At 47.3% G+C, this 107,587-nt stretch overlaps 1 protein-coding gene across 1 annotated transcript; it reads left to right on the top strand.

Moving 5' to 3' along the window:
* Positions 1-6,126: 6,126 nt before the first annotated feature.
* On the top strand, positions 6,127-62,684 carry MYRFL (myelin regulatory factor like). The gene is made up of 24 exons (XM_039914117.1): positions 6,127-6,166; positions 7,767-7,857; positions 14,718-14,785; positions 15,176-15,422; positions 18,667-18,758; positions 20,148-20,298; positions 21,840-22,035; positions 23,963-24,039; positions 27,153-27,263; positions 28,696-28,786; positions 33,834-34,034; positions 35,034-35,142; positions 35,752-35,861; positions 38,796-38,953; positions 40,391-40,454; positions 42,392-42,477; positions 43,195-43,266; positions 43,351-43,397; positions 43,497-43,679; positions 48,528-48,615; positions 50,331-50,405; positions 54,593-54,701; positions 62,034-62,108; positions 62,242-62,684. Exons 1-24 carry the CDS (start codon positions 6,127-6,129, stop codon positions 62,326-62,328), a joined length of 2,628 nt encoding a protein of 875 aa, XP_039770051.1. The 3' UTR covers positions 62,329-62,684.
* The last annotated feature ends 44,903 nt before the right edge of the window (positions 62,685-107,587 follow it).

Raw genomic sequence — 107,587 nt, forward strand, 5'->3', positions numbered from 1 at the left:
CCTGCAGTAATTATAATAATAATAATTGGGGTATTTGTTAAGCACTTTCTTTGTGCCAGGCACTGTACAAAGCTCTGGGCTGGATACAAGTGAATCAGACCCGCGACAACAGTCCTTATCCCACAGTCATCATCCCCATTTTACAGATGAGGTATCTGAAGCCCAGAGAAGGCAAGTGACTAGCCCAAGGTCACCCAGCAGACGCGTGGCGGAGCTGGGATTAGAACCCAGATCCTTCCGACTCCCCGGCCCGGACTCTATCCGCTAGACCACGCCGTTTTCATTTGGGTGGTTTGCACAGTTGCTTCAAAGCCTGATTATATGGTAGATCAGGGTTGAGAGTTTTTGAAGCGGAGATATAAATTCCAGGGAGAGATTTTCAGCGACGTACTAAAAGTCACTGAAGCCCTCCAGGGTGTAAGCTTGTTTTGGGTGGGGAACGTGCCTACCAACTCTGTTATACTGCGCTCTTTCAAGTATTTAGTACAGAGCTCTGTACGCGGTAAGGGCTCAGTAAACACGATTGATTATGAACGGGGAATTTGTCCAATTCCGTTACATCGTTCTCTCCCGAGCGCCGAGTACAGTGCTCTGCACATAGTAACTCCGCACCTTGCTCCCTCCTACCTCACCTCACTCTTCTTCTACCACCCAGCCCGTACACTTCACTCCTCTAACGCTAAAGCTTCTCGCCGTACGTCGCTCCCGTCTATCTCGCCAACGACCTCTCGCCACTTCCTGCCTCCGGCCTGGAACGCCCTCCTTCCTCATATCTGACAGACAATTAATCTCCCCGACTTCAAAGCCTTACTGAGGGCACTTCTCTCCAAGAGGACTTCCCTGCCTGAGCCCCTCCTTTCCTCTTCTCCCACCCCTGACTTTCTTCCTTTGTTCAACTCCCCCCACCCAGCCCCACAGCACTTAAGTACCTATCTGTCATTTATTTATTTCTATTAATGCCCGTCTTCCCTCTCTAGACTGTAAGTTCGTCGTGGACGGGGAATGCATTTGTTTATTGTCGTATTTTACTCTCCCAAGCCCTTAATACGGCGCCGTGCACACAGTAAGCACTCAATAAAGACTACTGATTGATTAAATTCCCTCAAGAAAACTAGCTAGGTTAATCACCCACCTTCTCATCAGGAAGCGGTGGTTGAGGCAGGGCATTTGAGCTTGGAAATCTTCTCCAATCTGCCATTTGTTACCTAGAATAAACAGTGGTTGCAAGGCCATCCGTAATAATCGTGGTGTTTGTTAAGCACTTACTGTGTGCCAGGCTCTGTACTAAGCACTGTGTAGGTACAAGGTGATCAGGTTGGACACAGTCACTGTCCCACATGGGGCTCACAGACTAAGAGGGAGGGAGAATTGGTATTGAGTCCCCATTTTGCAGATGAGGAAACTGAGGTCCAGTGACCCAGACAGCTCAAGGTCACAGAGCAGGCGAACAGTAGAGGCAGAACTAGAACCCAGGTCCCATGACTCAAGTCCAGGAACCCACTAAGGCCGTCCTGAATCCACGCTGTCTTTGGAGAAAGGGGGTTTTGAGGCCTTTAACTCAGCCAAATTCTCTTTCTTGTGTGCGAGGCACCAAACTAGTGTAGCTTGATGTCGGAGAACTGTAAGCTCTAAACTGTAAGCTCACTGCGGGCAGGGAACGTGTTTATCAACTCCGTTGTACTCTGCCCAGCGTTCAGTAAAGTGTTCTTCACTCAATAAGCACTCGGTAAATACCACCGAACAGCTTTAAATGGGAACCAAGTGTTTCTTCGATATAAACCCGAGGAAATGGATTAAGGTGCAAGCCATGTTTCCGTGAAGCGATTCTCTGAACAAGAGGATGGCGCTGATCAGAAATTTCCAGATCTTCTGGGATTTTCCTTCCGTATGGTCAGGGAATGTGTCTGTTATTTCTTTTGTATTGTATTCTCCCAAGCTCTTAGCACAGGGCTCTGTATATAGTAAATGCTCAATAAATGCCATTCGTTGATTGAACATCTCAGTCCCATAAAAGCCTATCATAACGAGACTGTGCTAATGATAATAATGAAGGTTTTTGTCAAGGGCTGGTGTAGATACAATGTAATCAGGCCAAAACAGTCCCTATCCCCCACACGGCTCACAGTCAGTTTGGTTTTCGGCACCAAGCCTCCTTCCCACCTTGGTTCCGTCTATGAAACCCTTCTCCTTGGAGTTGGTGCCCGAATTCACACTTTCTTGGGAAGGGAATGAAACAATTCTGGAGCAAGCAAATCTGACCACCCCTTTCCTCACCTTTGGAGCCTTATTCATTCAGTCGTATTTATTGAGTGCTTACTGCGTGCAGAGCACTGTACAAGCCCTTGGAAAATACACATCTCCTCCAAGGAGGCTTCCCCGACTAAGCTCTCATTCCCTTATTCCCTCTCCTTTCTGGATCACCTGCACACTTGGATCTGGAATCCTTTAAACACTTAGATAGTCTCCACGCCCTTAACCCCACAGCACTTCGGTAACGTAGCAGTGATATATTTTAATGTCTTTTTCCCCCCTCTAGATTGTAAGTTCCTGCCGGGCGGGGAATGTGGCTACCAAATCTGCTATATTGTACTCTTTCCCTAGCAATGCTCAACGCTCTGCATACAATAAGCACTCAATAAATACGACTGAGAAAGAGGGAGTGTTTGTGTGTGCGGTGACACCTCGGGGTACCTCAGGGATGCGCCGAGTTCAGGTGACTTACGCAAAAACAGGCAGATGTCCACAGAATAGCATCCATGTGCCATCACCACTTGTGATGTCACACGTTTCAGCGTCCATTTTTGGCAAGTCACTTCACTTCTCTGTGCCTCAGTGACCTCATCTGTAAAATAGAGATTGAGAGATTGAGACTGTGAGTCCCACGTGGGACAGGGACTGTGTCCAACCTGATCTGCTTGTATCCACCCCAGCGCTTAGAACAGTGCCAGGCACATCAAAGACACCTGACAAATACCACAGGGTTTTTTTTTTATGATTTAGAATGCCATCGCTGGACCCTCTACGAGCGAAGGGTGTTTCGGTCCCCTTTACGGTGGGATGGTTTTGTCTTCGTACCCTCTGCCTCCATTTTTCTTCTCAGCTCTAATTCGCTGGCCGTCAAATTGGCGGGGTTGGGGCGGGGGGAGCGGGGAACCATGACAGTCAGGGCTAAATGATATTGTCTCGGCATCCCAAGACATTTTTAGCATCTGGAAAATGGCTCTCCTTGAATGAGGCTGGCATCACCCAGGACGTTATGTCAGGCCTGGTGCAATTGGCCCTTATGTATCCCCCGATCTAGTTATTCTCTAGCTGGGATGTGTCCTTTATTCAAGGTCTCATAGAGCAGGACACCCAGGCTCTGTGTGTCCACAAGGTTTTCGGCCTTTCCGTTAGGTCCCTCCTACTCAGGTTCCCTGCTGAGACCTCCGGATCACCCTACTCTTGGGCCCTTTAATGGCTCTTTCCTTGGGATTAACCCCTGGACGGGTCAATCATCTTGATTTGACAGGCTGGCTAACCATTACTCTCCCCCCTCAACTTCTAACCCTTATTGAAGGCCCATCTCCTCCGAGAGGCCTTCCCTGACTAAGCCCTCCCGTCCTCTTCTCCCACTCCCTTCTGACTTGCTCCCTTTATTCATCCCCCCCAATCCCAGCCCCACAGCACTGATGTATATATCTCTAATTTATTAATTTTAACGCCCGTCTCCCCCTCTAAACTGTAAGTCCCTTGTGGGCAGGGAATGTGTCTGTTTATCGTGTGTTGTACTCTCCCAAGCCCTTAGTACAGTGCTCTGCACTCACTAAGCTCTCAATGAATACGATCGACCGATTGACAGACGGAGAGGCCTTAAAATGACCAGATGGCCCGTAAATCAGTGGATTTCTGGAGCGACTGGATGTTGGCCTGGGTTCTCCACTGGATGGCAGCAAATTCCCCAGTTTATTCCCAGCTTCCAGTTTGTCCAGTGTAAGAGAAATAGATCCAGGGATTCGTCTCCCTGGATTTTCACGGAATTGGTGGGCCGGGCAGGGTGAACACAGAATTACTGTTCGCCAAATCCCATGGTGCCAGGACGAGGGGGCGTGGATCGGCATTCGAAGGTAGAGAGGTCAAAGCCCTTTTTCACAGGCTCAATCTCAATCGGTCCCTGGAGGGATTAAAGCCCAAGATTGCTGCCCAGGCAGCTCTGAAAGTGGAAAAATTCAGCAGATTCCAGAAGAGTTGGGAGAGATCCGCGGATGAGGCCGTTGGAGGGAATTTTTTTTTGTTTATTTATGTATATTAATGTCTGTCTCCCCTTCTAGACCGTGAGCTGGTCGTGAGCAGGGAATGTAGCATACCGTGTGCAAGGCACTGCACTTGAGCTGCTATTATGTGCAGAGGACTGGACTGAATGCCTATTGAGTGCCCAGCACTATACTGAATACCTCCTCTTTGTCCAGCAATTGTTCTGAATCCCTATTAGGAGCTGGACACTGCCAAGACGCCTAGTGTGTTTATGAGCACTATGCTGAGAACCTGCTGAGTACTGAGGGCTGTCCCAAACCGTGCTTTAGTGAGCGCTTACTGGGTGCAAAACGCTGTACTGAACGCCTGCTGACTGCTGAGGGTTGTACCGGACACCTACCGAGTACTGGTGGAGGCGATGTGGGGTGCCATTCTGGAAGGGGATGTTGGCAATGAGACAAATCTAAGAAGCGGGAGGATGTTACTGTGTTCTCCCAAGGGCTTAGTTCAGTGCTCTGCCCCCATTCATTCATTGAATCATATTTAGCGCTTCCTGTGTGCAGAGCACTGAACTAAGCGCTTGGAAAGTACAATTCAGCAATAGAGAGAGACAATCCCTGCCCACACCTGGCTTACAGTCTAGAGAGGGGGAGACAGACATCAATATAAACAAACATCAATAGCAATAAATTAAATGACAGATAGATACCTAAGTGCCGTGGGGTGGGGCGAGGCGGGACGAGCAAAGGAAGCAACTCGGGGCAAGGCGGAAGGGAGTGGGAGATGAGGAAAAGTGGGGCTAAATCTGGGAAGGCCTCCTGGAAGAGATGTGCCTTCAGTAAGGCTTTGAAAGAGGGAAGAGGAATTATCTGGTGGATTTGAAGGGGGAGGGCGTCCCCGGCCAGAGGCAGGATGTGGATCAGGGGTCGGCGGCGAGACAGGTGAGATGGAGGCACACTGAGGTTAGCTTAGTACAGAGCTCCACACACACAGCAAGTCCAAGTCGACCTCGCAATTCTGCCGAAAGGAGAAAGAGTAAGCAAGAAAACATATATGAGAAAGGGTCCCTCAGAGGGGAGGATACTCAAAGTTACCCTCTTTCCCATTTTAGAAGGTCATAAGTAAGCAGTTAGAGACACTAAAAGGAAGCAGGGGTTTTAAATATGACTTACTTTTGAAGCCAATTGAAAGTTTCTTCAAGAGTGTCTTAACTCCCCAATATCGTGGATATATTGGGTCTAATTAATTTCTTTGCCTTTGGGGTATGAGATCTGATTATATCTAACTAGACCCTATAGGAAGAAAATTTCAAAGGTGGAATTATTTTCTACTGTTCGAAAATTACTAATCATCACCAAGAGCAGCTGCATCAGCTTTAGTGAGTGCCTACTCTATGCAGAGCACTGTAATGAGCTTCTGCTGGGTATAGAGGACTGGACAAGGCATTTGGGAACATGGCCCAGAAGCAAAAAAAAACTAATATGGTCCCTGCCTTTGGACAACTTACGGTCTGTCGATAGAGTCAAGAGGACACAGATGGTATTTCAAAGAAAAAGCGCATATAATAATAATAATGTTGGTATTTGTTAAGCGCTTACTATGTGCGGAGCACTGTTCTAAGCGCTGGGGTAGATACAGGGTAATCAGGTCGTCCCACGTGAGGCTCACAGTTAATCCCCATTTTCCAGATGAGGTAACTGAGGCACAGAGAAGTGAAGTGACTCGCCCACAGTCACACAGCTGACAAGTGGCAGAGCCGGGAGTCGAACCCATGACCTCTGACTCCGAAGCCCAGGCTCTTTCCACTGAGCCACGCTGATACTCATGATAAAAACAGAAGCGGGCAAATAAATGGATAAGAGTTATGAGTGATGGAGTCTCCTGTCAGGAATAATGGATGGATCTCAGATCCTGAGACTTCAGGATATAGAATGTATGTGAAGACGATGAGAAGCACTGTGGCCTGGGAGTCAGAGGACCTAGGTTCTAATTCCATCTCTGCCAGTTGCTTGCTGTTTGACCAATTAAGTCACCTGACTTCTCCGTGCCTCAGTTTCCACATCAGTAAAATGGGGATTCCCTTCCTGTTCTCCCTTCTACTTAGATTGTCAGCCCCCATATGGGACAGAGATTGTGACTATCTTGATTAACTTGCATCCACTTGACCATTTAGCTCAGTGCATGAGACATAATAAATACTTAACAAATATGACGGTAATAATGCTAATATTTATGTTGCATCATACTTTCCCAGGTGCTTAGTTCAGGGCTCTGCACATAGTAATTGCTCAAAAAAATACCACTGATTATTATTATTATTACTAATAATAACGATAGTAATACATTCTAGGGCTGGTTATTTGAGCAGAACCACTAACACTCTCCTCTCTCTATCAGGTTCCCCCTGGGCCTGGAATGCAGCAAGTAAGAACACAGGCAATTAATTGAGTACTTACTGTGTGCCGGCCTGTCAGCTCATTAGGGGCAGAGAACGTTTCTACTAATTCTGTTGTATTGTGCTCTTCCAAGCGTGTAGTATACAGCGCTCTGCACGTAGTAAGCGCTCGATAAATATCGATTGATTGCTAAGCACTACGCACGAGGGAGAGTACAGTCCAATAGAGTAGGTGCCCCTTTCCTCTTCTCCCACTCCCTTCTGTGTTCGCCCTGACTTGCTCCCTTTATTCATTCTCCACCCCCGCCAGCCCCACAGCGCTTGCGGCACGGCATAATTAATATCTGTAATTTATTTCCATTAACGTCTGTCTCCCCCTCCCTGTAAGCTCACTGTGGGCAGGGAATGTGTCTGCTTATTGTTATGTTGTACTCTCCCAAGCGCTTAGTACAACGCTTTGCACGCAGTAAGCGCTCAATAGATACGATTGAACGAATTAATGCGCACAGAGGCTTCTTTAACAGCAGAACCCACTTCCGGCCGAAGGGCCCAGGGCCCAGGTTAGGCCGTGGCCGTAGCCTGGCATCCTTGGTAGCCACCGTGGTCTTTGCCACCTCTAGCAGCCATTTTTCAGGATTCCAGCTGGCTCCGTCCAACTGGAAGAACGTCTCAGGTGGTTCTTCAGTCAGAAACCTGCCGGTGTGTCGCAGCTGCGAGAGGCAGAACCGGGCCTCGAGTCCTGGTGGCCTGAGAAGCGGCGCATGGCCAAATGAGTAGACCCCGGGCCTGGGAGTCAGAAGGTCACGGGTTCTGATCCCAGCTTTGCCACTTGCCTGCTGTGTGGCGTTGGGCAAGTCACTTTGCACCTCTGGACCTCCATCACCTCATCTTTAAAACGGGGATTGACACTGGGCGAACCCCATGTGGGACAGGGGCAGTGTCCAATCCGATTTGCTCAGTACAGTGCTCGGCACATAATAAGTGCTGAACGAATACCACAGTTATTATTATCGTTAACAATATACAGACACATTCCCCGCCCACAGCGAGTTTACAGTCTAGGGGGCCAGCCGGGCCGCACCGGTGGGGACCGTTATTTGAACTGCCTCGCGGAGTGACGCTTGTGCTGTCCTTCCAGGTCAGGATGTGAAAAGAGCCCTGGAGGACCCCATGGTGGACACTCGCATTCTAGAAGAATTCATCGGGGCTGACTTTGAACCCGGAGGACTGTGAGTAGTGAGAGCTACCCTCCGGGCCCCCCTGCTAGTCCTGAACCTTCAAGGGTCTTGAGCCCCTTGGCATCTGCCGCCTGGTCATTCATTCGTTCCGACATATTCCCTGCCCACAGTGAGTTTACAGTCAACGTGGGAGTCAGACCTTGATATGAATAAATAAATTACAGCTATGGACATAATTGCTGTGGGGCTGGGAAGGGGAGATGACTAAAAGGAGCAAGTCAGGGCGACGCAAAAAGGAGTGGGAGGAAAGGAAAAGAGGGCTAAATCAGGGAAGGTCTCTCGGAGGAGCTGTGCCTTCGGTAGTTTTGAAGAGGGGGAGACGATTACAATCGGATTGGAGGAGGGAGGGTATTCCAGGCCAGAGGCAGGACACGGGTGAGAGGTCGGCGGCGAGATAGACGAGATCGAGGTACAGCGAGAAGGTATTAGGGGTGAGAAGTGGGCAGCCACAGTAACCCCAGCGTTTAATACTTTCTCTACTATTCCTTATCGTTCTGATCTGTTAAAGTTCTCCATTAGTTTTCCCTTTAAAGTTAATAGTGAATTCCTTTCGGCATTACCAGCTCCTATAACCAAAATGTAAACTTAATTTTGATTTCACAGCTGGGGCGTAACTTCCCCGTACTTTCAAATGCCTCTTCGAACCGTTTTCCACATTTGCATTACTTTACGCTCTTCTTGAATTAATTCAAGCAATCCTCAAATCGCCCCACTTGTCTTCTTAACAACGATGTAATGTAGAATTTTCTGGTCGGATTTAACTTGTGCTAATCTGTTACAGGAAAACCCATTACTTTTAGTCTCCGATTTCAAGGTATTCCTGCACATTCATTCATTTAATTTCAGTTTAATTTTTAACCCATTGGAAATCCGTTGTGGTAGAATATTTACTTGGACACCAGCGCAAGCCAAAAAGTCTGCTTCAGTTCCATTTAGAACTAGCTCGACTGTGTCTGCTTATTTTTATATTTCCTATTATCCTGTCTTCTTTATAAATCTGCAGTCCTCTTTCTTGTATGTGTCTCCACTGAACTGTGGCGATTTTGAATTGATTGTGTGACTTCATTTTAGTTTCTGTATTAGCTTTAATAAGCCAGGGTAGTAACAGATTTCTCCAAATACAGATCATCTTTCAGGGTGGCGAATCCTACTCCCAGCTTCATAATTTCATGGTTTTCCAGTATCACAGTACTATCGTGTCTGCTGGTTTTGGTTCACCTGACTGTCCTCTGCTCTATAACCAGTCAATTTTTGCCCGCAGATTACCAAAATAAGAATTAGCTTCAGCCCGTTGACATATATTAATGGTTTTGTTTTCTTCTGTAATTTTTCTGCCCATCCACAGGGACCTTGTTTAATTTCCACCTTTTTATTCTTACTCAGTGCTTAGTACAGTGCTCTGTATTCATAGGTGCTCGGTGGAGAAGCATTGTAGTCTAGTGGAAAGAGCTTGGGCCTGGGAGACAGAGCACCTGGGTTCTAACCCTACTTCACTACCTCTCTGCTGTGTGACTTTGGGCAAATCACTTAACTTCTCTAACCCTCAGTTCCCTCACTTGCAAAGTGGAGATTCAATACCCGTTCGCCCTCCTACTTAGACTGTGAGCTCCACATAGGACCTGATCATCTCGTATCTACCCGTTCACTTAGTACAGTGCTTGACCCTTAACAAATACCACGGTCGTTATCAATAAATACTATTGCTAATATTAGTATCTTGGTTTTTTGTGTGGTAGTCTTTTTTTTTTTATATACCAAATACCCTTGCATTACTTATTTATGCCCTTTGATTTTCTTATTGTATTCAGATATGCCCCAGGTCTAAAATCCCTGGATTATCAGGTTATAACTCCCGTTTTGAGGGTCTGATAGATTCAAGTTATTAGAGAGAGGGTCATGTTGATTCTCCTGGCATCTTCCAGGAAGGAGAAGGGATCACCGACAGACAGGTGATGGGGAAAAGGAATTTCGTGTTTCCTGGGAAATGATTCAGAAACTGACCTGCCGCAAGGTGTGGTTCTAGATCAAATTGCATGACTTAATAAGGTTGTTGGAGTTCAAGGCCATCTGAAGAGAACGGTAATGAATATTATCAGATGGCCTACCATTCCTCCTGGAACTACCTGCCTAAAACAGCAGGTTGGGTGGACTGGCAATAAAACATCTGCAAGTAATCAGGAGAAGGTAGGTCCAATCCAGAATACTCAGAAAATTGAGATTGGAGGGACTGGGCTATTTTATTTACCGACTCATCATCATGGTAGTTCGTAAAGGGGAGGACACCATGCTTTATAGCCTAGAGTAAGCAGTGCGGCATTTAGAAGATTAAGGGGGAAAGCTCGTTATGGCAAATCTCTGGAGCCAGCGTTTCCGGACTCTTGCAGGATAAGCAGCGGGTCTGCCGGGCAAGTCGCTTTACTTCTCTGTACCTCAGTTACCTCATCTGTAAAGTGGGGATTAAGACTGTGAGCCCAGTGTGGGACAGGGACTGTGTCCAACCCGATTACCTTGTGCCTGGCACGTAGTAAGAGCTTAACAAACACCACAATTATTATTATTATTAATTATGGGGTGCCATACGGCACTCCTATACTTCTCTTTTTTTCTCAGATTTAAACTCCCTTCAATTTCTCTTCACTCCCATATGTCCTTTGGTAATAATAATAATAATGTTGGTATTTGTTAAGCGCTTACTATGTGCCGAGCACTGTTCTAAGCGCTGGGGTGGACATAGGGGAATCAGGTTGTCCCACGTGGGGCTCACAGTCTTAATCCCCGTTTTACAGATGAGGGAACTGAGGCACAGAGAAGTGAAGTGACTTGCCCACAGTCACACAGCTGACAAGTGGCAGAGCTGGGTTTCGAACTCATGAGCCCTGACTCCAAAGCCCACGCTCTTTCCACTGAGCCACGCTGCTTCTCCCATTCTGTTTACGCGGATGAAGATCCAGGATGGCCTATTAAAAGATGGCCAGCTCCTCGAGGGCAGAGATCGTGTCTGCCTTGCGTACTCTCCCAAGTGCCTACTAAAGTGTCTGGCTGTAACGGCAGCTCTAAGTGCTCAATAAATTCCAATGAGTGATTAATCGAGCACTTCCTGTGTGCAGAGCTCTGATTTAGAAACCCGGAGAATGCATAAATCCAGTAAACTATGACCCCTTCCCATCTAATGGAGGAGACAGTAAAAACATAAACCGAAAGATGCTCTCTCAGAGAGTGCTTATTACGCTTATTGCGCACTCAGGTACATAAGTTTAAGCTTTATCGCTGCCTGTAATTTCCTTCAGTTTCTGTCTCCTCCTCTCCCCAAGCTAGATTGAAAACTTTTCATGAACAGGGATTGTGTCTTCCAACGGTAGTGGGGTTCCCAAGCACTCAGTACTGTGCTCTGCATAGAGTGACTGCTCAATAAATACGATCGAATCGCTGTTACGGGTGAGATGCCACATATAATAAGTGAATAAGTAGCAGATAAGGAGATAGAGGAGCGTTCAGGTACCTTGATACCGTGATCCCCGGACAGCCTTATTAAAATCCCATCTCCTCCAAGAGGCCTTTCCAGACTAAGCCTCCCTCACCCCCCATACTCCATCTCTCTTCTGAGTCACCGATGCATTTAGATCCCTACCCTTTAAACCCTTGCTATTTCACCCCACCCTCAGCCCTAACAAGCACTTTCGCCCATCTGCAATTTGTTTTAATGTCTGTCTCCCGCTGTAGACTCTGAGCTCCTTGTGAGCCGGGATCATGTCTGCCAATTCTGTTATATTGTACTTGCCAAGAGCTCAGTGCAGCAGTCTGCACACAGTAAATGCTCAAAATGTATGACTGATTAATGGATCTTCAAAGCTCTCCTGAAAGCCTACCTTTCTGGGAAGTTTTTCCCCCTTTCGTTTCCACCCTGCCAGGGTTCGATCAACCCGAAAGCCACCCTTAGCCGTGAACACTTATGTACGTAAAACCATTAGCAGTTAGGTTCATGCGACCGTTACAGAATACAACAGTTCCTGTATTTCAATCCATATATAGAATTACTCTCTTATTTGCCTCTATTCTTCTTTCCGTGTTCTTGCTATTACCGTTTTTTTCTTGGTTCTTCCTTCTACTACCGCTATGTGAAAATATCCCATATCCCATATGTTGCCTTCACAATTTTGGGAGTTCCTTGAGAGCCGGGACCGTGCTCTTGACAGTGCTCCATCAGGATGAATGAACGGGTGAATGAAGATTATCTTGGGAAGAGCTACAAGAGCAAGCTAGGGCATAGCTGACCAGAGCTGGTGGGTGATCTCTCTCTGGATCCCGGGAACCTGTCTGAAATCGTATAATGGATGAAATAGTTTTCTAGTGGTCAGCACCGGTCAGATCAACCGATCAATCATATTAATTGAGCGCTTACGGTGTGCGAGGCATTCATGCGTATCGATCGAGGCGCCTACAGGGTACAGGACACTTTACCAAGCGCTTGGGAGAGTACGATACGGCAATAAACCGACACATTCCCTGCCTACGATGAGCTCACGGTCCAGAAAGGGAGAGGCAGACATCAGTACAGATAAATTACAGATACGGACATAAGTGCTGTGACGCTGGGAGGGGGAAGAGCAAAGGGAACAAGTCAGGGTGATGCGGAAGGGCGTGGGAGACGGGAAGGCTTCTTGGAGGAGATGGGCCTTCAATAAGACTTTGAAGGTGGGGAGGGTGATTGTCTGTCGGACGTGAAGAGGGAGGGCGTTCCAGGCCAGAATCAGGTCTTGGGCGAGGGGTCGGCGGGGAGACAGAGGAGATCGAGGAACAGTGAGAAGGTTAGCATTAGAGGAGTGAAGTGTGTGGGCTGGTTTGTAGGAGAGTAGCGAGCTAGGTAGGAAGGGATAAGGCGACTGAGTACTTTGAAGCCAACGGCGAGGAGTTTTCGTCTGTTACGGAGGTGGATAAGCAACCACTGGAGTTCCTCGAGGAGTGGGGAAACACAAGCTGAACATATTTTGTAGAAAAATGATGCGGGCAGCAGAGTGAAGTGTGGACTGGAGTAGGGAGAGAAAAGAGGCAGGGAGGTCAGCAAGGAGGCTCACACGGTAATCAAGGCTGGATAGGATAACTGCTTGGTTTAGCATGGTAGCCGTTTGGAGAAGAAAACCTGGATTTTAGGGAATTGAAGGTTGAACTGACAGGATTTAGTGATTGACTGAATATGTGGGTGGAATGAGATGGGAGTTAGGCTACGTCCTTGAGGCGGTGGACAATTTTTAAATCGATCAATAGTATTTATAGAGCCCGGGCCTGGAGTCAGAACGTCATGGGTTCTAATCCCAGCTCCACCACCTGTCTGCTATGTGATCTTGGGCAAGTCACTTCACTTCTCTGGGCCTCAGTTACCTCATCTGGAAAATGGGGATTGAGACTCTGAGCCGCACGTGGGACAGGGACTGCGTCCAACCCGATTTGTTTGTATCTACCCCAGTTCTTAGTAAGGTGCCTGGTACACAGCGCTTAATAAATGCCACGATTATTATGATTATTTATTCAGTGCTTACCGTGTATAGAAAACTGTACTAAGTGTTGGGAGAGTTCAGTATGTTCTCCCTCCCTTACAACCCCACAACCCGGAAGGAGACGGTGGTAAACCTTTTCTGAATTCTGACCAAGAAAACTCTATGGATCCATTGGGCAGGGATTGTCTCTCTCTGTGGCCGCATTGTCCATTCCAAGCGCTTAGTACGGTGCTCTGCACGTAGTGAGCGCTCAATAAATGCTATTGAATGAATGAATGAATTACCAGAACGATTGCAGATGGAGGTGGGTCAATGTGAGAGACGTGTCCCTGGCGTCGCTATGGGTCGGACACGACTCGACAGCATAAGACAACCACACGCGCCAAGCACTGTTCTAAGCTCTAGGGTAGACACAAGGTAGTCAGTTGGACACAGTCCCTGTCTCACATAGTGCTCATACTCTTAATCCTCATTTTACAGATGAGGAAACTGAGGCCCCGTGAAATGACCTGTCCAACGTCACACAGCGGGCATGTGGTGGAGCTGGGATTAATAATAATAATAATAATAATAATAACGTTGGTATTTGTTAAGCGCTTACTATGTGCCGACCACTGTTCAAAGCGCTGGGGTAGACACAAGGGAATCAGGTTGTCCCACGTGGGGCTCACGGTCTCAATCCCCATTTTACAGAAGAGATAACTGAGGCACCGAGAAGTTAAGTGACTTGCCCAAAGTCACCCAGCTGACAAATGGCCGAGCCGGGATTAGAACCCATGACCTTCTGACTCCCAGGCCCGTGCTCTCTGCTAAGCCATGCTGTTGTTCAACGCGCACTATGTGCCAAGCACTGTTCTGAGAGCTGGGGTAGATACAAGTTAATCAGGTTGTACCCAGTCCCTGTCCCTCATGGGCTCACACGCTTATCCGTATTTTCCAGATGAGGTAACTGAGGCACAGAGAAGTGAAGTGACTTGCCCAAGGCAACCCAGCGGATATGTGGCGGAGCTGGGATTAGAACTCAGGTCCTTCTGACTCCCAGGCCCGCGCTCTCTCCACCAAGCCATGCTGCTTGTGCTCCTTTCCTCCTCTCCCACTCCCTTCTGCATCGCCCTGATTTGCTCCTTTAATTCATCTCCTCTCCCAGCCCCACAGCACTTAAGTACGTGTCTGTAATTTTATTTCTTTCTCTTCATGTCTCCCCCTATAGCCTGGAAGCTCACTGTGGGCAGGGAACGTGTCTGTGTATTGTTACAACGTACTCTCCCAAGCGCTTAGTACAGTGCTCTGCACACAGTAAGCGCTTGATAAATACGATGCAGTTGAATCCAATCGAGTCTCTGCGTCTCTCACGTGTAGGCAGAGCCAGTTTCCAGAAACGCCGCCCTATTCCGGCTCCGACTCGTGCTCGCCGCCTCAGCTCTCAGGTGGGTGACAGGGACCCCATCGCCCCGGGATCGGTCTCGTCGCTTCCTACTGCACATGTGAGGGCTGGGTCGGGGCACCCGGGCTAGAGAAGCAGCGTGGCTCAGTGGAAAGAGCCCGGGCTTCGGAGTCAGAGGCCATGAGTTCGACTCCCGGCTCCGCCGCTTGTCAGCTGTGGGACTGTGGGTGAGTCACTTCACTTCTCTGTGCCTCAGTTCCCTCCTCTGTAAAGTGGGGATTGAAAGTGTGTGAAGCCCCACGTGGGACAACCGGATTACCCCGTATCTCCCCCAGCGCTTAGAACGGTGCTCGGCACCTAGTAAGTGCTTAACAAATACCGACGTGGTTATTATTGTTATTAGAAAGCTTCATTTGTCGCTCTTTTCTCTCAGGCGTGTGTCTTAGAGGCCCGGCGCCCGGGAGGCTTCACGTCTCGCATCACCCGGCAGCTGCGCCCGGAAATCCGCCTCTCGCCCCCATCGAGGGCATCTCGACCGTGTCCGCCGGGTATCCCTGCGACCTGTTCCAGGACGGTCTGCAGCCCGACGACTCCGGGCCTTCTGGGAGCTACTGTCCTCCTTTCCAGTGCACCGGGCCCGATTATTCCTACCAGCAGCAGAAACCGTGCCAGAGTCATGAGTAAGTGGGGAAGCATCGAAAAGCAGCGCGGCCTAGGGGGTAGCGCACGGGCCTGGGAGTCAGAAGGACCAGGCCCTCCTCCTGGGTCTGCAACTTGGCCGCTGTGTGAACTTGGACAAATCACTTCGCTTCTCAGCGCCTCAGTTCCCTCATCTGTAAAATGGGGATGAAGACCGTGAGCCCTGTGTAGGACAGGGACCGTGTCGAGCCCGATTACCTTACATCTATTCCAGAGCCGAATACAGTGCCAGGCACATAATAAGCACTTATCAAATGCCACAGTTATGATGATTAATAATAATAATGTTGGGATTCGTTAAGCGCTTACTAGGTGCCGAGCACTGTTCTAAGCGCTGGGGTAGATAGAAGGGAATTAGGTTGTCCCACGTGGGGCTCACAGTCTTCATCCTCATTTTACAGATGAGGGAACTGAGGCACCGAGAAGTGAAGTGACTTGCCCAAAGTCACACAGCTGACAAATGGCCGAGCCGGGATTCGAACCCATGACCTCTGACTCCAAAGCCCGTGCTCTTTCCCCTGAGCCACGCTGATTATTATTCCCTCACTTTTTTATGTTATTTATTAAGAGCTCATTATGTGTTAAGCACTGTTCTAAGATACCGGAGCTCACTGTGGGTAGGGATTGTCACTGTCCGTCCAGTGTTCTGCACATGGTAAGCGCTTAATAAATATGATCGAACGAATGAATTAACCCAGATACGGGTCCCCATCCCACCAAAGTCTCACGTTCTAAGTAGGGAGGAGAACAAGTAGTGAATCCCCATTTTGCATGTGAGGAAACTGAGGCACAGCAAGTAAGGGGCGGACTTTAGACCCCAGGTTTTCTTGCTCCCGAATCCGTGCTCTACCCGCTAGGCCGCACTCACCTAGCTGGTAGAGATTCAATTTCCATTGTCCCCCTCCCCCTAAGACCACAAGCCCCACGTGCTGGGCTTGCCGGCGACTGATGCGATAATACGGTCTTTACTTCAGCGCTTATCGAGGTGTCTGATGTGTAGTGAACGTCTTGTGGGCAGGGAGTATAATAGGTGTTATACTGGACTCTCCCAAGCGCCTACTACGGTGCTTTGCACACAGTAAGCGCTTAATACTTACAATCCATAATAATAATATCGTCAGAGTTTAACAGATGCCACAATTAGGATGAGGGATTTGGATTCTCGGGAAGAGTGGTTTGCAGAAAGGAAATTCTCCTTCTGGTGGCACTGTTTAGACGGCCACGGATGATCTAATTTTATTTTTTTGTTCCCCCAGGAGACCAGGATTGGGGATGGTAGAACACAAAGCTTAATTGAAATAATAGCCATCCTGTTTCTAAGGATAGAGGGAAGGTTGAGACCTAGAGATTCCATCCGGAATCGCGTTGATAGAGTTCTCTACGTCCTGATGGACCCGCACCCACCGACAGGATGAATCCACGGCTTTTAGTTTGAAACCCGAGGAGATACGATACAAACTAGGATAGATTTAAAACCAGAAACTAGGATTCACACGGGAGAAACTCCAGAATAGATCGTCCACCCGCTCTCGCCCGGCCTAACCTGCCATCACGTTAATTGAAGGATTTTAGTAAACTGATTTAAGTAAATTGTTATGGTCTACCAATTCTGTTAGAGTGTATTCTCCCAAACACTTAATACAGTGCTCTGCACCTAGTAAGCCCTGAAATAAATACGTCCGATTTATACACTGAGAAGCAGCGTGGCTCAGTGGAAAGAGCACGGGCTTGGGAGTAGAAGGTCATGGGTTCGAATGCCGGCTCTGCCACTTGTCAGCTGTGGGACCGTGGGCAAGTCCCTTCACTTCTCTGGGCCTCGGTTACCTCATCTGTCAAATGGGGATGAAGACTGTGAGCCTCACGTGGGACCACCTGGTGACCCTGTATCTCCCCCAGCGCTTAGAACAGTGCTCGGCCCATAGTGAGCGCTTAACAAATACCAACATTATTATACACTGAGGCCCTACCGCATTAAAGGGTTTTTAATTTGGCTGTAAGCCACCCAGTTTGGATTACATTTCAATGAACGCAAGCAAAACTCTTTTTTAAATGTGAGGGGCTAGATATGAAGATTAAAGACCGTCAGAAACGCTCAATTTAAACGAAGTCCCAAAGGGGGAAATACGTATTCGTAGAAAAATGTTGATTGCTCTGCCTTTCTCCCAGCGGTGTGAAGCCTGGTCAGGTACTACGAGTTTAGTTACCCCGCACCCTCCCCTCATCTCTCAGCAGTATGATCACGTCTCGGAGCTGGAAACCGGAGTTGAGCAAAGTTGGGCAGAGCGGATAAAGCACAGGCCTAGGAGTCAGGGTCATGGGTTCTAATCCCCGCCTTCTTCACTTGTCCGCTTGTGTGACCTTAGGCAAGTCGCTTCGCTTCTCTCTGCCTCAGTTACCTCATCTGTAAAATGGGGACTGAGACCATGAGCCCCACGTGGGACCTGGACTGTGTCCAACTCAATTTGCTTGTATCCACCCCAGCGCTTAGTACAGTGTCTGGCCCATGTTAAGCATTTAATGATAATGTTGGTATTTGTTAAGCGCTTACTATGTGCAGAGCACTGTTCTAAGCGCTGGGGTAGTTACAGGGTCATCAGGTTGTCCCACGTGAGGCTCACAGTGAATCCCCATTTTACAGATGAGGGAACGGAGGCACAGAGAAGTGAAGTGACTTGCCCACAGTCACCCAAGCTGACAAGTGGCGGAGCCGGGATACGAACCCATGACCTTGGACTCCCAAGCCTGGGCTCCTTCCACTGAGCCACGCTGCTTCTCTGTGGCATTTAACAAATACCACAATTACTATTGATTATCAAATTCAAGTCATTCTGAGTTAGAGCGGGAGAAATAGCTTGGCCTAGTGGACGGAGCCCAGGCCTCAGAGTGAGAAAGATCTGGGTTCTGAACTTAGAACCTGCCAGCTCTGCCAACTGGCTGCTGTGTGTGACCTTGGGCAAGTCACTTACCTATTTAAAGCCTCATTTACCTCATCTATAAAATGGAAATTAAGACGGTGAGCGCCACGCGGGACACCGATTGTGTCCAACCGGATTATCTTGCATCTACCCCAGCCTTTAGTAGAGTGCCTGGCACATAGTAGGCACTTAACAAATACCTTTAAAAAAAAAAGACGAAACAAAAAAAAAAAACTCATAAAAAAAACACACACAGGATGAATTATGTGAATAAGAATGATGACTGAAGGAATTGCTTCATCCGTTTTAGACTTTTCTTGCCACCTACGAGGAAGAGAAAGCCTTCCCGGTTGCTAGAGGATGCTACGGAGCTTTCAGTTTGGGACAGTCAACCTGGACAGAGTAAGTTAATGAAAAGAGCACGGGCTTTGGAGTCAGAGGTCACGGGTTCGAATCCCGGCTCTGCCACTTGTCAGCTGTGTGACTGTGGGCAAGTCACTTCACTTCTCTGGGCCTCAGTTCCCTCATCTGTAAAATGGGGATTAAGACTGTGAGCCTCACGTGGGTTAACCTGATTCCCTGTGTCTCCCCCAGCGCTTAGAACAGTGCTCTGCACAGAGTAAGCGCTTAACAAATACCAACATTATTATTATTAAGTTTTGGCTTGACTGTGGTCACTGCTGGAGCTGGCTCCCCTCTAGACTGCAAGCTAGTTGTCGCCAGGAATTGTGCCTATTTATCGCTTAGTACAGTGCTCTGGACATAGCAGCGTGGCTTAGTGGATAGAGCATGGGGCTTGGAGTCAGAAGGTCATGGGTTCTAATTCTGACTCTGCCACATTGTCTGCTGTGTGACCTGAGGCAAGTCACTTCACTTCTCTGGGCCTCAGTTACCTCATCTGTAAAATGGGGATTAAGAGTGTGAGCCCTTGTGCGACAGGAACTGCGTCCAGCCTATCTCGTATCTACCCCAGCACTTAGAATAGTGCTTGGCACATAGTAAGCACTTAACAAGTACTGTAATTATTATTATTATTATTGTTGTTAATAGTAATAAATGCCACTGACTGACTGAATAATATACGGAGCCTTTTCACCTTCCTCCTAGACAAACAGTACAACAACTTTACACAGGTGTTACCTGTATCATTTCGCTCCTTGTCGGCAGGGATCATGTCTACGACTCTGTTATTCCATCATCTCCCAAGCGCTCAGTACAGTGCCCCGCACCCAGTAAGCACTCAATAAATCCCACTGATAGATTGAAGCTCCATTTTTCTGGACCCAGCCCATCTCGCTCACTTCTTAGGCATGTTCGGTGGTGACCCTTCTGATACCAGCGAGGCCTAGTGGATCGAGCCCGGGTCTCGGAGTCAGAAGGCCCCGGGTGCTAATCCCGGCTCCGCCTCTCGTCTGCTGTGTTCTTGGGCAAGTTACTTCACTTCTCTGGGCCTCGGTTACCTCATCTGGAAAATGGGGATGAAGAAGGCGAGCCCAGTGTGGAGCAGAGATTGTGTTACCTGGCATCTACCTCAGCACTTAGAGCAGTGCCCGGCACGTAGTAAAGTGCTTCACAAATACCACAATTATTGTTATTATTCTTAAATACCCATTCTCCCTCCGCCTTAGAATGTGAGCCCCACGTGGATAAGGATGACCTCCGATTTATCTTGTACCGCTCCCAGTGTCTAGTACAGTGATTGGCTACATAGTAAGTGCTTTAGAAACGCTATCTTTCTTCTTCTTCTTCTTACGATTAGGCCCCGACTGACACCTCCCGCCTCTCTTGCAGTGACCGGCGGGGACCGCGCTCCGGAGGTGAATGCGAACGATCTCCAAGGGCCAAGCACCGTCTGTCCAGACAAGGGTCAGCCGTCTCTCAAGTGGCAGCCGTACCAAAGCAGCCCCTGGAGCGGTTTACTCAACGGCCTTTACGAGAAGCTGTAAGTGTCACGCGTCGCGGGGCCCGCGAGGAAACGAGCTCGGTCCCCTCCTCACCATCCGCTCTGGAAAACTGAGGTTGGGGGAGCCAGGAACTCGAAGATCCTGCAGGACAGATTGAGAAGGAGCGAGGCGGAGTCCGGGCCTGGGCACTGGTGGAATTTTTTTTCAACTGGCTGGCAGATGAATGACCCAACAAGGGGTTTTAACGAGTCAATTAGTAACTTGAAAAGCTCTGAGGAGGTTCGGTGTGCAGACAATCTCCCTTTTACCTCCTTCTCAGGAAATGTTACGACTTTCCATTTCTAAGCTCTAATTTAAAATGAGGGATGGTTCCCATTTTAATGATAATTGTGGTATTTGCTAAGTGCTTACTATGTGCCAGGGGTGGAGACGAGGAAATCGGTTGGACACGTTCCCTGTCCCCCGTGGGGCTCGCGGTCTCAATCCCCATTTTCCAGATGAGATAACTGAGGCCCAGAGAAGTGAAGTGGCTTGCCCAAGCTCACTCAGAGATTGGATTAGAACCCATGACCTTCTGACGCCCAGGCCCGTGCTCTATCCACTGTGCCACACGGCCTTTGCGCCGTGTTGCTTCGCAACATCCACGTTATGAATATTAATTCAGCACCCACAGTATATCTCAAACGTGAGCCCTACCTAGATCAGTTTACGATCGATCTAAAGGAGCTGGTCTTCGGAGGAGGAGCTTCCAGTGAGAGAATTATTAAATAAGACTCTCAAGACTCTCCCCTGAGTGTGGTGAAGTTATTTCCTCGGAGTGCGTGGAAAAAATAATGTTGGTATTTGTTAAGCGCTTACTATGTGCAGAGCACTGTTCTAAGCGCTGGAGCACTGTTCTAAACCCTTGGGGAAAAGTTTGGCCATCTTCTTTCTGTATGCTCTCCCCTGCATTTTGTGCGATTCCTTGGACACTGCAGGTTGTCAGTAAATGCTAATTGGATAAGTGGCGGATAAAGATTTCTTTGAAAATTTTGCATTCGTGCCTTAGACTCTGGAAAAGCGAATCAATCAATGTTGAAGTTCCTCATCGAGATCTTACATCGTGAAGACAGAGCTTCTTCATTTCCATGCCAATATGCAGAATGGTCTTTCTTCCAAAGTGACTTCTTAAGATCTGACTTCTGGGTGCTCGTTGAAATCAAGGAGAATCCTTTTTAGATGGAAGGAGCTATTTCCTGGTTCGTTAGCCCATCCCAAATTACCCTCCGACTTTTAGCCTTCTCCGCTCCATTGTGTTGGATTGGAGTAGCACAGAGGGGGATGAAAATTGCAATAAATAGCCTTTCCATTTGGCGAGAGTTTCTTTTCTTATCTTCCAGAAAAGAAAAAGCAAGCACATGTACTTCTGCCAGCTGTGATTTGATATGCTAGTTTCATGGTTAAATGTGGCTTCGCTAAATATCGCTGAGGACAGTTTGCATAATAGGTTTTCTTAATTTTTTTTTACATCTGGTAATGAACCAAACAAAATGGGAAATGCATTTTTTAGATCCGTTTTCTTCGATTCCTCTTTCCGTAGGCCTGATGTAGGATACTGTGTTGTCACAGACAAAGGATTTAATTTTTCGGCAGCAGATGAGGCTTTCGTCTGCCAAAAGAAGAACCATTTTCAAATCACTGTTCACATTCAAGTCTTTGGGAATCCAAGATACGTTGAAACCCAAATGGGGTTGAAGCCTATTGAAATGTTTTACTTGAAAGCGTTTGGAGTTAAGGTAAAGTCTTGCTTTTCTGGGAGGGCTTGTTTATTCCAGTTATCCTCTTGATTCTGACTTTTTTCGATGGTGTCGGTTAAGTGCTGACTACGTGCTAGGACCTGTATTAAACGCTGGGGTAATCTGGTTGCACCCAATCCCTGTCCCACACAGGGCTCACATTCTCAACACTCATTTTACAAAACGGGTAACTGAAGCACAGAGAAGTGACTTGCCCAAGGTCACACAGTAGACACATAGTGGAGCCAGGATTAGAACCCGGGTCCTTCTGACTCCTAAACCCATGTTCCATCCACTTGGCCACCCTTCTTACCGTCTTCATCGGGTTACTTTGGAACTAAAGGTTAAGGAGTCTTAAAGATTTGAAAGGTCTTGCTAAGATCCATGGACAAAGCTAAGAAAGATTAGCTTCGTCATCATCATCATGGTATTTGTTAAGCGCTTACTATGTGCCAGGCACTGTTCTAAGTGCTGGGGTAGGTACAAGATTGCAATCCACCAGACAGTAAGCTTCTTGAGGGCGGGGATCATGTCTACCAGCCCTACTGTGTTATATTCTCCCAAGTGGAATGCTTGGCCGGAAATAAGTGCTCAGTAAATGCCACTGACTGACTGGTTGATTGATAGTTGTAGATAAAGGGTTTAAGGCAGGCCTGCAATATCTAGGAATAGTATCTCACACTTCTATTAACCTGCCGAGTTGGGAGCTATTTCGATTAAGCTCATTGGAAAACTTAACAATCAATCAGTTCTCTTACGGTAAGCAGAACAATATACTTGAGGGGGCTAATACAGCAGGATTGGAGACAGTTCCCTGGCTGTAAGTAGCTTACAGTCTAAAGGGGGAGAAAGACTTTAAAATAAACCAATAATTTTAATAAAATAACATTAATAAGCAAAATAAACATCAACAAACGAAACAATGTTAATGAAATAAAACAATATTAAATCAAATAATTTCTTAAATTAAATGGATTAAATTAATGAAATAAAACAATGTCGATTGAAATAAATAAAATAATATTAATACATAAAATAAATCAATAATTTTACGGCTAAGGATTTGGCTCCAAATCCTAAGCTTTGTCGCTGGATCTTACCAAGACCTTTCAAATCTTTAAGACTCCTTAACCTTTAGTTCAAAAATAACCCAGTGAAGACAATAAGAAGTGTGGCCAAGTGGATGGAACATGGGTTTAGGAGTCAGAAGGACCTGGGTTCTAATCCCGGCTCCCTATATAAGTGCTAAGCTCTCAATCAATACGATTGAATGAATGAATAAGTGCTGTGGTGCTGAGATTTAGGTGAATATTAAGCGCTTCAAGGGCGCAGATGTGATGTGATGTAGAAGGTAGGGGGAAACTGAGGCCTAGTCGGGGAAGGCTTCTTAGAGGAGAAGTGATTTTAATAAGACTTAGAAGACGGGCAGAGCGATGGTCTGTCATACGCGAACGGGGGGAGGAGTTCTTGGCCGGAGGGAGGATGTTGGGCGAAGGGTCAGCAGCGAAATAGAAGAGATCAGAGTGACGGTGAGTAGGTTGGCATTCGAGGAGTGAAATGTGCGGGCTGGGTTGCTACTATAGAAGATCAGCGAGGTAAGACAGGATGCAAGGTGACTGTTTTAAAATCAATGGTAGGAGTTTCCGTTGATGCGGAGGTGAATGGGCAACTCCTGGAGGTTCTTTAGGAGGGAGAAAATGTGGACTGAACAGTTTTCTTAGAAAAGTCAACCGGGCAGCAGAGTGAAGTACGGACTGGAACGGGGAGAGACAAGAGGCAGGGAGGTCAGAGTGGAGGCCGATGCGGTAGTCGAGGCCAGTTAGGATAAGTGCTTGCGTCAGCGTGATGGCAGTTGGATGGAGAGGAGGGGGCAGAGGGGGGATTTAATCCAATTTCGTGACTCTTACCATGTTTGGGTTCCATGCAGGTAGAAGCCACCAATCAAATCATCACCATTGAACAATCCCAGTCAGACCGAAGCAAAAAGATATTTCAACCCGTCAAGTAAGAAACGAATTTCTTTCCCTAGTGCCCTCTGAGCGTGGTCTCCGGAATAACACATGCATTTCATCGCTGATGAAAGAGAGGAAGGGAAGGTCGCGACACCGCCGCAGTCCGTTCCTTTACTCCATCGTATTTATCGAGCTCTTACTGTGTGCAGAGCGCTGTACTAAGAGCTTGAGCGGTTGCGGTGCCGGCGATAGAGCCGCACAGCTCCAGTGGGCATGGCCTATGAAAAGAATGGATGACAGCGGGATACCTGAGGAACTCTTGTAGGGGGGACTCAGAGGAATCCCACAGAATCAGGAGGAAAGAATAAATTGCTGCAAAGTCTCGAATAATGGGCAGTTGCAGTGAGCCACTGGAAGAGCCCTGCTGTGAACCGGTCGGCCAAGAGAGACACGGTACGGGAAGGCGAGCAGGAGAAGCTAGTGGGCCAGCTAGTCATTTGTATTTGTCGAGCGCTTACCCTGTGCAGAGCACTATACTCAGCGCTTGGGAGAATACAGTGGGTTCTAATCTCGGCTCTGCCACTTGTCTGTTGTGTGACCTTGGGCAAGTCACCTCTCTGTGCCTCAGTTCCCTCATCTGTAGAATGGGGATGAAGACTGTGTGAGCCCCATGTGGGACAGGGACCGTGTCCAACCCGATTACCTTGTATCTACCCCGGTGCTTAGAACAGGGCCTGGCACATAGTAAGAGCTTCACAGATGTCATCATTATTATTATGATTACAATACAAAAATAGACACATCCCCCGCTCACGACAAACTTACAGAGGCCAGTGCCAGGAGAGGGGACCGCCCCCTCCACAAAAAATATTTCCAGTTGCCTCGTCCCCTTCTCAATGCTCCAATCCCCGGCCCTAGTTTTCCTCCCTTCATTTTTCCTTTCTTCCTCTTCTCCCTACACTCGCCCTTCCCTCTTTTTTCTCTCTCTCCCTCAGTCTGTTGTCACCTCCTCCTTCTTCTCCTCACCATATTCCCCTTGGTTTCCCCCGTGCCTTTTTTTTTTTTGCCCACTTCCTCAATAGCTTTCCTGCCTTTTCCTTGGTCCCCACGAACCGGAGACGGTAGGAGAGGAGGTCGGAGGGTTGGATGGTTGATCCGAAAGGACCTAAGGAAGCCTAAACGTCCTCGTGGCCGCACACCGAGCCTTGGCCAAACGTTGTTGAGGAACAGATCCCGGTGCCTGGCGGGGATTCTTGATTGGTTACTCTTCGGTTGAGGCCGCCAGTCCCTCCTGGCTTTCTCAATCCCCGATCCCTCACAGATTCCCGCTCTGAGGCCGAAGGAGCCTCCACTACATCAGCGGCTCATTGCTCCTGCTTGGTCGGATCCGGCTGATTGAATTGGCAGCTGCTTGCAAAGCCTAGTGGCTAGAGCCCTGGCCTGGGAGTCAGAAGGAGTTAGATTCTAATCCCAGCTCCGCCGCTTGCATCTGCTGCGTGGCCTTGGGCAAGTCACTTCACTTCCCTCAGTCTAGTGAGTAGTGTGTAGCGGATGCCTGCGCTGCGCAGCGCAATAGCATGAATGGCACTAAAGAGGATTTCGTTCACTCAGTCGTATTTACTGAGCGCTTACTGTGTGCAGAGCACTCTACTAAGCGCTCGGAAAGTGCAATATAGCAATAAAGAGAGACAATCCCTGCCCACAACGGGGGTCGCAATCTGCCCTTGTCCCCTCCAACAACAGTCTACCCCTTTAGATGGTGCCTGACCTTTAATCTCGCCATCGTCTTACACACAGCATATTCAACTTTTGCTAAATTTCACTGCTCCGAGCTCTTTTCTCAGCGAAACCCCTCCTCGGCTTTCACCGTCCAAGACGATCAACTGCTGGGAATGGTTCGCGGCGTCGCGTAGGAAGGAATTCCGCTTCCGGTCATGGATTTGGGGGTGCAGGTTTTCATTTTGAATCCGAAATCTATACGGCAGCCTAATTTCCGGAGTGAATATCTGAAATGTGGTTCCACGCTGGGTTTATAATAGAGACTCCTTCTTAAGTTACATTTATAGAATCCTGAATGATCGCCAAGTAAGAAAAGGTACATGGCAGGCAGTCCCTGTACTGAAGCAGAGCAGATGGGAGAGACAAGATTCCATCTGGAGACCACTCTGGCTTGGGCTGCCATCTCTGCTGCTTTAATAATAAGAATGATGTTGGTATTTGTTAAGCGCTTACTATGTGCAGAGCACTGTCCTAAGCGCTGGGGTGGGTACAGGGTAATCAGGTTGTCCCACGTGAGGCTCACAGTCCATCCCCATTTTACAGATGAGGGAACTGAGGCGCAGAGAAGTGAAGTGACTTGCCCACAGTCCCACAGCTGACAAGCGGCAGAGCCGGGATTCGAACCCATGGCCTCTGCCTCCCAAGCCCGGGCTCTTTCCACTAAGCCACGCTGTTTTGGGAGGAGCGTAAGGTTGGACTGCCTCAACAAGTAGCCGCTGCTAAATGACCTTGGTCATGGGACAAGCCACGTTCTCCGAAGATCCACCACCTTTTTCAAGGCGAGAAGCCGCGTGGCCTAGCGGATAGAGCAGGGGCCTGGGAGTCGGAGGGAGCCGGGCTCTAATCCCGGTTCCGCCGCTTATCTGTTGCGTGACCTGGGGCGAGTGACTTCACTTCCTCTGTGCGTCAGTTACATCATCCGGAAAACCGGGATTAAGACAGTGAGCCCCATGTGGGCCAGGGACTGGCTCCAACCTGATTAGGTTGTATCTACCTCAGTATTTAGTACAGTGCCTGGCACAAAATAAGCATTTAATAACATTACAATAAAAAAAAAAGATGTTCAACTGTTGTTTTCCTTATGACAGAGTGTCAAGTGGGAGATGAGAGGTCTGCTCGGGTTTGATGTTCCTGACTCCTCCGGGCAGGGCAACTTCTGCAAATATCAACATTCTCTTGGGATGCCGGAAAACGGAAGACCCGGAATAACGGGACAGAACTGTGCCCCCAGCTGAACAGTCTCTTCCGCTCTAGGCCTCAAGACCCTTGTGGGCGGGAAACGTGTCTACCGACTCTGTTCCACTCTACTCTCCCAAGCGCTTAGTACAGTGTTACGTACGCCGTAAGCACTCAATAAATGCCACTGATTATCTTTTGTGTCTTCAGAATTGAACTACCAGGAAACCAGTTGACCAAAGTCACCCTAGGGAGACTACACTTCAGCGAGACCACGGCAAACAACATGAGGAAGAAGGGGAAACCTAATCCTGACCAAAGGTAGTGTGTCTCCCCGGGCTCAGTTTGCCTTGACCCCTCGCTCGGTCCCAGCTTGCATTGCACCTCCAGCCTCCTGTTCTGAGGAAGCCACCAGGGCCGGGCGCCAGTTCGGTTAGAATTCAACTGGATTTTTTTTTTTTAAATGGGTTTTCCACTCAGTGGTTTAGCACTCCCGCTCTCTTGCTCATTCAGCTGGTTTCACTTTTTTAAAAAAATAGTACTTATTAAGCAGACACTTTACCAAGCACTAAGCTAAGCAGGTCGGACACAGTCCCCGTCCCAGATGGGGCTCACAGTCTTAATCACCATTTCACCGGTAAGGTAACTGAACCCGGAGAAGTTGGGTAACTTTCCAAGGTCACACAGCAGACAAGCGGCAGAGCCGGGATTAGAACCCAGGTTCTCTGACTCCTAGGCCCTTGCTTTATCCACTAAGCCATAGTGCTTCTCCTCTCCAAGTTTCTTACCTCCTTCCCACTGGCTTCAGGGGAGGGAACTAGAGCGTTGTTTGGACGGGCGGCCGGAACAGCTAAGGACAGCTCTTCCCTTGGCCTCGGGCAAGTCACTTCAGTTCTCTGTATCTCATTTCTCTCATCTGTAAAATGGAGATTAAGACTGTGAGCCCCTTGTGGGACATGGACTGTGTCCAACCTGACTAGCTAGCATCTACCCTAGCACTTGGCATAGTGCATGGCACATAGTAAGCGCTCAACAGATACCATAAAAAAAAAAAAGAATCACAGATGTTGGAGTCCCTGGTTCTGGAGAGCTTGCGGAGAATCCCAGGCACCTGCCTGAGATGTAGTTTAAGAAGCAGGTGGATGGCCTTAGTGGCCCCCGACCCACTTCCTGTCTTTCGATGCTTTATGCCACATGGCCTTCTTTCACTGGAAAGTTGGACCTCGGCCAGAGCTGAAAGGGTCGTGACTGGCTATCTCCACTCCAAGCAGATGGTCCGGAAGAGGGCTCCATCTGGGAGGCATTTGCATTTCTCTGGCTTGGGTGACTGTAAAACAGTTTGGCAACCGTGGTTCTTGCACAACTCGGGAATGTGAGAAGAGGAGTGCTGGGAAAGAGCAGGTGAATCAACTTGCTACGGTCTGGGGGGAGAGAGCGATTTGGGACATGGGTGGAAGTGCCTTGAGAAGCAGCGTGGCTTAGCGGAAAGAGCACGGGCTTCTCTGTGCCTCTGGACTGTGAGCCCCACGTGGGACGATCTGATTAACTCGTCTCTACCCCAGCACTCAGAACGGTGCTCGGCACACGGTAAGCCCTGAACAAGTACCGTTATCATAGTGCATAATAATGATAAATATCTATTCTTAGGCATCCCTGATTAATAACGAGGTCCAGAGATAGGCTAAATGGCTTGTGGCCGGGACACATGTTCCTTCTCTGAATTCCTCTGACGTTTCTACGGTTTCCCGATTAGATACTTTATGTTGGTGATTGGATTGTATGCGGCAAACCAAGACCAGGGCTACTTACTGTCTGCGCATATTTCCGAAAGGATCATCGTGAGGGTAGGTACGGTCCGTCTCTCGACTTCTCCTGCACCTACGTCCCGGTTTCGCCTCTAGGATTGGCGTGGAACTTCCGGCTTGAAGGGGGTCGCTGGCCTTTCGGGTCGACTTCCGGGGGGCCTATTACAAGTTAGGGTGAAGGTGGTCAGGTGAGCTTTTTAGCGACTGTTGTCCGGAGAAAAGAGGAATTTAGGAATGATGATAGAACGATGATAGACTGCGGATGGTAACCTCTCCTGTAGACTGCAAGTTTCTGTGGGCAGAGTTTGTACTCTTTCACTCCTTGATACACTAAACGCTCCACACAGTAAGCGCTCGATGAATACCACTGACTGATGGATTCCCAGCACATCCGAAGATGCCTCAAAGTGACCGCTAAGCACGATTCTGTTCTAATCTTACTGTTACAGTGGGAGGGGAGGGTGGGTGTCTATGCTGTGCTTTTCCCAACCACCCAGACATTAAATTTAGTTACAGAGAAGGGAAAAAGTGGAATATAAGGATATGTACATAAGCACTGTGGGGCTGGGGTGAGTGTCAGAGTGCTCAAGGGATACACAGCTTAAGTGCATAGGATACCCAGAGGGGAGGGTGGACGGTGAAAATGAGGCGTTAGGGTAGGTCTCTAGGAGGAAGTGTAATCTTAGGACGGTTTTGAAGGTGTGGGGGAGCTAATTCCAGGCCACAGGGAAGACGTGGGCGGGGGGTTGACAGAGGCAGAGACGAGATGGAGGTAGACTAGTTTGGTGTTTGAGGAGAGAAGTGTGCAGATTCGGTTGCAGTAGGAGATCAACGAGGTAAGGTAGGAGAAAGAAAGCCGACTGAATGCCTTAAAGCCGTCGGTAAGGAGTTTCCTTTTGATGCGGAGGTGGTTGGGAAACCGCTGGAGGTTTCTGAGGCACTGGAGATACGGACTGAATGGTTTTTCAGAAGAACGACCCATGCAGCGGAGTGAATGAGGCGGGAACCGGAGAAGGAAGAAAGAGGAGACAGGGAGGTCGGCGAAGAGGCTGATACAGTAGTCAAGGCGGGAAAATGATAATCTCATGCACGGAGAGGAAAGGGCAGATTCTAGAGGTGTGGTGAAGGTAGAACCGTCAGGATTTCGTGACAGAATGAAAATGTGTTTTGAATAAAGGATGAGTCTAGGATAAAGGAACAGATAAATCAGAGTGAATTCAATTGGAATAAGTAAAATAAATGAAATGCTTTGGGGTAAGGGAAAATAATATATGTTGAGGGTTTTTTTTTCTAGTCTCCGTTCATTTCGATCCAACCTAGCCTAGAGTACAATTTCTTTTTAAACGAGTGAGAGTAATAAGAATCCCATTCATGGAAGCCATTGAACAGTTTTAATGGAACTGAGGCAGCGTCTGAGTTAAAACCCGGTGTATTCGTCCAAGTATGTGTTACCGTTCATTGAAATCATGTACGCAGGAGGAGAGGGAGATGATAACTGTGGTATTCGTGAAGCACTTACTATGTGCCAAGCGCTGTACTAAGCGCTGGGGTGGATACAGGAAAATCTGTTGAGCACCCACTGGTGCGGTGCAGTGTAACGAGCCCTTAACGGGAACAAATCCCCACTTCCTGACTTCAAGGAGCTTATTCTCTAGGTGGGGAAGACAGACAAAAAAATATTTACAGAGTAATCGAAGTAAATGCTGAATGTGCCGTTGAATGAATGTACCAGCCTACTGGGGGATGGAAGGGTATAATTATGTACGTAAAGTGGTAGCAAAGGCGGATGATTTTATAAGATGACCTAGGGGCCTGGGAATGAATCAGGGAAGGCCTTTGGGAGGAAGTGGGCTTTCAGGAGAGCACGGATGTGCATATGATGGTGAACGTTCTGCCTTTATGTCATTTTGATTGGCTACCCAATGTGTATATGGAAATATATATGGCGGCTCATATGAGGAGGGAAAGTAGATTCCTCGTAATCTGGCCATGCTACAGAATGGGAGCGTGGGAGAAACTGAGGTCACAAAGAAGGGTAAATGTGAAACAAAAGGAGCTGGAGCTCAAACCCGGACTATCGGAGTAGTAGGGATGCTATTAATTGAGCCTCCCCTGTAATCATAATAATAGGTATTAATATTATTATGGAGTTTATTAAGGGCTTACTCTGTGCCAGACCCCGTAGTAAACATTGGAGTAGATAGACGATAAGCAATCAGGCCAGACATAGTCCCTGGCTCACAAGGGGCCCACAGCCGAAACGGGAGGACGAACAGGTAGATAATCTTGATTTTACAGGGGTGGAAACTGAGGCCCAGCATGGCTAAACGACTTGCCTAAGGTCACACGGCAGGCAGGCGGTGGAGCCGGGATCAAGGCCCAGGTCCTCTGACTCCCAGGCCCGTGATCCTCCCCCTAGGCCACACTACTTCTCCGTGTGCAGTTGAAGCAGCATGGCATAGTGGATAGAGTACTGGGCGGCAGAAGGTCATGGGTTCTAATCCCGACTCTGCCGCTTCTCTGCCGTGTGTCCTTGGGCAAGTCATTTCACTTCTCAGTTATGCCTCAGTTACCTCATCTATAAAATGGGGATTGAGACTGGGAGCCCCACGTGGGTCAGGGACTGTGGCCAACCCGATTTGCTTTTATCAGTGCCTGGCACATAGTAGGCATTTAACAAATGCCGTAATGATAATTATTATTATTTTTAAAGCTTGGGAAAGTACCACATAAGTACTGTTGTATGTAAACATTTTTATACTCTACTGTTTCCCCTAGCCCTAACCTATTTTCAAGTCTTGTCTTCTCCTGTAGACTGAAGCTCCTTAAGGGGAGGAAATGCGTCTACCAACTCTCTTTCACTGTACTTTCCCAAGCTTTTAGTGCACTGATGTACACCCAGGAAGCATTCCCAGGTACCTTGAATTGATCGATTGATCGACAGAAGAACAAGAGACATTCCCTTGCCCACAGTGCGCGCAAAGCGAATTGGGAAAGACAGTCGTAGAATGAGGCTGCCACAAAATCCGGGGAAACCTGGTGACTGCTGGACTGATTGCTGCGACTACGGGTGTGCCTTGGGCTCTGGGCCCTGAAGACCCTGAAAATCTGCTCCTCTGGCCATAGCACCCTGCTGATGTTGATTTAGATTTTGTGTACTGGTCTCTGTTGCGTTTTCATGTTTCGTCGGTCCTTGTGTGTTCTGACCCCAGTCCCTTCTCAGTCAGTCAGTCGTATTTATTGGATGCTTACTGCATGCAGAGCACTGTACTAAGCGCTTGGGAGAGTAATGATAATAATTACGGTACTTGTTAAGCACTTACTATGCACTGTACTAAGCGCTTGGGAGAGTAATGATAATAATAATGATTACGGTACTTGTTAAGCACTTACTATGCGCTGTTCCAAGCGCTGGGGTAGATACAAGTGAGTCAGATTGGACCCAGTCCCCGTCCCTCATGGGGCTCACACGCTTATCCCTATTTTACAGATGAGGTGACTGAGGCACAGAGAAGTTAGGTGACTTGCCCAAGAGGATATGTGGCGGGGCCAGGATTAGAACCCCTGCCCTTCTGACTCCCGGGTCTGTGCCCTTATCCACTAGGCCATGCTCCGTGGAGCAACCTTGTGATTTTTTTTGTGGACATCCTTTCCCGAAGAACGGTCGGCCGCTCACCGCGTTTCTCCTGCAGCGGTCTAGCGTCAAAGAGCAAGTCAGTAGGAGCAGCTGCTTGGTTTGCCGGCAGGCCACTGATTTTCACAGCAGAGTTCCTGCTGTTAACGCATGCCCGGCGATGATTAGACATGGTCTCCAGCAGCTGCTTGGCTCCGCTCTTGTTTTCACTGAATCGTACCCCCGTCGGGTCCTCTCGGTGAAGCCAAGAACATCTGCGGATGGGTCGTAGATGGCCTCCTTGCCCGGAGCCACCCGACACACGTACGAGATTGGGATCCACGTAACCACATCCGGTTTGGGCAGTGAAAGCCGCAGGAGGGTCCCACTTGTGCCCTGCTTCTGATCCCTGGGGTCCAGCCACAAGGGAGGGGCGCTGCTCCGTCGTCATAACGACGAGGCTTCCGATCAACCCCTGCCGATATCTTTTTCAAGCACTGAATGCAGAGCTCTGCTCTCAGTAATCACTCAGTAAATACTACTAGTGATGTTTTATATATACATGTGTATATATTCATTTGCTTAAATATGGAGATTTAACACCTGTTCTCCCTCCTATTTAGACTGGGAGCCCCCCCCCCCCCGTGAGATAGGGACCGTATCCAACCTCATTAGCTTGTATCTACCCCAGCAATTAGGACAGTGCTTGGCACGTAGCACTTAATAAACACCACAGTTATTATTATTACTATAGAGTGACATAATGGAAAACGTTACTGTTCAATGAGTGGGATTTTTCTGTGGCAATCCCAGATTGAATATATCGCCCTTACTCATGATACTACACAATCTTTTATCTGAACTGTGAAATTTTAAACTCCTGTTGAGTATAAAAGTCAGTATAAAATGTTGAAAAGCGGAGTGGCCTGATGAAGATAGGGGGCAATCTGTAAATGCAACTATTTGATCGCCATCTTCTCCTCCTCCTCCTGTTTGTAAATTATTTTGTGTCCATCATCCCAAGCTAGAATGTAAGCTTCCCGTGGGCAATGATATCTTCTCTTATTACACTTTCCTGAGTGCTTAGTATAGTGCTCTGCACACAGGAAGCTCTCATTAAATACTACCGATTGATTGATTTCTAGGAATCTGATCCATTTATACCCATTACACTGGTCTTATACTGCCAACATGAGGATAATGCCCCAAGACTCACTTTACATTTATTTATTTATTTATATTAATGTCTGTCTCCGCCTTTAGACTGTGATCTTGTTGTGGTGAGGAATGTGTCCGTTGATGCGTTGTACTCTCCCAAGCACTTACTACAGTGCTTTGCACACAGTAAGCGCTCAATAAATGTGAATGAATGAATAAATACTGTTTTCTTCTCTTTGGTTTGAAAGATAAAACAGTTGTCCATTTATCTTTCTGTATCTTTCCCCCCCCTCAAAACACCCTCCACAAATTCAGGCCTCTAATCCTGGACAATTTGAGAACGACGGCGATATGTTATGGCAAAGGGGACACGGTCCAGAATCCGTGGTCTGTCACGGCCGAGTGGGAATTAACACGGAGGCCCCGGATGAAGCGCTGGTCGTTCTTGGAAACGTGAAGGTGTCGGGAGCTGTCCTGTATCCCTCTGATAGCCGGGCCAAACAGAACATCCAAGAGGTAAGAACCCCTCAAGTCGGTTTCCACCTCAGCCCGGCGGAAGGAAAGCAGTCCTGGGAGCCCCTCTAGTCTGTAAACTCGTGGGCGGGGAATGTGTCCAATATATTGTTATATTGGACTCTCCAAAACGCTCAGTACAGTCCTCTGCATACAGTAAGCACTCAATAAATATGATTGACTGAAAGAATGAATGAATGAGCCAGGGGAGTTGGATCCTAATTCCAGCTCTGATACTTACCTGGTGTGTGACCGGGAGCAGGTCGTTTAACTTTTCCGGGCCTCTATTTCCTCATCTCTATAACGGAGATTCAATAGCTACTCTTCCCTCCTACTTAGACTGTGGTCCGATTATCTCGATTATCTAGCCCAGTGCTTAGCGCTTGGCACAGTAAGTGCTTAACGAATACTACAGTTCTTATTATCTCCAGCCATTCTGGGTCTTTGAGAGCCCGACACCTGAGAAAGTTTGATGATACTGAACGTATTTAAAGGGTGGCCGATGGTTTGTGTAAGGAGATGTCAGTTGCCCTGACTCTGAGTGCGTGTGTATGTCTTTGTTTAGGTGAATATTCTGATTCTATAATAGATAATAACTGTGCTATTTGTTAAGCTCTTACTATGTGCCTGGATCTGATCTGAATATTGTGTATCTACACCAGCACTTAGCGTCTAGTAAGTACTTCACAAATGCCACAATTTTTCTTCTTCGTTTCCATCTCCTCCTGCTCCTCTTCTTCCACCTTCTCCTCCCATTCGTCCTCCTCCTTTTCCTTCTCTTCTTTATTATTGAAGGCATATCTTCTCCAAGAGGCTGACTAAGCCCTCATTTTCTCTTTTCAATAAATGCTATTGATTTCATCTCCTTCTCCTCCTCCTCCTCATCTTCTTTCTTCTTCTCTTTCTCCTCCTCCTTCTCTTCCTTCCCCTGCTTGCAGAATCCTGGCCGTTATCTAAAATGGTTAATACAGAACTGTGTGAAATCTGATCTTCCCGCATTAGGTCGACCCAAATGAACAGCTCAGAAGGATAGCCCAAATGAGAGTTGTTGAATATGACTACAAACCTGAATTCGCCTCTGTAATGGGAATAGAACATGTCCACCAGACAGGTAAATCAGTCAACTCTGCCTTTATTCCGGAGTTTCAGCCTTTAACATTTTAATTCAGGACACCCCCCTCTCTCTCTGGACCCGGATCTTCAATGATGGTGGCTTGAGAAGTTCACTAGATTCGATTTAACTTGCCGGGCAGTTGAGTGAAGATCTCAAAGTCAGTTGGATCTAAATGCTAACCAAGCCATCACAGAGCCCTAGTTGTCTCAGACTTAAGCGGTAGCTGAGGCCCGTCACTGTCAAGTGGCTTTTCTTGGATTTAGGCCCTAGACTCCCTAATAATCAAGCCCCCTTATCGTCGGACGAAACGATTTCGTTTAATCAATTAATCAATCGTATTCATTGAGCACTTACTATGTGCAGAGCACTGTCCTAAGCACTTTGGAGAATACGATGCCACAGAGTTAGCAGAATGACTTCCCATTTTATGAACTCTTTGAGACACTGAAGCAAAGCTCAGATGATTTACATGGCCATCGCCATTTATCCTCGGCATATTCAGGTTGGGCAACTCTTCATTTCTCATCTAGCGTAAACTCTGTCAGGGTCCGCTTTTCTCTTACGAAGCCACTGGCTGATAACATCTGTTGGTGTGTCTGTGAGCAGGAATGATAGCCCAGGAGGTAAAGGATATCTTACCCAGTGCCGTAAGAGAAGTGGGTGATGTCACCTGTGCAAATGGAGAAAAGGTGGAAAACCTCCTCGTGGTGGATAAGGTAATTTTCAAACGGCCACAAAAACTGTTTCGTTGGTTACTGAAATGAGATTGACAGACGCGAACCCCGCCTTTCGGTTTTCACGCCTGGGACTGTCAGCTCGTTGTGGACAGGAAACGTGTCGACCGACTCTGTTATCTTGTACTCTCCCAAGGGCTTAATACAGTGCTCTGCACAAAGTAAGCACTCAATGAATACAATTCATTAACTTGGCCTGGGTCAGGTTAAAATGTTCCGTTTCAATGTTTTAAGGGTTTTCCCCTTCGAGGAAATGTGTGTGAAATCGGCTTCCAGTTCTAGAACTTTTAGGTCTCCCTACAAATCGAGGTTAAAAAGCTAGATGTCACGTCTGTAAATAATTATTTATTTATATTAATGTGACTCTCCCCCTCTAGACTCTAAGTTACTGTGGGCAGAGAATGTGTCTACCAACTCTGCCGTATTGGACTCTCCCAAGTGCTTAGTACAGTGCTCTGAAACTAGTAAGTGCTCAATAAATACCATTTGATGATGATGAGGATGAATTTCTTCCTAGGGCTCTGTTTCTCCCATTTCCTTCTGTTGTTCAGGATCCTGAAAATTCAAAGTTAAAATGAAAAATTCCCTATCTATTAGATTGTGAGTCCCCCGTGGGGTAGAGACTTGTGTCAAATCTGATTATTTAATATCTTGTCAAGAATAGTGTTTGATCCACAGTAAGTGTTTAATAAATGTAATAAGGATAATAGTAATTAAGAATGACACACTACACTAAAATTAACGGTCAATAATATTTCTAATTGAGCTCCTACTGAGTTCGGAACTCAATACTAAGCGCTTGAAAGCGTACGATGGAGTTAGGAGGCATGGTTTGCTTTCCGGGATCTTATCGTCTTTCAGGGGAGAAAGCCGTAAATAATTTGCAGATGGGAGGAAGAAGGAAAATGGGATATAGACGTGAATGAATGAAAGACAAAAACACAGGTCAGTCGGGTGTTGTGGCTAGAGGAGGTACTAATTTCAGGCTCCCAACAGCTGAGAGTCCACGGCCTCAGTGACCTCTACGACTTCGGCCGCCACAATCTTCCTGAGGCCTTTTTAGAGGCAGCGCCGGGTTGTGGCTGCTTCTCTCTGTCAGCTTGGCAGTATGGGACTTGTGGGGATGGACGTTCCTTAGTGAGGCAGAGACGAGCCAGTGTGGATAAGTCTGTTCCTTTCTCAATCGATCAACCGACCGATCAGTTGTATTTATTGAGCGTTTAATGTGTGCAGAGCACTTAGTAGAGTGCATTCCCCGCCCCCAAGGATCTCACAGTCTAGGCGGGGAGGCAGGCGGTAACATAAAAGGTAAATTACGGAGATGCGTGTAAGTCGTGTGGGGCTGGAGGATGGGAGGGAAGGGGTGTTTCAATACAAATCAAACCCAAAGGTCAGAGGTGAGTTTGGGAATAACGGAAGTTATTTTGTTTATCCTGTTTCTAAAGCACTAGGTTTTAAGAGGGAAAAGATTGATTTGCAAAACGTTCAACGTAGGAAGTGGGAATTTCCCAGAAATGGGGGCTTTTTAAAGGAATTGGTATACGGCTACCTGCATATGAGAAGTAGCTTGGCCTAGTGGAAGGAGCACAGGCCTGGGAGTCAGGGAACTTGGGCTTCAGTTCCCACTTCGCCGCTTGTCTGCTGTGGGTGACCTTGGGCAAGTCGCTTCATTCATTCAATAGTATTTATTGAGCGCTTACTATGTGCAGAGCACTGTACTGAGCGCTTGGAATGGACAAGTCGGTAACAGATAGAGACAGTTCCTGCCCTTTGACGGGCTTACAGTCTAATCGAGTCACTTCACTCGTCTGTGCCTCAGTTACCTCACCTGGAAAACGGGGATTGAAACTTTGAGCCCCATGTGGGTCAGGGACTGTGTTCAACCCGATTTGCTTATATCCACTCAATGCTTAGTAATAATAATAATACTGATGTTGGTATTTGTTAAGCGCTTACTATGTGCAGAGCACTGTTCTAAGCGCTGGGGTAGACACAGGGGGATCAGGTTGTCCCACGTGGGGCTCACAGTCTTAATCCCCATTTTACAGATGAGGGAACTGAGGCACAGAGAAGTGAAGTGACTTGCCCACAGTCACACAGCTGACAAGTGGCAGAGCCGGGAGTCGAACCCATGGCCTCTGACTCCAAAGCCCGTGCTCTTTCCACTGAGCCACGCTGCTTCTCCAGTGTCTGGCATAAAATAGTAACAAATACCCCAGTTATTATCATTTTTATCATTATCCCACTTACCCTGTGAGCCCCTGATTTTCTTGTATCTCCTCCAGTGCTTGGTATTGTGCTCAGAACATAGTAAGAGCTTGACAAATAATATATATTATATGTGTACCTACGTTTACATAGACATACTCACAGGACTAGGTCAATATATATATCTATGACATAGACCTGCATTGCTGAGGTTCTCTCCTGCTTATTTATTTTTGAGTTAGCAACTTAGATAAAATAAGACATTCAATAATAATAATTGTTTGTTAAGCACTTACTACGTATCAAGCACAGTTGTTGAAGTGCTAGGGTAAATGCGAACTAATCAAGCTGGACAAAGTCCCTGTCCCACACGGGGCTCGCCATATTCTTAGGGCAAAAATGAGTACATCTCAAATGAAATTAAAAGCAAGAAGCAGTGCCAAGCATTATCAAATTCACCAACCAGGAAAACGGTCTGAAGGCAGGCAACGGGGGAGCGAAGGCAGCCAGAGAAACAAGAATTTCCAGTTAGGTATTCTGGGAGGATTCCCAAGAGGTAAAATGTTCTTCTTCAGAATTAGGGCCGAGGGCTTTTTCGCATTTTAATCTCACGGGAGAAGACTCCTTTTCCACTCTGCCATCAGCCATCTCCCCAGCTGATGGGCGACGACGGAGATCACAGCACTGTCTTGTTCTTTCCCTCCCCAGGATCAGATCTTTATGGAGAACGTAGGGGCGGTGAAACAGCTCTGCAAACTGACCAACGACCTCGAAGAAAGAATAGGAGAGTTAGAAGTGTGGAACCAAAAACTGAATAAACTCCAGCAGGTGGACAGCCTCAAGGCCAAAGAAGGAAACACCGTCGAGTATGTCGGGAGAGGAGCCGGTGGGGGTGGGGAGGGAGGGCCAGAGATGGATTCTTTCGATCTATTTGATCAAGGGCAGACTTCAGGACCATGGGAGAAAGTTTCCCCTTCAGTTTCAAGTCGCTTCCTCCCTCCCCAATGGAGGAAATTCGATTTCCCTAAGCAATATACCCGGCGCTTTTCTCTCTTGACTGACTGGTTCTAACGTGATGTGCCTTGCCACGGGGTCAAAAATTGGTTGCAGTTTTTGTGGGGGGAGGCTAAATTTTCATAAAACATTGCCTTCTTTTGAACATCAGTGTGTCACTTCCAAATTCAGAACCTGCCAAGGACTTTTTTTTTTCTCCCCTGGAGGAAACCTTCTCTAAACCTCCCGTAAACCTGCAAAGTCTCCTTTGGTGAAGATCTGCAGTGGGAATAATAATAACAAAAATAATTATCGTGCTTATTAAGTGCTCACTAGGTGCCAAGCGCCGATCTAAGCACTGGGGTAGACGCAAGTTAGGTTGGACACGGTCCCTGTCCCACATGGGGCTCACGGTCTTAATCCCCATTTTCCAGTTGAGGCAACTGAGGCCCAGTGAAGTGATTTGCCCAAGATCACACAGCAGACACGTGGTGGAGTCAGGATTAGAACCCAGGTCCTTCTGACGCCCAGGCCCGTGCTCTGTCCACTAAGCCACACTAATCCTAGTGCCTGAGAGAACAGACTGGTCGCTAGCATTCTCTGAGCACCCTTGGGCGAGTAGACTGTGAAGAGGGTTGCCAGCATCTGTCTCCCTCCCTCTTAAGACCCTTGGTAAACAGAGATCGGGTCCAAAATGATGATGTTGTATCTACCCCAGCGCTTAGTACAGTGCTGGGCGCACAGTAAGCATTTGATCAATCAATCAATCAATCATTCGGCGGTATTTATTGAGCCCTTACTGTGTGCAGATCACTATACTGGGCGCTTGGGAAAGTACAATATAACAGAATTTGACCCGTTCCCTGCCCACAACATGCCTACAAATATCATTATTATTATTAGTAATAGAAGTAGCGTAAGAATCAGCACGGCTCAGTGGATAGAGCACAGACCTGGGAGACAGAAAGACCTGGGTTCTAATCCCTCCTCCGCCACATGTCTGCTGCATCACCTAGTCTAAGTCACTTCACCTCTCTGTGCCTCAGCTATCTCATCTGTAAAATGGGGATTAAGACTGTGAGCCCCACACGGGCCAGGGACCGTGCCCAACCTGATTAACCCGGGGCTTAGGACAGTCCTTGGCACATAGTAAGCGCTCAACAAGTAGAAATAGCAGCATCACTTTCAACTTCTTTTTCAGTGATTCTGAGGGATGAGAAGTCAAAATACAGCTTTTAGGAAAAGCAAGCCTCTCCGCCTTTCCATACTTGGAAAAGCGTTTGACCCGTATTGTCCTCTGTCTTTTCCAGCCAGGTCAAAGAGGTTGTTACCGCACCGCTCCCCAGAAGAGTAGTGACCGCAAAACCCAACAGGGTAAGTAGTAGGCACTCGGCGGCGGAAGCGTAAACGGAACCCTACGGAGGGCTCGCTGCGGAAAAGACCTGCGTCTGGGGAAGAATGACTTCGGCATCCGGTTTTGAAGTTAAAGGACGACAGAAGCTCTCTCTCCACCTAAGGAAAACCAAAATAGAATCGCTCCGACAGCTCTGTTTTGCTGCGGGGACGCACTCTTTCAAAGTTACCAACTGGTGTGGGGAGAGCAGAGGTCGAAGGGAGGGTGATTAAGAGGGAGAGTAGAAAGCTCCACGGCACCGTCGGCCTGGATCAGAAGCCAAATCTGCACCCCTGCCGATATTCCGGATACTTCGGTTGCCCTATTGCTATTGAAACTGGGCCGCATTTATGGAATGCATAAATGCATTTTACGTTTATCGAAGGAGCCTGGCCTAGTGGACGGAGCCTGGGCCTGAGAATCAGAAGGAGCCGTGTTCTAATCCCACCTCTGCCATTTGTCTGCTGAGGGACCTTGGGCAAGTCACTTCACTTCTCTGGGCCTCAGGCACCTCATCTGTAAAATGGGGATTAATAGTATGAGCCCAGTGCGGGACAGGGACTGAGTCCAACCTGACAAGCTTGTTTCTGGTCCATTGCTTAGTGCGCTGCCTGGCACATAGTAAGCGCTGAACAAATACCACTTATTATCATTATTATTGTTGTTGAATCACCACTATATAAGAAGATGGCATAGCCAATTGATGGTCTGGATAGAACTTTGAACGGTATTTAGAGATAAAAATAATAATAATAATAATTAGGGTATCCGTGAAGCGCTTACTACGTACCATGCAAAAATGATCCCGGCAGCAAAGTGAAGTAAGGCCTCAAGTGGGGAGACGCGGGAGGCAGGGAGGTCACCGAGAAGGCCATTTGACAGATGAGGTGACTGAAGCACAGAGGAGGGAAGTGACTGGCCCAAGGTCACCCGGCAGACAAACGGCAGAGCTGGGATCAGAACCCAGGTCCTTCTGACTCCCAGGCCTTCGCTTTATCCCCTGGACCATAATGCTTCCCTGCTTTGTGACCTAGGACAAGTCCCTTCACTTCTCTGGGCCTCAGTTACCTCATCTGTAAAATGGATATTAAGACCGTGAGCCCCACGTGGGATAGGGACTCTGTCCGACCCGATTAGCTTGTATGTACCCTGGAGCTTAGTATGGTGCCTGGCATGTAGTAAGCACTCAACAAATACCATAAAAAGAAAAAAAGTAAGTAGGTCGTGTTGAGAAGAGCAAAGTGTGCAAGCTAGGGTATAGGGGAAGAGGAGCCCGTTGTTGGGCAGGGATTTTCTCTATTTGTTGTTGAACTGTCCATTCCAAGCGCTTAGTACAGCGCTCTGCACACAGTAAGCGCTCAGTAAATACGAATGAATGAGACCCTGTAGCGGGAGAGAGCTGATCGAGTGCACAGTTTCTGCTTTATCTTCATGCTTTTGGTTCCCATCCCTGCCGCGGTCCTTGTCCAAGGCCAAAGAATGCCTTGTGACAAAGAAGCAGTGTGGCTTAATGGAAAGAGCCTGGCCTTGGGAGTCAGAGGCTGTGGGTTCTAATTCCACTCCGCCACTTGTCTGCTGTGTGACTTTGGGCTAGCCACTTAACTTCTCTGTGCCTCAGTTACCTCATCTGGGAAAATGGGGATTAAGACTGTGAGCCCCACGTGGGACAACCCGATTACCTTTTATCTACCATGCTTAGAGCAGTGCTTGGCACATAGTAAGCACTTAACAAATACCATAATCATCACAGTAATAACTATTATTATGCTGTGGCCCTCCAGTCCAGAGTTGGGGATTCGAATGTCTCCCCTCACCCTGGAAACCTGGGTTCCAGACCCAGCCGGAGCTGGACCCACAGTAAAAACTAGCGGCAATTCCCCGGGCTCCTGGAAGCATCTCACCTGAGCCTTTTCTCCAGGTTTGCTTTTCAGAGGCAAAGCGGTCCTGTCCCCACCGGGTTTTCCGGATCACAGTCATTGCCGTCATCACCGTGATGGCGTTCTGGTAAGGATCGGAGGAAATCCACTTCCTGACCTTTACCCTGCCCGATTTTCTTCCCCCTCATCGGCCGAAACCGATATTCTGAAATGGGTTGCCGGAAGCCGGCGGGGTGCATATGCTCAGTCCGTTTGGAAGAAGAACTGCAGAGTTTCTGTTTTCCATGAAGCGGAAGGCAGAGGACCCTGTCTGACTTGTGAAAACAGTTGATTTTGGGAGTGAATTAGGACCACGGCCCTATTTAGATCATTGGAGGTTCAGCTCGTTCTTGGAGAACGGTGACGATCGACCGATGATATTGTCGCTCCAGATTCTAAGCTCCCTGTGGGCGGCAAACATGTCTACCAGCTCTGTCCTAGTGTATTCTCCTAAGCACTTCGGAGAGTAAAGCAGCCCGGAAGCAGTAAAGCACCGGGGGAGCAGCGTGGCTCAGTGGAAAGAGCCCGGGCTTCGGAGTCAGAGGTCATGGGTTCGACTCCCGGCTCTGCCACTTGTCAGCTGTGTGACTGTGGGCGAGTCGCTTCACTTCTCTGTGCCCGTTACCTCGTCTGTAAAATGGGGATTAACTGCGAGCCTCACGTGGGACGACCTGATTACCCTGTATCTACCCCAGCGCTTAAAACGGTGCTCTGCACATAGTAAGCGCTGAACAAATACCAACATTATTATTATTATTAAACAATAAATACCGCTGATCGACATCATTTCTTCTTTCTCTTCTAGTGCCTTGACGATAGCCTCCCTTTATGTATTTAGTTTACGAGAGCCAGGCGCGGACCAAAATTTCACTTCGGGGTAAGGACTTAAATGCCTTTTTTCTCTTGGAGCAGGAGGGTTTTGGCAAGAGTCTCTGATAATACCGGTTTTCTCCTCCCTCAGCAATGCCACACAGCCTCGAAAACTCCTCCTGGCCTCCTTCCAAACAGGTACCGTCCCTTCACCCGGCCTGCGCTGGTTTTGACCGCTTGTGTGTCGTTCAGCTCGGCCAGCGGGCTCACGGGTTTGTGTGCCGTTTCGTCTTTCAGCACCGCCCGCCTCCACCGTCACAGGGCCTTCATTCCAGGTCCCGGCAGTAAATTTCTGCGATATCCTGCCGTGTGATCATTCCGCCTGCTGCCCGGACCACGACTTCCGAAGGACCCTCCTGACCCTGGTTGGGGAAAGGAGGACGGAGTGGGAGCGCAGGCCGGGGAAACGGCCCCTGTCAGGTAAAAGGCAGGGAGAGAAGCAGTTGGATAGAGCACGGGCCTGGGAGTCAGAAGGACCCGAGTTCTATTTCTGGCTCTACCACTGACACTTCATTTCTCCCTGCCTCGGTCACCTCATCTGTAAAATGGGGGTTAAGATCGGGAGCCCCAGGTGGGACGGGGGGGGGGGGCGGGCTGTGTCCGACTCGATTTGCTTGTTGAGAAGCAGTGTGGCCTAGTGGATAGAGCACAGTCCTGGAAGTCAAAAGGACCTGGGTTCGAATTCCGCCTCTGCCCCTTTAATCAATCATATTTACGGAGCACTTACCGTGGGCAGAGCACTGTACTAAGTGCTTGGGACAGTACAATACAGCAGATTTAGCAGACACGTTCCCCGACGATAACGAGATTACAGTCTTCCGAGGGAGACGGACTTGTCTGCCGTGTCAGTTTGGACTAGTCGCTTCACTTCTCTGGGCTTCAGTTTCCTCATCTGTAAAATGAAGATTAAGACTGTGAGCTCTATGTGGGACAGGGACCGTGTCCAACCCGTTAAGCTTCTCTCTACCCTCATGTTTAGTTCGGTGCCTGGCAAGTAGTAAGCGCTAAAAAAGAACCTAAAAAAAAAGAATAAACAGACATAAAAACTAGGAGGTATTGAATCCAGTTGAGGAAATGGAAATGGAAAGCAGCGTGGCTCAGTGGAAAGAGCCCGGGCTTGGGAGTCAGAGGTTATGGGTTCGAATGCCGGCTCAGCCACTTGTCAGCTGTGTGACTGTGGGCAAGTCACTTTCTCTCTGCCTCAGTTACCTCTTCTGTAAAATGGGGATTAACTGTGAGCCTCACGTGGGACAGCCTGATTACCCTGTATCTCCCCCAGCGCTTAGAACAGTGCTCGGCACATAGTAAGCGCTTAACAAATACCAACATTATCATTATTATTATTAAAGCAGTTTAGTAACTTTCCAAGGACACACGTGGCAGGTGGCAGAACCTCAACAGGTGTTGTCCTTGCTCTTTTCACTAGGCCACACTTTACTCTCAAGTATTTCCCCCTTCTCCTGTAAAGATGGGGTGCAGGGGGAGAGCGTGTGTGTGTGTTTGTTGGGAGGAGATATGTAATGTGGGGCAGGGAGGGTAGATATGCCGCTGTCTCTCTCTCTCTGACGAGTCTCCCAGGCCGGCCTTTTCCTCTCCTGATTCTTGGACTCTATCCCTGCCCCAAGGAAAGCCCTCTCGCCAATCCCGAGTCCGAAGACATTCAGAGAGAGCTTTCTCCCCATCTGCTCCATTAACGGACATGACTTTGGGTTGCTCGTAATTTGTGAAGACTTTATGGAGAATGGGTGAGGTGCCTCAGTGCCCAGATGGGCGCCACGGATACATTCAGTGGAAAAGACAGTGCTCTCCTTCTAGACTGTAAGTTCCTTGAGGGCAGGGAAGGTGTCTACCAACTAATAATAAGAATAATGGTATTTGTTAAGCGCTTACTATTTGTCAAGCACTGTACTAAGTGCTGGGGTAGATACAAGACAATCAGGTCTCAGGCGTAGAGGATAGAGCATGGGGCTGGGAGTCAGAAAGTCACGGGTTCTAATTCTGGCTCTGCCACTTGTCTGCTTTAGGAGCTTGGGGAAGCCATTTTACTCCTCAGTGCCTCAGTTACCTCATCTGTCAAATGGAGATTGATGCCCTCTTGATTGTGAGCCCATTGTGGGCAGGGATCGTCTCTCTCTATTGCCGTACTGTACTTTCCGAGCGCTTAGTACAGTGCTCTGCACACAGGAAGCACCCAGTAAATACGATTAAATGAATGACCGTGAGCCCGTACAGGACAGGGACTGTGACCGACCCAATTTGATTGTATCCACCCCAGCGCTTAGCACAGTGCCTGGCAAGCAGTAAGTCTTTAAAAAATAGCATTATTAGTATTCTCGTTATTATTTTGCAGATGAGGGGACTGTGGCGCAGAGAAGTTAAGTGACTTCTCTGAGGTCACACGGCAGGGATGAAGGCACTGTACCAAATGCTTAGGAGAATACAATACAACAATAAACAGGCACATTCCCTGCCCACAACAAGCTTGCAGTCTAGAAGGCGAGACAGACATTAATAGAAATAAATTAATTCTCCCGGATTTCAGAATCCCCGGGCCCTCCCTCGGGAGCATTATTGGCTTGGGGTTGCCTTTCTCGGGGGCTTAATCCAGGAGCCCAGAAGATGATTGAATAAAACCAAATCATCCTCCCTCACGCTGTCCGGCCCAGGTTGGAGGGTGGATCCAATTCAAAGTAATGGAATCCGCTGTTCTCGGTGGGCGTTTTGACAGAGGGATGAAAAACTGAACAGCGTGCCTAACGATCAAAGATGAAATCATGATGAAGGCGGAAATTCCCTTTAGATCCTGAAAATGTGTATGCTGGCAGCAACTGCTCTTTGCCTGGGCAGAAGGAAGGTGATCTGTTCTGATGGTGTGTGATCGACATGATTGGCCCTTAGGCCGGAGGAGATGGGTAGTCATTCATTCACTCATTTAATCATATTTATCGAGCACTTACTGTGTGCAGAGCACTGTACTAAGTGCTATGAAAGTACAAGTCAACAACCAATAGAGACGATCACTGTCCACAACGGGCTCACGCTCTAGAAAGGGGGAGACAGACATCGAAACAAGTAAACAGGCATCAGTAGCATCCACGGAAATAAAGAGAATTATAGATATATGCGCATCATTAATAAAATCGATGGAATTATAAATATGTACGTATACACACACGAGTGCCGTGGGGCGGGGGCGGGGGTAGACCGGAGGGAACGAGTCGGGGCTGGGAAAGGGGATGAATAAAGGGAACAAGTCTGGGTGATGCAGAAGGGAGTAGGAGAAGAGGAAAGGAGGGGTTAGTCAGGGAAGCTCGTGGAGAAGATGTAACTTCAATAAGGCTCTGAAGGCAGGGAGAGTAATTATCTGTCAGATATGAGGAGCGACGGCAATTCAGCTCAGAGGCAGGACGTGGGCGGGAGGTCGGCAGCGAGATAGACAAGATGAAGGTACAGTTTGGCATCGGAGGAGCGAAGTGTGTGGGCTGGGTTGTAGTAGGAGAATAGCAAGGTGAGGTACGAGGGGGCAAGGGGGTTGAGTGCTTTAAAGCCGATGGTGAGGAGTTTCTTTTCGATTCAGAGGTGGTTGGGCAACCCCTGGATTTCTTGAAGAGTGGGGAAACAGGGCCTGAACCTTTCTTGGCAGAAAAATGATCTGGGCAGCAGAGTGAAGTATGAATTGGAGTGGGGAGAGACAGGAAGCAGGGAGGTCAGCAGAGAGGCTGATTCGGTAATCAAGGTGGGTTAGGATAAGTTCTTGGACTAATATGGTAGAAGTTTGAATGGAGAGGAACGGGCGGACTTTAGTGATGTTGTTAAGGTCAGACCGGCGGGATTTAGTAATGGATTGATGTGGGTTGAATGACAGAGAGGAGTCAAGGAAAACCCACGGGTTACGGGCTTCTGTAACAGGAAGGATGCGGTGCCATCTACAGTGATGGGAAAGTCAGGGGAAGAGCGTGGTTTGGGCGGGTTGATGAGTTGTTTTATACAAGGTAAGTCTGAGGTGATGGTGGGGCATCCAAGTAGAGATGTCTTGAAGGCAGGAGGCAATGCGAGACTGCAGAGAGGGCTGGAGATGGAGATTTGGGAATCATCCACATAATGATGGTTGTTGAAGCCATGTGAGCAGATAAGTTCTCCAAGGGAGTGGGCGTCGATGGAGAATAGAAGGGGAAGGGCCAAGCACCATTCTGAGTTATTCTGGATGGACGCAGTCACTGCCCCCGCATGGGCCTCACGGTCAAAGTACGAGTGAGAGGAGGTATTGGAGCCCCATTTTACAGTTGAAGAAACTGAGGCACAGAGAAGTTCAGCGACTTGCCCCTGGTCAACGCAGAAGGTGAGTGGCAGAGTTGGGATCAGAACCCAGGTCCTCTGACTCCCAGGTCCAGGTTCTCATCCTGGACAGAAAGGCGATAGGCCTGGGAGTCCGAAGGCTTGAGTTCTAATTCCGGCTCCGCCATTTGCCTGCTGAGTAACCTTGGGCAAGCCACTTGACTTCTCTGTGCTGTAACCTTGGGCAAATCACTTCATTTCTCTGTGCCTCAAGTTCCACATCTGTTAAATGGGGATTAAATACCTGTTTTCCTCTCCCTTAGACTGCTAGCTCCATGTGGGACAGGGATTGTCGGTCAACCAGTAGTATTTACTGAGTGCTTACTGTGTGCAGAGCACTGTACTAAACGCTTGGGAGAGTACGATATTACAATAAACAGACACATCCCCTGACCACAGCGATCTTACAGTCCAGAGACTAGACTGCGTCTAATCGGATTGCATTTAGTACGGTGCTTGGCGGAGAGTAAGCACCTCACGAATGTCCCAGTTGTTATTCATCCCGACTGATATAGTACCGTAGTACTGATTATTTCCTTGTTCTTCTTCCTGCTCCAACCCTGTGCAAATCATTTTTATCTGTGTTTCTTCCCCATTAGACTGAAAGCTCCTCGAGGGCAGGGAACACGTGCTCTGCCACTTCTGAACTCTCCCCAATGCTTTGAGCAGTGCTTAGCATTCAGTAGGTTTTCGATAAGAACCATGGATTGTTCATTTGAGAAAAGGAGACTTAGAGTGAGGTAAGAATTGGGAGCCGACATTTAATCGTTCCTCCTCCTATTAAAATGGAAGGAAGGCCCGTTTTACGCACCTAAATTTGCTACACCGAGAATTCTTGCGTTACTAGGGATGGCGTTTTAAGGGGCTGGGGGAGGTCAACAGATCTCACCCTCCTCAATTACCTTCACTTCCTCCTCTCAATTCCCTTTTCAGGCATCAATACAACCGTCAGCTCCATCCAGATTGTGGAAACACAGCAAAAAATTGATCATCGCTATTGCAGTTCAAGGCTCCAGTGCAAGTGAGCGATTCGCTTATTACAAACTTTTATCACCTGTTTGTCACTAGACTTTTTCAAAGCCCCCCCCCCCCAAGACTGTCAGCTCCCCAAGGGAATACGTCTACCAACTCTTTTGTACTCTCCCAAGCGTTCAGTACAGTGCTCTGCACACAGCAAGTGCTCAGTGAATACCGCTGATTGATTCTGAAAGAGAAAAAGAAAGACTAAAATCATTGTTTACTCATAATGCTGATTCACTGAAAATACGCCATCCGCTACGTAGAAATGGACGGCACCGGAGAGTCTTAATAAATCAACCCCGGCCCCTGGTTTAAGGGTAAGAGTGTATAATCGCCTCAGTCCCTCTGAGGGACCGCACATTTTTGAGATGAACCTACTTCCGCAATCCGTATTGAGGACCAGCAGTGCTGAAGGTCCTGAAAACGAAAAGTTGCTCGTGTCCGGAGAGTTTTCAGCACCGTTCTATTGGGGCAGGATCATTCCCATGATTCCTTATCCTCAGGTGGAGCTTCCTCGAGGTTCAGAGACTGGACACATCCTGAGGGCAGGCAAAGGTGGGATTTGACCCTGGATTCCTCCTGCTTCCTGCCCTTCATCCCATGGAAAATTGCAGCCCGCAGTTTTGGTCTGTGGGCCCCATTTGAGACAGGGACTTTATCTGACCTGATTATCTTGTATCTACCCTAGTGCTTAGTAGAGTGTCCGGTGCCTACTAATAATTGTGGGACTTGTTAAGCGCTTATTCTGTGCCAAACACCGGGCTAGGTCGAAGATAATTAAGTTCCACGTGGGGCTCACACGGAGAGAGACCAGTAAGTGCTTAACAGTGCCACAGTAATTATTACTGAGACTTCTAACAGGCAAAGGGTTAACACAGCAGCGTCTCCCGGAAAATATGCCGGGATTCATTTCGGCCTCCCCCTCGCCCTCTACTTCCATTCCAGCGCAAACTAAACCATCCTTCTCATACTGATAAGGAAACTGTCAAGACTCTGAAGGTCATAAGCGATGTGCAGCATGGATGCCACTCTGCCTGGGGGGGAATAAAAAAACAAAAATCTCCTTTTCATTCTATTGAACATCACTGGAACGTTTCTCCAATAATAACGAAATGGGATTAATCAGAGTGAGACAGGAAAGGCTTGTGGAGAATCCATCTCTAATAGCAGCATTTTTCAAATCGTTCCCTCCATTTTGACATTTCCCCCAACCTTGAATTTAGGGTGTGTTTGTCTTGGCGGATTCACATCGTGGAAATATCTGGTGTTTCCTGTTAATGTTCCTTGCAAAGAGGTGACCGTGAAATGTAAGAGCTGGTACTCGTCATTTCAAACTCTCTTTTTCTTGTGAGATTGTGAACTCAAAATCTTTACCTCTTTAGTCTAACACAATCCCCCGTCTCTTTGACCGTTACTGAGACCTCTTCCCTTACTCTGCTTCTGGGCATTTGGTTTGAGATTTGAAGATTTTGTTGGTCGTTCTCTGTAGCTGTAGAAAGCTGTGCATTTCTCTAACGCTTCAGAACTGGAGAAGGTAGCTCTGTAAACAGAAGAAAGCTGGGTTGTGGCGCCGTCTGAAAATACCCTATTAAACTACCAATGCGTTTTTATCAATTCAGGGTTTTAAAAATCAGCGTGCGATTAGTTACGCACATGAAACTGTTGAGAAACATGTTTGGGATGTTTTGACATGCATTTTTTTCTTTCATCCATTAGGTCTGGAAATTACAGCTATAATATTCCCATCAACAAGCACACGCCCCCCAATGCAAAATTTTCACTGGAAATCAAGTAAGTAAACGAAACACAGAAGGCCCGTGTTTCCTAATGAGAGGTGCTAGCTGGCTTTTTTTCTATGCATTCAGTGATACTTTCAATCAATCACTGATACCTATTGTGTGCTTACTGTGTGCAGAGCACTGGACTAAGTGCTTGGTAATATTATAATTATAGTATTTAAGTGCCTATTATATGTCAAGCATTATTCTAAACAATGGGGAGGCTAAACAGGTCGGGCACGGTCCCTGTCCCACATGGGACTCACAGTGTAAGTAAGAAGGAGAATGGTTATTGAATCCATTATCTTACAGTTGACGAAACAGAGACTCAAAGAAGTTAAGTGATTTGCTCAAAGTGATTTGCAAGTGGCAGATCCAAACTGGAACCCAGGTCCTCTGACTCCCAGGCCTGTGCTTCTTCCTCTAGGCCATGCTGTTTCCCGCTGTTAAAGTTCAATACAATACAAAATAATAGAATTGGCAGTTATGGTGCTGGCTCACGAGGAGCTTGCAGTTTAGAAGGGGAGACAGATATTAAAACATAATCTTTTCTCATCTCTTTTGCCTTGTGCTGGGGGTTTCCTGAGACACCTCCTTAAACTTTAGAGGAAACTTTATTCTCTCAGCACTGCCTGCCTTCCATCTCCTTCCCACCCCTCCCTGAGATTCCTCGCTGTGTCTCTAAAGCTGTGAAGGATGACCCAGAAAAGTGAAGTGGAAAAAAAAAAATCATCCAGATTCAAAGCCTGAGAATAAGGCAAAAACAGAGTTTGGGTAGTAGGGTTTTTAAATTTTTTTTGAGCTAATCCAGCTGGTCTCTTTACACTGATTTGTTCACCACCTTCCCCTTTATTTTACCGGGGCTTGAGCAGAAAATTCAGCCACCATCCCCCCGCCCCTACCTCAGTCTCGCTATCGGAGAAGTGGGAGTTGAAATATTTCTCCCGTCTTCCTCAATTAAGAAGACAATTTAGAGAAAGTCTGTAAAAAGTTGGCATCTCCCTGAGAAAGGTGGCTAATAAATGCAAACATCAGTGGTTGCCCATTCATCTCTGCATCAAGCTGCTGTGTGATCTGGGGCAAGACACTTCACTTCTGTGGGACTCCGTGTCCTCATCTGTAAAATGGGGATTAAGACGGTGAGCCCCGTGTTTGATGTGGACTGTGTCCGACCTGATAAACTAGTCTGTATCCCGACGCTTAGTATAATAAGTGAATATTACAATCCAGCCCGCAAACTTCGATCCTCTAATGCCAACTTACTCAACGTGCCTCGATCTCATCTATCTTGCCGCTGACCTCTTGCCTGCATCCTGCCTCTGGCCTGAAAAACCCTCCCTCTTCATATCCGGAACTCGTATGGGTTGTAATAAGAGAGCGGCAAGGTTAGGTAGGAGGGGCCAGGGTGATTAAGTGCTTCAAAATCAATGGTGAGGAGTTATTGTTTGATATGGAGTGGATGGGCAATCACTGGAGGTCCTTGAGGAGTGGGGAAACATGGCCTGAACATTTCTGTAGAAAAATGATCCGGCAGCAGAGTGAAGTTTGGACTGGAGTGGGGAGAGACAGAAAGCAGGGAGGTCAGCAAGGAGACTGCTACAGTAATCAAGGCAAGATAGGGTAAGTGCTTGGATTAACACAGTAGCAATTTGGATGGAGAGAAAAGGGCGGATTTTAGCGACGTTGTGAAGGTTGAACCAAACAGTTTAGTGATAAATTGAATATGTGGCTTGAATGAGAGAGAAGAAGTCAGGGTGATTCCAAGGCGATGGTCTCGTAAGACAGGAAGGATGGTGGTGCTGTCTGCAGTGGGAAAATCCGGGGAAGGACAGGGTTTGGGTGGGAAGATAGGGAGCTCCGTTTTGGAAATGTTAAGTTTGAGGTGACGGTGGGACATCCAAACAGAGAGCTCTTGAAGGCAGGAAGACGTGTAGGTTGCATAGAGAGAGAGAGATCAGGTCTGGAGAGGCAGATTTGGGAAACTTCTGCATAGAGGTGGTGATTGAAGCCGTGGGAGCTAAAGAGTTCTCCAAGGTAGTGGGTGAAGATGGAGAATAGAAAGGGACCCAGAACTGAATCTTGAGGGACCCCCATAGTTAGGGGGTGGGAGGCAGAGAAGGAAGTGCAAAAGAGGCTGAGGATGAGCATCTAGAGAGATAGGAGAACCGGTGGAGGACAGCATCAATGAAGCCGAGGTTGGATAATGTTTTTAGGACAGGGGGTGTGTCAAAGGCATCTGAGAGGTTGAGGAGGATTAGGTTGGAGTAGAGGCCGTTGGATTATTTGGCAAGGAGGAGAGAATCTGTGACCTTTGAGAGGGTGGTTTCTGTGGAGCGAAGGGGTTGGAAGCCAGATTGGAGGGGGTCAAGGAGAGAACTGGAGGAGAACAACTTGAGACGACAGGTTTAGATGAGGAGTTTGGAGAGGAATGGCAGGATGGAGATGGGGCAATAACTGGAGGGAGCCAGGGGATCAAGAGAGAGGGGGTTTTTTTAGGATGGGGCGATATAGACAATGTGGAAGAAGCCACTGGAGAGCGCACGGTTGAAGATGGCTGTTAGGGAGGGAGGAAGGGAGGGGGCGAGTGTTTGCCAGGTTATGAAAGGATGGGATCGGATACGCAGGTGGAGGGAGTGGATTTTGAGAGAAGGCAGGAGATCTCTTGAGATCCTGCCGGGAAAAGATGGGAGAGTCAAAGAAGGGGCTGGAGGAGGGAGGGACTGGAGAGGAGCAGCGGGGATTTTAGGGAGATCATGTCTGAAAGTTTCAAGTTTCTCAATAAGGTAGGTAGCCAGGTCATTAGGGGCAAGAGATGGGGGAGATGGGAGGACAGGGGGTTTGAGGAAGAAGTTAAATGTCTGGAGCAACTGGTGAGGACAATGAGCGAGAGTTTCAATAAGGATGGAGAAATAATTTTTCCAGGCAGAAGAAATGGCAGCGTTAGAGCTCGCGAGGATAAACTTGAAGTGGATGAGGATGGTTTCATATCTAGATTTCCACCAGCAGGCTCTGCAGCTTAGGTGCAGAAGTGAAGGAAGCAGACTGTGGAGGTGATACAGGCTCATGGGAAGCAGCATGGCCTAAAGGGAAGAGCACAGGCTCGGGAGTCAGTGGTCGTGGGTACTGATCCCGGCTCCGCCACTTGTCTGCTGTGTGACCTTGGGCAAGTCACTTAACTTCTCTGTGCTTCAGTTACCTCATCTGTAAAATGGAGATTAAGAGTGTGAGCCTCATGCGGGACAGGGACCGTGTCCAACCTGACTCCCTTGTATCTGCCCCAGCGCTTAGAACAGTTGTTCGGCATATAATAAGCGCTTAACCAATACCATAACAATAATAATAATAACGGTTATTATTATTATTACGAGAAGCAGCGTGGCTCAGTGGAAAGAGCACGGGCTTTGGAGTCAGGGGTCATGAGTTCGAATCCCAGCTCCGCCACTTGTCAGCTGTGTGACTGTGGGCAAGTCACTTAACTTCTCTGTGCCTCAGTTACCTCATCTGTAAAATGGGGATAAAGACCGCGAGCCCCACGTGGGACAACCTGATTCCCCTGTATCTACCCCAGCGCTTAGAACAGTGCTCTGCACATAGTAAGCGCTTAACAAATACCAACATTATTATTATGTTTGTGTGTTAGTGGTACAAAATCGACAAAGGGATAGGGGAGCGAGTCCATTAGGTTCAGTTGAAAGGGTGGTTCTGAGGTATCTATTTGATCATCAAGGGAAGACAGATTGAGTACAGTAGCTAAGCGGGACATGATAATAATAATTTTGGTATTTGTTAAGTGCTTACTATGTGTCAGCCACCGTACTGATCACTGGGATTGATACAAGCAAATTGGGTTGACACAGTCCCTGTCCCACCTGAGGCTCACGGTCTCAATCCCCATTTTACAGATGAGGGAACTGAGGCCCAGAGAAGTGAAGTGACCTGCCTAAGGTCACCCAGCAGATAAGTGGCAGAGCCGGCATTAGAACCCAGGACCCTCTGCCTCCCAGACCCATGCTCTATCCACTACGCGATGCTGCTTCTTATAATGACTTGGGAAAATTGGATGGGGTCTAAAGATCGGAGGTCTCTGTGGGGAACGGGGAGGGGGTGTGTGGGAGAGAAGGCGGGGTGAGGAGGTTAGAGTCTGATAAAGGCTTTCAGAGTTGTCATTTTAACATCATTCTCCCCCTCCTCGTTTCTAAGCACCACAGAACGAATGATGGTTTTCCGGTGCGGAAGTTCTTTTGGAAGTGTCTGTTTCCAAAGCCAAGCGGGAGCGAAAACAGAGGAAGATGCCCTGAACAGCACCCAGGTAACATAGGATCCTTTACAGCTCTCAAGATCCCTGCCCGTAACGGCTGCTCCATCCTCTCCGCTTGGAAACTTTCATCTTAGCTTTCTTCTGAATCTTTGAAACCCCCCGGACCTTTTAGAAGATCAAGAAGTCCCTATTGGTTTTCCTTTTTATCCCTAATTCCAAAGTTAGGGAAGCAACCAACCCTAGTGGAAATAACATGGGTCTGGGAGGTAAGAGCCCTGGGTTCTAATTCTGACTCCATTTGCCTGCTGTGGGGCCTTGGGCAAGTCACTTGATTTGTCCGTGCTTCAGTTTCTGCCCCTGTATAATGGGAATTAACCGTCTGCTCTCCCTCCTCCTTAATAATAATGTTGGTATTTGTTAAGCGCTTACTACGTGCCGAGCACTGTTCTGAGCGCTGGGGTAGACCCAGGGGAATCAGGTTGACCCACGTGGGGCTCACGGTCTTCATCCCCATTTTACAGATGAGGTCACTGAGGCACCGGGAAGTTAAGTGACTTGCCCAAAGTCACCCAGCTGACAAGTGGCCGAGGCGGGATGCGAACCCAGACCCCTGACTCCAAAGCCCGTGCTCTTTCCACTGAGCCACGCTGCTTCTCCGGGACAGGGACGGTGTCCTTATTCATTCAGTCAGTCCTATTTCTTGAGTGCTTGCCGTGTGCAGAGCACTGCACTAAGCCCTTTGGAGAGTACAATACAGCAGTTCTCCTTCCTACTTACTCTGCGAGCCCCAGATGGGACCTGACTGTCCTGCCTCTATTCCAGCACTTAATACAGTGCTTGACATATAGGAAGTGCTTAACAAATGCCACTATTATTATTATCAGTAGTAGTAATGTTATAATCCCAGTCCCACAGTCTATAGCCACTGCTTCCCCGACCCTCCCCGTAGGAGAGGAAGGAGCCCATCCCATCCTTCACTTCAGCACCCAGCAGCGCTTAGAACAATGCTTGGCACATAGTGAGCGCTTAACGAACACCATCATTATTCTTCATCTATTTATTCTCCCACCCTTGATTATTGTGTAATTGTTCATTTGTCTCCCACCGTTAGACTGTGACCTCGTCACAGAGATCACCTCTCTTGCTGCTTTTTTATGTTCCTCAAGGACCTAATGCAAGACCCTGAGCTCCTTAGGTGCTCAGTAAATATTGCTGATAACGAAATAAATGCCGTCCTTGAATCCTTGGCCCCTAGAATTCATTCAGGCTCACGGCACTTATGGGCACAGCCATAGTTTATATTAATGTCTGTCTTCTCCTCTAGTCGCTAAGCTACTTGCGAGCAAGTTATACAGCACTCTTCCCAGCATTTAGTACAGCGCGCTGCGCACAGTAAGCACTCAGTAAATATCGCTGGTGGATCGATTGAGTGGAAGGATACCTCTTGCCCATCTTCTGGAAGATTAGCCACCTATGTTTCCATGGAAACAGAGGAGGAATTCAGTCTTACCTTTTGCTATTTTATTAGAACTCCGGAGGAAACTCCGCAGGGTAATTTTTCTGTCCTGCGACTTCAGTTATTTCCATGGATTGGAAAACTTTGCGGTATTTCCAACCGGAAGATGATCTTTTCCGCTTTCCCGGATTATGTATTACATCAACATATGTACCAGGGACTAATGCCACAGCATAGCTGCAGTCTGAAGGTGCAGAACTTTGAACCCACACTACATCCCTTAGGCGACCTTCCTGTTTATGACGGTATTCCACAGGCAACGTCTTCAACATCGGTGGTGTTTCCTGAGCGCTTATCGTGTGCGGAGCGCTGTATTAACGGCTTGGAAAAGTACAACAGCCTCTAAGTGAATCATCAAGGGTTCTGCACTTGCCCTGTAACTGATGCTGCGTCTCTGAGTCCGCACTTAAACGGCAAGCCAGCTGCTCTCTTCAAAAATTTCCCCTTTACAGTTCTGTAGAATACCAGGATGTTTTCCTTTTTCCCCATGTCTGCCCCGATTGTAATGATAACGGTAGCATTTGTTAAACGACAAACTATAAATCGGAAACGACTCGACGGCGCTTAATAATAACAACAACAATGATTTGCGGAGTGCATACTATGTGCCAAGCGTTGTAGTAGACACAGTCAAGTTGAACCCAGACCCCTGCCCCACGCCGGCTTCCTGGGAGAGTTCAGTACGCCGGGCTGATAGACAATGATCCCTGCCCATCTGGAGTTTACAACCCACGGGCGAGAAGGAAGATGGCAGAACAGTTCAGCTCTAACTTTCTCCTCCCGTGTTCCGGGATGTCCCACGTTCCAGTGAAGCAACGTGGCTTAGTGGAAGCAGCCCGGGCTTGGGAGTCAGAGGTCATGGGCTCTAATCGCGGCTCTGCCACTTGTCAGCTGGGTGACTTTGGACAAGTCACTTCACTTCTCTGTTGCCTCCGTCACCCCATCTGAGAAATGGGGATGAAGACTGTGAGCCCCACGTGGGACAACCCGATTACCTTGTATCTACCCTAGCACTTAGAACAGTGCTTGGCACGTAGTAAGCGCGTAACCAATAGAACCAATAGGTTCTCAAAAGAACCTGGGTGCTCTCAGGTGAGGAAATGATCGCTCTTGCTGAGCCCACCAGAGACAGGTTGGCCGTGTCACCCCAAGGAGAAAACACTCCCCGGCTTGAACTAGGTAAAAGAGAAACCGCCTTCAGTTAGAGGGCCAGCGAGTGAATCAGAGGCGCGGATCTGGAAGGCCGTTGTGAGGAGGGAACGTATATGCCAACTCTGCTATGTTGTACTCTCCCGAGCGCTTAGTATAACCATTCGATTGAAGATAAACTGAGTTAGAACGTGAGCGTTCCGCCTGGAAACGGGATTGAGAATGGTGAAACTCGTTTCCCAGTGGTGGATCCGAGTAGCCCGGCGCCTCCATTAGATCGGGAGAAAAGCTGACAGAATCCTCTGATCTTCCGGTATTTTCCCTCAGACTAGTTGCCCCCCCAAGGCTCTGCTAGGAAGGCTTGGCCTGGGTTGCGAAACTGCCTGAGTCGAATTTTTCATCATCATCATCTACCTCATCAACACTGTCATCATAATCAACATCATCATTATCCTCATCAACGTGCTTATCGTTATCGTCGTCACGATCAACCCCAACGTGGATATCATCGTCATCGTCGTCACATCAGCTGCACGTGCGATACCACCGATGTCACTTTCCCGAGAAGCAGCGTGGCCTAGGGGAAAGAGCCCGGGTCTGGGAGTCAGAGGACCTGGGTTCTAATCCCGGCTCTGCCACTTTTCCGCTGTGGGGCCTCGGGCAAGTCCCTTGACTTCTCTGGGCCTCAGTTCCCTCATCTGCCCAATGGGGATTCAATACCTGTTCTCTTCCCTACTTAGAATGTGAGCCCCATGTGGGACTTGATGATCTTGAATCTGAGTCACTTCACTTCTCTGGGCCTCAGTTACCTCATCTGTAAAATGGGGATTAAGACTGTGAGCCCCACGTGGGACAACCTGATGACCTTGAATCTACACCCTAGTGCTTAGAAGAGTGCTTGGTACATAGTAAGTGCTGAACAAATAATGACAACAATGATGGTATTTGTTAAGCGCTTACTATGTGCCGAGCACTGTTCTAAGAGCTGGGGGGAATACAGGGTAATCAGGTTGTCCCATGTGGGGCTCAAACTTTTAATCTCCATTTTACCGATGAGGTAACTGAGGCACAGAGAAGTCAGGTGACTTGTCCAAGGTCACACAGCAGACAAGTGGCAGAGCCAGGATTAGAACCCACGTCCTCTGACTCCCAAGTCCGTGCTCTTTCCACTAAGCCACGCTGCTTCTCTTCCATCATGTTGTTATTATTACCCCAGCACTTAGTGCGGAGCTTGGCACATTAATAAGCACTTAACGAATGCCACAATTAAGATAACCCTTCATTGGAGAAGCAGCGTGGCTCAGTGGAAAGAGCCTGGGCTTGGGAATCAGAGGTCATGGGCTCGAAACCCGGCTCTGGCACTTGTCAGCTGTGTGGCTGTGGGCAAGTCACTTCACTTCTCTGGGCCTCAGTGACCTCATCTGTAAAATGGGGCTTAACCGTGAGCCTCACGTGGGACGACCTGATGACCCTGTATCTACCCCCGGCACTTAGAACGGTGCTCGGCACATAGTAAGCGCTTAACAAATACCAACATTATTATTATTATTACTTCACTTCTCTGTGCCTCAGTGACCTCATCTGTAAACTGGGGATTAACCGTGAGCCTCACATGGGACGACCTGATTACCCTGTATCTACCCCAGCGCTTAGAACGGTGCTCGGCACGTAGTAAGCGCTTAACAAATACCAACATTATTATTATTATTACTTCACTTCTCTGTGCCTCAGTTACCACATCTGTAAAATGGGGATTAACCGTGAGCCTCACGTGGGCCGACCTGATTACCCCGTATCTACCCCCAGCGCTTAGAACGGTGCTCTGCACGTAGTAAGCGCTTAACAAATACCAACATTATTATTTCTTTCTTTGCTCCCACAGCAAAACGTCTGCAGAAGTTATAGGGATAATAACAAAAATAACCGTGGTATCCGTTGAGCATTACTATATGCGAGGCACCGAGCTGAATACCGGAGAAAATAGCAGATACTCGGTTGGGACTGTGAGTATCTAGAGCGGGCTCACGGTCTAAACAATGAGTTCACGATGAACGAACTCAAATTAGGCCCTTTAGGACACAAAGCAAATCATCATCAGTGGTATTGATTGAGCACTGACTGCAGAAAACTGTACTAAGCGCTTGGGAGAGTACTATGAAGTTGTTCCGTAGGGGTCCTACCGAAATCTTTCTCCAGTGGCCTTCCCTTATTAAATGTTTCCTCACACCCACCCGAACCCAAACGGTGTTCCTGATATCCCACCCAAAGATGTCCACCGGGTACAGAGGGCGTAGCACCATTGGTGACAATATATTGGTCATATAATTATAATAATCATGGTATTTGTTAAGCGCTTACTACGTGCCGAACCTAAGCACCGACAGATACGAGGTAATCGGGTTGTCCTATTTGGGGCTCCCATTCTTAATCCCCATTTTACAGATGAGGTAACTGAGGCCCAGAGAAGTGAAGTGGTTTGCCCGAGGTCACACGGCAGATAATGGCGGAGCCGGGATTGGAACCCGCGTCCTCTGACTCCAGCCCATGCTCTTGCCGCTAAGCCAGAGAACTGCGGGTTCTGAATCCGGGAGTTGAGCCGCTCACTGCGCCGAGCTCCGGATCGCCACGTGACGGCACCAACCTAGAAGTAACGGCCGCATCTGCCAAGGGCCGACCGTGGGCCGACCACCGGGCGTGGATGTGAGACGAGAGGTCGGACGCTGTTCCCTGCTCTCATGGGGCTCAGTCTAGGGGAGAAATCGGGAAACCAGAAGCGGCACCTCAGTAGGTCGAGGGCCTCTTGTCTTCTCCTACGGCAACTGGGATCCGGAAGGGCCAGCAGGCTGGGATATCCGCAGTGGCGGTCCTCTGAAGGACGGGAACCATGTCTAATTCTTTTCTTAATGGTATTCGTTAAGTGCTTACTATGTGCCAGGTAGCATTTTAAGCGCTGTTGGTGAGGACGACTTAATCAGGCTGGACACAGACCATGTTCCACACGGGGCTCACGGTCTCAGTCCCCGTTTAATAGAGGAGTGCCAAATTCTCTCAGTGCCAAATTCGGACAGACCGTCACCACCCCAAAATTTGACTCATATTTGTCTCACATTTGGGTCAGCTCTAGCTGGTGAGCCCTAGGTTTCTGACTCTCATTCTAACCACGCAAGTCAGCAGGGGGGATTGGAGAGTTTCTGCTCCTATTTTATGACTGAAATAGGTAATAATGATAATAAAAATCCTATTTGGTAAGCGCTTGACGCTATACAAAGCGCTGGGGTAGATAGAAGATAATCAGGTCCCAAATGGGGCTCACAGTCTAAGTAGGAGGGAGAAGAGGTATTGAACCCCCGATTTGCCGATGAGGGAACTGAGGTTTAAAGAAGTATTTTGCCTAAGGTCACAGAGCAAGGAAGTGGCAGAGCTTGTGGGACTAGAACCCAGGACCTCTGAGTCCCAGACCTGGGCTCTTTCCACTAGGTCCATCGGTTGCTCCTAGGTAGTTCTAGCTTAGTAGTCGAAAGATGTCCTGGTTAAGAGGTGGAGGCGTGAATCATTTACTCTGAGCGGATTTATCTCATTCTCCATGAAGCCCTCGAAAATACACTCACCCACAGGTCAGATGAGAAAAAAGGAGTCCTTCGGTTGGGTCTGATCGTTTGCTGTGCGAATTATTGTCAACTCTAGGGCGTTCCCAGTGTATGGATCCGAAAGCTGGACAGTGAAGAAACAGGATAGGAAGAACATCGATTCTTTTGAAATGTGGTGTTGGAGAAGGCTTTCGAGAATGCCGTGGACGGCCTGAAAAACAAACCAATGGATTTTGGAGCAAATTAAACCAAGTGGTCTTTGGAAGGCCAAATGACATAGATTAGCATATTTGGGACAGAATCAGGAGGACTGAGTCTCTGGAGAAGGCACTGATGCTAGGAAAAGTCCAGGGGAAGCGAGGAAGAGGCAAACCGACAGCTAGACGGATAGAGACCATAACGATAATGGAAGAACCATTAGAAAGTTGGCGGATTATGGCAGAGGACAGGACGTTCTGGAGAAAGTATATCTATGGAGTCGCTATGAATCAGAAACGACTCGACGGCACTTAATGGTAATGATATTAATAAACCAGAGAAAATGGATTTAAAGCTGGTTGCTCTCTCTCCCCCTTAGTCCGTGAACCCCGTGTGGGACAGGGACCGTGTCCAACCTGATTAGCTTGTATCTACCCCAGTGCTTAGAACGGTGCTTGACCCATAGTAAGCACTTTACAGATACCATCATCCTTATTATTATTAACAGATACCACTTTTTTTTTTTTTTGCCGTGGGTGTTCTCTAGTCTGTAAGGTCACTGCGGGCAGGGGGACGTGTCTACCAACCCTGTTGTATTCTCCCACCTGCTTGTTCAGTGCTCTGCGCACAGTAAGCGCTCAGTCAATACCACTGACTGTTGTCAATACAGTCGATGCTCTGGCAGAGACGTTCAGCTCTTCCTCCCGTTCTGGCTGGTTAGAGCAGCACCGCTCACGAAGCTTGGAGTCAGCGCTTTCCTCCAGCCTCCTGGAAGCCTCCGACTTACCTCGGCCGAGGCTATCAAATCTCACCCCAATCACTCATCTACGCCAGGCGGGGAAATGCAATCTCAGCCAGTCCTTCCCTCCAGATGAATGTACAGTGAGGTTATCCAACGCGTGTGTGTGTCTCTCTCTCTGATTCACTTTCTAGGGATGTCAGCATATGTGGAGTCTCCCCGTGGCCCATTTCTATGACAGCGTATTCCATTTCCGTGTCGCTGCCCCGGTAAGCTTTTTCTTAGGGGAAAAAAAAAAAGGAAAGTAGACTGAAAGAAAGATGACATTTCAGCAGCGGTGAGTGTCTGTAGGAACTAACTCTCTCTCGCTTTCTCCCCGCACCCTCCTCCTCTCTTCGACAGGATATTGCAGACTGCTCATCAGACCCTAACCATGCTGGGATAATCTTCACGGATTACTACCTCTACTTCTATCGGCAGTGCGGCTGAGTTCTGGAGTTCAGCTGGATCACAAAGGAACACCACCACATGTGCTGCTAAAAGGAGCCTGCATCCGTCACCCGCTAGTTGTTCACTTCTTCAAATTTGCTCCTTGAAGAATTCCTCCTGCACTCTGCCTCGGCTGGTTTAAAAGAGAATGAAGAAAACGAAGGATTTTCTGGGTTCAAACCGCCACGGACTTCGCGCATTCAATAGTGACTCGTGAGAAGTCGGTCAGAGTGTGGGATTTGGAAATGTCACCTATTTAATAAAACCCCAAGGATGCGGCTAACGTTTGCTCGAAATGAATGTGCTTCCCGACTGTACCGGAAAAAAAAAAAAAGAGATGTTATTTCTGATGAGAAAATGCCTTCCCATTTAGCGTTATCTCCCTAGGGATAATCTGTGACCCAGGAGGGGTTTTCGCTCTGAAAAGAGGAATCCGAGCGAGCCGAATGAGTCGGTTTTCAGATTGAACTGTTGCTGTTTGTTTTGGATGTGCGCTGCCTTCAGAGGTACACTAGAGTGCAGGATTTAGCTTGTTAGAGAAACGGGTTTTGGAGAATTATTTACATCTCTGGTTGGTAATACCATGTCCGGTGCTCGCTAATCTCTCAAGGAGTGAGAGTGAGGATGTGATCAACTTGTAAGGAAGAGTCGCCGCCACGTCTTTTGGAGGAAAAATGTGCCTATAAAGTTCCCTCCTTTGGCAGTATCCCTGTTAGAATCGACTATGATTCTTTGGGATTGGTTCTTTACAGCTATATTGGGTGCGTAGAACAGTGCTTGGCACAGAGTAAGCGCTTAACAGATACCATCGTTACTATTAGGACCATTTGAAACTCTACTCACATTGCTGTAGAAAACACTGCGTGATTCTCAACCGAGTGGTTTCAAAGAAATAATTGAGAACGCACAAAAGCGCAGTAGTTGAGGATTTCTAAAAAGCCACAGTGGCCATCTAACAGCCTCAGATCAGAGCAATTTTGCTTGAGAGAAGATTATCCTAGAAGGTAGGATGGCTTGGTGGAAAGAGCCCGGGCTCGGGAGTCAGAGATCGTGGGTTCTGATCCCGGCTCTGCCACTCGTCAGCTGTGTGACTCTGGGCAAGTCACTTAACTTCTCTGTGCCTCAGTTACCTCATCTGTAAAATGGGGATGATGACTGTGAGCCCCACGTGGGACAACTTGATTACCTTGTTTCTCCCCCAGGGCTGAGAACAGTGCTTGGCGCATGGAAAGCACTTAAATACCATTATTATTATTATTCTATATTATATCATAATAATATATATTTGATATGTTTGTGGTATTTGTTAAGACTTGCCATGTGCCAAGAACTGTACGAAGCACTGGTGTGGAGTCAAGCAAATCGGGTTGGACACACTCCCAGTCTCCCAAGGGACTGTTTTCCAAATGAGGTAATTTTTTCCAAATGAGGTAACTAAGCGCCCAGAGAAGTGAAGTGACTTGCCCAAGGTCACACAGCAGACAGGTGGCGGAGCCGGGATTGGAACCCACGTCCTTCTAACTCCCGGGCCGGTGCTCTGTCCACTAGGCCACTGTTAGCCGATGTGAAAAGGGTGCACACGTGGAGTGTTCCTGCAGTCACCAGCCAGAAAACCAGACCTTAACGTTGCCGGTATTGCTGGTCTTGGGGGTTGCAGACCACCCCCCCGCCCAGCCTTGGGCCCCACGGGATGGGGGGGTGGGGGATCACTGTCTCTTGCAGGTCTAAAGCATGGTGCAGTTGATAGAGCCCAGGCCTGGGAGTCAGAATGTCACGGGTTCTACTCCCGGCTCCGCCACTTGTCTGCTGTGTGACCTTGAGCAGGTCACTTCACTTTTCTGGGTCTCAGTTCCCTCCTCTGTAAAATGGGGATTGAGACTGTGAGTCCCACGTGGGACAGGGACTCTGCCCAATCCGATTATCTTATATCCACCCCAGTGGTCAGTACGGTGCACGGCACATAGTAAGCACTTAATTATTATTATTATTATCTATAAAGGGCTGCTGCCTCTGCCTTTCCAATGGCAAAAGAATTTCCATACTCGCGATGTCCGCTGTTCATACCCTTCCTTATGCCTAGAACACCCTCTTCTTTCACAGCCAACAGACCGCTGGCCTCCTATCTTCAGTGCCCTTCTAAAAATCATGTCTCCTTCAGGAGGCCCTCCCTGATTAAGTGAAGTGACTTGCCCAAGGTCACACTTGCCCTGATAAATCTCTCTCGTCCTCCTTCTCCATTTCCCCCCTTGCTGCTATTTCAGCGTTTCCGTCTTTCCTAAGCGGTTGAATACTCATTCTCCGACCTTGGATTTAAGGACATATCATTATACTCTACTGTTTCTCCCCACCTATAAATTTATTTTAATATATATCTCCCCTCCTTGATTGTAAGATCATCGATGGCAGGGATGAGGCTGTTGATCCTCACCAGTGATATTTATTGAGCGTTTACTATGTGCAGAGCACTGTTCTAAGCACTTGGGAGAGCACAATGCAACAATAAACAAACCCATTACCTGCCCACAACGATCTTATAGTCTAAAGGGGGAGATATGCCTGTTATTTCTATTGTGCCCTTACAAGTGTTTAACATAGTACTATTGACTGAGATATCTGCTTTAGGTAGCGGTAGAAAGGGAGAAGGAGGAAGTGATGAATGCGTTTTCAGTTCTTATTTTCGCAAAATCCACGTTAGCGGAGTCCCAGGGAACGAGGGTTTACTATACTAAATTTTTGTCACCCCACAAATTTTGTGATAAACTAACCAACCTCTAAAAATTGCTTCTATGAGACTTGGAAAACTGATGGCCATTTCAAGTCATTCTTCAAATCCTGGATACCCAGGGTACGTGGCGACATGATTTATTGAAGGACATTCAGCGGTAATTTAGAAACGAAGGACTGGGTGTAAATATATTGCATCTCCCCTTACCAGTCAGTCTTTTCTATTTTCCTAAAAATTTAACAACTCAGCTAAGAGTGGTAAAAAATCAACTCTAAAGAGCACTTTAGTAAATGCCTCATTTAGTTGTCCAAGAGTTTTGGCGTAATGCCTTTCGAGGACGTGTCATTGGTTTTTAGTGTCCGATTCTAAGGCATCTGTGAGCTATTAAAAGCGATCCACCAATTTAAAATCTAGATCATTTCACCGGTGTTATTTGAAAGGTTAAGGATGCCTCCCCTTCACCAACGATCATCTTGCGATTCGTCCCTTGCGTGCCCGGTAATTCTGCTCAAGAATGATAGACGCGTACTTTAAGGAGAAAAGAAAATCTGGGCTGAAGATTCCATCTGAACGTCTGTTTTTTCCTTAAAAACAAATTTAGACGTCGATAACATTTTTCAAAAGTATTTATTTCTTACCATAAAACCGGGCCGCGGGTGAAATTCTCCCGTCCATTTTGACCGACTATTTTGATCTCCGTTATCACGTGAATCAAAGGAAGGTTGTTCTTGGAAGGAGATAAAAATAAAGGACGAAAGGAAGAGCTTCGGTGAGTGAAGCGAAGCTTCCTGGCCAGCGATCCAGATTCAAACCTCCAAGCGGGGGGAACGACTACATACTCAGAATGCCCCGGATAAACCGATTGTTCTCGATAAAAAGCAGCGTGGCCTAGCGGAAAGAGCCCAGGCCTGGGGTTCAGAGGACCTGGGTTCTACTCTCAGCTCTGCCACTTGTCTGCTGTGTGACCCGGGACAAGCCACTCAGCTTCTCTGTGCCTCAGTGAACTTCCAACTTCTCTAGATCTTCTAACTTCTCTAGGCCGTTGTGGGCAGGAAGTGTGTCTGTTGTTGTATTGTAGTTTCCCGAGGGCTTAGTACAGTAAGCGCTCAATAAATACGATGGAATGAATGAACACGCCTCTCTCTGTTCAGTAACTGAACACAAATCAGTCGGGGGTAAGGACGCAATGAGGCCTAATGGACAGAGCATGGGCCTGGGAGTCGGGGGACCTGGGTTCTAATTCCGGCCCTGCCATGTATCTGCTGGGTGACCTTGGGCAAGTCACTTCACTTCTCGCTGCCTCAGAACCGTCATCTGCAAAATGGGGATTCAATCCCTGCTCTCCCTCCTATCTAGACTGCAAACCTCATGTGGGGCTTGGTTATCTTATATCTACCCCAGAGCTTAGTACAGTGTTTGACGCGTAGTAAGCGCTTAACAAATACCACTATTATTTTTACTTATTGAGTCCCTACTGAGTGCAGAGCACTGTTCTAAGCACTTGAGAGAGTACAATATAATCACAATTAATTAATTTCTGATATCCAACTAAACCCATCTCCAAAACAAACCCTTTTTTTCTTGTTCACGGACTGTGACTAGGGATCAGTGCCAACCTCGTAAAGAGCCCCTTTCTAGGAATCAGGAGGCCATGGGTTCTAATCACGACTCCGCCACTTGTCTGCTGTGTGGCCTTGGGCAAGTCACTTCACTGTGCCTCAGCTGCCTCATCTGTAAAATAAGGATGAGACTGTGAGTCCCACTTGGGACAGGAACTGTGTCTAACCCAGTTTACTTCGCCCCAGTGCTTAGTACAGCGCCTGGCACATAGCACTTAAATCTAACACTTAGTACAGTATAAGGCACATAGTAACCGCTTAACAAATACCGTTGTTATTATTATCCCCCTCTCTCGTCTCCAAAGTAAAAGGTCTCAATTCTTTTCATCCTTGCTCAGGAAGCCTGCAACTTTCTCGATTCATAACCTACCAGAAACCTAAAACCGTGGCTAGAACACTCTTCAGCAGCATGTCTAATAATTTTATTGCGAGTAGGAAACATGTCTATTGTACTGCACTCTTCCAGGTGCTTTCTACAGTGCTCTGCCCGTAGTGGACATTCAATAAATACCACCGATGAAGACGATGATGCTGATTAGACGTCCTGCGTGCTGACCCAGCACGAGTGCAAGCTCAGCAAGTCCTCCCAGCACCTCTAGTGTTATTTTGTTTTCTTGGAGGACGTTGGCTTCACGCCTGAGTCGTACAGTGGCTCCCAGAGCCTCTTCCAGTTACCGCCCCATCTCCCTCCTACCATTCTTTGCCAAACTCCGGGAGCGAAGTGTCTAAACCCGCTGCCCCCCCTTCCTCTCCTCAGTAGTCTTCTTGACCTCCTCCAATCTGGCTTCCGCTCCCTTCACTCCACGGAAACCGACCTCTCCAAGAGCACTGATGACCTCTCCCTTGCCATATCCAATGGCCGGTTCCCCAACCCGCTCCTCCTCCACCTCTCAACTGTCTTGACCCTGTGGATTAGTAATAATTACGGTATTTGCTAAGAGCTTACTCTGTGCCAGCCACTGTACTGAGCTCCGGGATGGATACAAGCCACTTGGGTTGACAAGTGATGCTACTGATGCTTGTCTACTTTTTTGTTTTGTTGTCTGTCTCCCCCTTCTAGACTGTGAGCCCGTTGTTGGGAAGGGATTGTCTCTGTCTGTTGCCTAATTGTACTTTCCGTGCACTAGGTACAGTGCGCTGCACACAGTAAGCGGTTAATAAATGCGATCGAATGAATGGACGAAGTGAAGTGACTTGCCCAAGCCCATACAGCAGACAAGTGGCAGATCTGGGATTAGAACCCATGACCTTCTGATTTCCAGGCCCGTGCTCTATCCACTATGCCGTGTTGCTACCTGCTTCTCTTAGAAACATTATCCGACCTTGGCTTCACCGACACTGGCTTCTCTTGGTTCCCGGTCTAGCTCTCCGGAGGCTCCTTCTCAGTCCCCTTCGCAGGCTCCTCCTTTGCCTTTTTTTCCCCCAGACGGTATTTGTTAAGCGCTTACTATGTGCCAGGCACTGCACTAAATCCTGGGGTAAGTACAAGATGATCGGGTTCTGCAACCTCCCACCCTCTAATTGCGGACGTCTCTCAAGGCTCAATTTTGGGTCCCCTTCTATTCTCCATCTCCACCCAGTCCCTTGGAGAACTCGTTTACTCCCTTGACTTCAACTACCAACCCTACACAGATGATTCCCAAATCTCCATCTCCATCCCTGGAGTCTCTCCTCCTCTATAGTCTTGCATTTCCTCCTGCCTTCAGGACATCTCTACTTGGATGTCCCACGGATACCTCCAACGTAACATGTCCGGAACGGAACTCCTCATCTTCCCACCCAAACCCTGTCTTTTGCCATCTTTCCTATTACCGGAAACCCCACCACTATCCTCCCCGTTTCACAAGCCCGTCTCCGTGGCATTGTCCTCTACTCATCTCCCTCATTCAACCCACATATTCCATCTGTCACCGCATCCCGGCGGTTCTACCTTCACAACGTCACTAAAGTCTGCCCTTTCCTCTCCATCCAAACTACTGGCACGTTAATCCAAGCATTTATCCTATTCTGCCTCGACTACTGCATCACCTTCCTCGCTGACCTCCCCGCCTCCTGCCTCTGCCCAGTCCAGTCCTTAGTTCTCTCTGCTGCTTGGATCATCTTCCTAAATAAATGTTCGGGCCGGTTTCCGCACTCCTCGAGAACCTCCGGGGGTTGCCCAGCCACCTCCACGTCAAACAGAAACTCCTTTTATTGGCCTCAGAACACTCCAATCAGCTCTCCACCCCCTATCTTCCCTTACAGATTTCCTACTACAACCCAGGCCACCCATGTCACTCTTGTAACACCAACCTTACCCACCGTAGCTCGATCTCATCAATCTCACCGCTAATCCCTTGCATCATCCTCCCTCTGGCCTGGAACTCCCTCCCCCTTCCAATATGACAGACCATCACTCTCCCCACCTTCAAAGCCTTATCAAAATCGCGTCTCCCTCCACGAGGCCTTCCCCTATCAAGCCCGGCTTCCTCTTCCTTCTGCATCACCTCTGCATTCTGATCTGTACGCTTAAAGCCCTTGAGATGGACCCCACTCACAGCCCCACGGCACCGAAGTACCTCTCTGTAATTCATTTTTATGTCTGTCTCCTCCTCTAGACCGTAAGCTCCCTGTGGGCAGGAACAAATCTACCAACTTTTTTTGTTTTGCCCTCTACCAAGTACCTCGCCCAGTCCTCTGCACACAGTAAGTGCTCAATAAATACGATTGAATGAATGACCGTGTCCATCTTCCAGGTGAGGAAGCAGCCCTAGAGAAGCTCATCCTATTTTTTAATGGTATTTGTAAAGTGCCAGGCCCTTTACTAAGAGCTGAGGTAGATGCAAGATAAACAGGTTGGACACGGTCCACGTCCCGTCGGGGGTTCACAGTCTTAATCCCCATTTTACAGGCGAGATAACTGAGGTCCAGAGAAGTTAAGTGACCTGCCCAAAGTCACACAGCAGACTTATGGCAGAGAACCAGGTCCATGCTCTTTCCACTAGGCCATGCTGCTTCCCTATTCCCCTCTCCCACTGCTACTTCAGGGCGTCCACCTTTCCCGAGCTCTCAAGTATTACTCTCCCTGGCCTCCTCCCTCATACCGCTTAGGTACAGTTCTTTAAAATGGGTTGCTTTACCCTGTCTGTAATTTATTCTGGGGTCCGGGCCTCCTCTAAGCTCTTCACGGACGGGGATCGTATCGTCTTCTTCCAAGCTCTAGGTAACAGTGCTCTGCATATGGTAGGGACTTAGAAAATACTCCTGGTTGACTGGTTAAGTGACTTGGCCTAGACCAGCGAGAGAGTCGATCGCGGGGCAGAGCACAGAATTCCAAGTGAACTGCGCGCCGTCAGACCTTCGGAAGATCGGACCACCAGATCATATGGCCGGTTTGTGTACTTATTCTCCCTTCGGAAGCGGCCCCCCTCTCAGGATCACATCTGGAGAGTTTCCAGTACTCTACCAGTGTTCGACCTCGGGAGGGAGAGTCAAGCAAAGGCCTACCCATTCCATTCCCAGTTGGGGGGAGTGGCTGGCGAGCGGCAGGCAATCTGCCACAAGTCAAAACTCACCCACGCAGGGCAGCAGCGGCAGGGGAGAGAGTGGAGGGCGGAGACTCGAGTTTACCGCCCGGAAGGAGGTGAAGGTAAGCCACTTCCGTATTTTTACCGAGAAAACTCTATGGATCCACTACCAGAACGATTGCAGTTGAAGGAGGGGCGCTCTGGGAGGGATGTGTCCTTAGAGTCGCTATGGGTCGGAGATGGCAGTATAAGACAAGAAAAGGAAGTGGTAAGCCCTTACGAATCACTGACCGTTACGAGGTATAAGGAACCTTCCAAGAGGAAATGCTGGTGAATGAAAACCTGTTGATTTTTATGGGGGGGTGTTTGGCTGTAGAAGCATTCATTCACTTCCATTTTTTAACGGTATTGGTTAAACTTCAGCTATACGCCAGGCGCTCCACTACGTACTGGGGTAGATAAAGATAATCAGTTTGGACACAGTCCCCGTCTCACGTGGGACACATGGTCTTTCCCCCTCTAGTCTGTAAACTCGTTAGGGGCAGGGAACGTGTCAGCTAATTCTGTTGTATTACTCTCCCCCCAGCTTTTAATACAGTGCTCTGCACCTAGTAAGCACTTAATGAATACACTGACTGGTTGATTGCTTAGCCCCCATTTTACAGATGAGGTTACCGAGGCCCAGAGAAGTTAAGGATTTGTCCGAGGTCACCCAGCAGACAAGTGGTGGAGCCAGGATCAGAACCTAGATCCTCTGCCTCCCAGGCCCGGGCTCTTTTCCCTAAGGACCTGTGCACTTAGACGTATTTCAGTGATTTGACATACCCTCTAATATGCCGCTGCAGTTGAAATTAAAGCACACCTAAGAGGAAACAATCCCCGGAGCGGCTCTTTTCGGAGAACTCTCTTTTGCGTCGGAGCTGCCTTGTCTTAGCCGAGAAGACCCGCTTTCAAATTCTCCTCTCACCTACGGCACCACCGTCTGTTTGGTGCCCATTCCTACTAATTGTGGATCGCCCCGCTGAAGGGATCGCTGAAGAGAATTCTTGGGTGACCATGGCGGGCCCTTTAGGAAATGAGAAAATCGCCAAGAAATGGAGCCCGGAAGCCCCGTTAAATGCTTCTGTGTTCGGACTGCCTCAGAGGGAGGGAAGGCCCTTTGTTTCAGGATGTGGTGACAGATGGAGCCGCCCGGTGGTGCCTGGCACTTTGCCAAATGCTACTGTACATGAGCTTTCCGTTCCGCTGCCTGTGCTGTAATGGCCCGGGGTTAGCTCTCTGAAGGTGGAAAAATATTCACTAGCGAGAGAATTGAACCGTTTTTCAGACAAGAACATTACCGCTGCCCCAGTGACCTGGAGGTCTTCATTTCTAGAAGACAAATTAATTGAAAATGAAGCTGTCAGACTTCCCTGAAGAACTCTCAATTTACAGATTTGATGAAAAATTTGCTGGGCAGGCTAAAGACCTGGAGGACTTATTTTTGCCAGGGCAGAAAGATGAGAGCATAGAGTGTTTACGCGATCGTGACCCTCCAAAGGTCACCTACTCTTTTCTGCCCCTCGGTAAGACCTTACTCAAATCCTTTTATAAAGTAGCTAACGTCTTCCTCTTTTAAAAAAATAAAATCCAGAGGGAGCTCCATAATCTTCCTCGGTGACTCATTCTAGTTTCTTCCATTCTGGTCAGTCAGTCGATGAATCGGTGGTGTTTATTGAATGCTCAGTGTGTGCAGAGCACTGTATTAAGTGGTTGGGAATGTATCTTCCAACAGATTTCCCTGCCCACCAGGAGCTTAGAGTCAACAGGGAGTAGGCGCTGGGCACAGCTGAGGTGATAGTGTGGTCTAGGACAGCTCTGGCCAGCAGGTACAGAGATCCTGCCCGGGTTCCTTGTAAGCTTGTTGTGGGCGGGGAATGTGTCTGTTGTTTATTGTACTCTCCCAAGCGCTTAGTACAGTGCTCTGCACACAGTAAGCACTCAATAAATACAATTGAACGAATACAGGGGAACAGGTCAAACGAGATGTCCCTCACTGACTCCTGCGGCGCTCTTATGGTATTTGTTAGGTATTTACTATGTATCAAGCACTGTTCTAAGCGTTGGGGTAGATACGAGTTAATCGGACTGAATAGCGTCTCTGTCCCACATGGGACTCACAATCTAAGTAGGAGGGAGGACCGGCAATGAATCCCCATTTAGAGGTGAGGTATCTGAGGCTCAGAGAACTCAAGTGACTTGCCCGAAGTCGCACAGCAGGAAAATGGCGGAACCGGAATTAGAAACCAGGTCCTCGGACTCCCAGGCCCCATGTTCTTTTCACCAGGCTACGCTGCCCCTCTGTAGATAACACTGGTCACGGGGTGGGCTGCTCAGAATGAGATATGAAAATGTTAAGAGTGAGCCATGGAAAACAATGTGTATGTAAAGCCTTGTCCTCCAAATGAACCAAGGACAACTGAACACAGTTGCTGTTTGCTAGGGCTGGGCTTTTTTTTCAAGCGATTAATTTTGCAGGTGGATGTATATTTGGTGGTGTCTCCCTTTATGGTTCTCTTTGGTTTGATTCTGGCGTAACTTGGGGGTGCGCAGAATTGCTATTGTTTTTGTCTGTCCGCCTCCCCCCATTAGACCGTAAGCCCGTCAGTGGGCAGGGACTGTCCCTATCTGCTGCCGATTTGTACACTCCGAGCGCTTAGTACAGTGCTCTGCACATAGTAAGCGCTCAATAAATACTATTGAATGAATGAATGAGGGCACAGGATTTCATCCGAGGAAATTTGTCTAAATGCACCGTTCGTTCATTCAATCATATGTAATGAGTGTTTACCGTGGGCCAGGCCCTGCACTAAATGCTTGGGAGAGTACAATGTAATAATAAGCAGACACGTCCCCTGCGCACGGCAAGTTTACAGACCAGAGGGCGAGAAGGGCGTCAATATAAATTAATACATTACCTATATGTACATAAGGGCTGTAGGGATGGGAGGGTGGATAATCATACTAATAATAATTATGGTATTTGTTAAGCTGCCAAGCACTGTTCTAAGCACTGGGGTAGATACAAGGTAATCAGGATATCCCACAAGGGGCTCACAGTCTTCATCCCCATTTTACAGATGAAGTACCTGAGGCACAGAGAAGTTAAGTGACTTGCCCAAGGTCACACAGCAGACAAGTGGCGGAGGTGGGATTAGAACCCACATCCCCTGATTCCCAAGCCTGTGCTCTTGCCACTGGATCGTGTTGCTTAAATCGTGGAAATCAAACAATGACCTGGCCATGAGTGTTATCTTAGTTCAAATAAATCGGCAAGAGTAAGCGGTCCTGTTGTCTGTGTAAGGATTGCTGTTAATTAGCTACCATTTTTTGAAGGTGCCTGTATGGGTGTTTAATCTCTTTGAAACCCTGAGAAGTAGCATGGCCTCCTTGAAAAAGCCCAGGCCTGGGAGTCAGAGGACCTGAGTTCCAACTTCTGTTCCTCCGCCAGTTTTCTGTGTGACCTTGGGCAAGTCATTTCATTTCTCTGTGCCTCACTTATCTCATCTGTAAAACGGAGATTGTGAGTCCTATGTGGTACAGTGACCGGGTCCATCCTGATCATCTTGTATCTAACCTAGGGCTGGAGGAGCAGCGTGGCTCAGTGGAAAGAGCACGGGCTGGGGAGTCAGAGATGGTGGGTTCAAAGCCCAGCTCTGCTGCTTGTCGGCTGTGGGACTTTGGACAAGTCACTTCACTTCTCTGTGCCTCAGTTATCTCATCTGTAAAATGGGCATTAAGACTGTGAACCCCAAGTGGGACAACCTGATCACCTTATATCCTCCCCAGCGCTTAAAATGGTGCTTTGCACATAGTAAGCGCTTAACAAATGCCATTATTATTATTATTATTATCTGGCACACAGTAAATGCTTAGCAAATATCTTTTTAAAAGAAAACACTGTCCTGGGCTAGTTGCTAATTCTCCTTTGTTATCATCAACATTAACATCATCATCATCAATAACTGCAAGCACAAAGTATTTTTTACTATCACGGGTGGTGGGAAAATTATCATGTAATTATTCAAGACACACTGTTCACGGGATACTCCATTTGGTCATCCTGTTCTTAAGGCCTCTAAAATAATAATAATAATAATAATAATGTTGGTATTTGTTAAGCACTTACTATGTGCAGAGCACTGTTCTAAGCGCTGGGGTAGATACAGGGTCATCAGGCTGTCCCACGTGAGGCTCACAGTTAATCCCCATTTTACAGATGAGGTAACTGAGGCACCGAGAAGTGAAGTGACTTGCCCACAGTCACACAGCTGACAGGTGGCGGAGCCGGGATTAGAACCCGTGACCTCTGACTCCTAAGCCCGGGCTCTTTCCACTGAGCCACGCTGCTTCAAGCCATGCCTACATGTAGTCTGAGGGTCTCACTTTGTTGCGAGACTAAACGAATCTTTCATTTAGTCATTCAGTCATTCAGCTCATCTCAGAAAAGCCTTTTGGTTTAAATGATGGTTGCTTCACTGGGGTGGGGGGGAGGGCAATTTTTAACCAATTGAGATTTTCAATGCCCAGAGGATTTTGGGTAAAGAAAATTCCAGAGAGGACCCGGAAGTGCTGTGAGAACCGTCCAAAGAGCGGAGACTCACCAGAAGGTGGTTAAGGCCTATAAACAAGCAAGCTCTCCATTGCTAATACAACAGGCAGTGGCTGTTTGATTGTAAGCGAAGATATCCAGCACGGTACAGAGAGAGGATTGAAAACAGAATCCACGCTGGAGGGCGAGGAAAGGATCCTATTTCAATACGGAACAGCTCGTAGCACTTAAATTCGTAAAATATCTCCAGACTCGGGAGCAGCTTCGCAGTCAATTTGGTTGGTTCCTGAGGGTGATTTCAGTCCAAGAGAGGGTTGCCCACAACCCTTCAATCTAAGCAGGGCAGGGATTTGCAGGTGCCTTAATAGTGTTAATAATAATGTTGAAATCCACCTGAGCCTGGAAAGTGTGAATATAATTCGGCAATCGAGAGATTTCAAGGCTAGGATTTAACAGACAAGATGGTGGAAAGACGCAGGTGAAATGCAGCCGCAGACGAGAGGAGTCAGCAGAAGGTAGGCTGGGAAAGTTCAGAACACCTCGAAGAAGAAGCGAAAATAAGGTAAGGTCCGCAGAGATCGCAAAGATAGCCAGTGCAGAAGTGAAACTATCTTTCCATTCCATCAAGTGGAAGATGTTATCGGCAGGCAGAAATCCTCTCAGCCACTAGGTATGATAATCTCACTGTCAATAGTTAGCTTTAAACGCTGAAGGAATAGATAGTTATACTGTTTGTAGTGCCTCAAGACCTCTAGGAAGTCATAAAAAACATCAGATAAAATTGACAAACCATCGCAGCAATACACTTGAGCGATTTGCAGTGAACCAGCAATAAGATATTCGCTAATTTAGAAAGACGACGGTGGTGACGGGAAATAGAGAAATGATTATTTCACAATAAAAAATAATGCACCCGGTTCTTCTAAACGATAGGGTTGCAAAACCCTCAGGTTGTCCAACACTGGGAGAATTAATACATTTTTGCGTGTGTGGCCCGGGGTCCAAACAAGCTCGAGTTGATAGAAGAAAGTTTCCCATTTCCTTAGCGCTTTCTAGCCAAAATATGTAGTGAAAACTTGTGTTATTGCAGAATCGAGCCTATGAAATGAAATTAAAGATGCACGAGAAAATAGTATATCATGATGGATTTAGAATAGGTAAAAAAATTCAACCTTCCTCACTACCATCTTGTAGACTGTAAGCTTCTTGTTGACAGTGATCATGTCTACCAATTTTTCATATTATGCTTTCCCGTGTATTTAGTCAGGGTTTTGCACACAGTATTCATTCAATAAATACCTCTCATGGATTGATATAGTCTCCCCTGCTAAACTGTAAGCTTCTTGAAGGCGGGGTAGTGTAGCCTACTCTCCCACGTGCAGAGTTCAGTTCGCTGCCAACAGTAAACGCTTACTAAATTCTACCGATCGATTGATTCATCATATGAATAATCACCTCATACTCCAAAATTACTTCCCACTGTGGATTCTTATAATATTCCACTGTGACCATAAATTGCTTTACTTATTGCTAAGGGAAAGAGTGTGCAGTTTTAGGAGGCAAGCTGGTTGAATTTGGGGGTCATTTATTAGAAACATTCATTCATTTAAACGCATTTATTGAGGGCTTACTGTGGGCAGAACACTATATTAAGCGTTTGGGAGAGCGCGATACAACAGTAGACAGACACGTTCCCTGCCCGCATGAGCTTTCAGTCTTGGGGGGGGGGGGGGCGGACATTAATATAAATAAATAAATGACAGATACGTACATACGTGGTGTCGGGCTGGGATGGGGGAAGAACAAAGGGAGCAGGTCAGGGTGACAAAGAAGGGAGTAGGAGAAGAGGAAGTCATGGAAGGCCTCTTGGAGGAGATGTACCTTCAATAAGGATTTGAAGTGGGGGAGACTAATTATTTGTCGTATTTGTTGAGGGATGGCGTTCCAGGCCAGAAGAAGGATGTGGGCCAGGGGTCTGTGGCGAGAGAGACGAGACTGAGGCACAGTGAGAAGATTAGCATTAGAAGCACCGTGACCTGGTGGAAAGAGCATGGGCCTGAGAGTCAGAGGACCTGGGTTCTAATCCTCGCTCTGCCTCTTGTTTGCTGGGTGACCTTGGCCAAGTCACTTTACTTTCTGTGCCTCAGTTACCTCATCTGTAAAATGGGGATTGAGACCGTGAGCCCCATGTGGGACAGGGACTGTGTCCAACCCAATTTGCTTGTGTCCCCCCCCAGCTCTTAGTACACGTAGTAAAAGCCTAACAATACTATTGTTATCATTATTCTTTGCCAACAGAAGGAAATAGGCATGTTGAATTTATATAAGTATATGTGGGCACACACTCAATTAGAGATGGCATTTATTGAGTGCTTACTACGTTCCAAGCATTGAGATATAGATACAACTTAATCATATCCAATACAGTTTGAGAAGCAGCGTGGCTCAGTGGAAAGAGCACGGGCTTTGGAGTCAGAGCTCATGAGTTCGAATCCCGGCTCGGCCACTTGTCAGTTGTGTGACTTTAGGCAAGTCACTTAACTTCTCGGTGCCTCAGTTACCTCATCTGTAAAATGGGGATTAAGACCGTGAGCCCCACGAGGGACAACCTGCATCCCCCGTGTCTACCCCAGGGCTTAGAGCGGTGCTCGGCACATAGTAAGCGCTTAACAGATACCAACATTGTTATTATTATTATTCCTGCCCCACATGGGGTTCACGGTCCAGGAGGGCAGAATAACATTTTAACCCCATTTACATCTGTGGAAACTGGGGCACAGAGAAGTTAAAGTGGTTTGCCTAAGGATACCCAGCAGACAGGTGAGGGACCCAGGACTAGAACCTATGTCTCTTGATTCCCAAGTCCATGGTTCTTTCCTCTCATCCATGCTGATCAACTCCATAGCATCTGATCCACATCATAGTATCATCTTGAAAAACAATGGTCAGCTCTCTCTCTTCCTTCCTCTCTATCTTTATATAGTCACATACACCACCTAGGTCTAAGACTATGACAGAAATACTGTAAGCCCCTCAAAGGGCAGGGACTGTCTCTATCTGTTACCCATTTGTCTATTCCAAGCGCTTAGTACAGTGCTCTGCACATAGTAAGCGCTCAATAAATACTATTGAATGAATGAAATACACTGTGCTCGAATAAAGAAGGACCATTTCACAATTGTCTACGCAAGAGATGAAAATTCATTTCTTTTGATTGAAAGGTCAATCCTGGAAATACTGATCATAGACTTCTAGTGACCCTTTCAAAAAATTAGTCACCTATCTCAACGATTACAAAAATTTACATTTTAGAACAATCACAACAATTTACATTTTAGACTAGAGTTCTTCAATATTAACTTGTGTTCTACTCTGAGAATCGTGAGTTCTCGCAAATGTATTATCTAGAGCATATGATGAATAGCACACTGTCTTGGAGATGCTTTGGATATCATATGTGAATGTTTTTTTAAAAATTGTTATAATGGCAGATAAAATGTGGACGTGTTCTGCAGAGACTACCCATCAAGGCAAAAAAAAAAAACCCAGAGAAAAATGATTAAAATTTAGTTGAGATGAGGCACGCAAGAGAATTCTGATTTCATCATGAACTAGTGAAATCATAGACGTTATAGTAAATTCATGGTTTGAGCATTTTTCATCGGGTTTCTCCGTTGTCTCTAACCATTAATTTGAGAACACTACATACCATCTCTCACTGTTCTCTTGCTTTCTGCAAACCCAAGTGCCCTTCATCTATTCATTCAATCAACCAATGGTATTTATTGAGTGCCTACCGTGTCCAGAGCAGTGTACTAAGCGCTTGATAGAATATAATGCAATAGAATTGGTAGACACAATCCCTACCTTTTGAGGAGCTTACAGTCTAGGAGCCCTAGGGGAAGAAGGTAGGCATGGAAAATCGTAGTGGACAAGCAGACGAGCGGCTGGAAATCAGATCGTCCGTTGCAGAATTGGGCTCCTGGCCACACACCTCTGCCCTCAGTAGTCACATCTCTGACAGAGGAAGCAGCATAGCGTATGAACAGAGCACAGCCCCGAGAGTCAGAAGGTCATGGATTCTAATCCTGGCTCCCCCACGTGTCTGCTGTGTGGCCTTGAGCAAGTCACTTCTCTTCTCTGGGCCTCAGTTACCTCATCTGTAAAATGGGATTAAGACTGTGAGCCCCCGGCAGGACGGGGATGCGTCCAACCCGACCCACCTCAGGGCTTAGAACAGTGCCCGGCACAGAGTAAGCGCTTAACAGATAACACAATTATTATTATTAATTATTAGGGGAGGGTGGCTGGGATTCCATTTGCCTCAGGGCAACTTTTCCCTGCTACCTGGGAGGTCAATTGAGCATCACAGTGTCACTAAATCACGATTTCACCTCACGCCTGAGAGAAGTCTTGTCTATGCAGAGACCAAAGACCCACCAAGAGCTTCCTGGTTGCCAGCTAGCTTCTGGGAAGCATGGTGTGACTTTCTTTGATTTTTAATCTTCTTAAGCCTCCCAAACCTCTTACGCTTCCACCCGCCCCACTGGACCATCTCATCTTTGGGGTTATAATGTTGTAGCTTAGGCAGGATTCCCCTCCGTGCCCCATGTGAATCACCCCAGGAAAAGCTGCCCCCCGACCAAAAAACAACAATCAGAAACCCACGTAAAGAGCCCCCCAGCTGGAAAGACGGCAAAGAGCAGTGCGCAGCGGATCGGACATGCTCTCTTCATGAAGTGAAAACAAGTTCCTAGAATGCTCTCTCCCTCCCCAGTCCCCATAAGCAGTCAGTGACCTGAGAGTTTGAATTTTTTATTGCTAGATTAATGCTTCTGGGGATGGACGACTGATCAAATTTAGAGAGTCTCCTGTGCCCTCCCCCACCCCCCACCCATCCAGGTACAGCCATAGGAGCGCCAGAGGGAGTCTGGTTAATGATGATAATAATAACTGCGGTATTTGTTAAGCACTTACTATATGCCGGGCACCGTATTAAGCGCCGGGGAGGGCATAGAAGCAAATTGGATTGGACACAATCCCCGTCTCACGTCCGGCTCACTGTCTTAATCCCCATTTTACGGATGAGGTAACTGATGAGAAGCGAGGTGACTTGCCCAAGGTCACACAGCAGCCAACTGGCAGAGGCAGGCTTAGAACCCATGACCTTCATCACTAGCTTGTCATGAGGCCTTAGGGAAATTGTTTGGCCACTCTGCCTTGATTTCTCCAACTCTAAAGGAGTCACCTCTTCTTCAGAGGTGCTGTGAAGATTAGCCCTCTGTTTTCTATCACTAAAATGAAGTAGGAAGGACATGAATGTCCCACAAAAGTATCAACTGTAACAGTTCCTTTTTATTTCCCCAAATCTCTCCTCAGAAATGCAGTTGAATTTGACTCTAATCTGTCCTGCCAGAAAAGGAAAGGTATTTGAGAGCCTGGAATAGAGTTTCCCAGATCTCTCTGCCAGAAATGTTCACTGTATGCGAGAAAATCCATGTAGCATTTTGTAAGTGTTTGTCCTGCTGTGCCTCATCTGATCCGTTTAGTTTTGCCAGAGTTTTGTTTTTATTGTTTCGGGGAAATTCTGGTTCAGGAATACTCTAGTGGGAGTCTTCTAACAGGAATCACGACGATTTGTCCTACATGATGTTTGAAACTTAACGGAAAGAGCTCCTTCACGTACCTGCTGTGTGACTTTGGGCCCTACTCTGTGTGCTTCAGTTCCCTCATCTCAAAAGGGGATGCCCAGATCGGTTTTACCTCTAACTGAGACTGTGAGCCCCGTGTGGGTCCTGATTATCTTGTATCTACCCCAGTGCTAGGAACAGTGCTTGGCACATAGTAAGCACTTAACAAATGACCCAATTATTATTATAAAGGATCCTTCTGCCTGGAATCGGGCCTTTGATGCTGCTAAAATGTGTCGGTCCACCCATGGTATTTACTGAATGCTTACCAAGAGCAGAGCACTCTAATAATAATAATAATTATGGTATTTGTTAAGCACGTACTATGCGCCGGGCACTGTACTAAGTGCTAGGGTGGATACCAGCAAATCGGGTTGGACACAAACCCTGTCCCACGTTGGGCTCAGAATCTCAATCCCCATTTTGCAGTTGAGGTAAGTTGGAGGGACTTGCCCAAGGTCACCCAACAGACAAGTGATGGAGCTGGGATTAGAACCCATGATCCCCTGACTCCTGGGTCCTTGCTCTATCCACTACACCATGCTATACTAAGCATTTGGGAAAGTACAATAAAACAGATAGTAGACAGTTTTCAGCCTACAAGGTGTCCTGCTACTGTCTCTATCCCCACAACTGAAAAATCACCTTTCTCCTTTCAGATATCTATAAAAATTTTCTACCATGAAATCCAGTAGCCAGGGTGTTCCTGCCTAAAGTCACATCAGCTCATCTTTTCTACTCTATCCCTCTTTCTCACTCTCTCCCTTCCACTTCCTCCTCTTCCCATGGGGTGAAAGGAGCTTTCCTCTGCATTGGCTTGTCAGAAACTCAGGCACAGAACTTCACTTAGTCATTGTAGAGTGGACTCATATGGAGAATTCTCCTTAATTCATCCCCCCCAGCAACCATTTTTTAAAAAAATAGTATTTAAGTGCTTACTCCGGGTCAGGCACCGTTCTAAACTCTGGGGTAGATACAAGGTAATCAAGTTGGATACAGTCCCTGTCCCACATGGGATTCACAGTCTTACTCCCCATTTTTCAGACGGGGCCAATTGAAGCACAGAGACCTGAAGGGACTTGCCCGAGGTCACTCAGCAGACAAGTGACAGAACTGGGATTAGAACCCAGATTCTTCGGACTCCCATCCACTGGGCCATGCTCCTTCCCAGCGTGGATAAGGGGAAACATTTCCCTCTCTTCTCTGCACTTTCAAACCATAAGATTTCCCTTTGAATGGACACCTGAGATCTGGCTGCCCGAGAGCATTTAAGTGTGTGTGTGTGGCTGAGGGCCAATACCAGGCAGAGACCATGTGCTTGGGCAAAGCCCGAGGGCCTGGTGGGAGGGGGATGGTGGCGAGGGGGCTAAGAAAATCCCAGGACTCCTCGTGGCCCGAACTACTTTCTCATTCTGCCTCTGGCTAGCCCCACTGGGAGATCCCGGGGATCCTCCCCAGACCTTTTCTGAAAACAGATGATGCCTCTGGAGTTGACCCTTCTCCAAAAAATAAATCACAAAGAAGGGGGGAAAAAAGCTCCATATTGCATTAGCTCCGTCGGTTCCATATGATTTATTTCCTAGCCAGAGGCTGGATTCCTCTTGCTGCGAAAGAGATAAATTATTTCTTTACGTGCAAATCGTTTATTCATAGTAATGTCTGTCTCTCCCTCTAGACTGTAAACTCGTTTCAGACACGTTCCCTACCCACAGCCAGCTTGCAGTCTAGAGGGGGAGACAGACATAAATATAAATATATAAAATTACAGGTATGTACATAGGTGTTGTGGGACTGGGAGAGGGGATGAATAGAGGGGACAAGTCAAGGTGGCACAGAAGGGAGAGGGAGAAGAGGAAAGGAAGAATGAATCAGGGAAGGCCTCTTGGAGGAGGTGTGCCTTCAATAAGGCTCTGAAGGTGAGGGGAGTCACTGTTGGTTGGATATGAAGAGGGAGGACTTTGCAGGCCAGAGCCGGGACGTGGACGAGAGGTCGGTGGCGAGATAGATGAGATCGAGGTACAGTGAAAGCCCCATGTAGGACAGGGACTGTGTCCACCTCATTATCTTGTATCCACTCCAGCGCTTAGTACAGTGCCTGGCACATAGTAAATGTTTAACAAGTGCCATTTAAAACAAAAAGACCTTCTCAGTTCAGGAAAATGAGGGCAGATCTCTCGAGAGTCACGTTTATCCTTGCCCGTGTTTTTCGGGACTCAATCCCAAAAGGCTCTTCTCCCAATTCGCAATTTACTGGAGCGCGGGAGCACCAGATGGCGATGAATGTCACGTGACTCTTGACCTCTGATTGTGCATCTTACCAAGAAGACCACTGGCAAAGTAGGATTCTGGAGCTCCAAAATAGCGGGAAGCTCCTCTCACCCCCAGGGGGTCGGTTTTTAAGTGTGGCTTTGGAGAGCAGCAACCTCACTGAACAATAACTGGGTTGGAGCAAATTCTCAATACCTGTTGTCATTCTGTGACGATGATCAGAATGACCGTGGCATTTATTAAGTGCTTTGTGCAGAAACAGTACATGGAGAACGGACCCGGTCCCTGTCCCACACTGACCTAAACAGGAGGGAGAACAGGTATAGAATCGTAATTCTACAGATGAGGAAACTGAGGTATAGAGAAGGGACTTGCTCAACGTCATACAGAGGGGGGATTAGAACCCGGGTCCTCCGATTCCCAGGCCCGGGCTCTTCCCACTAAGCCACACTGCTTCCCTGGGACCGTAGCTGCTACGTGTGCTCACTGTACAGCGTGGCTCAGTGGAAAGAGCCCGGGCTTCGGAGTCAGAGGTCATGGGTTCGACTCCCGGCTCTGCCGCTTGTCAGCTGTGTGACTGTGGGCGAGTCACTTCACTTCTCTGTGCCTCTGTTCCCTCATCTGTAAAATGGGGATTAACTGTGAGCCTCACGTGGGACGACCTGATGACCCTGTATCTCCCCCAGTGCTTAGAACAGTGCTCTGCACATAGTAAACGCTTAACAAATACCAACATTATTATTGTAGGCTAAAGTGGGAGTCTGGCGAATGGGGCATTCTGCCCTGGTCCAGAACTACTGGATCCTCGTATACAGAGGGGGGACCACTGCCCAACCTCCCATTGGCATTCATCTGACAGGCCCTTTTGCCCATAGAATCCCCAACATCATACTTTTTTTGTGTGTGGGTGTGTGTGGTATTTGTTAAGCGCTTACTATGTTCCAGGCACTGTTCTAAGCGCTGGGGTAGAAACAAGGTGATGAGCCTGAACACAGTCCGTATCCCACATGCCTCTCGCTGTCTTAATCCCCATTTTACAGATGAGGTAACAGACACAGAGAAGTGATCTGATTTACCAAGGTCTCACGGCAGACACGTGACAGAGCCGGGATTAGAACCCAGGTCCTTCTGACTCCCAGGCCTGTGCTCTATCCACTAGGCCGTGTGGCTTCTCAGAGAAATTTGTTCTAGAGAGGAATTCAAGTGTGCTTTTTACAATCACCGATGAATAAACTGAACCTGGGGATTGACCTGGTTTTCCTCAGAATCATCTGTCTGAGTTTGGACACTCACATATTCAGGAAGAGATGGGTTTTTCAGAAAAACATTTGAGGAGAAGGAAGCAAAGTTGGGACACAATGGGGCACCAACATTGCCCGGGGGCTCTCTGGACCAGAACCCAAGAGTTGGCATCCATAAACTGGACAGGTTTTCCATAAATTATGCGTTCCTACGTTAGCCTCGTCCCTTCTCCCTTGGCTCTCCAGCCTATCGGAACTGTCCACTGCCTTCGCCATCGTTTTTGGACCAATAGTTGCCTTTGTTTGGGAGATGATTTGGAGCCTCTTGTGAAGAATTCAATATTCACAGCCAAACCACGGTTTCTTCAATAAAATCCCTTAGCCCGGCTGAGCTGCTGCCACGGATTCTGCCAGTTGGAATACTTTTTGCTCGTTTGTTTTGGGGGATGGAGGAAAAACATATTCCCCTTTTCCAGAAGAAAAGGGGGAGCAGAAGGGGCATTATGGAATTGCAGTGGTTGGAAACAAATCAACTTTAGTCAGACATAAGTAGCATTGCTCACCTATCCCTGAAGGGAGCTTTATCTCCAGTTGACAGGTGTAGATGGAGGGGAGAGAGCGGAAATAGAATGCTTTCTCTTGGGTGGTGAGACATTTTGAAAATTCCCCACGGGCCCTCAGTCAGTGGTATTTCTCAAGTGCTTACAGTGTGCGGAGTCCTGTACTGACCACTTGAGAAAATACAATAGAATAATAACCCCACCGAGAAAATTTCCGTGGGTTTCCTGCTGATTTCCTGGGTCTGAAATAGTGGGGATTCCCCTCTCTGCCCTCCGACAACTCCAACTGTGGGTTGGACTACAGCCGCTGAATTTGTCTCTCTCTCTGGGTCTTTCTACTTCCCCGTTTGAGAAGGCATTGGAGCCTGGAGGACAAAGCGCGGGCCTAGGTGTCAGAGGACCTGGCATCTAATCTCTGCTCTGCCACCTGTCTGCTGTGTGACTTCGGGCAAGTCACTTAACTTTACTGGGCCTCAGTTTTCTCATCTGTAAAATGGGGACTATTACCGTTCCGATTTCTACTCAGACTGGGCAACAGGGACTGTGTCCAACCTGCTTAGCTTGCATCTACCGCAGCACTTAGTAAAGTTTTGGGATCACAGAAACTCCTTAACAAATACCACGGTCATCATTATCATTAGCCCAGAGCACTTCTGTACACACCCATAATTAATTTTAATGTCTGTCTCACCCTCCGGACTGTGAGATCCTTGTGGGCAGGGATCTGTCGAATTGGACGCAGTAAGCTCTCGATAAATACCGATGATGGATAGACTGATTTCTCTCTCTCCCTGGCCTCGACTCTACTGTCAGTCAATCTCCTATTCTTCTTGCCCCTCCTTCCACCACCCTGTGGACTCTCAATCTCTAAACCAAAGGCCAACTGCACCTTTTATGGTGCTGACATTTTATAGTAAAGAAGAGACGGTGGGACCAGATGTTTTAGGGGAAGAACAGACAGCCCAGCATGCTGTGCCAGATCAAAGCGGGACAAGCGGTGCGACCAGTAGTAGGAACTGATTTTTGTCAGGGAACTCGGTGGCTTCAAAGGTGCTATTTTTGTAGTTAGAGTTTTTCTGACTGGTCCTCACTCCAGACCTAGTTGGTCTGAAGCTTCAAGGGTTACTTGACAAGCCCCAAACTAATCCAAATGTGGAATTTGCTCAAGTCCTCTAAGCGACTTGCCAATTAATGCAACCTTTTTTTTTTCTTATTTGGTGGCAGCTGTGATTCTGGGAAGCCTGAGCTTCACGTGTGAACTATTTTGCAGGGAGAGCAGGGAGAGAGGGCTAGTAGTCCTGGGCGCATGTAGCCTTTTCCGTCAGTAGCCCTTGTCAAACAAGGCAGGAGTCAAGGCTCCTTTAGCCAAAGGACTGGGTTAAAAATCAATCAATCGTTATTTGTTGAGTGCTTACTGTGTGCAGGGTGGTGTACTAAGTAAGCGCTTGGAAGAATATACTACAACAGAGTTGGTAGTCATGTTCTCTGCCCATAATGGCTTAATAACCCAAATTCATAAAGTACTGAAAAGTCCAACTCTTCCATGAGGGAAATAGTGGTATTTGTTAGGCACTTTCTAGATGCCAGGCACAGTACTAAGCACTGGAGTAGATCCATATGTATATATCTGTAATTTATTTATGTATATTAATGTCCGTCTCCCCCTCTAGCCTGTGAACTCGTTGTGGGTAGGGAATGTATCTGTTTGTACCTTTATCTGTTTATATTGTACTCTCCCAAGTGCTTAGTACAGTACTTTGCTCAATAAATCCGATTAAATGAATGAATGAATCCAAGCTAATCAGGTGGGACCTGCCTACACGTGAGGCTCACGGTCTCAGCAAGAGGGAGTAGAATCTCATCCCCATTTTACAAGTGAGGAAACTGAGGTACTGAGAAATTAAGCAATTTACCTAAGGTCACCTAGCAGGCAAGTGAGATTAGACCCCAGCTCCTCTGTCTCCTAGGCCCGTGCTTTTACCACAAGACAACGTTGCTTCTTTATACCTCATAATAACTAACTCCTGAATCAGGAAGAATATTAGTCCTTGTAATGTTCTTTGGGTTTTGGTTGTGTTTTTTTTTTTTCTGGCACACTGTAAATAATGAAGTGAACCAAGAAGTGAAAAAGTAGCAATTGAAACCCTCTCTTAAAGAAGGATGTTTCTTACGTTTGTCCTCCACCGAGGACTCACGATTCAGTGGAATGATGACGATGATGCTGAAAAGCAGCGTAGCCCGGGGGAAAGAACAAGGGTCTGGAAGTCAGAGGACCTCATTGTAATCCCATCTCTGCCAGTTGTTGGTTCTGTGTGACCTTGGACGAGTCACTTATTTTCTCTGTACCTCAGTTTCCTCATCTGTAAAATGGGAATTAAATCCTACTCCCTCCTACTTAGACCGTGAGCTCCCTGTGGGACGGGGACTGTGTCTGAACTGATTAACTTCTATCTGTTAATCCAAGCATTTCTCCTCTCCCATCTCGATTACTGTATCAGCCTCCTCGCTGACAGCCCTGCCTTCCGTCTCTCCCTACTTCAGTCCATACTTTGCTCTGCTGCCCAGATCAGTTTTCTACAAAAACGTTCAATCCATGCTTCCCAATTCCTCAAGAACTTCCAGTGGTTGGCCAACCACCTCCGCATCAAGCAGAAACTCCTTACTGACAGCTTTAAAGCACTCAATCACCTTGCCCTCTCCTACCTCATCTCACCGTTCTCCTACTCCAACCCAGCCCTCACACTTCGCTTCTCTAATGCCCACCTACTCACTATACCTCCATCTTGTCCACCTTGCTGCTGGTCTCCCGCCCACATCCAGCCTCTGGAGCAACTTTTCCTCTTCATATCCCACAGAAAATTTATCTCCCTGCCTTCAAAGCCTTATTGGAGGCCCATCTCCTCCAAGAGACCTCCCCTGACTAAGCCCTCATTCCCTCTATTCCCCTTCCCCTCTGTGTCACCCTGATTTACTTCCTTTTTTCCCCCTCCCCCCTCATCCCCACAGCAGTGAGGTGCATATCCATAATGCATTTATGTATTTATTTGATTCTATTAATGTCCTTCTCCCCCTTTAGAATGTAAGCTCGCTGTGGTCAGCGAATGTGTCTAATGTGTTATGCTGTGCCCTCCCAAGTGCTCTGCACACAGTAAGCATCTCAATAAATACGACTAATGGATCGATCTATCCCAGCACTTAGACCAGTGCTTGACACGTAGCAAATGTTTAACAAATGCCATAATGCTAGCGATGATGATGGCTATAATGATGAAAATACACTGGATTTTATAGCACCTTGCTTCTTAGGAGGACTCTCAAGTATGCCACATCCACCACTATTCCTTGTTTTGAACCACTGAGAGAGATGGGTCAGATGACCAAGAACGGTATGTCTAACACTTCGAAGGATTTTCTCAACCATCATTCCTCTTATTCTCCCAAAATAATTATCAGAAAACTGAAGCTTAGGTGGTCTGCAGTGTTAGCATCTTTTTGGGGGCGCTCCCTCTATTGGGATCTTGCCCTACCAACTCATTGTACTTCCCCAGTAATTTAGTACAGGGCTCTGCTCAGAGCAGATGCTGAATAAATACCGGATAGACTGATTGATGTAACTAAAGAAGAGAAGCAGCGTGGCCCTGTATAAAGAGCCCGGGCCTGGGGATCAGAAGGACCTGGATTTTGATCCTGGGTCTGCCATTTGTCTGCTGTGTGACCTTGGGCAAGTTATTTAACTTCTCTGTGCCTCAGTTACCTCATCGGGAAAATGGGGTACCTACTCCAAGTGTTTAGTAGAGTCCCTGGCACATAGTAGCCGCTTAGCAAACACCAAAAAAAAAAGACCTCAGTCAGAGTTTATTTGTTTGGTACTTACTACGTGCCAGGAACTGGGATAGACACAAGAGTGTCAGGTTGCATACAGTCCCCGTCCCACATGGCACTCACACTCTAATGAATCCCCATTTTGCAGATGAGGAAACTGAAGCACAGAGAAGTTAAGTGACCTGCTAGAGGACACAGAGCAGGCAAATGGCGGATATGGAATTAGAACCCAGGTCCTCTGACTCCCAGGCCTGTGCTCTTTCCACTAGACCATGCTGCTCAAAACCACTCCATTGATTTTTATTTAGTGAAGCAGTGGGTTATGGCTAATTAAATTTCTGTTGATTATTAAAAACATTCATTGAAGTGAAAAAGCTAAGGCATGAGAACATCATTACATAGATCTAATCCTCAAACATGCTCAATTAAGCCATTTTAATTAACCTGCAAATGTTTCACAAAATCTACAGCAATGTTTTACTTTGTTTGACATCCTGAAGGACCAATTGACTGAAGAACAGCTTTCAGTGATCATTTTAAGACGAGACTGTACTCAAATCCTGCTTAAGCCACTAAAGGCTTCAGGGACGATTCTGAAGGAGTAGAACGAGAGGTGATGGGGAAATTTGGAGAAGACCAAGCTCGTTGCATTAATTTCTCTTTTTGTCTTCCCCTTTAGAGAGCAGCTTTCTGGGGTCAGGGGACATGTCTTTTCTTTCTACAGTGCACTGTATCAAATGGGCGCTCGATAAATACCGCTACTTACCAGATGGCAGAACAGTTCCATATCCAAACTGCTGGCCCTGTCATCCCTCCAGAAGTTTAAGATCAAGACAATGTCCCACTCTTTGAGAAGGGAAGCACTGCCTAATTCTGGGTCTTTGAAAGTGTTGCATACCTGCAAATCAATCGATCAATCAGTGGTGTTTATTAAGCGCTTACTGTGTGCAGTAAACTGTACTAAGGCCTTGGAAGAGTACAGTGTTCAATCAATAGTTCATTCAATCATATTTATTGAGCACTGACTGCGTGCAGAACACTGTACTAAGTGCTTGGAAAGTACAGTACAGTAGTAAAGAGAGAGAATCCCTGCCCACAGCGGGCTCATGGTCTAGAGAGGGGGAGACAGACATCAATACAAGCAAACAGGCATCAATATAAATAAATACAATTATAGATCTTTGCATAAATACATAAGTGCTGTGGGGTGGAGAGAGGGGGGAAGAGTAAAGGGAGCGAGTCAGGGTGACATGGAAGGGAGTGGGAGCTGAGGAATAGTGGGGCTTAATCCTCTTGGAATTTTATCCTGTCTCATTCATCCACTCAGTCAATCAATCAGTGATATTTATTGAGCACCTATTGTGTGCAGAGCACCTTCTCCCTACTGGCAACCTCACAGAACTTATGGACATATCTGTAAATTAAATTTTATCAATTATTTATTCAGATTAAGGTTTGTCTCCCTTTCTAGACTGTAAGTTGGTTGTGAGCAAGGAACATGTCTACCAACTCTGTTGTACTGTACTCTCCCAAGCGCTTAGTACAGTTCTCTGCACACCGTAAGCGCTCAATAAATACCATTGATGATGATGATAAACTAAACACTTGGGAGAATAGAATACAACAGAGTTGATAGACATGGTCTCTGACCATAAGGAGCTTATCATTTCCATTGTATGTTTGCTAAGACAAGGGTCTGTTTCTTCTTCAGTGTTGACCTTTGTTTACTTGCTGGATCCTTTCTTGGTCCCTTAAGAAGTTAATTTCCTAATTCAACTAAAAGGAGTTAGAGTTATTATGAAGCAGCATATCTTAATATGAAACAGTGTGGCTTAGTGCTTAATCTGTAACTATCCCAGCATTTAGAACAGTGAATGGCACATAGTAAGTGCTTAGCAAATTCCATTATCATTATTTCAAGAAAATGAGCAGCGGCCTAGTGGAAAGAACACGGGCCTGGGAGTTGGAGGACCTGTGTTCTAATCCCGACTCTGCCAAGTGCTTGCTCTCTAACCTTGGGCAAGTCACTTGGCTTCTCTGTGCCTCAGTTTCTTCTTCTGTAGAATGGGGATTAAGACTGCTAGCTCCATGTGGGACAGGGACTAACGTCCAGCCTGATTAGCCTGTAACTACCCCAGAGCTTAGTACAGGGACTGCCACAAAGTAGACGTTAACGAATACCAAAAAAAAAAAAAAATCCACCAGAAAACAGCTTTCCCCATCTTCAAAGCTCTGCTGAAAAGCAACTACCCTTCTCCAGGATACTTTCTGCCCCTAATTACTGTTTCTGATCGTTCCTTATCAGCAGCCACTTCAAGTTCCTCTACATATTCTATTTAGCTATTTGTTTTTCCAGGCTCTTACTGCTATCAGCTGTGTGTATATATGTTTGGAGAAGCAGGATGGTGTAGTGGGTAGAGCACAGGCCAGGGAGTCAGAGGGTCATGGGCTCTAATCCCGGCTCTGCCTCCGGTCTGCTGTATGACCTTGGGCGAGCTACTTCACTTCTTTGGCCCTCAGTTACCTCATCTATAAAATGGGGATTAAGACTGTGAGCCCTATGTGGGACAGGGACTGTGTTCAACCTGACTGGATCTACCCCATGGCTTAGAATAGTGCCTGGCATGTAATAAGCGCTTAACGAATACCATCATCATTTTATTATTATTGTGTCCTACTGTATGTATACAACTTACGTCTACCTGTCTCGCCTATTGGATTGTAAGCTATTTCAGGAGAGGGACCGTGCCTTTAACTTTTGTTGAACTCTCCCAGATGATCTGATTAGTTAGGGCAATGCTCGATACACGGCAAGCACCGATTCATTACCATAACAATATAACATTATCATTATTATTGTCATTATTAATAGAGAAGCAGCATGGCTTAGTGGGAAGAACATGGGCTTGGGAGTCAGAGGTCGTGGGTTCTAACCATGGCTCTGCCACTTGTCAGCTGTGTGACTGGGCAAGTCATTTAACTTCTCTGTTCCTCAGTTACCTCATCTGTAAAATAGGGATTAAGACCGTGAGCCCCACCTGGGATAACCCGATTACTTTATATCTACCCCAGGGCTTGGCACATAGTAAGCGCTTAACAAATACTATTATTATTACTATCATTAATAAACGCCTACTTCAGGGCTCGGCATCCAGGGGACACTCAGGAAACACCAGTGAATGAAATCAGTTACTTCAAAGAGAACATCTGTACATTTTTGTGGAGAATCTGCCCAGAAATCCCTTCACCGAATGCAAGAGGCTAGCCGGCAGTGTAAATCGATCGAAAATTACACGATTATTGGCCACTCGACTTTAAAAGGGGAATATCATTGTGTCTTCCTTGCTCAGAAAAGATAAACAAGGTAAAATCGCAAGCAAGGTAGGCTTCAGACAACCTTTCTGTATTTATATAAGGACTGCTCCAACAATTTTGAAACATCAAAACGATATAGTGCTCAAAAAACCCGAAAGGACTTATAAAGGTTAGCAGGTTCCAGATTCATTTACTAAGAGTGCTCTCCCTGTGCTGCCAGAGACATTAGGCAGATGTCACAGACTCATCTGCTGAATTACAACCAATCTTAATTTTCAAATGGGCATCGGCCGCGTTAGCGCGCTGAGGTGAACTTCTTCCTGCAATGGGTCCCCGGGGGGATTCGTGGCGGAACCGTCTCCTACAGATGTTTCCTGTGTTGCTAATGGAGAAGGTCATCGCTCGACCATATAAACAAGCCCATATGAAGCGGGTTTGTGCTCTCCATAAATAACGCAAATGGGATGCCTCGGGTCACTGAAATTCTCAACCCTCTCGGAACCCCTGGGGGAGAAGAAGGATCTGTTTGGAGAAGGAATCCTGCTGGTAGAGATTGGCCGATAGAACGGGCTCAATCCGGTGTCCGGCCAATTGACCCGAATCCCGGGAAGGTCTAATCCAAATGCAAGGACTGGGCCGAAGCTATGAGGGAATAATTCAACGAGAAAACAAGGGCAGACGTTAGCATGAGGGGAAGGCCGTGGCCGGTGGAACTGTTTTGCGCTGGGTTTCCCATGAGGAACAGGGACTGTGTCCAACCCAATTTGCTTGTATCCATCCCAGCGCTTAGTGCAGTGCCTGGCACACAGTAAGAGCTGAACAAATACCACAAATGTTATTATTATTGTTATTATTATCAGCTCTACCTGAATGACGAGGAGCCTGAGAACGACACCGTCAACCACACGTTCAGGAGTTCCTATTGTGTTTGTCGGTGGCCTAGTGTTCTTAAGTTGCTTTGTCTTTAGGATCCAAGTTTTTCTCATGTGCTCCATTCCTCTTTGCAGATTGTGAGCCCTCTGAGGGCCTGGGAATGGGTCTAATGATAAAATAGTGCTTTGCACAGAGGAGGAGCTCAATAAATGAGAAAGAAAGAAAGAAAAAGGAGGGAAGGAAGGAAGCTAGGAAGGAAGAAAGAAGAGAAAGAAAGAAAGAGAAAGGAAGAAAAGGAAGAAAGAACGAATTAGCACATCTCTCTTTAAAATCCTCTGTTGGCTATCTCCCCACAGCTTGAGTCGGAGAGATTAGAGCCCCAGGGACATAAACCTGGGATGGCTCAACTGAGACTCTGCTTCACTTCCCCCGCATCTTGCACCGGCATGCTTATTGATATTTAGCTGCAGTGGTGGAGGGCTGCAGTCCCAAGGGGGTGCATTTTGGGGGGCTGCGGTGGTGTAGAGCTGGGGGGATGACAGTCTGTAGCAGTGGGGGGGTCTGCAGTGGCAGAATTCTGTTGTGATGGAGGTCTGCAGCGGTGGGGGGCTGGGGTGGCAGGAGTTTGCAGTGATGGAGTCGTGCAGGGGTGAGGATGTGAGGTGACAGGAGCCTGCAGTGGTGGAGGTCTGCAATGGCGAGGGTCTGGGCTGTCAGGAATCTGCAGTGACGGAGGTCTGCCGCGCCAGAGATCTGCAGCGGTGAGGGTCTGGGGTGGCAGGAGCCCACAGTGGCAGAGGTCTGCAGCGGTGGGGGTCCACGGTGGCAGGCCTCAATGTGCCGCAGCTCCGTCCCTTTATGCGGCAAGGGGGCCGGTGCCCCCGCCCAGGTGGACCCGGGCCAGGAAAGGCTGCCCCGCCAGCCTCATCCCTCCCCCCCCTCCCCCCAGGAACGGCCGGATCCCCGTCTTTGGCTTGCGGCTCTTTTCATTCAAGAAACCCGGCCTCTCCCGACACAGACTCGGGTGGAGAGGCCTGCAGCCAGAAGGCCCTTGGAAGCAGCGGCTCCTGCCGCAGGGCAGGCCGGGGTAGCCAACCACAACTAGGATCCTTTCCCAAGCTGGAAAATATGCCTCTCCAGCTGTGTCCGGGACTTAAGGCTCTGGATTTTGGAGGGCATCTGAACAACAGCCACAGGGATACAACGCTACACTGAGTTCTCCTTCCACACTGTCACCACGCTGTTCCGTGCGCTTGGCTGAACTCACCTGAGAAGCAGCATGGCCTACTGGCTAGAGCCCAGGCCCGGGAGTCAGAAGGTCGTGGGTTCTAATTCTGGCTCCGCTACTTGTCCGCTGCGTGGCCGCGGGCAAGTCACTTCACTTCTCTGGGCTTCAGTTACCTCATCTGTAAAATGGGGATTGAGCCCCACAGGAACGGGGACTGTGTCCACCTCGATTTGTTTGAATCCACCCCAGCGCTTGATACAGCGACAGGCACAAAGTAAGCGCTTAACAAATACCAATATTAGTAGTAGTACTAGTAGCAACAAAGGTAGCGCCTCGCTGACCTCCCTGCCTCCAGCCTCTCCCCTCTCCAGTCCTTTCTTCAATCTGTTGCCTGCATCATTTTTCTAAAACATTGTTCTGTGCGTATCTCCCCGTGCCTCATAAACTTCCAATTCTCCCCCCGCTCCCGCCCCATCATCACCCCAAGCAGAAATTCCTGCTCATCGGTTTTTACGGCCCCCAGTCACCCTCCTCCTCACCATTTATCCTTCTCTCCCACTACAACCCGGCCCACAGATTTGGCTCCTAAATTCCAGGCTCCTTTTGTGCTTTGATCCTGTCTCTCTTCCCACTGACCCAATTCTTGCCTGGAACTCCCTCCCACTTCGCATCCAGTAGAACACCGCTCTCCCTGTCTCTAAGGTCCTACCGAAATCACAATTCCTCCAGGATGCCCTTCTTGCCTAATCATCCAATCAGTTGATCAGTGGTATTTATTGAACGCTTACCGTCTGCCGAGCGGTGTACTAAGCGCTTGGGGGAGTATGATACAACGGAGTTGGCAGACACGCTTCCCACCTACAATCACCCTACAGCCTAATCTCTCATTTCTTCCTCCACCCCTAGACTGTAAGCTCCTCAAGGGCAGGATTCTAGTCTACTAAGATTACTGTACTCTCAAAAGCACTCAGTACAGGCTCTCTCCCTCTAGACTGTAAGCTCGCTGAGGGTAGGGAACCCCGTTACGTTATTCTAGTAGACTCTCCCAAGTGCTTAGCACAGTGCTCTGCCCACCAAAAGTGCTCAATACGATGGATTGCCACCGAGTAAGCAGGCAATAAGCTCTATCCATTGATCGGTTGAATTCCCACGAGGGATGAATCACTAACCAATTGAAAATTATTACGAGGCCATAGTCTCTCTTGTGAGGTTCTGGCATAAACGCAACGGCCCTAGAGTCTGGTCTCCCGAAGATTCAAATCCCTTCCAATCCGGGCGGAGAAGGGAGGGTTAAAGACTAGAGAACCAGAGCTAACTACATGAAAAGAGGAAACTTGAAACCGAGGGGAGCCCAGGGAGGGAATCAGAGGCTTCTCTGTATAAGAAGACATTCTTTACAACCACAAATGTTCTTAAAATCCTCCAAACTCTTGATGCAGTGTCAGAGAACTGCTCCAGAGTAGAAACAATCCAATAAAACCGGCCTATAAATAGACCAGATCTGTGGACAGAACTTAACAAAGGAGTCACCAGAAACAGGCAACAATTGCCAAGCCCAGGTTTTGGCATTGGGTACTTCCTTTCATCCCAGTCAAGGCAGGAAAGGGCCTCTGATCCCCATTTTATTGATAATCCTTTTAGTACTAATCCTTTGACAATGTGAGGAATCAGCCTGATGCGGCCTGATGTGGAGGAGGGGCTGAAAGGATGGCAGTTGAAATGTCTGCTGAGAGAAAGATTCTGCAGCAAAAGGAGTGAAGCAGATGGGGGTAAGCGCTGAATTTCTACTGTAAATTCAGTAGATCCCAAAGTGCAGCAAGGAAGATTAGCTAATGCGAAAAAGACTCAGGCCAACACAGTTCACTTCAAGGTGCTAGAATTGTGGGTCTTCGATAAGAAACAATACAGTCCCTGGAGGATTTTTTGGAATCCACAGGAACTTTCCAGGATTTAAATAGAAGTGATCCTGTTTGGAAACCTGATCCTGTAGGCCCTGCTCTCTAGAGGCAATGTAGCCGAGCGGGAAGAGCACGGTCCTGGGAATTGGAGGACCAGGGTCCTATTCCCAGCTCTGCCATCTGGCTGCTGGGTGACCTTGGGCAAGTCGTTTAACTTGTCTAGGCCTCAGTTTCCTCAAATGTAAAATGGGGATTAAATACTTAGACTGTGAACGCTGTATGGGACAAGGACTGTGTCTGATCTCCATAAACTATATCTACTCCGGTGCTTGGCACATAGTAAATATTTCCTAAATATTATTATTATTATTGTTACGGATGCAGAACTTCCAGTGCCCGCAAAACATTTCCTCTCTTCAAGGAATGCCAATCGTGAAGCAGCATTGCCTAGTGGCTACAGCATGGTCCCGAAAGTCAGAAGGACCTAGGTTCTAACCCAGCTCCTCCACTTATCTGCTGTGTGACCTTGGGCAAGTCACTTCACTTCTCTGTGCCTCAGTTACCTCATCTGTGAAACGGGGATTCAATATATGAGCCCAAAGTGAGACAGGGACTGTGTCCAACCTGATTAACTTGTATCTACCCCAGCGCCAGTGCCTGGCACGAGGTAAGCGCTTCAGAAAAACCACACCAAACCATAACCGTACCATAACCATACCAAAACCATACCAAAACCATACCAAAAAACCCCATAAGCTCACAGGTGTACTGTGGATTTGCTGTTCTGAGGTGCTTGAGGTTGCTAGGCAATTTCTATGTAGGAAACATCTTTCCTTAGTTTTATGTTTGCCTGTAAAGCAAAAATATTTTGCCACCATTTGCTGTTCTTCATTTTAAAGGTAGTGTAACAGACGGGTGCATTTGCAGTTTGCAGGGCCTATTGCTCTTTGTGAGCCTGTCTCCTGGAACCCTCTTTTTCCAGAGTCACTGAAGAGAGCAATCCCTTTCTCATTCATTCATTCACTTGTATTTACTGAGCGCTCACTGTGTGCAGAGCACTGTACTAAGTGCTTGGAAAGTACATTTCAGCAACAGAGATAATCCCTACCCAACAACGGGCTCACACTCTAGGAGATGGTGATGGCATTTGTTAAGCGCTTACTTTGTGCCAAGAACTGTTCTAAGCGCTGGGGTAGATACAAGGTAATCAGGTTGTTCTCGATTGCTACATTTCAAATTGGGCTGTCTGCTGCGGGCTGTTGGCATCGTCTTCCTCACCTTTAGTGCCACAGTGACTTTCCCCCCCTTCAAAGACTATGAACCTCATGTGGGACAACCTGATTAGCCTGTATTTACCCCAGAACTTAGAACAATGCTCTGCACAAAGTGCTTAACAAATACCAACATTATAATAATAATAATTATTATTATTATTATTATTATTAAAGGCCCATCTCCTCCAAGAAGCCTTCCCTGACTAAGCCCTCTTCTCCCGCTCCCTTCTACGTCATCCTGACTCGCTCCCTTTATTTATCCCCCCTCCCGCCCCCACAGCACTTCCGTACGTATCTGTAATTTATTTATTTCTATTAATGTCTGTCCCACCCTCTAGACTGTAAGCTCGTTGTGGGCTGGGAGTAGGTCTGTTTGTTGCTATATGGTACTCTCCCAAGCGTTTAGTACCATGGTAAGCACTCAGTAAGACTGACCGAATGGTCATAATAATATTAATAATAATTCTAACGATGCTGGTATTTGTTAGGCGCTTACTATGTGCCAAGCACTATTCTAAGCACTGGAGCACTGCATCACCATCATGATCATTAACAGCATTTATTAGATGACTACTGTCTACGGAGATGGTACGTAGGTCCTTTTTTATGGTATTTCTGTGTGTCAAGCACTGTTCTTAGTGCTGGGATAGATACAAGACTGTAAGCTCCTTGTGGACAGGGAATGTGTCTGCTTATTGTTATATCGTATTCTCCCAAGCACTGCTTTGCACGCAGTAAGGGCTCAATATATATGATTGAATGGATGAATGAATAGACGAATGAATGAAACACAGTCCCTCTCCCACACAGGACTCACAGTCCAAATCATAGGGAGGAGGATTTGATCCCCATTTTACAGATGAGGTAACTGAGGCACAGAGAAGCTAAGCGACTTGCCCAAGGTCACACAGCAGAAACGTGGGAGAAATCGATTAACGGACTGACAAAAGAAGCCTACAGTCGATAGCGGGAGGCAGAAATCTAAATACATTACAAATGGACCAAGTCAGCAGAGTTCAGAGTTCACATAGAGCATGTGATAGCTCCAGACATGGAGGATGGAGCATTCCTTCCTGACAACTGCGTTAACTCAACCTGGAACAAACATCATGGGCCCCTGGAGAAGAACTGAGAAGCCCAGTGGAAAGGGCCCGGGCCTGGGAGTCAGAGGACCTGGATTCTAATCCTGACTCCTCCACTTATCTGCTGTGTGACCTTGGGCAAGTCACTTCACTTCTCTGTGTCTCAGTTATCTCAACTGCAGAGTAGGGATTAAATCCTCCTCCCTTCTACTTAAACTGAGCCCCACGTGCGGACAGGAACTGTGTCCGACCTGATGACGGTAAATTAGTTGCGAGCAGGGAACATGCCTAATTATCTCTGTTGTATGTACTCTGCCAAATGCTTAGTACAGTGCTCTGCGCACAGTAAGTGCTTAATAAATACCACCGATGATCATCTTGCAACTTCTCTAACAGTTAGTACAGTGCATGACACAAAGTAAGCACTTAACAAGTGCCATTTAAAATAAATAATAATGAAACAAAACCTGGTCTCCCGCTGGCCTATTTTAGCTTTTCTTGCACCTGTGGTTTCTCCTGATGAGACTCTGGAGCAGGAAGACCTTATCTTGTTTGGGGGTGAGGGGGCAAGATTCTGTGGTCTCTCCCCTGTCTCTCAACCCTCAACCATCCCAGGTTCTTGAGGAGGATCCGAACAGAGCAGTAATCGACTCGAAAAAGGCAGAAGAGTGGTGTTTGGAGTCCTGTAGGTGGGTGACCACTTAGCCTGCCTAGATGATCGCTTTGGAGAAAGCAAGCTTCGGTGTCGTAGTTCCCTTGCTCTTAAGCCACGTACACTTATTCTAAAAATGGTCAGAAATGTCTCTTTTACACAATTTAGGCTGAGCAAAGAAGGCTAGACCGAGGAAAGCTGACGGTTTTCTTGAACTGCCGATGGAAAAAAGCTCCGACAGTGACTTTGGAATAAACAAGTCTTTCGTCAAATTATCTGTAACTTCTAAGAGAAACTATGTGAAGGAAGGCAATTAATCATCTGTAAAATCTGTTTATGTTTCCCACATTCTGGTTTAGAGACTGATTTTTTTGTTTCTTTAAAACCACTGAACCATACATTTTTCTTGATACTTGATCTGCACTTTTCTTATTCAGCATTCTACTGAGCGCTCATCTCAACAGAGTCAAGTTTTTTTGTTTTGTTTTGTTTGATAGTACAGGTAGTTGGCTTTTCTTTGCCTTATTTAGAGTAGAAAATCCCCCTCTTAATGGCTGACAGAACAGCCATGTTCCCTTCACAACCCCTTCCCGGAAAGGACTGTTATTTCTCTGCAAACAGTTTCAACCTAGAGCAAAAGAAATGGAAAGCAGTGGTGAACACCCCTGATGCCTCAGAGAAACTAAGAAAGTAACTAAAATCCCACTGAGTGCTTAGATAAATGGGCTAGTGTCAGAGGGGCATCTTTTACTTGCTGTCAAACTCTCACCAAACGTAATTCATCAGCATGCTGACAGCGGTCGCCTGGATCAGCTTTTTGATTTATTTAGTTTTCTTGGCTCACCTTGCCCTTCCCGATCCCATATCCCATCCTCATTCTCCCTCCCCTCCCCTAATCCTTTAAATTTCTACCCCATGGCTCCCCCTTGATATCCCCTCCAGGATGGTGGGCCCTGAAGTCCACAATCTACCCGACTCATCCCCTCACCCCCTTTATTTAATGGTATTTAAGTGCTTACTTCATGGCAGGGCCTTTACTCAGCGCGGAGGTGGATTCAAGCTAATCAGATGGGACACAGTCCCTGTCCCACATAGGGCTCACGGTCTTCATTCCCATTTTGCAGATGAAGTAACTGAGGGCCAGAGAAATGACTTGGCCAAGGTCACGCAACAGATAAGTGGTGGAGCCGGGATTGGAAATCAGGTTCTCTGGCTCCTAGGTCTGTGTTTCTTCCACTAGGCCACACTGCTTCCTGACTCCCCTCTGCCACTGCTGCTGATCCTCATGTTCACGGCCTAGCGGATAATGCCTGGGCCTGGGAGTCAGAAGGACCTGGGTTCTACTCCCGGCTCTGCTGCCTGTCCGCTGTATGTCCTTGGGCGAGTCAGTTCATTTCTCTGTGCCTCAGTTACCTCATCTGTTAAATGGGGATTAAGACTGTGCATCCCATGCAGGGCAGGGACTGTGTCCAACCCCATTAGCTCGTAGCGATCCTGGCTATGTACTAAGTTCTTAACAAATACCACTATTATCATTACTGTTATTAATACTATCCGCGCTAATTCCCTAAAATGGCTGGGCTCCTTCTCCAACCCGCTAAGCCGCTCCCCACTTTTCTGCCTTGTGGAAAGCGTAGAGGACTGGATGCTAGCAAAGCCAGGATCTGCTCTCTACTCCGTGAACAACTTGCCGTTAGACCTCGTCATTTAACTTCCCTGGCCTCAGCTTTCTCATCTACTCTCCTACAGCAACCCAACCCGTACACTTCGCTCCTCTAATGCCAACCTACGCACTGTACCTCGCTCTCGTCTATCTCACCTTTGATCTCTCGCCCAGGTCCTGCCTCTGCCTGGAACCCCCTCCCTCCTCATGTCCCACAGACAGTGACTCTCCCCCCACCTTCAGAGCCATATTGAAGGCACATCTCCTCCATGAGGCCTTTACTGACTAAACCCTCTTTTCCTTTTCTTCAACTCCCTTCTGCATCACCCTAACTTTCTCCCTTTATTCACACCCCCCCCCAACCCCACCCCAGCCCCACGGCGCTTGTGTACATACGGTCTAGTGGATCGAGCTGGGAGTAAGAAGGACCTGGGTTCTAATCCCACCTCTGCCACGTGACTGCTGTGTGAATGTGAGCCCCCCGTGGGACAGACACTGTGTCCAATCTCATTACCTTGTATTATCCCGGCTCTGCCACTTGTCAGCTGTGTGACTGTGGGCAAGTCACTTAACTTCTCTGTGCCTCATTTACCTCATCTGTAAAATGGGGATTATCTGTGAGCCTCCCGTGGGACAACCTGATGACCCTGTATCTACCCCAGCGCTTAGAACAGTGCTCTGCACATAGTAAGCGCTTAGCAAGTACCAACATTATTATTACCCCAGTGCTTAGGACAGTGTTTGACACATAGTAAGCACTCAAGAAGTACCATAATTATTATTATTATCCCTGTAATGTATTTATATATATGTTAATGTCTGTCTCCCCCCGTAGACTGCAAGCTGGTTGTGGGCAGAGAATTTGCCTGTTTATCGTTATATTGAAATCTAATAATAATAATAATAATGTTGGTATTTGTTAAGCGCTTACTATGTGCCGAGCACTGTTCTAAGCGCTGGGGTAGACACAGGGGAATCAGGTTGTCCCACGTGGGGCTCACATTCTTAATCCCCATTTTACAGATGAGGTAACTGAGGCACCGAGAAGTTAAGTGACTTGCCCAAAGTCACACAGCTGACAAGTGGTAGAGCCGGGGTTCGAACCCATGACCTCTGACTTCAAAGCCCGTGCTCTTTCCAGTGAGCCACGCTGCTTCTCTAAGAGCTCAGCACAGTGCTCTGCTCAAACCGATTGACTGGCTCCTCCACTTGTCTGCTGTGTGAGCTTGGGCAAATCACTTAACTTCTCTGTCCCTCAGTTACCTCATCTGTAAAATGGAGATTAAGACTGTGAGCCCCATGTGGGACAGGGACAGAAGCAGCGTGGTAGAGTGGATAGAGCAGGGGCCTGGGAGTCAGAAGGTAATGGGTTCTAATCCCGGTTCCGCCACTTAATAATAATGATGTTGGTATTTGTTAAGCGCTTACTATGTGCCGAGCACTGTTCTAGCACTTGTCTGCTGTGTGACCTTGGGCAAGTCACTTCACTTCTCTGTGCCTCAGTTACCTCAGCTGTAAAATGGTGGTTGAGACTGTGAGCCCCACATGGGGCAGGAACTGTGTCCAACCCGAGTTGCTTGTATCCTCACTGCCGCTTACTACAGTGTCTGGCACGTAGTAAGCACTTAACAAATGCCATTATTATTATTCCCCGATTAGACTGTAAGCCCGTCAATGGGCAGGGATGGTCTCTATCTGTTGCCGAATTGTAAATTCCAAGCACTTACTACAGTGCTCTGCACATAGTAAGCGCTCAATAAATACTATTGAATGAATGAATCTGATTACTTTGTATCTACCCCATTGCTTAGAGCAGTGCATGGCAATTGTCTCTATCTGTTGCCGAATTGTACATTCCAAGTGCTTAGTACAGTGCTCTGCACATAGTAAGCTCTCACTAAATACAATTGAATGAATGAATCTGATTACTTTGTATCTACCCCAATGCTTAGAGCAGTGCATGGCACAGAGTAAACGCTTAAAAAAATACCATCATTATTATTTTTATTTTTATCTCAGTTAGAGCACAATATTTAGCTGCTCTTAAGTGCTCAAAGAAAGAACCACTCTTGAAGAAATCCATGTATGGGTGTGGCTTATAGAAAGACTGGTTATAGAAATCCTTCTGCCCCCGCTGCCTAGAGAAATCAGTTGGAAAGCTCCTTCCTCTACACCCCTTAAGAGCATAAATCGCAACCGTTCCCGGCAAATTGAGCAGCTCAATCCAAAAATCCCTAGTCCCAGCACTTCTACCAATGCAAATTAAGCCCCGAGGCGGGATGAGAACGGAGAGAGAATTGTGCCCCTGCTGTCAATGCTAAAGGGTCTGGCGAAGAAGAGGGAGAGATCAGTTGGTACAAATGTTCTTTAAAAAAATACTAAACGCTAATCTCTGCCCTCTCCGGGGCCTTCAAGTGTCTCTTCACTAAAGCTTCCCCAGTCCCTTCGCTTACGCTACGTAGATTTGATTTCATCTTTGTTGTTGTGTGAGGAATGCACAATAAGTAGAAGAGAAGCAAAAGGGCAATCTGTAGAGATTCCTGAATCTCGAAATCTCTGTGTGCGGTTTGTGTGGGTTTATGACCTGATGCATCTTCTGGGCCCCATTGTTCTAAGGATGAAAAAGGAAAAAAAAAAAAAAGGAAAGAAAAAGAAAACCGTTTCAGAGTTGGAACTGGCTCTGCTTCCAGAATAAGGCTTTCCTGGCCATCTGGGGAGGATCATTTGGAGCAGAAAAGGAAGAAGTTGGATTCGGGTCTAGCCAAGGCCCTTGAATTTGTGTGGGTTTTTAAATCTTGGTTTCCTCTTTGAGGAGGAGAATGGAGGAGGAAGATTTCCAGGTTTTCCCTCCTCTGAAAGAAAAGCCTTCGGTTTGGTGCCGTGAGGGTTGTCAATAGCAAACCTCCCTCTAAATGACCCTTTTCAATGCTGCTTTTTTATTTTTGCTGCTTTTACGTCCTTGAAGACCTTTCCTCTGTATTGACTTTTCTTCTGATAATTGTAGAATTAGTTAAGTGCTTACCCTGCTCCAAGCACTGGGGTAGACATAATGTAAGCAGGTCAGACACAGTCCCTGTTCTCGTGCGGAGCCGATGCAGAACCAAAAAAGGAGTCAGATTCTCGGGATAAAATAATGATGATAATAATAATAATAATAATAAAAAGCACTTATTTAGGCCGACCACAGAACTTTCACCGGGTAACCAGGCAACAAATGCCTCACATCACCGTACGCAAGAAAGACTACCTCAGATGAGTTCCGCGTCCTGCCTTTTACACTTAGTTTGCCCGCTCCTTGGATGGCCAGAGCATCCATAGCCCCTCCCACTTCTTCTCTGCTTTTCCCCCTCCTAATAATTCATGCATGATTACTGAATCATTATATGTTCTCCCTGCTGGTCATGTTGGCATGACTTTTTATGTCATCTTTCTCAGGTGCAGGAGTTCTCCCTCAGGCCAAGTTTGCACAAAGGTCACTTCTGACAGTCTTTACCCTTGGTGGTTCCCGTTATCTAATTTTTTTGCCTACCGGTTGTCCTTCTTTAATTGTAATTGTGGTATTTATTAAGCACTTCTATGTGCCACGCACTGTACTGAGCGCCGGGGTGGATACCAGCAAATCGGGTTGGCCACAGTCCCCGTACCACGTGGAGCTCAAAGTCTCAATCCCCATTCTACAGATGAGGGAACTGAGGACCAGAGAAGTGAGGTAACTTGCCCAAAGTCACACAGCAAACAAGTGGCAAGAGATGGGATTAGCTCCCATGACCTTCGGACTCCCAGGCCTGTGCTCTATCCACTAGGCCATGTTGCTTTTCGGTCCTTCTTAGTCCTCCTGTCTGGCTGAACCTCCTTATTTCGGTCACTTTATCGAAGGAGTTCACTCTTTTGATTGACTCCATTTCTCGCTTTGCTTTCAACTGTATCGGTGCTGTTGGAACCTATCTCACATGGGCTCACAGGAAACACTGGAGTAGATGCAACGTGAGCAGATCATCAGATTATAGGCCACACTACTTCTCTTCAGGAATTTGATGCCTGAAATATTTACCGCAGCGCCAAAGTCCTTTCTCTGCCTTTACAGTAGCAGAAAGCCAGTAATTTGGGACTTCGAAATGAAGCAATCAATAGTATCTAATAATAATAATGGTTTTTGTTAAGTGCTTACTATTTGCCAAGCTGGAGTAGATACAAGGTCATCAGGTTGTCCCACGTGTTAATCCCCATTTTTACAGATGACGTGACTGAGGCACGGAGAAGTGAAGTGGCTTGCCCAAGGTGACCCAGTAGAGACGTGGCGGGGCCGGGATTAGAACCCACGTCCTCTGAGTCCCAAGCCTGCGCTCTTGCCACTGAGCCACACTGTATCTGACGAGCACTTACTGTGTACAAAGCACAATACTAAGAGCCTAAAAGAGTATAACATTTTTATAACAAGTATTAGTAGGCATGACCACTGCCCAGAGGAGCTGACGATTTAGTAGGGGAGAGAGGCCAAATTGCTACCGTGTTAATCCAAGCATTTATCCCATCCCGCTTTGATTCTTATATCAGCCTCTTTCCTGATCTCCCCGCCTTCTGTGTCTACGCATTTCAGTCCATACTTCACTAGCATTCGAGGAACAAAGTTGGCCGGCTTGGTTGTAGTAGGAGAGTAGCGATGTGAGGAAGGAGGGGCCGTGGTGAATGAATGTTTTACAGCCTATGGCGAGGAGTTTCTGTCTGATGCAGAGGTGGATGGGCAACCACCGGAGGTTCTTGAGGAGTGGGAATCATGGAGTGAATGTTTTTGTAGAAAAATGATCTGGGCAGCAGAGTGAAGTATGGACTGGTGTGGGGGAGAGGCAGAAGGTGGGGAGGTCAGCAAGGAGACCGATACAATAATCAAGATGAGATAGGATAAGTGCTTGGATTAACGTGATTGGCTGTAACGTAAGTATTAGAGGCGGAACTAAATCCCTAATTTCTCACATCCCGACTGAACATTTCAAACCTTTGCTTTACATTGTATAAATGATTTATTTATGTTAATATCTGCCTCTCCCCCTAGACTAAGCTCGTTGTGGACAGGGAAAGTGTCTACCAACACTGGTATATTGTACTCTCCCAAGTACTTAGTACAGTGTTCTGCACACAGTAACCACTCAATAAATACATTTGATCGATTCTTTTTAGAACCAAATCAGTTTCTTCCAAGGAAATCAAAACCATTCACCAGAGAACACTATTACTGGAGACTTCTGAGATGAGCTCAGTGCTTAAAAGTTGCAATTTCAATCAATGGTATTTATTTTGTCCTTACTGTGTGCAGAGCACGATAATAAGCGCTAGGGTGAGCACTGTTCTAAGCACTTGGAAGAGTATGATATAACAATAAACAGACACATTCCCTGCCCTCAATGAACTGGCAGCCTAGAAGACAAGCTTACTGTCTAGAATTTACAATCATCTTCAGATCAATTGAAAGGAGTGGGCTTCTGAAGGAGTAATTCAGTTACTCTTATGTGTTTCGTTTATATTTGAAGAACTAGAATTTCCAACCAATCCAATTGGATGTCAATAACATACCTATGAAAAAAGGCCAAGGATATTATTGTCCACTAGGGGTAAAGCTATTAGGATATCATGGAATTTAGGATTATGACATATTTCATTATGAAATATATTTATTATGAATTATACACAATGTACACTTTATTCTTTTATATATACACGTATACTTATATGCTATATTCTTACAAAAGTACATATATATGTATATATATAAATTATTTATCAAAATATCCAATTCATAGTAACCATAGCTTTTAGGGTGATAATACGCTCTATAAAGTCTGGAATATCCAGCACCAAGGGAAATTAAGTAAGCATCTAAATAACTCCAGAATGAAAACGTTTACTGTTATCCAAATCACCCAGGCAAGAAGAGTAAGGAACTGCCCAGGGGTAAAGTACACGCCAGAGAACTATCAAGCTGAATTTTCTTCTGCCTAGTGAAATATCCCGCAAATGAGGGCCAGATCCAACATGAACCTGAACTCCCATTCCAATTGCTTTAAATGAAATCAGCCTATCAGAACCTCAATTTCTTCCTCTACCTAAAACTTGAAATGATTATTATTACTATCATTATTATTGCCCTATAATACTAATTATTAGTAACAATGATAATAGTTGTGGTATTTTTTAAGCACTTACTGAATGCCAAGCACTGTACTAAGCATTGGGGTAGATACAAGATAATCTGGTCCCACACGGAACTCACAGTCTCAGCAGAAGGGAGACCAGGTATTGAATCCCTATTCTACAGAGGAGATAACTGAGACAGAAAAGTTAAGTGACTTGCCCAAGGTCACACAGCAGACAAGTGGAAGACCCGATATTAGATCCCAGGTCTTCTGACTCCCAGGCCCGTGCTCTTTCCATTAGGCGACTCTGCTTCTCAAATTGTTTTGGTTTTGTTGTCTGTCTCCCCCTTCTAGACTGTGGGACTGTTTCTATCCGTTGCCAAACTGTACTTTCCAAGCTCTTAGTACAGTGCTCTGCACACAGTGAGTGTTCAATAAATACAACTGAATGAATGAATGAATGAATAAATGACAATTAACTTCCGGTAGTAGAAACGACATGAACCCAGTGCTATTTTTCTTAATTCTTCTTGGGTTCATGTTCAGTCTCTAAATACACCTTTTATGTTCACTTATAAGGGAGTGACCTAACACCTTAATATAGTGGAAAACAGACCTGTTAATTATTAGGCTAGAAACCTGCTTACATTTTTACTGCCAATTATTCCCAAATAAAATTGGTCAATAAGGCTTACATTGTGCCGAGCTAATAGGGCCTGATTGGGTGCCTCTGGCCAAAATAATCCTTAACTATAGCTACAAGGAGATCTTAGTTCTTGGAACCACTCGGGGGAAAAAAAATAAACTGGTCCCACTAAATAGTGAAACAATTGCAGGCTGTCTCCAAGAGAGCAGTATAAATAGGGTAGCCTACAACAACAAAAAAAATCCCGGGTCTTTTTTAAGGGGGATCTCGTACCGGCATAGTTTCAGCATGTACTAAAGCCATTCGACTTCTGATGGGATGGCTGTGGGAACAGGCCACTCCTCTCTCCCATCATTCATCCACTCATTCATTCAGTTGTATTTATTGAGCGCTGACTGTGTATAGAGCACTGTATTAAGCACTTGGGAAAGGTACAACTGATCAACAAACAGGTACGTTCCTGCCCACAACGAGCTCG

Source organism: Ornithorhynchus anatinus, chromosome 14, assembly GCF_004115215.2.
Source record: "Ornithorhynchus anatinus isolate Pmale09 chromosome 14, mOrnAna1.pri.v4, whole genome shotgun sequence".
NCBI lineage: Eukaryota > Metazoa > Chordata > Mammalia > Monotremata > Ornithorhynchidae > Ornithorhynchus > Ornithorhynchus anatinus.

Coding starts and splice junctions, on each gene's coding strand:
- MYRFL (XM_039914117.1), top strand. CDS start 6,127: ATGGATGGATCTCAGATCCTGAGACTTCAGGATATAGAAT. Junction 42,478..43,194: donor ATCACCGTGATGGCGTTCTG/GTAAGGATCGGA, acceptor TTTCTCTTCTAG/TGCCTTGACGATAGCCTCCC. Junction 50,406..54,592: donor AAATTTTCACTGGAAATCAA/GTAAGTAAACGA, acceptor CTCGTTTCTAAG/CACCACAGAACGAATGATGG.